Source organism: Sitophilus oryzae, unplaced genomic scaffold (assembly GCF_002938485.1).
Source record: "Sitophilus oryzae breed Bouriz unplaced genomic scaffold, Soryzae_2.0 scaffold_813_pilon_pilon, whole genome shotgun sequence".
Lineage (NCBI taxonomy): Eukaryota > Metazoa > Arthropoda > Insecta > Coleoptera > Curculionidae > Sitophilus > Sitophilus oryzae.
The window spans coordinates 3955679-4099857 of record NW_022147432.1 but is presented as its reverse complement, the minus strand read 5'-3'; the positions used below and the strand labels follow the sequence as shown (position 1 = coordinate 4099857).

The window sequence follows — 144179 nt, the reverse complement described above, 5'->3', positions numbered from 1 at the left end:
AAGATAATAAAACTATGATATTATTCGTACATGACACACAAAAACCGTATTGTAAACTATTGCCAAATACATAAAATTATGATATCAAAAACTCTTTAGCAGTTTTTTTTAATTAATTTGTAATCTTGTGACACCCTCTATAATTTATTTTAAAAAAATATATTTTATTTTGGAAATAATAAATAAGATAGATATTTTAATTTTAACACTCGGTATAATTGTAAATTCATATATAGAGAGTATCTAAGACAATTTTTTAAACTCAGTGCCTTTTGATGGAATTGTTTTGTTTTTATACTATCCGATTGAAATGAATATTTTTGGGCATTCACCTGTTAAGCTTGAACTCCCTGTGACTGTGACTACCTGTGTTGGTAACTATTGGTAACTCAAAAGATCTACATCATTCAATATATCGATATTTGAAAAAAAAGTGAAAGTCTGATATCTGCAGAACAAAGGCACGAAGGATTTTAACAAATAATATACGTACAGTAGAAAAGTACATACCTTTGGCAATCTTCAACATAATTTGGCTTTCTAATAAAATGTATAAGCACTTTTAAATATTTTGTTTTCGTATGACCTCTGCCTTGCTGAGCAGAAAACGACCAAATTTGATTGATAAAAATGTATCGAAATACAAAGAATATTCATGCTTTTTTGTATCAATTGGAATGTCTACTATTTATTCTTATCAGTACACATTTTTTGGCTTATTATTTCTAACCAAACGCTTTTGTCCCGCTAAATTTATCTTCCAACGCACTGTGCGCTCGTCCGTCAAATGCAAAAATAACTGTCACTGTCTAAAATCTTTAGCGCCAACTTCAACTCGGTCAGTAGATGACGTAAAAAAACTGACAGTGCAGGAAGATAGGAATCGAACTATCCTTATCTTTATAGTATCCTTGGGCGTAGCTATCATAGCTCGGTGCAAAATACCGGGCTATAACATTAATTATGTATGTTCAGTCTTTTCTTCAAGAAGCCCCAAAAAATATCCTGCCTCCTTGAGACCTTTAGTTCTCAAAAGCCACTCGCGGTATATACTATATACATATACAAAATAATAGTTAAAATGAGATCCGGGCTCACTAACTCGCTGTTATCTGCATTGTAGTATATATGTATACGGCGTGTATATGTGTACAAAAAATGTAGAATGATGTATTTCTATAATCATCATCATTCTCAGCTCATTCAACCGTTTCCGATTATGGTGTAGCCTCCCTCACATATTTAGATACTGCCTTTGTAGTTGGCCCCATTGTTGCCTATTTTTGGCTGTGCGGGCCCAAGTTATCCCTGCTAATTTCTTAATATCATGGTCCCATCTCAGGTTCGGTCTTCCTCTGTCTCTTGATTCCTCGTGGGTACCATGTTATAATTTTTGTCATCCATCTGTTGTCCGTCCTTCTTGTCAGGTGACCTGCCCATATTGCCACTTAAGGAATTTGATTCTGTGGATGACATCTATTACCTGAGCCGATTTAGACACTCGCTAAGTCGGTAGGCCATTGACAATGATATGACCGAGAACGGCGGTTCGGATTCCACTTAAACAAACTAGGTTCCATCTATATTATAATTAACAGCATAAAGGAGACAGTACGGAACTCCAAATACTTTTATTTTGAAATAATTAAAAAAAAAGCAGCCAGAAGTAATTCCGTATTAAAAATACGAGTTCATTGTCTGTTTAATTAAATTCTTTTATTTCACGCTATATCAACGTTATTTCTTATACATTTCCTCCAAACAATCTACGAAAATTCATAGAGCATTCCCTCGAAACGCGCCGAAACTCGCACAAGAGAGACGAGACCTAATAGAAATTCCCCCGTTCCTAGCCACTACCTCCCCTTACCCCCTTTTCGACCCACAATCCCCCACAGCCCCCTCTCGCCCCTCGCTTTAAAACATGGAACTCATTACGGAGCTCTGCTGTGCGACAGGGTGAAATTTTTCTTCTGGCGCGCCCTCTACGTCGATCGTTATAACCGAAAGAGAAAGAGAGTGAGATGCGAGAGGGGTGTGCGAAAAACAGGAAGAGAGAGTGTGAGAAACGCATGCGCTCTTTTTAATTTTTGAGAGCCGGGTGATTTCGTTGTACGTTTGGTGGGGAGGACTGACTATCTTAGATGCTGGGTCTTGGCGGTTGAAAAAAATAGTTTTTTTTCAAGAATGAAGGAGAAAAAATATAGAAAAAAGTAAAAATTGTTTTCACGTGGAGTTGATTTTAGAGTATACGTTGAAGAAAAATGGTTAAAAAAGAATATCAAATAGGCATTTAAGCTTTATTACACTGGATAAAATACATTTAAAGATATTTGATTTATTTCGATATTTTACATTTAAAATATTGTATTCTGTTTATATTGTTTGAATATGGTAGTCTAAGATGGCAGGATTATTGCAAAATTTGTATCTTGTAAGAACTGGTACAAGTTCAAATATTTTCAAGGCTGGTAGATCTCGATAAAAGACACGTATTTTCTCTTTACCGTTTTTTAAATAAATCCAAAATATCCGAGTTATATATTTTACTTTTCTAAAATATTTGAAAATTTCCAAAAAGAAATAATTTTTTGCTAAAATTTTAAGAACCACTAGATCTTTTCTGAATTTTCTTTCTTGTAAATTCAATCTGCTATCCATGTTGTCATATTATCAAGAAATTGTAGTTTTTAACTAAAAACTAAAAAAATTCCAAAGAAATTAAAAAAAAAATTCGCGAAAAAACTCATAATAGTGTTTCTGGGGTTGAATATACTACCCCTAAAAATATTTCCGCTTATTTAAGACTCACCCTGTATATAATATCAGTCTGGTATTATATCGCTGAAAGAGCCATAATATGTAACAAAATAAAACACTAAGTCACCACAATACTCCAAAACACTTTTACTTTTACACTGGATGCATCAACAGCAGATGATTAAAAAAAAATCAGTCAGTTTTTTTTAATCATCTGCTGATGATGCTAACATGGTTAGCGAAACGCGTGTATAGTTTTGATTTCAAAATATTTCTTGAATTTTTAATCTTTTTTTAAAGAAGCCTGAAAACACTTTTATTTATTTATTAATAATTTTGAAACTATCGAAACATATTTAATAATATCTTAAGATTATGTAAAATGATCAGAAATGAAGCCAGAAATGCAATATTATACAGGGTTTTCTATTTTAGAAAAATTATCCTGATGGCTGACCCACTCACACTTTTTTAGCCGGCCTGTAGAAGTAAAAATATTTTCCTGAAATACAACACATACTTTAAGTTGGCACTACAAAATGTCTACGTTTTTTATTATAGGAGCTACAGATGCCCGACGCACTGTTGAAGTATTGAGACAGTGGCAACCCCTATTTGCGGCAACTTTTTCATAAGCACCCTTATAACATCATGCACAGAATAAAAATAGCTTTAATTTGAAATATAAATGATAAAAAAATGTTATGACTGTAATATCGTCTCTAAAATCATATTTGCATCAACTTTTTGATTGGCATCCTGTTATAAGTGTATTCCCCTATTCATAAAAAATATAAGTAAAAATCAGGTTTTGATTTAAAATATAATGAGTGTAATAAAATAATCCTGCAGCCAGATCCTGTAAACTTAAAGACGTTTTTTTCAAACACGCATCTATACGTTACTTTTTCGTGGTGAATGATAGAGAAAAAAAATCGACTTTCTATGTGTTTTTGAATGCCCAATTGATGCTGTTGATAGGTATAACATATATGTCAATTTTAATGACACAAGTCTACTAATAAAAACAGCAAAAGATAAATCTTCGTTATACATTCAAAAAATAGGGAATTACCCAATAAATACCGATATTACGCTATCGAAAGTTTGCAAAACATAAAGTTGGATAAAATCTGTTTATGATATACTGGGTGTTATATTTATTGCGTCTGGATGGTCTCAATTACATCATAAGTACCCTATGATCGAAAATTTTCGCGTCAAAGACGGCTGTGGAATGACAATCGATGATAATTTTGGCGAGGTCAAGCCCTAGACGTCATTTACTTGACACGTCACTTCTTTATTTTTTTAATGGCGCTTACTGCCAGCTGGCTTAAGCAGGTTAATTTATTTTTATATTGAGTAAAAATGATTTTTAAATGGTGTAGTTTAAAATTCGAGAAAGAATAATTTATTGGAAATCGACTTAGTTTCTGGAAAGAGTCTATCCTTTTTTTAATCTTCCTATAATGAGTGTTATTTTTCACAAGTTTTATGTCAGTTTTTAGTAAATGACGTCTAGAAAGTGACCTCACCAAAATTATCGTGGATTGTCATTTCTCAGCCGTCTAAGATGTCGGTATTATTCGATCCCATACGGTATATACGACGCCTCTCATACGACGCGGAGGCTCCAAGGAGCACGACAGTGTGTATGGAAATGAAATGTTGAGAGTATACCGGGTGCGTCTCAAAAGTGACTCCTATAATTTTTTTATTTTTTGAGATAAAAAACGAGATTTGGAATGTTAGTATATGACATAACTTAGGATTGATTGACGTATTCAATTGTTTTTGGTCACTTCCTCTTTCACCGGAAATGACTACAACTTTTGATTTTTAAATGGCATCCTCGATATTTTTTTACTTTATTCGATAGAAAATGACATTCTGAATAGAATGACATATTTATCATATGTCAACTTTTGAGATTCTCGCTTAATAAAAAATTGTTTTTTAAAATTCAATCTAGAATGTCATGGCTATGTTGAAAACTGCTTGAATTCTTAATCAAGGAGCCGTGGAAAAATAAATTTGATCGTCTAATGTTTTTAGTGGCTTGTCCTAGCCAGTTAGAATATGCTTAAATCGTATTTTTAATCGTATCTCAATTTTTTCAAATGGAACGAGGGTGGCTCATTAGCATACTTGGAAAAAGCATTTTTTTACGAATAATTTGATACCACATCAATCCTAATTTATGTTATATACAGGGTGTCCCAGGCTGAGCGTGCATTAGAATTTTCTAGAGAACCACAATATCTAGACCGGAGATTTTTTGCACATCATTGTTTCACAACTGGTCTTTCGATTAAAAATATTTTCAATATGGCGGCACTTTCGGAAATACCGGAAGTTGATGACAACTTTGTTATTTTAAATCGGTGCCCCCATTTTTTATTACATACTTAAATTCTCTGTAAAATTTTATGAATTTTGATATCAAACACTCTATACCTAACATTAATCGTTTTTGGGAAGAAAAATATTTAAAATTTTTGGACGAAAAAAAACTGCCTGCCAAAAATATGTGTATAGTCTAAACGTCAAATTTAGTGATTACCACAGCCACTGTGACATAAAGAGAAGACATGTGGCTATCTATTTCAAAAATTAAATTGTTTGAATGTCATATAATAATGGCTGCAGCTGTCATGGAATTGAAGTATTAAAAAAGTATCATAAATCATTTTTTTCAAATTAAAACCCACTTTTTTTATTTCACTAGTGAAAAGGCTTCTCAATTTGTTACTTTTTGACTATATATGTTCCTATACCTAAAATAAATCGTTTTTAAGTTATTTAAAATTTAGTTTTAAAGCGTATATTTTTCTTGATTTTAACCAGTAGCAAAGCCAGTAGCCTATGACTTTAAACGTCAAGTGATGTAAAACAATAGATCTGGCCATGTCATATTGTGACACTTTGTTCAAAAAGCAGTATGTATCAGTATGTTTTTCTTTCAGAGTTGATACAGTATATTATTAATATAATTAATAATATCAACTAGTAGATATCACTAAGGAGCGAAAATAGAGATATATGTATTTTTATAAATACACTTTTTAAACTTTTAAGCAACAGTATTTACATATAGGAAATTCAAATAATTTGTTTTCTGACAGATGGAAATAAATTATCTGACTTTTTGACACTTAATGTCAAAGGAAGCTAGATAAAGTCAAGAAAAATATATGTTTTCAAACTAAATCTTAAATAACTTAAAAACGATTTATTTTTGGTATAGGAACATGTATAGTCAAAAAGTAACGCATTGTAAAATCTTTTCACTAGTGAAATAAAAAAAGAGAGTTTCCATTTGAAAAAAAAGATTTATGACAACTTTTTAATCCCTCAATAACATGACAGCTACCGCCATTATCATATGACATTTGAACAATTTAATTTTTGAAATAGATAGCTACATGTGTTCTCTTTATGTCACAGTAGCTGTACTAATCACTAAGTTTGACTTTTAGGCTATACAAATCTTTTTGACAGGTAGTTTTTTTCGTCCAAAAATTTTAAATATTTTTTTTTCTCAAAAACGGTTAATGTTAGATATAGAGTGTTTAACATCAATATTCATAGAATTTTACAGATAATTTAAATATGTAATAAAAAATAGGGGCGGCCATTTGAAATAAGAAAGTTGTAGTCAACTTCCGGTATTTCTGGAGGTTCAACCAAACAAAACCAAACCAAACCATATTGAAAATATTTTTAATCGATAGATCTCGTTGTAGAACAATGATGTGCAACATACCAAATCTCGTTTTTTTATCTGAAAAAATAAAAAAGTTATAGGGGGTGAGCCACTTTTCAGATGCACCCGGTATGTAGACTAATTTAGGACATTTATACGGAGTGAGTCTTAAATAACTAGAACTATTTTAGGGGTGGTGTATTTCGACCCCAAAAACAAGTTTATTTCCCGATTTTTTTTTTGAAAATGTTTTTTTTTCGAAAAAGGATTTGGATTTTTTTTATTTTTTAGTGAAAAAACTGTCTTGATATTATGGCAACTTAGGTAGTAGAACATAGGTAGTTAAATTGACAAAAATAAAATCCAGAAAAAATCCAGTGGTTCTCAAAATATGAGCATAAAATATATATTTTTTTAATTTTCAAAATACTATAACTCGGCTCTTTTGTACTTATTTGAAAAACAGTAAAGAGAAAATATATTTCTTTTATCGATATCTAACAGACCTGAAAATATTTTTGCACTTGTTTAAGACTCGCCCTATATAGAGCTCTACAGTGTGTCCCCACAGAACAAATTAAAATTATTAAATTGCAGCCCTCAAAATTTGCAAAAAATCGAGATACGCCTTTTAATCATAAAGCCGACGATATGCTGACAAAATTTCATTTCAATTCAAACTGTCGTGTCGTACAAATTGGAGTGTGTTCCAAACCAAACCAAACCACCCTGTACTTATATGAAAATATGAATTTACAATAAAAGAATTAACCTAATGAAGGTTTAAATCATACTTTAATAGAGCTTTTTTCAAAGGGAAATGCTACAATATTTTACTGGGATTCTCCCGTGTTTGGTTATATTACCTAAATATAATAAAAATAATTTAATTTTAATAATAGTTTTTGATTACATTTTTGACCACCCTACATAATCAAACACACCCTGTTTATTAGAACACTTTCTCCTCAGACAATTACCCAGAGTTTGCTTCTATTTACTCCCAATTAGGGCGCATTTACCTCTCGCGTGTTTAACATATATATTATAGGTGTTGAGTGACACTGCCCGCGTAAATAATTTATCAGCAATTAAGGCCACAATTAAATAAACCTATGCTAATTTACTATGGCCGATATAAAATAAATAATTTCACTTGTGCAACGACGCCGACGTCGGCGTCGGGTCGTGTCCGGCTGTAGTTGCGGCGGTTTGTTCGCTATTTGTTGTTATTTTATTTATTCAGAAATGTATCAGCGGTGAATATAGAATAATTACATGTAGTTCGGGCTTAATAGTGTCGCATGAAGATATTGGGCTATTTTAAAAAATTATTTATATAAAATAATTTTAGTAAAGAAAATATAAAAAGACCAGCGAGACAATAAAATGTATAAGAGAAAAACTAGCTTTTTCCCGCGACTTGGTCCACGTTACACCTCGAATCGTCCATGCATTTCCTTCATAGTTTCTTTCATGTACAGGGTGTCCCATTTTAGTTGGAATCATGTCTCCGTTATTAGTGAAGATACGAGGATGCGGTTTGCACAAACCTGTCCCACTTTTTTATCAAACTGAAGATGCTGTAAACAAAATTTTCACACCCCTGTTCGTTTCTGAGCTACCGGGTCTTTTTGCAATTTGAGACATCCCCCGTATCTCTGTTATTGTAAAAGGTATCGAGAAGGTGAAAACTGTTTCTTGAAGAACTTTTTTGCATAGAACACAGTAACGTAGTATGATTTTCTACAAAAAAAAATATTTTTGGAGATAATATGTAGTGACTCAAAATCTAATTTGTACATATATTTTTGAATAGGTTAGGTTGTGAATAGGAAAATACACTTTTAACCCGAAATTGAAAATTCTATGTTAAACTGTCTAAAATATAAAATAGTTTTTCTTCGATTTTAGCCGACCGTTTTTAGCTTTGAATAAGAAAACTAAGGAAGGAGCATATCAAAAATCTTAGGTCCACCGCGATGGGCCTCAAATTTGGCCGACTTAAATTCCGGTTTATCAGTGCCTTTCTAATTTTATTTAAAAAATGTAAAACTATGATGTAGGGTAGACGTGGGGTAGACTCAATAATATGTTGTTTTATTTGACGTTGCGAATAAATGTTGGTAGTTATTAAAATTGTTACAAAAATATATAATTCTAATAAAAATAGATAAGTTATAATAATTATTTATTAACACAAACATCCGATACGCTACTGAAGCAGGTAAATCTGGTAAATCAAATTGACGTATCTAAATTCTTTGACATCTAATCTTTGACAAGTAGTATATAAAAGCAAAAATGCAAGAAAAAATATATAATTAGTTAATTTAAGTGAATTTCATAAATGATCGGTTTACTACACGTATGTATATTATATAAATAGTCACTTACTAGCGAAAAGTTGTTCCATTATTTCACTCGATTTTTGCCGAGATCTACCGCACGCTACACAACCAACTATTTTAGAGTGTTTTTCGATAAATCGCGATAGTGTCACTGTTAATTTAAATTCTGCCACAATTTCCATCTAGATTAACTACCTTTATACAACTATTAGTAGTAGAATAAATAATAAATAACATAAAATAAGCTCCGTAAAGACTGACAAATCCATAAAATTTCAAATCAAATTCAAATGTGTCAAATGAATCGTCAAACAGAACTGTCAAGGACCCCACCCTAGAGTGCTTTTTCCGCCCACCATGCATGAATACATGGATAGCATTATGCTCCTTCCTTAGTCTTCTTATTCAAAGGTTTTTAGCCGAAAAATTTTAAAAAATCGTAACTATAAAATTACAGAATCTAGCGAAACGCGGTTTTCAATTTAAGATTAGGAATAATATTTGCAACAAAATTTGTAATAACATCAAAATCAGTCAAAGTCGCAGTTTTTGAGATAAAAAGAAATTGGAAAAATTCCTTTACTTTGAAACTAAAAGAACTGCCTACCAACTTTTTATTAACATATTTTAGTATGAGCGGCTATACGTGCCGCCCGGCGCTTTTTTTTTAAATGGAACCGTTAACAATTTTAAAATACTTTTTTAATTTTTTTTTAAATTTATACTACCATCTACCAAAAAAATAATATACAGTGTTCCATTAAAAAAACGAAGAAAACTAGTTTATATTTTAGAAAGTTTGGCAAAGAATTTTGAACACCCTGTATAGTTTAAGATTACAATATTTATAGCAAAATAAATACAGAACAACTATAGTAAATACCTAGTATAGTTTTGATTTCAGGACATTTCTTCTATTTTTAATATTTTTTTAAAGGCTGAATAATTTTTTTTATTTACTTATTAATATTTCTAAAACTATCAAAACATATTTAATAATATCTTAGGATTATGTAAAGTGATCAGAAAGAATGCTAAAGTGCACGATTGCTCGATTCACACGCACTTTTTTGAGCCACCCTGTAGAAGTTACAATACTCTTCTGAAATACATCCCAATACATACTTAAGGTTTGCACAAAATTACAATAATAAATAATAAAATTATATGGGAAATGTCATCGATCCTCGTTTTCAGTCCACCTGGGCGCCCTTTTTTCTTAATTATACAGTATAATATGGTTGGATAGAGTGGATGGAGCTCTTCCATTTTTTTTTATTTCTTAACTCTTTACTGTTTTATAAATCAAGTCGATATTTAGCAAAATCCGAAACAAGAAAATCTCAAAAAATAGTGAAATGTCCATTTATCCTCTGAATAGAGCCCTATTATAATGGTCTGGATAAATTGTGTTTCTAAAATGAATAGTTTTGACATATTTAAGATAAAAATTTTCAATTATCAATTTTTTTAATACATATAAACCTTTGAAAAAATATTTTTATTATTTTTCAATTTTTCACCTGAAATGAAATAAAAGACGTTAATAATAGGTCTAAGAATTTTTAGAGCACTTCTTTCTGCGTTATTTTTTATCCCTAGAAAGATGATTTGAAGAAATATTTCGTGCATATTTTGACGTCACTAAATAAACTCTTGTACAATATTTAATACTTCTAGATGTTATAGTAATAAGTTTTGGTACAGTAAACTGGTCATATCCCATTCTATACCCTAAGGGTATCATTTTCCTAAGAATAATTAGTTATATTTTAAATAATATAATAGTAGGTAGTTCGATAGTTGTATAGTTTAGAGTTAGAATAGTATATAGTAAAACTCATGTTTTGTTTTTGTTATAAATATTTTCTCATATTAGTTTAGACGCATGCATTTTTAAATTTTTCAGTAGTTAGAAGATGTTTATATATTAAAATAAATATCTTGCATGTATTTTTAATTATAGAATAGCTGTTTAGTTATAGGCTCAATATAATCCAATAAAACCGCTTTTTAAACGCTTTACATTTGTTTTATTTTTGCTTTTAACTCTTTCCCCATATTAGACTACGCTTAAACAGCAATAAACTTTGTGCTTCCCCAAAAAAAGCTTTTTATCTAATTAACAGCTTAAGCGAAGTGACACAGAGCCATCTATAGGTGAAAGTAGATATTTCAGCTTCGAAGCAACGCAAAGGGGTGGCGCTGTATAGAGTTGATTAGTTCGAATTCTGTTTGAAATCCTCCGCGACGCTCTCAACGGCTTTTGCGGAGCAGGAAAGCAGAAGAATGTGCAGGATGATCTGGTAATTATACAGCATTTGCGATTTTTAGCTACTAATATAATATGAATTGGTTTATTAAATGATTTTTTTTCGGTTTTAAACATTGAAGGTAGAGAAAACCCCCCTGGTTTTAAGAATGATAAATATTAAATAATAATTTTAAAAAACTGAGTAAGGAAATATTTTTTTCAGTGAACCAAATAAATAAATGATTATTTTTCTCTATTTAAAGAAAACGTTTTAAAATTGTGTATATTGGATGTTTTTCAATAGTGTACAATAGTGTACACCCGTGTAATTTGTTATATCTTATTCAGATAAGAAAACGACATTTGGTATGGTAGTATACAGGGTGGTCCGAACTGTATTCCGGAAACTTTCGCAGCATATTCTGCACATTAAAATAAGTAAAAAAGTTCATATAAATGTATGTCCTAAATTGCTTACTTTCGGAGATACATATTTCATTTTTATTTCGATTTTTTCCAAATAATTTTTGAAGTAACGTCAATATTTGGGTGAAAATTGGTGACTGGAAGTTTTTTGACATGAAAATTTTGATTTTTATGTCAATATCACTCCTACTTGTAGAGGGCGCCACCTACATATTTTTTAATTGGTTTGAAGAGTCATAAATTTTCGTCCGCACCTGTATAAAACTATTTAGTAAAAAATATACATTTACGATATTTTTTACGTAGAAAAGATTTCTTGGTAAAAATCGTTACGAGTCATGGTTCTCGAGATATTTGAAATCGAAATTATCAATACATTCACATAAATTTGAAATGTTTGTGTTTCAAAAGTTCAACAGAAACAAAAACTCGTAGAAAAACCTATGATTAATTTAAAAAAATAACAATTTTTCAAATTTATTTTTTCAGTCAAATAATTATCCACTCATCGTGTTTATTTTTTGCCAATAATGACATGTATTGAATATTTCTATTCTAAATATCTTGAGAACAGTTGCTCGTAGCGATTTTACCAAGAGACCTTTTTTACGTAAAAAGTCACGGAATTGTATTTTTTTCACTCAGTAGTTTTATACAGGTACGGACGAAAAGTTATTACTCTTCAAAACAGTTAAAACACATCTAAGTGGCGCCCCCTACAAATAGGAGTCATATTGACATCAACATCAAATTTCTCATATCAAAAAACTCCCAGATACCAATTTTCACTCAAATATTGATTTTACTTCAGAAATTATTTGGAAAAAATCGAAATAAAACTGAAACTTCTACACCCTGTATCTCCGAAACTAAGCATTTTAGGACAAACATTTATAGGAACTTTTTTACTTATTTTAATGTGCAGAATACGCTGCCGTTTCTAGAACATAGTTCGGACCACCCTGTATATGACATAAATCAGGATTGATTGACGCATTCATTTATTTAGTTTCGTTCACTTCTTGCTTATTGGGAATTACTATAGCTTTTGATTTTTAAATGGTACCATCAGTGTTTTACTACTTTGTTTAATAGAAAATGACATTCTGAAAAAAATTACATATCGAATGTCAACATTTAAAATTTTCAAATAAGAAAATGCATTTAAATTTCAATCTAGAGTGCCATGGCCATAAATGTAACGAACATTTGACTCGAAATACCAAGGACGTGGTACCAAATTATTCGTAAAAAAACGTTTTCTAGATAATATATATTCTAATAAACCACCGTCGCGTCGTTCCATTTGAGAAAACTGAGTTATGACAAAGAATATCTTAATACCCTAAAACTATAATATTCTTTGGTTATGATAAAAAATACGATTTAGGCTTTTTTGACCAACCAGGAAAAAGTATGGAAAACATAAGACGATCAAATGAATTTTAATAAAGCTTCTTGAATAAAAATTAATGGTTTTAATACAGCTATAGAACGCTAAATTGAATATAATTGAATATAAAGTGGTATTTTTTTTAATTGAAGTTGACATATGATATGATATATGTACCTATATGACATATTGACATATTTTATATCAAATAAAGTAAAAAAATACCGAGGGTACCATTTAAAAATTAAGAGTTGTATAGTCATTTCCGGTGAAACAAGAAAACGATCGAAAGTCATTTACTAATACACCAAATTTCGCTTTAAAATAAAAAAAAATATACGGTATAGTGGGCCACTTTTGAAAAACACCCGGCGATAGAAAATTTTATTCTGATCTGTTTTTATTAATCACATAGAGTACCGAATTGTCATTTTCTGTTAAAAATATTAATTTAATTAGTTTGCCTGTCACCTTTTCAGTTATAAATATAGTAAAAACCAAAATAATATAATATAAAATTACCAATAACCAGTGGCGTGCGGTCCACCAAAGCAGGGGTTGTGACACAAGAAGAAACCAAGGTTTTTGTAATTAATTTATAATTAATAATTCATAGCAATTAAAATGAATTTAGGTAGTGGACTATATATGTGATCCCATCTACCTCCAGCCCTATACAGGGTGAGTCTTAAATAAGTGCAAATATTTTCAGAGCTGGTAGTTCAGATCTCGATAAAATAAACATATTTTCTATTTACTATTTCAAATAAGTCCAAAATAACCGAGTTATTTTACTTTGAAAATTTCCAAAAAAATGATTTTGTTCTAAAATTTGGAGAACTATACTGGATGTTTTCTGGAATTTATTTCTTGTAAATTAAAAACATATATTACTATTAATTAAACGTATATTGCCATATTATCAACAAATTATGTTTTTAAATAAAAGATAAAAAAAAATCCCAAATATTTTTCAAAACAATTCAAATTTTTAATTTTTTTTTCCGCGAAAAGAACGTCATACATAATAAATCGTGTTTCTGGTTAAATGGTCCTTCTAGTAAATACTACATATTTTGCCTCTTGTAAAAAAACACAACCGCATACTTTTAGAATTTTTTTTTAAATTGGATTAAAAAATATTATCATATCAAGGCTATCAAGCTATACAGGGTGAATCTTAAATAAGTGCAAATATTTTTAGGGATATTATATTTCGACCCCAGAAACACAATTATGGACAATGGAATTTTTTGAAAAAAAAATGGAAATTCTTTTAGTTCTTAGTTAAAAAACTCAATTTTGTTTTGAGAAAGTCAAATGTTAAAGCGCCTAACAAAACATAGGCTCCCCAAATCTTATTCAAATCGAAACATTGGTTTTTAAAATATCTTAAGAAATGTATTTATTTTCGGTAAGTTTGATGCCCTCTAACGGCCAAACGAAGCACTTTTGTATATAGGTAAATTTTGTCTAATGAACTTATTTTGACTCTATGACACGTTTGACTTCTATGTCCACGTAATATTGACACGCTGATTTTGAAGCCAAACAATGCATTTACTTCTCATTTTGCTGATCGTTTTTTCACTGTTCTGAAAAAACTTCCAATTCAACTTCTACCAGAAACGCTCTGTATATAGGCAACGGAGACCTCGCTTGGAGCAACAACGAAATGGCCTCGCCAGAGTTCTCTTCGCCGAAAACTTCAAAATGGCGTCGCACAGGCCCTTTTTAGGCCCTTTCCTTTCTCTCCTCTCTCCTGTCTTCGCATGGCATCCATTGTCGGATGGCTAATTAGGAAGAGGGGGGTGGCGCCCCGTTTGAAATATAAGGCGGTTTAAGCGCTGCCGCTGGCGTACGGGGGGCCGGGAGGGGGCCGAGTAACGGCCGTAATGGGGCCCGTTTACTTTGACGCCAATTGCTGATAAAACTGGCCACGGGCCTTTATTGGCCGGGGACGATCTCGCTTTATTGTTACTGTCCTTCGGTTTATTGCAGTAATGTTGAGCCTTTTGGGTCTCTTCTCGTCTTTCAGGGGGTCTGTAAATGGTTGTTTTATTCACATATAAAAAAACTTTTCATTTTCTCTAAATTTACCATCTCTTATCAAAAAGAGGAGCGCTATTGTACAGGGTGAGTCAAATTGGACGTTTTTAAAAGGAAACACCCTTTTCTATAGGAGATAGACGAAAACTAATATCGGTGTCTGGAGCTCAATTTTCATCGAAAACATGATGGTGAAGACCTCACATCGATATATGTTACCGTTTCGGAGTTACGGGGTGTTTTTCAAAAAATGTGCATTTTTAACAAATCTCTGTAACTTTTTTACTATGGAAAATTTTGTATTTCTTGAAAACGTTTTCAAAGCACCTTTTTACGTAGAAAAAAAATTTAAATTAATAATTTAAGATTTATCAACGTTTAAAATTAATAATTTAAGATTTATCAACAGAAAAATTGATTTTTATTTGGGACACCCTGTATATTTTTAATTAACTGAAAAGAACTTAAAATTACCTTTCCAAAAATATAGCACGCTTGATATTTTGTTATAATTCCCTTTGGAATATAAACATTTTAAAAGTTTTTGGACCCCTTATTGATGATATATGCCCCTAATGGAACTCGAAAACATATTTTTCCAGCAAGACGAGGCACCGCGGCACCGCCTCAGTACTCTGAAGTTATCAGCAGATTTTTGCAGTCATTTTCAAGAATAATTGAATAGATAACCAAGATCCCAGCCGTTGGCCGTCGAGGCCGCCGGACTTTCTGCCTCTGGATCTAATCCTATGGATATGTCTGCGGAAGAATGAAGGTTCTTATTTTTAAATTGCCCGTATAATCTAGACAAGAATTAGAAGTATTTAGCAGTTATGAGAGGCTATCTTTCACCCCCACTGAGTTAATGAATTTAGCGAGAAATGTTCAAAAACGGCCCCGTCTCTCCGTAACAGAAGACGGTCGATATGTCCAATACCTGTAGCAAAATTTCATGTCTTGGTTTGCTATTTATTTTTATTGTTATTAGATATAATTTAAAATGTGTCGATGTTGGTTAAATATAGTTTAAATTGTTATAAAATTCTACATCTCTCATTGCAAATATTATTTTCGTTTTATTTGATGCTCACAGCTAGAATTTTTTTACATTACAACCGGCGCCGTTCAAAGCCTTCTTATTTAAAGTGGCCCAATTTTTATAAACTCGAAGAGAAATCTCTAAGAGGAATCGAGCAAAATATCAAGTGTGCTATATTTTTGGATAGGAAATTTTAAATTATTTTCAATAAATTAAAAATATACAGGGTGTCCCATATAAAAAATCAAATTTTCTGTTGATAACTCTTAAATTCTTAATTTTAAAAAAACTGTACTCTACTAAAATTAAATTCTACCTAAAAAGGTGCTTTTGGAAGGAAATGTTTTCATAAAAATAGAAAATTTTCCATAGCAAAAAAGTTAGGCAATTTGTTAAAAATGCAAATTTTTGAGAAACACCCCGTAACTCCCCAACGGTAACAGATATCGATGTGCGGTTTTCACCATCATGTTTTTGATAAAAATTGGGCTCCAGACACCGATATTAGTTTTCGTCTATCTCCTATAAAAAAGGGTGTTTCCCTTTAGAAGCGAGTTTAAAAGCGTCGAATTTGACCCACCCTGTACACTCAACACTGCCGATTTAGCATTCCAAATCCTCGACAAAAATAAGACTCAAAATATCACTGAGTGTCCTAGAATTGGTTCATGTCTTCAGATGTAGACATCTGAAGACATCTCTACATCTGTTTTACATCGATGTAGAACGATGTATCACGAGCATCGTTCAACCCAGATGCATGCCTGCTCATTTTATTAGGGTGTTCTTGTAACAAAAATATATACATAGGTACTAGCGTGTACCAGCGACTTCGTTCGCGTCGAATTATTCATTTGTAATGGTGATGATAAAGCAAAGCAAGAATTTCCATTAACATACAAACTGGATAAAATTTTTTCACATTTATGTCAGCATGAGAAAAAACAATATGGCGATATTATTATATAACTTGGTAATATTTGAGGGGTAGTTTCATCTCGTTGGAATTTGACTTTCGAAAAATCCGTTTGCCAAAAATAAACTTTTTACGTCAAGCAGTTTAAGCAGAATCGTGGTTAAGAAATTACCCAACTTTTTGGAACACCCTGTATGATTTTTTAAAAAAATTCAAAATATATAAAAAAACTAAATAAATTATGCTTGCCCAAGCGTTTTCCCGAAAGACTAACCGTTTTTTAAATAACAAATATTGTAATATTTGAGGGGCGTTTTCACCCTCTTGGAATTTGAGATTCGAGAAACCCTTCCTTATCGAACCTCTACACCCCACAGTCAATCCGTTTGCCAAAAATCAGCTTTAAACGGTTTAAGCAGAATCATGATTACTCGATGGTCATATATTATGAAACACCCTGTATAAATTTATAAAAAATCTTAAAATATGTAAAACAACAAAATAAAATATACGTGTTTAAGAGTTTTTCCGAAAAACTCACCGGTTTTTAAATAAAAAATATTTTAATATTTGAGGGATAGTTTCACCCCCTTAGAATTCTAGATTCGAAAAATCCCTTCTTATCGAACCTCTACACCCTAAAGTCAATCTGTTTTCCAAAGATCAGCTTTTTACGTCAAGCTCTTTAAGCAGGATCGTGATTAATCAATAACCAGATTTTTCGAAACACCCTGTATACATTTTTAAAAAATCTTAAAATATGTAAAAAAACAAAATAAAATATACGTGTTTAAGCGTTTTTTTCGGAAACTTGGCCGTTTTTTAAATAAAAAATATTGTAATATTTGAGGGGTGGTTTCACCCTCTTGGAACTGGAATTTCGAAAAATACCCTCTTATCGAACCTCTACACCCTAGAATCAACCTGTATGCCAAAATTGAGCTTCTTACGTTGAGTGGTTTGAGCAGGATCGTGATTAATCAGTATGTAAGTCGCTTTAGAAGTTTATATATTAGTATAGATATAGATAGTAAAAAACACGTCATCAATGACACCATGCATCGTCTTATGGAGTTTGCTGGTGGTCGTATTATGATGTGCAACCAATGTTATTTTAATTTCCCTATACCTACAGGGTGGCGCACCTCATTCGCCTCGGTTGATTATACGAAAAAGGAAAGATGTAGAAACAAAAATTTTATGGGTAGATATATGTGGTGAAACAATATGCATAATTTAAAATTATTTTGAAATATACAGTGTGTTTCAGAAAAACATGTGCCATCTCTCATAGAGAGATTCCTCACGTATCACGTAAAATTAAGATTTTAGTTTTTATATCAACAAAGGCCCGATTTTGCTTTGTGTCATAGGGTTAAAGTCTTAATTTTTTTTCGATTTATTATAAATTTTATCCATGTGCTTTTAGTCATTCGAATTTCGAATGAATTTTTTAGGTTAAAAGTTATTATAAGTGTTACATACTTTAATGATAAAAAGTGTCGATAGATTCACTAGGTACGTGCATATTATCACTGGAATATTTTTATAAAAAAATATAAGCGCCACTGAGTTTTTTCTCTTGTTGGCAAAAGTGTGTAGGCCGTTTAATGCCGATTAAAAGTTGAATCTTGATATTTTGTCGATTTCGATCTCCTTGATCAGATAAACGCAATTTTATTAATCACAATTAATCAAATTAAAATAAAATAATAGTTATTTTTTATACAAGACGATAAAATGGTATTTTATTAAGAAAAGATTAATTCACGAGCGATAAAATCACGAGTAAATTAATTTCGGGAGACGACAATGCAATTTTATTGTCGTGTATAAAACAATATTTTTTTCCATAGCGAGTTACGTTTTAAAAAATATTCAGAAATTAATATTTCAAGGAATTAATTACGAGTAGAAAAAATATTGTACTGGGTTGGCGTTGGTTTCTATTTTTAATTGCTCATTGAATTGGAGCCAGAAATGGCTCAAAACGAAATAAGTAAATTACCAACAGATATTCAGGACAAATGCCATATCCAAACTACTTCCATTTAAATCCTGAATAACTTATGAAAAGGAATACAAAAATTTTCTAAGATGGAAGCAATTAAAAAACGAGAAGAAATAAAGATTTTAACCTATCCTCGCTGTTAAAGTGTCCTTTAATCTACCCTTGCGGTTAAAGTACTATTTTATCTACTATTTTTGATAGATATAAGGCAATTTTAACAGTTGCAATGGAAAAAAATAATAAATTAAATTATTATTAAATTTCATTAAAATTTACTACAAAAGACCTATTTTTAAAAGTTTTAACATTCTGTAACTATGCATGTCCGCATCCATGTATGTAGGAACCTTTTTAACTTTTTTTGATGAGGAATCAACGGGTACCTTATTTAACACTTTGCCAGTTGAAAACATTATTTTTTTGAAGTTTGCTATTATTAGATTAAGGCAAATTAAGTAATAAAATTACGCTTATCGCATCAAGGAGACCGAAATCGACAAAATATAATGAGTAACTTTTAATCAACATTAAACGATCTACACAATTCTGCTCATAGATAAAAATAAAAGTCAGTAGCGCACATGTTTTTTTTTAATTAGTCCAGATATGTCGCACTTATAGTGAATTTTACCCTTAAAATTTCATTCAAATCGCTAAAAGCACTTAAAGAAAAAATTATAATAACTCGAAAAAAATGAAGACTTTACCCCCTTACGAAATAAAGCAGAATCGGGCCTATGTTAATATAAGAAATAAATAATCTTATTATTAGGTACGTGAGAAATTTCCCCACGGGAGATAACATAAGTTTTTTGAAACACCCTGTATAAATTAGTAATTTAAACATGCCCTGTTTAAAATACGAGGAACTGTGCGAAAAGCCATCAATGTATTCAGATGTTAATGGAATCAACTGATATCAGGACCATCTTTGACATTCAGTAGGCAAACATTTTTACTTCATTTGTATTGATCAGATATTTACAATTCATTTCATATACCGGGTGCGTCTCAAAAGTGGCTTAGGTACCCCTATAACTTGAAATTACTACTTTTGATTTTTAAATGACATCCGCAATAAATGCCATAAATGTCATAAATGTCATAAATGCCATAAATGTCATAAATGCCATAAATGTCATAAATGTCATAAATGTCATAAATGTCATAAATGTCATAAATGCCATAAATGCCATAAATGTCATAAATATCACAAACGCCATAAAGGTCATAAAAATGCCATAAATGTCATAAAAATGCCATAAATGTCATAAATGTAATAAATGCCATAAACGTCATAAATGTCATAAATGTCATAAATATCATAAATGTCATAAATATCATAAATATCATAAATGTCATAAATATCATAAATGTCATAAATGCCATAAATAACATTTAAATGACACATATAGTGATTTTTTGTTAACGAGTTATAAAATTCATAGAAAAAAAGAAAACTGACTTAAAATAATCAAATTTTAGGAGGTTTAGAAAAAAATTGTAAAAGACCTTTTTTGTAGAGCATTCAATGTCCTATAGGACATATGAGACGAAATATCTCGTCTCTTTTTCCAAATAGTAGATACCGAGATGTGAATTTTTCTTCTAATAAAATAGAAAACTGAAAGGCGGAGGACCTTCCTATCAAATCTAAAGCTCATTTTTGGAGAGAATATTTTTGAAATTAAACTTTTTGAAACCTTTTTTTCAGATTATAGAGTGAAAAAAGTGTCGATTTTTTTGACCCACCCTAATAAGCAATTTCAAAGAAATAAATAAAAATTGAACGCTATATGGTAAAAATATTAGAGATCTAGATCAACATAATTTCTTGATAATATGACAATATAGGTAGATAGTAGATTAAATTTACAAGAAAGAAAACACAGAAAATATCCAGTGGTTCTCAAAATTTAAGCAAAAAATTATTTATATTAAATTTTAACGGTAAAATAACTCCGATATTTTGGACTTATTTGAAAAACGGTAAAGAAAAAAACGTTACTTTTATGGAGATCTACCAGCCCCAAAAATATTTGCACTTATTTAAGACTTGCCATGTATCACTCTGATAAGCCAATTTTTTTTGCATTGAGTGTGCATTTAACGAATTTTGAAAATATCTTCACAAAAAAGTGATTTTTGTTGATACACCACAGCTACTACGTTCATTATTTTATTAATGCAAAAACATTTCAGCTTTTGAGATTGGATTCATAATCATTGATCTCTAAATATTACCCAAAACTTACTGATAATGTATGATAACTTATTTCAATAAAATTGTACTTAAAAATTAACTTAAAACAAAGTCGTTCCCTCTACTGTTAAATGTCCCATTATGCATTATCTAATTTAAATAAACAGTAAATATATCCAAACAAATAGACTAAAAAGAAATAATTATTAAACATCAAAGTAGAACTGCCTGTTATTTTTCCTCCTTTATATTTTTTCAGCCCTTATAAACGCTTGACGATCTTCCTCTGCCTGGATTTCATTATTCCATAATTATCCAGAATCCCATGCGGAATATTAATTAAACGATGCGGAGGGTGCAAAGAATATAAACAGGAGACAGTCGGGACGGTTTTGATAATCTGGATTGGATAGTAGGTAAATTCAAATAATGATGTCCTATGCTCCTATACAGGGTATGACCTAAAAAAGTTCGAGTACTTCGAAAGGCGGTAGATGGAGAAAAGAGAAAATATTTTGATTTAGTTGACTTCGAAAAAATAAAATAAAGCTTACAATTTGAAAACTATCGCCATCAACCGGCAATAAGCAATAAACCGCAAACTATCAAAAGTTGAAGAATTTTTTAAAATCTATCAATAATATGATAATATATAAGGTGTACCATTTATAAAATTTGATTTTTTTTAATTTTAAGTAGTTGAAATTTATAAATATATTTTGGACACCATGTAGCATCTAACTAACATATCTTTACAGATATTTTTTTCTTTTATCTATATAAAACTTCCCTACCAAATTGTAGTTGACCAACTTCAGAAACAATGACATCTAACAATTTTTTACCACACTAAAACAAAATGAAATATTATAAAACTATTAATTTTTGGTATATAATATTATACAGGGTGGTCCGTAACTGTATTCCGGAAACTTCAGCAGCATATTCTGCAGATAAAAATAAGTAAAAAAGTTATAAATGTATGTCCTAAAATGGTTAGTTTCGGAGAAACAGGGTGGAAAAATTTCATTTTTATTTCGATTTTATCCAAATAATTTCTGAAGTAACATCAATATTTGGATGAAAATTGGTGTCTGGTAGTTTTTTGACATGAGAAATTTGATTTTGATGTCAATACGACTCCTATTTGTAGGAGCGCTACCTACATGTGTTTTGAGTGTTTTTAAAAGTAATAACTTTTCGTCCGTACCTGTATAAAACTACTGAGTAAAAAAATATACATTTCCGTTTACTTAAAAAATGGCTCTTTAAAAATAACTACGAGCGACCGTTCTCAAGATATTTAGAATGAAAATAGTCAATACGTACATGTCATTATTGACAAAAAATAAACATGTTGGGTAGATAATTATTTGACTGAAATTATAAATTTGGGAATTTTTTATTTTTTTAAATTACTCATATATTTTTCTTCGACAAAATGATGGTAAAACATGGCACAAAAACATTTCAAATGTATTATTTCAGTTCGATTACTATTTAGTCAACATGTTTAATTTATGTCAACGATGACAGGTATTAATAATTTGGATCCCAAATATCTCGAGAACCATTACTCGTACCGATTTTTACCAAGAAACTTTATTTACGTAAAAAACGTCGTAGATGTATATTTTTCAGTCAATAGTTTTATACAGGTACGGACAAAAAGTTATTACTCTTCAAACCAGTTAAAAAATATGTAGATGGCGCCCTCTACAAGTCGTAGTCACATTGACATCAAAATCAAATTTCTCATGTCAAAAAACTCCCAGGTACCAATTTTCATCCAAATATTGACGTTACTTTTTTAATTATTTTTATCTGCAGATTATGCTGCCGAAGTTTCCGGAATACAGTTCGGACTACCCTGTATATCAAAAAGATTTAGAATTTTGCGCAGAATCTAAAAATAGAATAGAAAATAGGGTGTTTAATTGAGGTGTATTTAAATAGACATATGTATTTTATATTCTCCACAATTTTTTGAAGCACCCTGTATAATCTCTAATATTTTTAAAATGCATATCATACCTTTCCCTTTAACTTTTATATTAAATTTTTTTTAATAAACCTCGAAACAAATGAGATAATGGACTTTACTCTATCGTTGACTCACCCTATACAACTCCATAAGTATAAAAATATAAAAATAAAAGCAATATCAACAAATCTATATTGCAATTTACTTTCATAATATAGTAAATGCATTGTCGGATCTCCTGCACAAGCCAAAAAAAGACAATTCTACTGCTATTGTTAGCGAGCGACGCGACGCGGCGTGGGTTTTTCGACTTATATAAATTCGATGCAATATATTGCAACGGTGCACCGAGCCTCCGGACATATTTTTTACATCTCCCCCTCCCCTTTCGATCCCCCCGACCACCGCAGTAGACCACCCCACGTGAATAATGGCCCCCCTTAACCAAGCGCTGTGGGTCTTCTCCTGTAGCTCGGGGATTTCCATGGCCGATGAAATGAGACTGATTAGGGGGTTGCTGGGGAGTTATTCTGGGTTTGGGTGATGGAGACTCTCATTCGAGATAGTGTATGTTCTTTAGACAAATATTATAAAACGGCAAAACTTAGCGTACAAATGAAAGGTACCAGTTGTACCAAAAAATTGTTGATTTATTAAACCAATTTATTAAGGAAGATTGTATATTATTGAGATACCGGGTGCGTCTCAAAAATTGCTCACCCCCTATATCTTTTTTATTTTTTCAGATAAAAAAAACGAGATTTGGTGTGTTAGTATATGACATATTAGGATTGATTGACGTATTCTATCATTTTCGGCCACTTCCTGTTTCACCGAAAATGACTACAACTTTTGATTTTTAAATGGCATCCTCGGTATTTTTTCCCTTTATTTTATAGAAAATGACACTCTGAATAGAATGACATATCATATGTCAACTTTTGACATTTTTGCTTGAAACAAAATTATAACCATTTCAAATTTCAGTCTAGGGTGCCATGGCTGTGTTAAAAACACTAATTTTTAATCAAAGAGCCTTGGAAAAATAGATTTGATCGTTCGATGTTTCAGTGTCTTGTCTGGCCGATTAAAATATATATATAGATAGCCAAATCGTATTTTTACTCATACCTCAATTTTTTCATATGAAATGAGGGTGGCTCATTAGCATATATGGAAAAGGCATTTTTTTACGAACTACTTACACACTTTACTTTTACACACTTGGTATTTCGAGTCAAATTGTCGTGATGAATCACATGTTGCAATTTCAAATAGACCATATTCGAAAATCTCAAAAGTTGACATGATATTCTATTCAGAGTGTCATTTTCGATCCAATAACGTAACAAAATACTGAGAGTGCCATTTAAAAATCATTTTCTATTAGGGTTCCCTGTGGACAACCTGACGTTCCGACTACTGTATATTGTGCTGTTTTGACCAAACATGGTCAGCAATACCACACTAGAGCTCAAGGCAACCCATGCCACGCCATTCCATGCTGTCACACGTGTGATGGACGATTCGTCTGTCCCAGATCTCATATGTACACTCTTTCCCACGTCGCAACACGTAGGCTCACGTGGGATAGCGTGGCGTGTGGCCTAATGGCTTTCAGGCTCATATCTTACCGATGCGTGTTGTTCCCCGTTTGCCTCTCTAGCCCCATAGCTATCTACTTTTGTAGTTGATGCAAATATGTTGTCGTGCAAGGGTACAAGCAAAATATTTTTTTTAATAAATGTTTAGAATGGAAAAATGAGAATTACTTAACGTAAACACACTGCCAGCCATTCCTTTGTTCCAAAAGATTTTCTAAATGTTGTGTTCTTTTTTTTAATTCAACATTCCACAAGATTGTGTAAATAGTCAAATTGTTCTTTGTCCATACGGAAGTAGATATATTATCGATTACAATCTGCCTCAAGTTCTTTAATTAAATTATGAAAGGCACCATATTTATTACGATTTTTGTTGATTTTGTGCATCCAAAATCTTCTTTTTTGCACTTTATAACACCATAGCCGCAGCTGTACACTCTACTAAAAATTCTTCGTCTCTAGACGAACTGTTTTTATCAAACATCGTGTCAATACTGATAACTTTTCTAACTGTAATAAAATTTTTAGAGAATTAAATAGGCGAACAATTTTTTTGCTGCAATCTATTGTGGGCTCATTCAAGAATAAAACAATTTATTTTATTAAATAAAAATGTTGTCTGAATTTGTAAAAGTTGTAGCGCCGATGGTTTATGATGTTTTATAGTCCTCGTCCTTCTGGCTGTGCTATCAGGCATTATGAAACAGACTAATATAATACTTTACTCTAGTTGCAATTTTTTTTTATTGCAGGTCCCGAGGTCACTAGGGGTGAAAGTCACTGGATGAAATTCTGAAAGACACAGAAGAGCAGTCGACATAGTCACATAGCGAAGAATTTGTGAATATATTTGCTTTTTTATACCATATTAGTACAAATATGATTATATTCCTGAAATGATTGATCCCAGACTTCAGTGTGTTAAATTCTTATCAAAACCACCTAATGATATTTTTATTACTATTAGAAGAGCCAAATGAAGTATTTTCCGCGAATATCTGCAAAACCATTAAACATTTAGGAACACATTCATCATCATCATTTTCAGCTTATTCAACCATATTCAATTATGGTGTAGCCTCCCTCACATAGTCTCTTTGTAGTTGGGCCTATTGTTGGCTATGTGAGACCAAGTTATCCCTGCTAATTTCCTAATAGCATGGTCCCATCTCAAGGTCAGTCTTCCTCTAGGTCTCTTAGTTCCTCGTGGGTAGCATTCTGTAATTTTTGTGGTCCATATTCTGTTGTCCGCTCTTCTTGCCAGGTATCCTGCCCATTGCCATTTGAGGGATTTGACTCTGTGGATGATATCTACACTCAGATGCAAAAAAAAGGCAACGAAGAAATTTTTAGTCAAATTTAAAGCGTTATATTTTTTTTATTTTTAGCCCTATTTTCGTGAATTTTTTAGCAAACTGTATATAATTATATCAACTTTAATTCGTAAACTAAGTTTTCTATAAACTTTTTATTTGGCATATTATACAGGGTTAATCGAGGGGTTGTGTTTCTTGCCTTAACTTTATACGTATTGACATGATCCAAAAAACAAAATGCTCAGGAGACCTGACTCTGACCGTAAAATCATATTTTAGGAAAATTTGAACACGAAATTTTAGCACAGGGTGTTTTAAAGTTAAGGTCAAAAAACAACTCCTCAATTAACCCTGTATAATAAGTCAAATACTAAAGTTTATAAAAAACTGAGTTTACGAATTAAAGTTGATATAATTATATACAGCTTGCTAAAAAAATCATGAAAATAGGGCTAAAAATAACAAAAATATAACACTTTAAATTTGACCTCCACAGACTACTAGAGCGCTTCAATCTAGTAGCAAAATCTTATATCATTATAATCTCTGCATCCAAAACAAAGAGCCTGACAACATCAAAAATACCTATCAGATGCAAGATTGTCGTGGATAACACAATATACAGCAAGAAATGAAATTTAAATATCTCGGTATAGAGTTATCCGGTTATGGCGATATCGAAACAAAGGTAAGACAACAAACAACAAAAGCAATGAGAGTAGCTGGATGTCTGAACGACACCATATGGAACAATAAATACATAGGTGTCGAGGTCAAGTCAAGAATATACAAGGCTGTCGTCAGACCCATAATGACCTACACAGCAGAAACCAGACCGGATACAGCAAAAACAAAGATTCTTGGAAACAGGCGAGATGAAAATCTGCTAGATAGAGAACGAAGCGAAAATATAAGGCAAACATGCAAGGTGGATAGCATTAATGAATAGGTATTGAGCAAAAGACGCAAATGGAATGAACATATAAGCCGAATGGACGAGGGAAGAATAGTAAGGTCAGCTCGAGACAAATCATTACTGAGAAGAAGAAGCACGGGAAAGTCAAGAAAAATATGGTGTGATAACCTTACCATCGATTGAAAAACTGTAGGCATGATGTGAAGAATGAACAGGCAATCTGCCTATTATAGAGTAGGAAGAAGAAAATTTGACAAAAAATTTCTCCGTTGCGTTTTTTTTGCTTCTGAGTGTATTAGCTGGGTCTTTTGTCGTAACACATTAAATACAACAAATGTTCGTTTTTTAATATTCGTTAATTAATTAAAAGAAAAATAATATACAGGGTATTGTATTTAAAAAATTGATCATTTATTGTTCCCGCATTTATTGTACCGCAATATTGTTCACGCCATAAAAAATACCCTGTATGAGTTTATGTCAGTTTTCCTTCACGGACTTATTCTCTTATCCTTGTGTTCTTAAAAACTATTTCACATTAAATATGAAATAACAAAAAAAAACTATTAAATTCAACAATACCGCAATAGACCGAAAATTAAAAATGCTCCTATTATGTGTTTATAACAACAATGCGGGTCACACTAGGGACAGGGACGAAACATTTGATGACCAGGACTGGCGGGAGCGGGGGGTGAGATAAACGAGGACGTCGGCCTCATCTTCGACGCCGATAATAACCGACGCTGACGTCGCAAAAATAAAGGCGTCGCCTGTCAGATTAAAAAACTGAATAATGCAGAAACTGGAGAGAAAACATAATGAGAGAAGAGCCGAAGCAAAGGAGGGATATATACGACGATAAAATTGAGGAATATGGGGGTAAGGCGGGTAGGTAGGGGGGAATGGAGTAAGGGATGGACTCTACTTAATGTTCTGGAAGGAATGGGATGAGGAACATCGTGTTTGTTTTTCGTTCAGAATTTAAATTAGGTTTTGATGCTGTTCTATATAATGGAATAATCTGTTTTTCTCTTTCATTAGAAGCCTTATTGTTCATACTTAAATTTTTCAATTTATTTAAGGATCACGTAGTTGATATATTCTTTCATAATTACTTCACAAATTATAGATAGATGATGGGTAACCCATTATTTAAAAGAACCTTATAAAATAGTTTTAATTGTGTAGATAAACATAACCATATTACCAATATATATTACAATATTTAAATAGAATGAATAAAGAGATTATGAAAACAAATAAATGTACGTAAAAAATTCTCGTAATACTTTACTATAAATTCTATGCCAGAATAATCCAGATTCATTTGTAAGTGTCCAGTATTCCAGATGGTTGCGTTTTATCATTGCCTAAAGCTGGGACAGTTTTTCTGAGAGAATCTGCTTCTATACATACCTATATCGGCTCTATATCTCCTTTCTCCTATACTAGCAAAAAGATTACAAAATATATGGAAAAATCTTTAGTGATTAATTTCAACACTCTACAAATATATAGGGTGAGTCTTAAATAAGTGCAAATATTTTCAGGGCTGGTAGATCTCGATAAAAAAACATATTTTCTATTTATCGTTTTTCAAATAAGTCCAAAATGACTTATTTTTCTTCAAAAATCTAAAATAAAATATTTTTTGCTTAAATTTTGAGAACCACTGGATCTTTTCTGGATTTCTTTCTTGTAAATTTAATCTACTACCTATGTTGCCATATTATCAAGAAATTATGTTTTTAACTAAAATCTAAAAAAAAATCCAAATCTTTTTTTGAATAAATTCCAAATGTTCAATTGTTTTTTCCAAAAATAACATAATCGTGTTTCTGGTGTGGAAATATACTACCTCTAAAAATATTTGCACCTATTTAAGACTCACTCTGTATAGGTATGGCTCTCACTCATGTCTTTATATTGATTTATTCCAGCGTTTTATTTTTGTCAGTTAAATAAAACTTTTAAAGATACTCTTAAGATTCACTAAGCTAAAAAGACAACAAAAAAATAAAATATAGAAAAAAGACTAACCTTTACCATGGTGGGTGTGTAATTTCTTAGTGAAAAAACCTGAAAAGAAAAACGATGTTGCAGTTGAAATTTCAGTTAAAAAATATTACTTCTTATTTTATTCTGTATCATCATCAGCATCATCATTCTCAGCTTATTCAACCATTTTCAATTATGGTGTAGCCTCCCTCACATATTTAGACACTCTCTTTGTAGTTGGGCCCATTGTTGTCTATTGTTAGCTATGTGGACCCAAGTTATTCCTGCTAATTTCCTAATATCACAGTGCCATCTCAGATTCGGTCTCCTTCTAGATCTCTTAAATTTTGTAGTCAATCTGTAGTCCGTACATTACTTTAGTTATTACAATTAATTTTGAGACCCACATTATTTCTGCCGGTATTTAATTCATTAATTAGTGCTTGTAGTTCTTCACGATTATTGCCAATTAGGACTATGTCATCAGCGAATCTTAGATGGTTAAGATATCCCGTCTCCCTGTCGTACTCCTTTTCCAGTCCTTTCAGTACGCCACACGGTGGGGTATTAGCATGAAAAAGGTGACAAGAAGAAATAGAGCGTGAATAAGAGGTAAATGGCTAAATTTTATGTTTAAAATTATAAATTGTTGTTGTTCTTGTGCTCTTTTTACGTTTATATTATTGTTTTGATTGAAAATGGCTCAGCAAGCTGCAGGTATGTATTCTACAAAAACGTATTATTTATTTTGATATTCTCTATACTAGCGATTTTTTTGCAACTAAAAGTTAGGCGTTCAGAAAATTTGATTAAATTTGTAACATTTTTATTATACTTAGAGATTTAGTTGCGTATTTCGAAGAATTCAGCATATTGTCTATATACGTTTTACTTAGTAAACATTGGGTTTTCATACAGTAAAATAAAATACTGCGACTTTTTCGACTTTGCTGATAAAATGAGAAAAACATTCTTGGTTTCCTCTAATTTGCCAATCAGTGATATACTAATGCGAGGTGTAAACCGCGATGGCATTGTTGTGTACAAAGCGATCGCATTAGTGCCATTAGCAGTATAGCACAATTTGGCATTAGTAGCGACTTTAGTGGTATTGGCATTGCTCGCGGATCAGTCGTAGCATTAGTAGTATTAGTTGCGATATTACTACTGGCATTAGTGGCATTGACCGTGGAAACACTGGAACAGTGATTTTTCTTTCTTTTTTTAGAATCGACGAATTATCCTTTATTTTGTTCATATTATTTCCTCTTTAATTGAAAATAGCAATAATTTATATAAGGTATACATAAAAAAATTTCGATCAACTATCTGTGTCAAATACCCCACTGTGCGCCATTCTGTATATTAAGTAAAATTAACTGAAAATAAAAACTTCCTACGCCACTGTATAATCAATTGGTGAGGCTAGTCGTCAGTGATTTTTTTTTAAATCCATTAAGCATATCAAAAGATATGATGTCACAAAATGTATATATAGCACAAATTATAGTGACCCGTTTCTCTTCACAAAGCTTACTACTCCTAACTTATAGTCTGAACCTTCCATATAGCTCTTCCATACAATGTATGGATTGTTATCGGTTAGTACAAATAACGGCACCAATTTTTTTATCCTATCTGACTGACATACTTAGATGTTTTGGTTTTGTTCATACTTCTTCTGATTGGCGGAATCTGCACATGGCCTCGTCCTGTCAATTTCATCCGTTTTAAATGCTTATCGAGTCCTTCCCCTTTGAGAAATGAATTACATTTTGATAGTTTTACTATATCTTTGCTTACTAGATATAACGTAAATTTTGGCGAGTGTTATACTAATATGAACTATTGCGCTGTCCTGTGTGTTCCACCGTTCTATTGTGTGGTCTATTTTATTGTAACTTTAGCAACACCGCAGAATACTTCTAGTTCAACGAATGGGATGGATAGGCCGTGTTTAGATGATATCATCTACATTGTTATTGTCCCTGAATTCTAGTACCTCGATGCCCAGGCTAACGTAACTTTGCTTTCTTTTTACGTTCTCTTTTCACGCTCTATAGATTCATATAGTATCTCAACGATGTATGTCACTCTTTCTTTCGTCCACACAATTTTCCCTTATAGCATTTTACTATAATTTTTCCACCAGAATAATCGAAAGCATTTGTCCTTTCCCACCAATAATCCAGGCAGCATCATTTTATCATCCCTTAAACCTCTCCAGTTTTTCCAGATCCACCAAGAAGCTTTTTCCACCAATATTAAAAGTTAGGCGTTCAATCTCTTTCTACGACCTTGGTTTCGGCTAGTTTTTCGTGTCTATGTGTGCGCGCTCGTCCTCCCCTCTCGAAAAAGAGCCCCCCAAACCACCATCCATCCACCCCCTGGTCGCCCGCTTGATTTATGTAGCGGAGAGAGGCACATACACACGCACACGCCGGCGAAATTCCACGTTCCGCGTCCCGTAAAACTGGTCGCAAAGTCTCCTTAATGAGATGCGGCGCTGCGAACTTTTTCCCACCAATGGCAGCGCGTTTTAGGGGCGGGACCTAAAGCTCCGTGGTGCTTTTTTTCCGCGCAGGGGAGGGGGTAGGAAGCTTGCCTGCCTCGGCTTAAAAAGCTTTCCCTGGTGATCCGGCAGAGCGAAGGCTTTAAAAATACATCCAATGGCCGCTAGATTTCGGTGGCGGAATTGTGGGTGGTGTGGCGGAGGGTGGCGGGTTGGAGTCGCCCGGGCGCTTTGCGGTCGAGTCTGTTTAAACTGGCAGCTTTGGATCTGTTTTCTAAAGGATTTTCGGCTCTTTGTCCCGTCTTATTTACAGCTGTGTTGGCACCACTGCCGCTGCGGCCGGACTTGGGTGGTGGCGCGATCGTTGAAATTTTAATCGTGCAAAAAGTAGGTAGTTTTTTTGCACGAGGGGTGAAAAAAAGTTTGAAGACAGTTATCTCTATTTGTAGTACTCCATGTCTTTTGACCATTATCTTTATTTTTTGTTTTCGAAAAATATTTACGGATTGACAGTATAGTTATAAGACTGCTAAACAAACATACCCATTCTAAATTTCTCCGTCAATGATCCCACTGAAGTACAACGTGCCTCCCTCTAAATTTCCAATACATATTTTTACCTCCTTTATCACCCTAACGGATTTTTCTAAGTGGAACGTTACTCAAACTTATTTTTCTTAAATCGTTATGATTTGTGATAAAATCGAGAAGGTATAATTAATCAGTTATTTTTTATAATAAATTATTTTTAATCATCATTATCCTCATTTTCAGCTTATTCAACCATTTCCAATTATGGTGTAACCTCCCTCACATATTCTCTTTGTAGTTGGGCCCCGTGTTGTCTATTGTTGGCTATGCGGGCCCAAGTTATCCCCGCCAATTTCCTAATATCATGGTCCTATCTCAGGTTCGGTCTTCCTCTAGGTCTCTTAATTCCTTGTGGAACGCTGTAATTTTTGTGGTCCATCTGTTGTCCGTCCTTCTTGCCAGGTGTCCTGCTCATTGCCACTTGAGGGATTTGATTCTGTGAATGGCAACTACTTATATTACCTGTGACCTCTTGTAGCATCCATTCTATTTTATTTCCAGAATATTTCGTTCCACTGAGCGTTACGCGATCTGCAATTAATATCCGTTTTAAGTGTCCAGGTTTCACATGCATAGGTCATGACTGGTACTAACATTGGTCGAATATTTTTGTTCTTTAGGTAAATTCTAGGTATTCTGGTAAGTACTCCATGCTAACTTAATTCTTCTGTTGTAACCTCTCTGTGTATCAGAAATACACAGAGAGAAATAAATTATTCGTGCGTATTAAATCAGTTTATTTAATTTTCTTAAAAATAATTTAATTCAAAACAGAAAATGTGAATTCGAATAAGAAAAGCATATTTGCTATAAAATTAATTAATTTTTCTACTTAATTAATGCAACTAAAATATTTAATTGAAAAATGTATTGTAACAGCAATAAAATTGTTTATTCAACTAAAACTTTGCTAAGTTTATAAAAAATCTAAAAAAATAAACATTTTTATCAAAATTTTATTCCGCCAATTAAATTATATTAATTATATTTTTCAATATTTGTGACAAAAAGAGCAAGCATAGAAAAAAAACTGACTACGCCATTGGATTCTGCTTAAAAAAGTGCCTTAAGAATGTTTTTACAGAATTTTATTATTCCGCAAAATAAAAAGTTATGAGCAATTTTCAAAGTGGTAAAAAATTCAAAAATACCCCGTATCTCAGTTGGCAGTGAAAATATCAACGGGCGGTTTACGCCATTAAACGTGTCTCAGAAATCGAGCCCATGACATCTATATCGGTTTTGCTCTATCTAGTCAGGAAATAGGTTTTCTCTGTTAAAACAGGCCAATTTCGACCACCCCGTACATTTAGAAAATAGAACATTGGAGGCTTACATGCTCTAGTCTTACAAGGGAATTGATTTTTTGACCCTTGTTTAAAACGGCGATAAAATCATTGTCCACTTCCAGCATGATACTCTTAGTATACAAATTTAAAAGTATATAAAGTATACCCTGCTGGTCATCCAATTTTATGTGGTCTGGATTTTAATGAGTGTAACAGAGAATAATATAAATGACCAGTTGACAGACAGAGAGACAAAATCAATATCGACATACAGTGTTGCCGGATTTTTACGTTTGTAGGAAAATGTGTGTAGAAAAATATAAGCTATTTTAAAAACTTTCATGTATAGATTACTACTGAAATGATTAAAATATATCTAAACTAAATATAATCTATTACAGCTGTAGTAAAATGAGTAACTATTAGTGAAAAATAAAGTTCCAACCCTAAATGCAACATTTTTCTACTTGCCTACTTGTGCGGTTTGAAATTTTGATGCAAAATCCGGCAATACCGCGTAGAAGAAATGTGTCGACCCAATTTTTATCTCTTTTTAATACATTTGATTTTCCATTATGCTGTCTACATCACTGTCTTACACGTAAACATCCAAACTGCACATTTTCGATAATCAAATCGTATAAATAGCCTATATTTTTTTAATCTGCGTATTTTTATCAGTTAAAAACAGTAATGCTGCTCAACATTGATGACTTAATCAAATTCACCAATTTTCCAATATTTCTAAGAAAATTATCATTTTGTTATTTTGTCTGTTTTGTCTCTGTCATTTTACGCGTTTTCCGAACTTCCAAAAATGTTTAACATTAATTCTTGAATTTCAATTAACTAATATTTTCTTATTCATTTAATTGTTACAAAGGTAGTCCAAAAATACCGTATGATCGAGAAAAAACGGCGTCAAAGGCGGCTGGGGAATGACTATCGATGCTATTTTTGACGAGGTCGAACTCTGCTCAAAGTTAATTAACTTTATTTTGATTTTTTTAGTTAATTAAAATTCTTCTTCTTTTCACTTTAAAGATCTTCAAAAAAAATAAATTTTAATTAAAATTAATACTAAATGTAGAAAATCTAGAAGATAATAGTAAGTTTCCGGATACAGAAATCTATATCCAAAAAATATTTTTTTCTAATAATTTGAACTATACCAGTTCTAATTAATAAAAAATCTATATTAGGTAAATCCAGTAAATCGTAATTAATAGAGAATGCGTCTTTAAATGTAAAGAAGAGAAAAATCAAAAAGGCTCTAACCTAAAACCTAACTATCGCCCGTCCCAGTCCCAGGCATTTCGATAACGTCTAGAGTTAACAAAAATTGGATTATTCTACTGTTAAAATGTATGGATTATCCTTTTGTAATTGTCTAATACAGACTAGACCCTTCAGATTTACTAATACTGTAGCTGTAAACCAATATGTGTGTTCAATTACTAGTAATAACCCGTTAGTTCATGGAAGAAGTATCGTGCTATCAACAAAGTTAATTGTAGGCCTTTAAATTTTGCTTAATATGGTCATATTTTGTAATATTCAACTCATAATTGTTGATACTTCTGGTGGATGATGACACACTAAATTGAAGTACTAGAAACGGTAAGGTGAGATATTTTTAAGAATCTGTATTATTACTTATACATTACTTTTTTACTTATAGAATATCTACCCCTGTGTATAACCTCTAAGAAACAAATTAAATGAACAAAACTATATCAAAGAAATAGTCTATTGTATAGAGGATTTAAAGAAAACCAAATAGGTGATGCTGTAATCAAAGCTTTGTCGATATTGACTTACCAAAATGTATAGGCATACGTTATGTTTGTACAATTTGTTTTTGAATTTCTTCTAGGTTTCTGCATCTTCAGTCAGTGAAAGTAGAAATATCATCAGCAGTTTTTTCAGTCCATAAGATTCAACATTTAAAAATACAGGGATACTTAATCATTAATTAATGTAATTAATTTTTTTAGGATATAGGCACTATAAGCAGCAAAATATTAGCCTTATAATCCCGGAAGATGTGGGCAATAAATTAAATGATAAAGAATTGTAAATTGTTTATACATATATAAATCACTTGTTTTAAAATAAAAAAAATTGCCATTTTAAATTTTATAATGTATTTATTTATTAAATGATAAAATTAAAATACTTATATACTACATGATCTAACACTGTAAGTCTTAGTTTCTTTGGTTTGGTTTACTGTTTGCCGAGTACTATGGGTATAGTTCATTAAATTAATAGATTCTATTCTTACGATTGACATATGCATATTAATTGTTTTCTTAAGTTATGTTACAGCGAAACTCACTTATAAACAGTATAATATAGGTCTGTATTTTCTTTCGAATGGTATTACAAAATATTTTTTACTGTGGACCCTACTAATCAATATACTATGCCTGGTTCAAGAGTCTAAATCTGTACTTATTACATTTAAATAATAACAAACCTAAATTATTTGTCTAAGTTCTGCGTCTTACTAAAAAAAAACAATTATAATTTTCGAAAGTGATTAATACAGCTTTTTCCAAAATTATACATTACTTCTTTGTATGTAATGTATGTATTATATTAATTCATTTATTTACTTAAATTGTTCCAAAGTGTATATTATTTCCTACAATCTACCAGTAGTTACGTTAAAAGTTATGTATGTAAATAAATGACTTATCAGCCTAAAATTATTGAGATTAAATAACCTAATATATAAGTAAATAAAATTGACAATACACCAATAACATATTTTAGCAATAACCATTGATTCCTGCATGGAACTTTGTGATTACAGCATCACCAATTTTGTCTTGATTAAATCCTCTATGCAATAGATTATTTCTTGGACACAGTTTTGTTCATTTAATTAATATGCTTCTTGGAAAACAGAAACTTGGAAATACACAGGAACAGATACTCTATAAGGAAAGAAGTAATAATACAGGAATTTCGTAAAAATTACTATCTCACTTATTGCTTCTAGTACTTCAATTTGGTTTGTTTATAATTTATATATGTATAAATTGAACATCATCCACCAGAAGTATCAACAATTATGAGTTGAATATTGTAAAATATGACCATATTAAGCAAAATTTAAAAGCCTACAATTAATTTTGTCGATTAAACACGATACTTTTTTCATCAACTAACGGATTATTTACTGGTATTAAACACACATTTTTATTTACAGCTACAATTAATGCAATATTAGTAAATCTGAACGGTCTAGTGTGTATGAAACAATAATAAAAGGCTAATCCGTACATTTTAACAGCACAATAATCAAAAATTTTGTCGAAATGTTTCGGTCGGAAGGGTCGGAGGCTTGTCGGACGACGAGATTTAGTTAGGTTAGAGTCTTACTGGCCTTACTCTTCTTTATTTTGAAAAAGGCGTTTACTGCATTAAGGATGATTTAATATCGATTTTTTATTGAGTAGAACTGGTGCAGATCGAAACATTTGAAAAAACAATTTTTTGGAAATAGATATGTGTATCTGGAAACTTTCTATTCTTTTCTGGTTTTTCTATATAAGGAATTAATTTTTGACAAATTTTATGTCAATTCTCAGTAACTGACGTCTAGAGTTCTATCTCATCAAAAATAGCATCGATAGTCATTCCTAAGCCGCCTTTGACGCCGTTTTTTCTCGATCATACGGTATATCAAAACATACCAAAAATATTATTATTAGTTAGGTATTAAAATTCTCGAATATATCTCTGCACATTCCGAATTCTGAATCCTGCAGGGAGAGAACTCTCCAGCTAAATCCTGAATGCTGGCTCTCTTATTCCCAGCATTAAACCTCCTCCTCCTTTTTCCTCCATAAATATCCAGTAAAACTTTTGTTGGGGAGGAGGAGGGGGTGGCAAGTCCCCCAAAAATAAATTTCGTCGCGCCCAGATAAGGTCGCTTTCTGGCGTTGGCTGGCATTAAAAAACTTTAATTTTCGAGTAAAATACGACTTTAATCTGTGGAAATGGCCGCCAGAGGGAGCTCGTAACTGTGAAAATGAGGGAAGTGAGGAGGAGAAGGTTTAGTGGTCTTATGTGTATTCGATATTCTGAAATGAACGGTTTTTAATGAGATTTATTATTTTTTATTCCGAATTCATTGAAAAATTTATTTTAATATGTATAGGCCATACTTAGTACATAGATTTTAGTAACGATATGATCTAATGGATTTAAAAACTAACCTCAAGTTAAAGAATAGAATTGAGGAGTCTAGTTGCAAAACTCGCCTTATCTATTCTATCATTTTTTTAAAATGGCCTAATGATGTACAGGGTTAGTCTTAAATAAGTGCAAATATTTTCAAGGGTGGTATATTTCGACCCCAGGAACACGTCTATGAGGTTTTTTTCGCAAAAAAAGATGTTAAAAATTGTGCATTTTCTTCGAAATTTCCCTGTATATTTTTTGAAAACTTTTTAGAACTGCCTGTTCACCGCAAACTTTCCCACGGTATAATTTTTTAATCTCTGATATTACCACGGTTAAGGCACTAAAAGGAATGCAATATTGCCTACATCATCTATATTTTTAATTATTCATACGAGAAAATGCCACTAAAAAGTAAAAAATTACTGAAAGAGGGTGAAAAATTAAAAAAAGATGTGAACAAAATACCCTGTATGGTAAAGTGCAAAGATACTAGTTACCATTACCAATATACTACGCCATTATTACTAATTTATCTATTTCAGTATAAAAACAGCTTTAATAGTTTTTAAGTTCTATTACCCCTTTAATAGTTTTTAAGTTCAATTAGAAATAACCAGAACTAAAACTTATACAATTACACCTTGCGGTACTAGCATTACTACATCTCATTATTACATTACTACTTACCACCTGTAATAACGAATCACGAAGTAACGACATAGAGCTTTCTGGATTCTTTGCATCCTTATAAAAAATAGATTTGTTTAAGTAATTTAAAGAAACCAAAAATTATTATATTATTAAAATATTTACCATATAATATCATAACCCAGCTTTTGAGAAAACTAAGAGACCAATATTCATAATTTATTGGTATATGATTCATAAGTTCTAATTGCGTATTTTAAACTACATAGTACATATAAAAACTATTTTTACTAAACATAAAAATAAATTACGACTCGCTTGAGACCAACTGGCAGTAAGCCCCAGTAAGAAATAAAGAAGAGTATAGGCCAAGTAATGACGTCTAGGGCTTCACCTTGTCAGAATTACAATCCGTTGTCATTTCCCAGCCGTCTATGACGCCGTTTTTTTCTCTCGATCGTATGGTACAAAAGGTCCAAGAAATCAATCCAACCATAATCAGAAGTTGATTAAAAGTAAATTATGGTTTATTTACATAAGGTTTTTACAACAAATCACGTAGTTTATTAACATTATCTTACTTTTATTACTCGTAATCCTTAAGTAAGGCTGTATTCCGTTGCAAAACCAGACGAACCAGACCGGTAAACTATGGTAAAGAGCAGTTCCTGAAAAACATCGGTTTGATACGGACCGGTTTGGTAAAATACTGGAAACGTCAAATGTTGACGTTTTCTAAATTTCAATACCTCCGTTATAAAATTTATCTTTTATGCATTTTTAATGTACCTGTTTTCTGCCTTTACGTTTGCTTCTTCTTTTCATTGGAGTTTAATATTGAATGAAAAGTACTTTATTAATAAACTGTTAAGCTCGTTAGACAGCTCAAGTGAAGATTAGCAGGTCCAATATTAAAATAGAGCAATAATAAATAAACAAATTTAATCGATATTTATATTGTTACAGCTTAAAAAACATTCACGATTACTTGTTGTCTTGTTCATGTTTTCTTTAAATGCTCCTGACTTTAAGAAGCAATGGCTGCATGTTAAGTTTAAATGATCCTAAAAAGTCATTCTATTTAGTTAATGAAATTTATTTACCTTTACTGCCTACCTCCATTGCTTTTGGATGTAAATACAAAATATTATTACAAATTTTAGAAATTAAATGAGAATTTCACTCGAATATTTGCTTGATATCTATCCATAGATAAAAGACTTATACTATTAAATAGATAGGCAACTTATAATACATTTCAATTATATTATACAAGGGCGCCTCTAGTAGACGGAGGAAGAAATACTAATGGAAGAGAGGGGTGCGGGGAAGGGGGGTTGTTTTAGTTAATTTAAAATATATTTAGACATACATGTAAGAACACTTTGTGTGCTTTTAATTAGGTCGAACATATTATAAACGATAAATCAACTGAATTAAAAGCATACAAAGTGTTCTTATATGTCGGATATTAATTAAAAAATATATTAAAAATACTAGAAATAGTATATATTAAGTTGTTACAGTTATAATTTAATCTTTGGCGGTTTTCAGCAAATAGCAGGCAGTTTTACATAATTTTCCTCCCTTTGAAGTGAATTGGAAACGGCTAGGTATATAATTTTGGTGTAGGCAAGATTCCCAGTTTGTTTCCGTTTGGGACCTGAAATAATCAAAACAAATTAAATCAGATGTAATTATCTGCTGATCATAAAAAAAAACGCGCGTCCTTAATTCCTTACATGCACCGTAAAAAAATTAAATAACTGCTCTGCAAGTAGCATTTATTAGCAGTACTAATTTAAAAAATCTATAACTGTAAGTAGATATGTTTAATTTACTTACCATTGTATCCTTCGGAAACCAGGTGTACAACAATTAAACTCCATGATAAAAAATAATTAAGAGTTATTACAAAACACAAATTGTCCCACCATTTTTAAAAAACATTGTCTAAAACAGAATACTGGCAAAAAATCTGAAGGAATTTAATTTTACATAATTCGACAAATCAAACGAAATCAAACCGTAAAATCACAACAAAAGCGTCTCTGAGTGACAGTTAAAAATCAAATTTTATTATTGTCAGATATTGACATTTGCATTGTTAATATTGACAGTTTTAATATATTGCGCCTCTGCATCTTGGAGGAAAAACTATTTTTAATGAACTGTCATTTCCATTTAAGTTTCCCAGCCATGATATCTATCACATAAATGACATTGATTGACAAACAAAACCAGAAAAACCAGCCTTCCAGCGCTGGTTAGTTTGGTGACAGTTATAACTGGTTATAACCGAATTTTTCCGTAATAAGAGAACTTTCAGGAAACCGATAGAAACGGAACATAAAACCATAACCAAGGTAAGTAACGGAATACACCCTAAGTGAAAAAAATTTTAAACCTTCTGACCAAATTTCAGTGTCAAAAAGTGGCACGTTGTCAACCTCGATGTGTTTGTCATCCGTTTGTAACATCTATCCTCTACACACTGTTGCCCTCAAATCCCAGTCCTGACAAATAAAAACAATATAGACTAAATAATATGGAATTAAATTCGGGACGAATCGATATAAACTTTCCATTTTTACGGGTTCATGTGAAAAAACCAGCCAGAAACATTGACGATAAAAAGAATAGATGGCTTATTTCTACACAGTGCATCTCTATATACTGTCACGTTTTGTCCTATTCTGTCTAGTCGTTCTATTCGTATTGTAGTCGTATATTTTAAAGGCCTCTTAGTGGACTATTTTTTTGCATTTGCAATTATTTATTCAAACGGATTCACATTATTAAATTTAGATAATTTATATTTTTATAGTTAAATTTTAAATACTTTGTGTGTGTGTGTAAAAAATGTGACTTATTATCTTGTAAAGAAGAAAAAACTTAAAAATAAAAAAAAATAGAAGTTATGAATCATATGCCAATAAATTATGAATACTTATATTTCTTTTAGTTTTCCCAAGAATGTATGATCAAAAAAAGTCAAAGATTTTTCTCCAAGACTTAAGTCAGTCTTCAATCAATTTCAGATTGTCACAGGTTTAACAGGACACTGTCTCCTCAATGAACACCTCAGTAAATTAAAGCTAAGATATAATGGCGAATGCAGATTCTGTGGGGAAAATGGTGAAACACTAGAACACCTCATTACTGCATGCGCCGAGGTGACAACCATTCATACTATAAACCTTGGTACGATGGATATTGGAAATCAAGAAATAACCTCTGTCGACGGTTTCAGATACTGGCTTTTGCCAAAGCCCTGAGACTATATGTTGACTTATAACTCAAGAAAGAGGGACATAATTGCTCCCATACAATCATCAATCAATCTAAAGGATTGCTGGAAAACTTTGAAGTAGATAGCATGTGGCCATCAGCAAATTAGTGGTAGAAGTATGATATTGGGATGAAATAATAAGTTATTCTCATCACTATTTATAATATCGAAATTTAACTATAACAGCGCACTTCAGTATTAACTGTTTATTGGAACACTTTGAAGTATATGGTCGTAAATTATATTGGCCGAATGAGTGCGTTATTGATTTGAAATAATAAGGTTTGTTAAAAATAACAAAATATTTTCTTTTAAAAATACGAAAATGATATCAGGCACACTTTAGCACCTTATTTAGCCTAATAGTGGGAATAAAAGGAGAATTTTGTGTAAGCCGCATCAGCTGCTAAGCCATTTAACGGCATTGTATCACTCGCCCCTAGGTTAAAGGGATACTGCTCAAGTAGGTAGCATTTTTAGACACAAAATCGAAACAAAATCTTTGCTGTGAAATATTGCGAAACAGTTTCGTCAAATTTTTGATACATATGTTTCGTAACATAAATCGCTTTTTGTTTTGAAACATTTTACCAAAATATGATTTCTAAGCTATAAGCTATGTACTTTCAAGGATCAATAAAAAACTTTTAAGAAACATATGTGGCTCACATTTACAGATTTCGTACCCGTTTTGTGCCTGAGAAGTTTCAATAATTTATTTGATATTCTATCAAATATGAGAACATAACCTTACTTTATTGTTTTGTTTTTTTTCTAGAGTTTTTGCATTTAAGCATTCTTTAAGTTTTTATAGTACTATATATAATTAAAAAAGCAGAAGGAAGGACATATCAGATATTTTTCTTATGCGATTCATCGATAGTGAGGAATAAATGTAATAACAGCCACTACCCATACCCATAATATAAAAACATACACAACCCAGGTACAACAAAAAAAATGTTATTTTTCACTTTCTTTTTCACAATGGAATACATGTTTTTATGTTATAATAAGTAAATAAAAATGTTTTTATTATTAAATTATTTTGACCAGAGGTTTTGATTGGCGTTGTTGACAGGTGTTTAGGTCGAAATTTCTACAAGATAGCGCTAAATCGAATCATTTTGGAAACAATGTTTCCATTTTTTGTCGATTCATTTTCGAAACACGAGTTTCTTTCTTTAGACACAAATATGATATAATGTAGATGAGTTGTGCCCGACTCCATGTCAGTTTTATAAAATTATGAACGAGATTATGAATTAAAATTCCGCCATGTTGGCTAGTTATAGCGTTTTTAACTAGAAATATATGTTTTTATCGGCTTTTAAACTCATAAGAACGCGTTCTACTTACATTCATTTATATATTTTTATTTTCAGAACCATGATACAAAAATAAAATAAAAATCTATATTTCAGACAAAAATATTTTATAGCAACAAATAATGATATACCTATAGAAGGGACATTAAAAATATGAAAGTACAATATTAAATTAAATGATGAATTTGCTTTTGTCATACATTTTTTGTGCGAGAAAATCTAAAAACAAAGATCTTAAGACAAAAAAAATTATGGCGGAGGTCGACATTGTTGATGGTTGTTTTCATTTTAAAATCCACACACAGACATAGACTATTTTACTTTAGTATTGTGTCTTCGCATTTAGAGACAGTGGCTGCTGCAAACGGGAACATCTTGGACACAAATTGCAGAAAATGTTTCGAAACATTTCCTCTAAAAGTTTTGATTCCGCATCAAAATATTTCAGGAAACGGCTAGTGCCACCGACTGCCACCACATTGGAAACACATGTAATAAAACCATATAAAATATATAGGTTTCGAAAATGTTCCCTATTTGTGGCATACCGTTTCCATTTTGTGTCAAGAAACAGACACGATTATTAGAAACATTACCTAAAATGTGTCCAAAAAAGCTACTTGGAATGTGGTAGCTGTTTAATTGAGCCAGTACACCATCGATATATGAATCATAATCCTCCTCCGATTTAACGTGCAATCACCTATAATGTCACGCCCCAATCGAAGCCTGTCTCTTAACTTTTAACATCGGTGGATAAAATCGAACCGATTGCCTAGTTTATTTTTGTTTTTATTTATGATTAATGGTCATACACCGCCCGCGCGCTCTATATACGCGTTTGTATAAATAAATATATAAATAAATCCGGAAAAAGTGAATTATTTTCATTAATGCCGAATATAATATTGTTTTTGCGTATATGTGGAGGTCGATGCCGCCGCATTTTTGTGTCGGCACACTTTCCCGCATTCCATTTTATATATTTATATTAATATTGTGTCTGTGTGTATGTAGATGTATATATAAAATTGGAAAATTAGGGCAAAACAAAAATGAGTGGAAACGGGCTGATTGTCGAGGGGCGGAGGGGAGGAGTTTTATATTTGTGTCGATGACCTCTATCGATCCCCAATTTTTCAATGTCAATAATATATATTACGTTAAAATTGGGCAAATTTTAATCTAATTGTATACACGCTACTTTTAATTTATTTCGGGGATAGTTAAATGTTTTGGATTTATTGAGTATACGTTTATTAATTTTAACAGCTACTTATATATTGTAAAACTTTATAAGCCTTCAGAAACCATTAAGTAAGATGCAATACAAATAATTAAGATTGTTTAAAGCAGGGTTAAATATATATGGAATAGGCTCGCAATTATTTTAATTTGACGACATGTATGTATAGCCCAGAAACAAAAAGTTTCCTCACACCTCAGGTAATCAATATCCCCCCATACACAAAAAGTTTTGATCTGTGGATTTGGCCTGCGGACAAAAAATTGGGCTGCGGATAAAAACTTTGTATTTTTGTGGCGGATCAAATCTATAGCAGGCTAAGTCTCTGGAGAACCAAGCATTACACACGTAGACCATGCAGCATCACACACATAGAATTCAGAGTCAGCACGTACAATTTCCAAGTAGTAGCCGATGGTACCCAGCAGTAGTCAGATATCTCCATATAAAATATATATATTTAAATTTTTATCTTATAAGCTAGAAGAGGGAGAAGGTCAATTTAGCATCAGTAGAACAGTGAAACAAAAAGTGACGTCATACAAAAATCATTAAATTAATAAGTAAAAAACCGCTAATAAACAAAAAATAGGTATAAGCAAGACACAAACTATAAAAAAACAGAAAAAAAACAGCTAAAAATCAAAAAATACCTCAACAAAATAAAATTAAATCGAGCTCTTCTGTCTGTTTTTAGCAGATATTTATTTTTTCTAAAAAATATTTTTAGATTTTACTTTATCTATTTCCCCTATAGTGGTGATATATACTATATACTACAATTTCCAAGTAATATTCCTAAGTAATTTGCAGACATCTTTCTTGTCTCTGGAAGGATTCTGCACCGCGACAAGATTTTCCACTGAGGCCACAGTGAAATATTTACAATATTTTAGACTTTTGTACCGAACATAATAGTCACATGATAGCGTTTTAGAGCCATTATGTCACAACCCAAATACATATATACAAGCGATATACAGGGTGAGTTTCCTACGATGTTCTCTATGGGTATCTCGGAAACTATTGGAGATAGAGAGTCGGTTAAACGGGGAAAGAATTGCAGTTTTGTAGGGTCATAAATATGCGCCTTTCAGATTTTTGAAAAAGTTCATGGCTTACTAGATATTTGTGCCACATAATGTTTGCATAAAAATACAAAATTTTCCATAGCAAAAAAGTTACAGCGATTTGTTAAAAATGCATATTTTTGAAAAACACCCCGTAACTCCGAAACGGTAACAGATATCGATATGCGGTTTTCACCATCATGTTTTTGACAAAAATTGAGCTCCAGACACCGATATTAGTTTTTGTCTATCTCCTATAGAAAAGGTTGTTTCCATTTAAAAGCGTCGAATTTGACCCACCCTGTACATAATAAGGATAGCTTTAATTTTACATATAAATGATCAACAAATTTTATGAGGGTAGATAATGTCGCCTCCAAAAAGAAATCAGTTATTATCCTTATTAATTAAATATATCTAATTGCGGCAAGTTTTTGTGAAACATTACAGGAAATAGATAAAGAAAAATCTCAAAATATTTTTTAGAAAAAAACAATATCTGCTAAAAACAGAAATAAAATTATTTTTTGCTTTTTAGCTGTTTTTCCTGTTTTTTTTATATGTTGTTTCTTGTAAGAAGCCACAATAGGCCCTCGCGGCCTCAGTGGAGGGTCCCCTATGGGACCCACTCTTAGTCAAATACAATACTAGATATTTAGAAAAAAACAAATTTCGGCTATTTTAAAAATTGTCCCTAATTCCATTATAAGCTATTTTAGACAAAAAGTTTTCAGATAAAAGTTGTAGATAAGCACATCCTTAATGAGATTGTGTCCTCCGTTTTTTCTAAAGCCTGTCATATTTGACATTTGACACAAACATATGTTTTTTTTAAATGGAAACCATAGTTGGCCATGACTTTATAAAAAGTGCCATTTTTTAAGCTTTTCAGCGATATAAGCTATAATATGTTTTCTTCGAAAAATTATCGAGTTATAGCCAATTCTTATCATTTTTAAATAATTTCACTTAGTTAGCCATGGAAACAATCATCTTTGCTCTTATAAATGTGAAGCTGCCACATCCAAACTTTGTAAATTAAAGTAAACAAAAATTGTAAATATGAATTTTTCAAATGAAGAAAAGCGTGTAAAATTATTGGTTCAACTTTTCTTGACCATACATTTTTGAGGATACGTTGACCGGTGAATGTTATGTTTTTTAGAGGACGATTTTCAAGACTTGTTAGAAAAGTTAAATTTAGTTATAGCCAATTCTTATCTTTCTTGACTAATTTCACTTAGATTGCATGGTATTCTTATTCTTTTGTGAACTTATAAAAAGTCAGAATATATTACTAAACGGTTCTTTAGAATTTACATTACACAAACTAAAACTTAAAAAAATAATATCGCTGCAGTCACTGCATACACTTTAAGTTATTTTAGAAAATGTTCAAAAAATCCGCCACTGTTTTGAGTTACATCTTTTTAAAACTGAATTATTACCTATTCTCACAAAAGGACCGGTTGACTTAATTAAACTTCTCTCGTACCGCCACTTCGAGTGCCTCTCTTAATTCATAAATTCTTTTGTAAATCTTATTTTTAACCATACCGCATAAAAAAATCTAAAATGGATAGGTCAGGTGATCGAGGAGGCCCACGCAATTAGTCCACCCTCTTCCTATCCCTGAGTTTATATTATTATGATATCAATAATTTTTAACATTTCTTTCATTATGCGGGGGGGGGCATAATGAAAGTCATTTTGGAAACACTCTATTGATGCGCGAGTATCTACACGCTTTTCTTCATTTGAGAAATTCATATTTACAATTTTTGTTTTATTTTAATTTACAAAGTTTGAATGTGACAGCTTCACATTTCTGAGAGTAACGGCGATTGAACTTGTTTCCATGGCTAACTAAATGAAATTGTTTAAAAATGCTAAGAATTGGCTATAACTCAGTAATTTTTCGAAGAAAATATATTATAGCTTATATCGCTAAAAAGCTTAAAAAATGCCGCTTTTTATGAAGTTATGGCCAACTATGGTTTCCATTTAAAAAAACATATGTTTGTGTGATATGTCAAAAATGACAGGCTTTAGAAAAAAAACAGAGGACACGATCTCATTAAGGATGTGATTATCTACAACTTTTATCTGAAAACTTTTTATCTCAAATAGCTTATAATAGAATTAGGGACAATTTTTAAAATAGCCGAAATTTGTTTTTTTCAAAATATCTAGTAAGCCATGAACTTTTTCATAAATCTGAAAGGCGCATATTTATGAACCTACAAAACGCAATTCTTTCCCCATTTAACCGACTCTCTATCTCCAGTAGTTTCCAAGATACCCATAGAGAACATCGTAGGAAACTCACCCTGTATATTCACGTTCAAAAAATAAACCGTGCATCATCTGTATATTTTTTTTACATTTTTAATAACGACGACGATACTGGACTTGCCCGCACTGGGCCACCACAAGGTAGGTACACCATTATTGTTTTTTTTTCAATCTGGATTATTGAAGAATTCGAGTTATTGAAGATTCAGAAAAACGAGGCTCTAACTGTATATCCAAAACTTTTGAATCTGTATGTAGATTTGGGTCCATGCGAATGTGTACTTAGAGAGTTTTTTTGAGTCTAATTAAACTCTACTATCAGACTTGATTAAATTCTAAAATTTCCATACAAATTCTTTTTTCCTTTCCACCCTTTGCTGGCCCGTGTGTACTGCTGCGGAATTTTAAGCCCCGTCTCGTTGAATAATAATTATCCGTCCGCACGCATAAATATACGGGCAAAAGAACCACCACCACCACCACCACCAACGGCAGCAACCCTCCATCCTCATACCAATCTTCGCTGCGTAGCTACGCACCCTCTCCACCCAACCACCCCGCTGAACTCACTCGATAAGATAGATACCTCCACCCCTGCAAGGACCACCCACATAATATATTAACCCTATTCCGTCAACGTCCTAGCCGCTATCTGCACCCTTCCCGACTCCGACCCTTTTTAATGTATTCCTCTCTTTCATCCCCATCTTTGGAAGGATGAGACGGGGCGGCGGGCGGCCGTTTTCCCCCTTGAAGAGGGCGGCCGGGCGGCCGGTCTAAGTGTGAGGCCCTTGATGGATAACCTAGGGGCTGCGACTCGAAAAATTCATTACAAAGTTTGCGCGAGGCGTTTAAGGTATGGCTCCTTTGAGGGCGCAACGTGCACGGGGTGGTGGGGTGAAAACAGAGTTTTGTTTGGAAAAAGGGTTTCGCTGTGGAAGGATGAGGGTGTGGGCGGTGGGAGACTTGTAAGGGATGGGGTGGCTGGCGTTAGGGAGTGTCGTTTAGAAGAGTCCATTTTGGAAGCGGTCTGGAGATGATCTTTGGACGGACGGATCGATAAGTGCGAATGTTTTCTGCGTCGTGTAGTTTCTACGCATTTTGTCCCGGTTTTATCGACGGAAATGCTGAAACTGAAATAATACATACAATATTAAATCTGTTCTATATTTAAAATTAGTTTGTTATTTCGATGAATGCTGAAACTGAACAACATAAACTGACCTTTACACGTAACTCTTTTCTGTGATAGCGGGATGAGATTAGACAGATTTATCTAGCAGTCAAAATATGTATTTTAACCATGTTTGTATCAGTAAAAACAAAGTCAGACTTAATTCAAATAGATTAATTAAAATTTAAAAAATTGATGGTGTGGCACTTTTTGGGCAAAATGGAGCTGCCTGGTTATTGCAGCCACCCCTTAAATCATAATTTGAAAAAAAATATATTTAAATTTTTATTTTAAAACCTAGTAGAAGGAGAAGGTCAATTTAGCATCAGTAGAACAATGAAGCAGGAAGTGACATCAGACAATTAAATAACAATTAAAAAACCCTAATAGACAAGAAAACAATATGTATAAACAAGAAACAACATATCAAAAAACAGAAAAAACAGCTAAAAAGCAAAAAATAACGCCACAAAATAAAATTAAATCAAGAGTTTTATTTCTGTTTTTAGCAGATATGGTTTTTTTCTAAAAAATATTTTGAGATTTTTCTTTATCTATTTCCTGTAATGTTTCACAAAAACTTGCTTCAATTAGATATATTTAATTAATAATGATAATAACTGATTTCTTTTTGGAGGCGACATTATCTACCCTCATAAAATTTGTTGATCATTTATATGTAAAATTAAAGCTATCCTTATTATGTACATGATGTTATAAATGTCTTAATGTGCCTATCAAAAACTGTGCCGCAAATTGAGGTTGCCACGATTCAAAATTTTCCTACGGTTTCGGCAACAGTGCGTTGGGCATCTGTAGCTCCTATAATAAAAAACTAAAGTATATGTACCTATACTAGGATGTATTTTAGGAAAATATTTTAACTTCTACAGGGTTGCTCAAAAAAGTGTGAGTGGATCGGAATGACTTTTCGGAACATAAAAATACTTGTATATTAGCCCTGTCTATTATTGCATTTTTGGCTTCTTCTGGTCACATTACATAATCTTAAGATATTATTAAATATGTTTCGATAGTTTTAGAGTTATTAATAAATAAATAAAAAAAAGAAGTGTTTCCAGCCTTTTTAGAAAATTATTAAAATTACAAGAAATGTTCTGAAATCAAAACTATACTAAATACTTACTATTGTTGTAACAAAGGAATAAAATACAGGGAAATACTATTTGAAAAAACGAAGAAAAATGATTTTATATTTTAGAAAGTTTGGCATAGAATTTTTAACACCCTGTATAGTTTAGGGTTACGATATTTATACCAAAGTAAGTACAGACTAACAATAGTAAATATTAAGTATACTTATTTTATATCAGAATATTGCTTGTATTTTTAATAATTTTTTTTAGAAAAGCTGAAAACACTGTTTATTTATTTATCTATTAATATCTCTAAAACTATTGAAACATATTTAATAATATCTTAGGATTATGTAGAGTGACCAGAAGGGAAACCAAAAATGCGACAATATACAGGGCTAATATACGTAAGTATTTATATGTTCCATTTAAAAAAAGTCATCCCGATCCACCCACACTTTTTTGAGCCACCCTGAGAAGTTAAAATGTTTTCCTGAAACACATCCCAGTATATAGTACTTTAGTTTGGGACTTCAAAATTCCTAAGTTTTTTATTATAGGAGCTACAGATGCCCGACGCACTCTTGCCGGGCTCTTAGGAAAAACTTTGAACCGTGGAAACCCCTATTTGCGGCAAGTTCTTGATAGGCATCCTGTGAAAAATGTATTCTTCTATTCATAAATATACGTAAAAATTAGGTTTTGATTAAAAATACGATGAGTACTATTATTATTATCATATAAAAGTGAAAAAATGCAAGACCGCAAGAGCTTTGCATGCCTGGTTTTGCTCTTGCGGAAGTCTTGCACTGGTCGGTCTGGATCTCGGTCTTGCAAATGTAACGCTAGTCTTGGTCTTGTTCTTAATCTTGCTTTTTGTGCAAGACCAAGACCAAGAGCGCAAAACCAAAAACAGTCTCACTCATCACTATTCCTCTAACAGTGTCTCTCTGCTTTTTTTATTCAAAACCCTGTCCGACTGTAAAAAATTCACCGATATTTCTAAAAAGCGAACCGAACCGGAGCAAAAAAAATCCAATTTCGGAATCTTTCTCCCAGGCCGTTTATAACTTTTATCCGCGGCGCGGCGCCCTCTCCAGGATTAATTAAAGACTACAATGGGAGCAGCAGCCATCGCTCCCATGGCGGCAGGAGAGCGGCTCCAATTTCGCACGGACGGTCTAATGAATTTTTCGTTCGGAATGATAGTCAATTGGTCACTGTCAATGCCCCAAAGATACATTTACGTTAACGATTGCAGCAGAAGGGCGAAGGGAGAGCGAAAGGAGGACAGGCGCCTCCCGTTTTTGTTAACAGTTTATACTTCCATCGCATTAATACAAAACAAAGTCTATTTAGATGTATGAAGTTAAAGTCTTTTTAAAATGAATATGTAAAATGAGACATGTTATTTGTAAGTACAGGGTCAGAGGGTGGACCAAATTGGACGCTTTTAAAGGGAAACATTCGTTCTACCTACCTGGGGTACACTTTCCTTTTCTGTTTTAGAATTCGCCATGTCTTTGGGGAGTTTAGCCATAAGCTTCCACGTTGGTCAAACGTCTTGGAAAATTGCATTTGATTGCATTGACAGCAAAATTTTTACATTTGGACAGGGACTGAGGATAGGACAATTTTTAAAAAGAAAGGTCTTTAAACAGTTTGTCTTGCCTGTCCTCACGTATGGAGCTGCAAGGGAAAATAGAGAGGTCCATGTTGGGAGTTACCGTAAACCGGGGCTACTTGGGCACCTCTTCGAGACATTTTCTCGATTGAGTCAAAAAGTGGTTCCCAAAATATCTTGATAAAATTAATTATACCGACATGACTACAGGGCATCGTCTGACACAAAAAAAAAACAAAATAAAATATAAAAAGTTTTTAAGAAAAAAAATTATTGGTTGGGTGCCCAAGTTACCCCAGGTTTGGGGCTTCTTGGGTACATTTGTAAAATACCTTATAAATTCCATTTAAATCAGTACTATGCCCATGTTTCCCCGGATTTAGATAAAATAAGTAAAATTAGACCTGGCACAAACAAGAAAAAAAATAATTTTTATTATTTTTAGGGAATAAAACACAAAATTGAGTGAAACATTCATTTGTAATGGTAAAAAACTCTACAAACTAAAAGAACGAAAACAATATAAACTCTATAAACTAAATTAGCATTTCTTTAAAACAGTGAATAAAGCAAACAGCAAACTAAGCCAAAACTGTAAAAAACTAAATATCGTCCGGATCGACATCAGAGTCATCAAACACTTCATAACGATCACTTTCCGAAATCTTCACAGCGCTCGCACGAAAAATAGGAATCTTTGCTGTCGTGATTACAGAAACCGCATATCCATTGTCGACATTTTGTGCACATTATCCAATCTATCGGATTCTTATAATATTTCCAATTAATGCGACAAATTCCACATTTGGAGCTATCATTGTTTCTCTTTTGTCTTGTGCGTTTTTCGACTGGCAATAGGATTTTTTACTTTGGATTCTTGCCTTTCTTATAAAAGCAGATAGACTTAAGCCTGAAGTAGATACAACCTCTGACACAGGTTAAAAAATAAAAAAAAATAAAAAAATAAAATAAAAAAAGTAAAAAAATACAGGGGTGCCCAAATAGCCCCGGGATACCCAAGTAGCTCCGATTTACGGTACACTTAGCGATGAAATATCCAATCATACCATACGAAATCGAAGGGATGCGGTAATATCCGTCATACATCTTAAATGGAATTGGGCAGGACATGTGCTAGGGTAACAGATGGACGGTGGACAAAGAGACTTGTGGAATGGAGACCAAGACACGAGGCCTCTATAGAAGCAGAGAACGACCGAGTCAATGGACAGATGACATTAAGAGAGTGGCTGGAAAATCTGGATCCAAGTGGCACAAAATAGAAAGAAATGGCTAGAGTTGAGAGAGACTTTTGTTCAGCAGTGGACGGAATAATCTAAATGATCATGATGATGAAAGGGAAACACCCTTTTTTATAGGCGAAAACTAATATCGGTGTCTGGAGCTCAATTGTTATCAAAAAACATGATGAAAACAGCACATCGATATATGTTACCGTTTCGGAATTACTTACGGGGTGTTTTTCAAAAATGTGCATTTTTCTTCGTCACTGTTGCTCTCTAGCTCAAACAGGATTGACCGATAGAGCAACAGTAACTAACTCCATTGGCGTAACTACAGGGGAGCCCGGGGGTGCCGAGGCCCCCCCAGGTACCGCTGGGAACCCCCCAGAGAAATCTTGGATTTTATGACTCTTAGCTATATACGTATTAATTTTTATTTGCTTGTGATGTAGTAAAAATGACGTTTTCTAGTTTTGTTTAGTTATTAGCTATTTTGTTGTGTTCAAAAAATGTGTTAATTTTTATTTTTTTAGAAAATTTGTAGGTATTTAAGTAATCTACGGGAACACGGTTTGATAACCAAGTCTATGAAATTTATTGATAGAAAAAAATATAAAAATTCATGTAAACATTCATGAATTTCATGCTTTTCATTTAAAAAAAAAACAAAAGCCCTAGACTTACAACCTAACCTAACGGGAACACGGTTTGATAACCAAGTCTATGAAATTTATTGATAGAGAAAAAATATAAAAAATCATGTAAACATTCATGAATTTCATGCTTTTCATTTAAAAAAAAACAAAAGCCCTAGGCCCCCCCTAGGCTCAACACCAGCCCCCCCTCCCCCAGGTCCACCCCAGGATAAATTGCTAGTTACGCTAATGACTAACTCGCAGTCCGCATCCACGGCGCACAGTGCTTCGTCCCATGGACAAAAATCGAAAAAAAAGTTAAAATTTACTAATATCTGAATATGTAATTTTATACTTATAGCAATGTTCAACCATCCTGTATATTATTTTTCATAAACAGCGTTTTTTTGTTAGCAAATATTTTCACTAAAAATAAATTTTGCGATCATTATCTTATATCAATGAAAAGAATAACATTCATAGTAGTTCTGTATATGGAGTTAAACGTAAACGAGTTAGTACGTACTTAATTGAAAGCCACTATGGATATTGTTATTAAACAAGGTATGTACTTTAAATTTATTTCTAAACAAGTTCGTGATTGTTTAGTTTTTATTTATTTTTTAAGATGATTCTTAAATGGGTATACAAATTTTACGTTTTCAAATTTCAAAAAGGCATTAAAAAACATATCAAAACATATCGTATTTATTGAATATTTTTGTTGTCATATTCATACACTTTTAATTTTTGTATAGTTCACCTGCGTCTGCTTGCGACGAACTTTATTTTATAATACTTTTCAGATGGAATCAAATTGATAAGCAATGCCGATCTGGTTAATACTTGGCTTGATCATAAGGACAAGAATCAAAATTATTTGTATTCCAAAAAATGTGTTCTTTATTAGATATTGATGAACCTTCCAGTCAAATGAGACACCACTTGTGCCTGAAAAAGCCCACTATTTTGGAGCGAAACGTCGCATAAAAAAGTTTCCATCTTTCAATTTATTATAAAACCTCATACCCAAGAAAACGAAAAAATGATATATTGATATGTCTATTAAAGAGGTAACTATTAACATCCGAACCCCTCATACCAACAAAAGAACAGTAACAACGCGAAAAAGTAACATATTAGAAACTGATGTACAGAAATATCATATATGTGAGGATATTTCATCTACCTGTGATTTGGATACTATAAATTTGGAAGATTCTGTCAGCAGTGATTCTTCTGAATCAGAGTAGTTACGATCTATGCATTTTGTTGTCCTAAAGTAAATTTATAGTATGTTCAGTTTTTTTTAAATTAAATATAGCATTAATGTTTCTTTTTCATTAAAGAAAAACATTTTTATCTTATATTGGCTTATATTGTAGGAATCATGTTCTAATGTTATTCCAATTCTTTTTTATCACAGGGATTTATTTAATACTTACACCGTTTTCATACTATAAATTATTATTTCTTTAGATGGATTTTTTTTCATAAACGTGTGACTAAGAACATCATCATTTAGTACAATGAGAGTACTCATCATTTGTGTCAAATAAACCTAGTTTGAATAAATTGCCTACAATAAAAGAGAAGTTTTGCATTTTTGTCCTCTAGAGCCATATGTTCGAAGCACTGTGCGGCGTTGCGCCTCTTTAAGAAAATATACACAAAATGTTTACAAAATACAAAAGACAAAGCAAAAACACTTTTCAATGAAAAGACAAGTCTCAAAGTATCAGTCTTTTTGTTTTTTATATTTATAAATCAGGTCTCTTTGGGAATAATAAACGCTTTTTTTAAATTTACAAAATATACACAAAAAATTTCTTATTTCTGGTTATGATAAAGTGTCATGTACATATGGTATACTGATGCTTCCAAAGCGGCCAACCAAGAAAACCAAAGCAGGAAAAAAAAACGTTAACGTTATAAAACTAAATACCTCCAACCTATGGGCACCTAACCCAGCATTCTTCAGGTATAAATCTACGCTATCGAAAGATACGTACAACTTATATTGCATAGGAACTTTATCGAAAACAAGAAATAGCTAGCTTATCCGATAATCAACGAGCCTTAAGAGCGATCAACTCAGTAACCATCAATTCGAAGTTAGTCAAGAAATGCCTAAAGAAGCTGATCAAATTTGGCAAAGAAAAGTCCTTCTATTCTGCATATCTAGCCCACCTTCTATTCTCTATATCTAGCCCACCAAGGAATAAAAAGTAATGAAAAAGCAGACGATCTAGCTAGAAAAGGAGCTAACACTCCACCAACTGGACCAGAGAGGAAAGGACTGATTCCCAAGTGGAAACCAACTTAAAGTAGAACTCAAAAACCCGAAAGACTCCGTCCGTAACCTGGAAGGGTAATGAAGAAAATTGAAGTAAAACTTCTTTACGCGTGATGGGAGTAAAAATTCAAAGCCGCGAATCGGCCTTGAATGACGGCTGCGAGATGGCATGACATTGACATGATGATGATGTTCGGTACCGGGAGAAAATTGGCAAGAGATATATATATGCCTTATTTTCATTATTTTATAGGGTTATGGTTGAGAATTGTTTTTAGTTCATTTAATTTAATAATTACTTAACCAGCAGTACCAAAAATATATTTAAAAATAAAAGATAGATATCCAAGATATTAATTATCTATTAACATGGATTTGGACGATAAGAACACTAAATTGATTTCTATATTCGATATAAAATTGTTTATTTATAATTAAATAAGAATAATCTTCGAGTGTCACAGGGTTTTTAACAGCACACTCTCCTCAATAAACACCTCAGTAGATTGAAACCACAGATTGAAACTAAGAAACAACGGCGAATGCAGATACTTACTGTGGGGAAAATGGGAAACACCAGAACACCTCATCAATGAGTGCGCCGAGACGATTTTGATACGACTGATAACGGAGATTTATAATTAACCTCTGTAAAACCGTCTCAGATACTCGCTGCCTGAGATTGTATAATGAGTCATAACTCAAGAAAGGGGTACAAAATAGATCTATAAGATCACATGATTAACTGCACATCTTTCATACTATCTACAATACCTATATGGTAAAGTGTATACTTTTTTGTAAGATAAAATATGTCTTTTCTGATTGCTTTTTGCCTTTTGGCTTGATATAATTAGCCATCTTAGCCTTTAATATTTCTTGACGAAAAATATATTAATTAGTTAATAACATTATATCATCGGTCATTTAATTTCAACTTATATAATGCTTATGCCCCTTATGGCATATAACTAAAGATTTTATTTATTTATTTCGCAGTATTTTCTGTTTTTATGAAGATCCTGAAACTATACCATTTAACGTCAAATATTCAAAAACGACCATATTAAGTTTATAATCAAATGAAACTATAAATAAACAAACGTTTATTTACATTTTACTTGTGTATGTTGCGTATCCTTGTATATACAGGGTTGTTCACCACATACGACACGGAGTATTGTAACTATACGATTAGTTTATTACAAATTGTAAGCTTTGGGTTCGTTGAAGGACTATTAGAGCTACAATTTAAAAATATTTTTACAAGATACAGAGTGTCCCAAATAAGTAAAAAATATTATAGTTGTATTTTTTTAAATAGAACACCCTGTATATTATTCTATTTTTAGATTCTACGATTGAAATAAAGGTAAATTTGATTAAGGTTTATCACACTTAAACCTTACCGTTTTTGAAATATTTTCAATTTTATGAAATTGCAGTAAAAAATTTAAGGCTTTATTTCTCCAAGGGTATCAAAGTTTTTAATACTAAATATTTACTGAAGATTATTTATTGATCAGATAATGTGTTGCAATAATAAAAATTTTACTACCTTATACAGAGTGTCCAAAAATTTATATTAAATAATTACTAGCTTTAAACGGCAATAACTTGTTTAATTTAAATAGAACACCCTATATATTTTACGTGAATCAGATGCACAATGTAATTGTCTATCAAATTGTATTGTTCCATTTTTTACCCACCTCTTCAAGTTTTCATAGAAAATGCATACCCATGGAATATTGACATTTTAGCTTATTTTTAAAGATATAACAAATTTTCAAAGGGTACAGATACTAATATTGTCGATATACCTAGTTCGCTTATTTTTATTAAGAAATAACAAATTTTCAAAGGGTACAGATACTAATATTGTCGATATACCTAGTTCGCTTATTTAATTAAAAAAACTGTTTAAATATTTTTTGTTAAAGAGGACCAATTAATATGATCCCAGTATTCAAACTACATTATTTGACTGTTTACGTTGTAGTAATAATTGCTCCAAATACTAAAACTGAATTTTGTGTGTGTATTAGACAGTGTGGTAAAAAGCAACACCTTATAAATTTTACTTCATTTATTGACGAATGCTTATTTATAAAAACACAAACATTCATTTTTATAACTTATTATTATATTGATTTCTGAGCCAAATCCACATTTATTTAGAATAATTTTTTAATTAAAACAATTTATAAGTATGTAATTAACTAATTTTAGGTGTTTTTGGTAGGAAATAATGATGGTATATTTAATTGGTATACTCTTTTATAAATATTTAAATAGTTTATTTTGTATGGCCAATGGGCTTGCAATATTTACCACCTGTACATTTTGTACATATTATAGTGCTATAAAAAAATCTGAAATGTCAATATTCCATGGATATAGTGATAAATGAGGCCTAAATTATAAAAAAATGCATTTTCTACGAAAACTTGAAGAGATGGGTAAAAAATGGTATAATAAAATTTGATAGACGATAACATTGTGCATCTGATTACGTAAAATATATAGGGTGTGCCATTTAAATTAAACAAGTTATTGCCGTTTAAAGCTAGTAATTATTTAATATAAATTTTTGGACACTCTGTATAAGATAGTAAAATTTTTATTATTGCAACACAATATCTGATCAATAAATAATCTTCAGTAAATATTTGGTATTAAAAACTTTGATACCCTGGGAGAAATAAAGCCTTAAAATTTTTACTGCAATTTCATAAAATTGAAAATATTTCAAAAACGGTAAGATTTAAGTGTGATAAACCTTAATCAAATTTACCTTTATTTCAATCGTAGAATCCAAAAATAGAATAATATACAGGGTGTTCCATTTAAAAAAATATAACTATAATATTTTTTACTTATTTGGGACACTCTGTATCTTGTAAAAATAGTTTTAAATTGTAGCTCTAATTGACCTTCAACGAACCCAAAACTTACAATTTGTGAAAATCTAATCGTTTAGCTACAATACTCCGTGTCGTATGTGGTGAACAACCCTGTATGTTATTCGATGTATACATATTTTTTTAAGAGAATGGTCAATATTATCTAGTTATAGCATTTAAACATCAGATATAAATTATATGTTGTAGAAGGAACAGGATCTATGTTAATTACGAGAATTGCATATTTTTCCATTTTTACAGCCAGAGGAACACATAAACGTGTATATATTAAGATAAAACCGCGACCTCAAACAATTAAAAAGGCACCCACCCTTACACCGGCAAACGTACACTTTTTCTTTACGACCACGTTTCCCACCCTTACCCCCACTCCCATCCCCCCAATTACCCTGAATATTCTCTTTTATGCTAATGGGCACGCCAGTGTCCGGCCTTAAAACTTTATACCCAGCCGCATAATGAAAGGACCCAGGCACGGCCATAGCCCGACCCGTCGCAAAATATTTATTCTGCCCGGCATCGAATTTACAACCGCCGAAAATAATGCTGCTGCTCCCCCTCTCGCCCGCGCCACTCTTCTGGACTTTTCGTCCCTCCACGTTTTTCCACCCTCCCTCGAAACGGTTCGAAACACTCCGTCAGAGGGAGTTGCAGGCGCTTTTTCGGAGTTTTCAACCAATGGGGGCGGCTAGAAAGAGACACGCCCCCACCCTAAATCTTCTTTCTCTCTCTCTCGCTCTTTAGCACGGTTCGTTTTGGTGGTTTTTCCTCCCGCCTGTGCGTGTATAAGTGTACGAACGAACATTCCCCTCCTCGCCCCACGCGCTGAACACCCCCGAAAAATATGAGAGTAATTTAATACCCCACACCCCCTGTGCCGCGTTCTGTTTAAACAAAACGGTGGAAACCGCCACTTTTTGGGGAAAAATTATTCCTCATTAGGAGGGAAGATAGTTTTTCGGAGCTTTGGGGTTTTTAGCCAAAGAAAACCGGCTAAATTTATGGTTTGGTGGGAGGGAAGTTGGTGTATGTACAAAAGGATTAATTTTTTAAACGCTGGCAAGTTAAAAAACGAGGTTTTAGGTTGCCACCGCAGGGCTATTTGTTTTAAAAACTTTATTTGCGGCTATGTAAAAACTTCTTCGTCTGTGTAAAATAGAACGGTTTTCATTAATTTCCCGATATTTTTATTCCAACTTGTTTTAAGTCTAGGACACTTCTTTAGTTTAAATATCACATTTTAAGGAATTAATAATTAGTGATTTTAAGGAATCAAAAGATTCTTATTTGAGTTTAGACAAAAATCTCTATGAAACTATTTAAATCATACGATCGAAAAAAAACGTAGTCAAAGAAGGCAGGGTAATGACATATATGATAATTTTGACAAGGTTACGTCATTACTTCCCAAGTAGCAAATTTTATTTTATAAAGGTTGTATAAACAGATATGTGATAATTTTTATAAGATACCTCAATTCATATAACGTGCTATATGACCGTAATATGATTTTACTTTACAACCAAAAAAGGCCCATTTTTATACAACCGTTTAGTAGTATAGAAGTTCTATAAAAAGGGTATATAACTCTTATGCAACTATTTTACACAGCATTATATGACTATTATAAAACTAGTTTTATTGTGTATTACGTGGTCAGATCTAAGAAACAGAACAATAAAAACATTTGATCATTTAGCGAGGTACAAGAGTATTTTATTTTTTACCGAAGAATATTAGGAGCAAATTATATTTTAAGCGTGTCGTACAATGAATCTAGGGATGTGGATTGTTAAAAAGGAGACTTTACTCGACAATGAAAATGGCGGGTAGAGCCAGAAGGTACAACAAATATGTAATATAAAAAATCATTAATAGGGTTTGAAAAGTAGGGACAATTTTTATTGCGCCGAAAATTTTACTGGTAGATTATAGGTATGTATTTGGCAAAAAATTAAAGCGCTTTAATTTCGATTAAGGTTTACATATAAATTTAAACAATAAAATAAAATAAAATTTTTAAAAATTCTTGTTTTTAATTTAATTAAACACTTCATTACTGTATGTGGGAATCTTATCACAAAATAGTTCTCAAAAATAACATTTTACAATGTATTTTGATGTTTTTAATTTTGCTTCATATAATGGCGGCCATAGGCTATACAAAAGTTCTGCCTTAAACATGGCGAATTATAATGCAACCATTTTATTATAAATGAATCCCTTAAATAAGTCTTTGTTGTAAAATAAAACGGTATAGGATAAATATCTATCATTACGCAGAATTTCCAGGCACTATAGAACTATTTTGGACATATTGAGATTTGTGACAAATAGATGTTGCCAAATCTCATTTGATTAGTATTTAAACTAACAAACATGATCAGATTTTCATGGATTCATGCACGCAATGCATTTCATGCGTGCCCGACGAGTGAGCGGCAACCTAAGGACTTGGAAAAACAACAATAAAACAATACAAACATTACTACAGTAAAAAAATACTTTCAAGAAGCCAGAAAACCCGAGAGATTTTGGCTTTTGAGAACCCAGGGAATTCTCGGGATTATTTGCCGTAGTTTCGAGGAGTTTTTTCTTACATGCTCTTTCACAACTTACATGCTCTTTCACAACTACCACTGCGTTTGTTAAATTTTTCCAACTTTGTCCAGAATTCATAATAGCTGTGATTGATTATACTCGTACTTTTGCAACAACAACAATAACAAAATAAATAACTAGGTATACCATTTAATTTAAAATGAGGTTATATTATACATTACCAGTTTTATAATGCAGATATTACAGCGAATTTATTTTGTTAATCACAATTTTATCATATAAGGCTATATAACTGTGTTATATACAGCACAGTAGTTTAACGCAATAAAACGTTCTATCATACAATGTAATACAACTTTAATAAGACAAGTTTAAGTAACTATTATATGATCTTGTGACTACTAGTTATATGAATATTATAGAACTCTTACATGGTGGGTAGAAGAGTCTAATAAAATAATATGTTTGTTATCATATAGCATTGTCTTATTAAGTGTTATATCATACTAAAAGAAATTATCGTTTAATGCGTTATAGGATACGTTGTAAAAACTACTAGAAAATAGTTTAATATGACAACTTTTATTAAAAAACAGAATGGTCGAAACCAAAGGCTTAAGAAAATCAAGCAGTCCTTAAGACAACGCTATTCGACTGTTATAAAATAATTCAATCTTTTAGAATTTCTTTTTGCTACTTGGGTTGGCCCATACTCTCCTTCATATTTTAATGCCGCTTACTGTCAGCTAGTTTTAAGAAGGTTATAATTTATTTTTATATTGAATAAAAATTCTTTTTAAAAGGTGAAGTTTAAAATTCGGCAAAATGATTTTTTTTGAAAATAGATTTGTGCGTCTGGAAACGTTAACATGTGTAAAAACGTATAATTAAGTAGTGTAAATTTAGGATAAGTTTTATGTCAATTTTTAGTAAATGACTAGAGATCTCGCTAAAATTATAATCGATTGTCATTCCCCAAAACGTCTTTGACGCGATCATACAATACCATGTACAATATGATCGAAAAAAAACGGCGTCGGCGATGGCTATGAAATAAAGATATGTAAAATTATTTGGGAAATGTCATAGATCGTCATTTCCAAGCCAACTGAACGATGTTTTTTTTTCGATCATAACGCTTCTTTTTCAGTTATAGTAGATAAAGGTAAATAAAATACATATTACCAACATAAATCAAAAAGATAACCCGGTCTAGGTAAAACAAACTTTTTATCATCTCACGTGTCACATTACAACAAATATCATATCATTGTTTTCTACCTCTACAGGTCTATCAAAAAAATCCAAAATATTCTGTATAAAAGCTACAAAAAACACACCGAAAACATGATACTAACATCAAAAAATTTAATGAAAACACGTGAAATTTTATTTTTCATAACTAAAGAAGCATTTTGTCACTGTTCTAAATAAACAATTTGCTTCATGTTTGTAAATTCTTTAAAAAAATGTATAATACTATATAACTATCCTAAAATAAAATGGCAAACGATTGTTTATCACTTTTAAAAATATACGCGAAATTTCCTAGTTAATACCAAATAAGGTTATCAAGTTGAGGTAAATATTACTTTTGAATTGGATAATCCTCTATACAGGGAGCGTCTTAAAAGTGGCTCACCCCTATAACTTTATTTTTTCAGATAAAAAAAACGAGATTTGGGATGTTAGTATATGACATAAATTAGAATTCATTGGCGTATTAAATTGTTTTCGGTCACTTCCTGTTTCAAATGACTACAACTTTTGATTTTTAAATGGCACCCTCGGTATTTTTTTACTTTACTCGATAGAAAATGACATTCTGAATAGAATGACATATCATATGTCAACTTTTGACATTCTCGGATAAAAAATTGTATTTTAAATTTCAATCTGGAGTGGCTGTGTTAATAACACTTATTTTTAATCAAGGAGCCTTTGAAAAATAAATTTTATCGTGTAATGTTTATCGTGTCTTGTCTTGGCCGATTAAAAGATGCCAAATCATATTTTTAGTCATATCTCATTTTTTCAAATGGAACGAGGCTCAAATGGCTCATTAGCATATTTGGGAAAAGCATTTTTTACGAATAATTTAGAAGCACACACATGGCATTTCGAGTCAAAATGTCGTTATGAACTGCATGTTACAATTTCAAATAAACCATATTCGAAAATGTCAAAAGTTGACATGTGATACGTCATTCTATTCAGAGTGTCATTTTCTATCGAATAAAGCGAATGAGGATGCCATTTAAAGTCACTGAGATGCCATTTAAAAATCAAAAGTTGTAGTCATTTCCGGTGAAACAGGAAGTAACCGAAAACAATTGAATACGCCAATTAATCCTAATTTATGTCATATACTAACATACCAAACCTCGTTTTTTTATCTGGAAAAATAAAAAAGTTATTGGGGATGAGCCACTTTTAAAACGCACCCGGTATACTAACCATTCTGACGTACACCATACTTAAAAGAGTATTTGGTAATTTACGTATGTAAATTACAAACCGTATTTATTTGATGTGCGTATTTTTTTGGCTGTTGAAGATTTATTATACGAAAATCCCCTTTTAAAGCCCTTCCAAACTCATTTTGTACGCCATAGTGGGGAAAAAGTCGACTTCCCACGGCCAAAAACCACCCGTGCCTCCTCACACTCACACCATTTCGCTAGAGAGCGCTTAAATCCAAGTAGATCCAGCCTCGATCGAATAGCCATTTGTATCTGGCCCCCAATCGGGCTAAAAATAAAGCTAAACCGGAAAAAATATCCATTAAAAACGATTAATCTATAGTATTAAATATACAAGGTCATCAAAGGACTTTTTCGAAATTTGACTTACATTAAAACTAAATCTTCGCCGGATGTCAATGAATTTGACATCACTGTGAAATACTACAACATCAATAACATCAATAACTGAAAGAAGTTCTTTTGACAGGAAAGCTGTCAAGACTGTAGTGGCTCTACTAACACGATATTGCAAGCCCAATATGTCTATTCGGCTTGGAATTCAAAGCTAATGAGATTGAGGGAAAGTTGTGCAGATTCTGTTTAGATACAAAAGTAGAGTATCTCTGTTCTTTTTCTCAGGTGATATTTCGACAGACGATGACAGAAAAAAGCAGATGACCGCCATACCAATCTATTTATTTTACTAAAAAAAGTTTATAATATTTTTAAAGTCAACTATGGATGGATTTAAATATAAATATACAGGGTGGTCCGAACTGTATTCCGGAAACTTCGGCAGCATATTCTGCAGAAAAAAATAATTAAAAAAGTTCGTATAAATGTGTGTCCTAAAATGCTTAATTTCGGAGATACAGAGGGTGTAGAAGTTTCATTTTTATTTCGATTTTTACCAAGAGACCTTTTTTACGTAAAAACCGTCGTAAATATATATTTTTTACTCAGTAGTTTTATACAAGTACGGACGAAAAGTTATTACTCTTCAAAACAGTTAAAACACATGTAGGTGGCGCTCCCTACAAGTAGGAGTCATATTGAAAATAAAATCAAATTTCTCATGTCAAAAAACTCCCAGACACCAATTTTCATTCAAATATGGGCGTTACTTCAGAAATTATTTGGAAAAAATCGAAATAAAAATGAAACTTCTACACCCTGTATCATACATTTATACGAACTTTTGTACTTATTTTTATCTGCAGAATATGCTGCTGAATTTTCCGGAATACAGTTCGGACCACCCTGTAGGTATATAAAATAATTTTTCACCAGTTTTATTGGTTTATTTCAAAAATGACAGATCATATTTCAACTCAACGGACCAATACTAGAGTACTTTTCTTTTTTGTGACTATCAACAAATGAAAGAAGCTCTTTTGACAGGAAAACTCAAACTCTCAATAGGCATTCAAAGCTGATCAGATTGACAGATGCAATGTTGTGCAGATTCTGTATAGATATAAAATGAAAGTACATATTCTATATCATTTTGATACCCTGGCAAACCTTATAACTTATAACACGTACATTTTTGCTAATTTATTCTGCGTTTTTATGTAAAGCTTTTACATTTACACCAGTTTTATGCAAGGGGTATTTTAACGTCTGGTTTCTTCATACAACCCTTTGAGCAAATTACAAAAGAGTTTGGCACAAAAGGGCTGCTTTCGCCAATTGTACGAATATTAAATAGATACAGGTTTTGCGATATTCGGTTAGGGTTTAGCTGGACAAACAGGTTAGCCACGTGCGAATAACTGGACCACTGTCTGGTCAAGATGTTTCGCTGGATTTGCAAAGGGTTAGTTGGCAATCTACTCATATTTAACGGACCAAAAAAAACTCGTACTCGTTTTAGTCCAAAGTATTTTGAAATAACGTTAAATAATGCCTAGACAGCTGCTTTAGGTATATGGCGATCATATCGAAATTGGCATATGTATCAAGCTAAATTAAGATGGAATAATTACCGTATATACCGGGTGCGTCTCAAAAGTGGCTCAACCCTATAACTTTTTTATTTTTTTTTAGTTAAAAAAAAATGAGATTTGGTATGTTAGTACCTATATGACATAAATTAAGATTGGTTGACGTATTCAATTGTTGTCGGTAACTTCCGGTTTCACCGGAAATGACTACAACTTTTGATTTTTAAATGGCACCCCCGGTATTTTTTTACTTTATTCGATAGAAAATGTCACTCTGAATAGAATGACATATCATATGTAATTTTCAGAATTATCAGAATTTATCAGAATGTAATTTTCTATCGAATAAGGTAAAAAAATACCGAGGGTGCCATTTAAAAATCAAAAGTTGTAGTCATTTCCGGTGAAACCGGAAGTGACCAAATACAGTTGAATACACCAATCAATCCTAATTTATGTCATATATCTACTAACATACCAAATCTCGTATATTTATTTGAAAAAATAAAAAAGTTATAGGGGTGAGCCACTTTTGACACGCACCCGGTATACAGAGCGATCAACAATGGTTGAAATAGTTGGCAAAACTGTATTAGAGGTTTTTAGAATTAGGGAATGCTACTGATGCTAAAACAAATTACCCAGAAATTTTAGAAAATTATGTCAATTAGTTTCGCTAATTTTCTTAACTTTTGTTTAATCTTCTTAAAAATTTAATTTTGATTTTGGTAATAATTTCATTTGTAAGCGGAGATAACGAATTTATTATTCTAGGTAGTATTTTTGAGTTTCTGTAACCCCAATTATCGCTATAAATCTTTTTTTTCTTTTAAGTACACATTGCCTCAGTATTCATCACCCTTTAAATGCAATTGTCCCAGTTATCGTCATTATCGTGTCCGAGTAATCGTCATATTTAAATGAAATACCGTATTTATAGTAAACATGAAATTAATATTTACTTAATATGAACAATTGTTATTTTCAAGACTTTTTTATACCAGTACATTTTTCGTTTCGTATACCCAGCTCTTACATTTCATGCACTGGATTTAGAATATTCTTCGCTCTTCAGAATAATCTTTTTTTAAGGTTTATTTTCTGATCGTTAAATTTGTTTGTGCTATCGAAATTTTATTTTGCTTTGCAGTTTCGTTTTAAGTGAACTATTTGTTTTTCTTCCCAACCTCCTTTTTCGAAGGTTTCAATAATTATTTAAGTTCCGGAAAGATATAATGAGAGGCATGGAATTTATCTATTATTATACATATATTATCAATTAATATATTTTCCTCTGGTAAGCTTGTGGTCATGTGCATACAATAACCTTATCTCAAGTTGTTCTTAATGGATAAACCATTATTAACAGCTTCCATCGTTTTTAGCGTGTTATCTGCGGAATATTTAAGTTTTCTTACGATATTATCTGATAATACCAGAAATCGTCACCCCCCCCCAATATATCCCGATTTATTCTTCATCTCTAATTATTAACATATATGTATTTTCGTTAAAATCCCAAAAAAAATTGGTATGACGGAGACTGGTACGCATATTCTTACTGCTTAAAATAACACCATTAAATAATAAGGTCTAGACATACTAACAAAACTAATTAATCTATACTCAATTATAATTTTTACTTCTATCCACCAGTAACTGTCATATGTTTCTTGTTCATAATTATTATTTTAATAGTAAGCTAAATAACTTTAAAAATAAAATGTTTTCTTTCAAAAAGTATTTTATTTTAATAAAAGTATTTAGAAAATACGTATTTTATATCTAGTTAGCCGACCATACCAATAGGTATGGTAGGCTATTAAGAGGTTTTTTTCATTTCACACAAAATGAGTTATTTGGGTCATAAATGACCTAAATACAAAATATTTTCATGGTGTCTGTCAGTAAATCCTCAGTAAAAATTTAAAAAAATCGTAACTCCAAAATTACCGTAGCTAACGAAACGCCGCTTTCAATTTAAGATTAGGAATAATATTTGCAACAAAATTTGTAATAGCATCAAAATCGGTCAAAGTCGCAGTTTTTGAGATTAAAAAAAATTGAAAAAATTCCTTTACTTTGAAACTAAAAGAACTGCCTACCAACTTTTTATTAACATATTTTAGTATGGGCGGCTATACGTGCCTTCCGGCGCCAATTTTTTTTTAAATACCTTTTCCAAAAGTATTTTGTAACTGATATCTCACATACTTGCTTAGAAGTATCTTGTGACTTGTATTTCAGATACTTTTTAATGAGGTATCTTGTACATCTCTACCAAAAGATACCCATTATCAAATTTACTAGTACATTTACTCACAATGACAAAAAACTGATACAAAAATACAATTTTCATGAATAATTTTACGCGCAGAGCAAAATCGATTGATTATCTTTTTTTCCTGTTCCCATAAAAAAATGTTTCCCTGTGCATGGTAGATTGTTTCGAGCGAATGTCTAATGTTGATACGATTCGTCGGCGAATGAAAAAAATTAAACGACCATCACCAGAGCGTACCTACCGCTAAAATACACATTTAACCAAAATTTAAACAACACAATCCGTCCTAATAACAGAGAGTGAGCGGGTAAAAAGGGGGGTTTTAAGGGGGTAGGGGAATCCCCCAGCCACACGCACCACCTTTGTTACGAATTTTTAAACGTTATGCAACGAACGTTCATTTTAAGAGGAAAAAATTCACTCTTTTTCCCTCACATTTTAAACTAAATCGGAGTATTTATTCCCTAACCCCATCCAACTCGCTTTTTAACACCCCTAATTTTTGTTATCAAATGGAGATACATAGATCCAAGGTGCCATGACCTACATATTTACGAATTATAATCAAAAATGTCAAAATATAGTCTCTATTTCAATGACAACAAAATCTTATGACAAATTTATTAGATATAGTTATTGTAATTTTAGTTACACGGGTTATAGTCTACATACCATGGGGTACATCGGAACACCGGACATAGGAAATCCCATGTAAATTTTGAAAAGGTCAATAATCCAGTAATATTACGACTTAAACCCGACAAAATTCAGAAAGTTTTGAAAACTGGTAGGTATGTTGGGGATAGCATGAGGATTACTAAACCAAAAAGTTCCCACCCCTAAATAGTGTGCGTCATCCCTCAGGACATCGTTTCTACCCCAATTTTGAGTTATTTAGATAATCTAGGCAACGGTGCAATTCTCGACAAAAATACCTACATATATAGAAAATTCTTCATAAAATTCTCTATCAAAAAGATAATTACACTTTTCTTCTAAAGCTAATAATAAAGTGGCAAATAGGGCGCAAATATAAAGGTTGGTTATGACTAGCACTATCTGCAGTTTAATCTTATTTAAAGTTTAATGTTTAACGCTAACAAAAAGCAGTAACCACTAAATTATACTTAGAATTTTAATATACGTTCTTCTCTCACACTCCTCTACCCCTATTAAAAGGGTGATTTGTACTTATTTCCACGTCACTCTAGAGGTAAAGTATTTGATGATTTGAAAAAAATACTTCTATACCTTCTTTCCTAAATTTGTTTACTATTTCTGTGATTAAACGTTTTTTGTTAAACAAATTACTTAGGAAGTTCTGCTGAGTTTCAGAGACAACAGTAATCTCGTCAAACATAATTTGAGGACAGCTTCTTTGAAGTAGCCGCCTCTGTCGTTCTAGGCTCTTCGTGCTGTTTGCATTTTCCATATAACCATCGAACACCAGTTACCAGTTACTCGATTCCCATAATGTTTTTTAATGTAACTAACGTAAGCGTTGTAAACAATGTTAAATGTCCCATTATTACGCGGCGAAGCAAATATCCTAAATCAATGACATATTCGCTGTTTTCAAAAATATGGTCTCGTTCTGGAACTTTATTGACAATCTGGTATAAAGCTGATTTATTAGTTTTCCTCATTAGGGCTATCGCATCGAAAAGAGAAAGAGATACTGAAGCTAATTCGAAACTAAAGGACTTTTTTATCTCCAGGTTAGAATGAAGGGTGCAAATAATTCTTTGAAATAGTAATTTTGAGTCAACTTGAACATCATTGCCATTAATTTTCATTGTATTGCTCAAACTAGATATCGGCTTTACACGATTTGCAGGAGGCACTTTTAAACTTTTAAATAAAATCCCATCTTTAACATTTGATAATTAGTGGATTAGGCCTACAGGGAATACCACTTAAAAAAAGCATCAAATACTTTACCTCTAGAGTGATGTGGAAATAAGTACAAATCACCATTTTTATAGGGGTAGAGGAGTATGAGAGAAGAACGTATAGTAAAATTCTAAGTATAATTTAGTGGTTTCTGCTTTTTGTTAGCGTTAAACATTAAACTTTAAATTAGATTGAACTGCAGATAGTGTAACTTGATAATCATAACCAATCCTTATATTTGCGCCCTATTTGCCACTTTATTATTAACTTTAGGAAAAAAGTGTAAGTATCTTTTTGATAGAGAATTTTATGAAGAACAATTTTCTATATTTGTATGGTATTTTTGTCGAGAATTGTTGCCGAGATTATCTAAAAAACTCAAAATGGGGGTAGAAACAATGTCCTGGAGGATGACGCACACTATTTAGGGGTGGGAACTTTTCAGTTTATTAATACATATGATGTCTTGATTATTTCCACCAATTTTGAAAACTTTATAAATTTTGTCGCATATATCGCAATTTGAGCCATAATATTACTGAACTACAAAGACACTCACCGGCACGAAAAACGGGCACCTTAAAATTTTTATGTATTTAAAAGTTTAATATATTTTGTTCTAGTGGGCCGATTTTGATGATTTTTTAGCCAATATGTAGCTAAATTATTTCACTTTTTACTATCTCTTTCTAAATTAAAAATGAGAGTTCCATCTCTCAATTATAAGAGGAAAAACAAAATGTTAATATTTTGGTGAAAGTTTGAAACACCTTGTGGAATACATTACGCCATCAAGGAACTTAAAAATCAGTTTGTCATCTAGGTACACCTTTTTTGATAGTTTGTTTTGATAGTTTGTTACTATAAAGTCAAATAATTGATCTACAAATTACTTAAAAAATCATCAAAATCGACTCATTAAAACAATTTCAAACATTCAAACCAAACCAAACCAAACCAAATAAAACTTTATAATGCATCAAAATTTTAAGGTACCCGCTTTTCGTGACGGTGAGTGTACGGAAAGTGACGGTTTTGTGACGGAAGTTGTATAATACTCTTATGAAGAGGCGTACGAAGAATGTACGACTCTAGTACATTCTTCTAGAATTTCGTTTTATTCGGAATAGTTTTGTATTGTGAGGTGTGTATTTTGCAATCGTTTTGGGTATTGTTTGGTTATGAATGGGGAAATATGTGGAAACATTTTATTAATTAGTATAGTTGTTTAAACAAATTCCTTTAGTTACAAATAGGCCCAATAGGCAATATATAATAAATGATTACGTATGTATGTAGTATGTGGCAAGGTCAAGTAATGAGCAGGAAACAAGTCATACCACGCTGATACTATTCTCAGTTCAACTACTTCCTTTATAGATGATTATTCCGATTCAGAAAAAAACCGCCGGCGGCCTGCAACCACTCTATCCAAACCACAAATCCATGTAAACAAAATGTGACATCGAATTTGACTATGACAAAATCACATTTTTGCTGGTATTTTAATTCTAGCTTTGTCAGGGCCGTATTATAAATTTTACTAATTTGAAGGCAGAATTTTGCAAACAGCATTTAAATGCCGATTCCAAATGAAACGAAATTCTAGACGAAAGTACAACTTTAACGGCTCTTTTTTTAAAAGTGTAATAAAACTTTTGCATAAAATTGAGATAATATATGACCAAAATTTACATGTGTTCCGATGCACACCACGGTATATCCAATAGAGCACAAAATCTTCTCTGCTGGTTCTATTTGCTTATTTATAAAAATTTCACTACAAATATTTTTTTCCATAACTTTGAGACAAAATCATGATTTATTTGACGATTTTCTGAATTCTTCTTTTGTTCTTTATACCTCTAGAGCCCTCATTTGGATCTAAATCACATCGAAAGACATCGATCCTCAAGATCATTATATCCAAATCCGTAGGGATTTTCTATGAGGAAAATCCTCGGGGCTTTGCCGTCCGGATCCGACAAAGCCCTACAATGGCCCTCCATTTCTCTAATGGCCTCTATTCTCCTTGGAGCCGATTTAGAGCCCGAGCGCGACCTCTTTCTCCTACTACAAAATGGCGGATTTAGGCACGGCCCCGATTAATCTAAAGCCCTTTTATTCGACCCTTTGTGAGCATTGGTTCGGGATCCCGTCTCAGGAAATGGAATAATACGATTTTCACAGCGCTAATTGAACTTGAGAATGATAAAAGGCGATTTAGAAAACGCGTTCTTTTTTAACTTGAAGCTCTATCGGAATTAAAACGGCATTTATTAGAAAATCACTCAAAAAATTAACCTGAATACGCCACAACCCATTTGCATAGCTGAGTTTTGCCATGGCAGAATAGTTAGGCATTTCTGGTTACTTTAATATTTTATTGTACTTTAACGAGTGATGGGCCGAGGATAGGGTTTCCAATTTTCGGGACAGGGATCCCGTTTTAAAATCCCGGGTTAAGAACCTATAATCCCAGGATCTCGGAATCCCGGGATTGACTATAATATGAGAAATTTAATCTAAAGAACCACTTAATAAAAAAGCAGCTACAAATATCAAAAAGAAAACGAGAAAAGAGCTTTATTAAAATAGACAAAACAAATTAACCACAATTCATATTTAGTAAGTAAAAAAAATACAGTTCTTGTTCCAAACAAATAAAAAATAGCAAACATGGAAATATAACTTAGATATTGACGTTCTGCTTAGTATAAATAAAATATGATCTTTGAAAAACTAAAGTGAATAATGTCAAATCATTTTAGATTGAGCATTTACAAGTACATTTTTCGAAATTTTCGGGATCCCGGGATTTAATATCGGGATTTCGGGGATAAACATACCCCGGGATCCTGGTTTTGAAACCCTAGCCGTGGTAAATACGCAACGGGTTGATAAATAAAATGTGGGTATATGCCTGGTATACAGGGTGGAGGGTGGTGACAATTTATACATAATGTTCAACATTGGCATCTCAGAAACTACGAGAGATAGATACGAATTCGGTTAAATGGGACAAAAGTTGCTTTTAATTAGAAGTTTGCTTAATTAGAACACTCTTGAATAAAACCCCGGTATCTTAATAATTAGTTTCGGATTTATGTCAAAAAAATGAAAATAATACGTTTATTTTAAATGATTATATTTGATGAAGATATTTGAATATCTTCAGAACTATTGTATCTATTGCAACGTAAGTTGGTAGTTTTATATATTTAAACTCGGCCAATTAAATGCCGTTTTCAGAACATTTCTAAGCCTTTTAGATTTTGCACAACAACAGTCAAGTTTTTGTTTTCTTATGGCCGTCATTTTGAATTTGTATACTATTAGATAAAGCGAAAAAAGTCTCTACGGTGGTAAGTAACTGGTGGTTTCCTGACCAATATTTTTATGTTTCTTTAATGTCGAATCTAACAACAAATTGTTGTTAAAATGTGTTAAAGTAAAGTAGTAAGTAGTACCTTAATTAACAAAATAAGTATACCTGAATATAAGCGATACCAACTAAACTTTTAGTTGCATAATCGAAAGCGCGATTTTTAAATTCATTGTTGCCAACCATGGCGGGAAATTTAAATGCCAGTTAGTCAGCCCGGCGCCGAATATGCCGGGCTGACTAACTGGCATTTAAATTTCCCGCTAGGAATTCAGGTGGTAGCCCTGCTGTTAGAAATGTCAAGTTGCCATATTTATTTATTTATTTTCTGACATTGTCACTCGTTTTGGCACTTTAGTTTTGTATTACGAGTTTTTGGTTTAAATGAATTGTGTTTTGGTTTGGTTAGGTTAGTTTAGGTTAGGTTAGGTGATACTTTAAGCTTAAACATTTTTACTAGCAGACCTTGCAGTCGAACATTGTTCTTTTTAAAACCTCTTTCAGTGCGAAGTCCTACAAGATAGATATACTGTGATATAGCCGTTGCAAAAAACTCATCGCAACCTTATTAGAATATTTTGAACGGGAAAGCGGTAGTAATTCTCTCTTTATGTCTCTAAAGTGGTGTTAAGGAGGTGTGAGTTTTGTTGATGTTAATAATAAATGTTTATATATTTATAAAATTATGTAAGTTATTTTTGTTTCCTAAAATATTTTGATTAAAAGAAAATATGTAAAAGTGGGCAACGCTGTGCTGGTCAAGCTTAATCACGTGAGTAAAATTTTATTTGGTCTTATCTATACAGGGTGAGTCCTAAATAAGTCCAAATATTTTTAGGGTTAGTATATTTCGACCCCAGAAACACGATTATGAGTTTTTATTTCTCGAAAAAAAATTCTGCAAATTTGGAATTTTTTAAAAAAAATTGGATTTTTTGTCTTTTTAGTTAAAAAACATAATTTGTTAATAATATGACAACATAGATAGTAGATTAAATTTACAAGAAAGAAAATCCAGAAAAGATCAAGTGGTTCTCAAAATTTTAGCAAAAAATATGTTTTTGGAAGTTTTTTGGAGAGAATATATTCAAGGAGAAAATATGTTTCTTTTATCGAGAACTACCAGCTCTGAAAATATTTGCACTTATTTAAAAGACTCACCCTGTATATACCGGACATAATATTTAGCAAAATTCAATAAACCCTGTATTTATCCACTGGGTATATATCATAGATACAAAACCTTGGACTATTTTTAGGACTTATTTCCCCAATTTTCAATATACCAGGTGTTTGTCCATCACTGCATTTAACTAATATTGTTTTTAAATATTCAGAATTTAAAAAAAAGAAGGCATTTTTAAAGCAGATTTATTAAAATTATTTAAAAACGCCGAATATATTCGAAAAATCCGTCATTCCAAGATGTACATGACCTTGCATAAATACAAACACGCCGGCTGTTCGATACCAATTACCTCTCAGCGATACATACACACATATTTCGATCAGCTGAGCCCAAGGCAATAAAACCACGAGAAAAACTCCCCGATACCCCCCCCCTACAAATTCCACTCATTCCCCCTGTAGAAAAAAAATCGAAGCCGATTTATCCCTCCAAGTCCTCCGGCATGGCGAGTATGTCCTCTCCCACCAAACACACATACACAGGCGCGCGACATCCGCTTTTTCCTAGGAATGAGCTTTTTCACAAATTTCGATAATAGTACACTATTGTTTTCGATAGTTTTGAAGTGAAACTTCTTTACGCGTGCTGGGTGTAAAATTTCAAGGTGACACACGAGCTAGCGTCACGGCACACCTCATGAAAAGTGGTAACGATCGAAAAATGTCAATGAGAAGTTGAGATACCTATCTCAACTTCTCATTGACGACGCTTCAAAAACCTTTTTGACGCGTCCTATGTGAGCCAGGGGGCTGAAACTCATAATGTAGATGTTACTCGAAGAGCCCCATCTGTTTATAATATTTTGGCGATGTGAATTTCGTGCACTATCAACTCGATCATCAACGGCGAAAAAATTGTCCGATTAAAATAAAATCTGGTATATCGATAGTTTGGACCAAGGCCAACTTGACCGTATACTACACGTGCCACTGACACTTAATTTAAGAAACGTCAAACGTAAGAAATGTCAAAAGTTGATGTCGCCCGATCCAGGGGGGTGACAGTGAAATAGGAAAATTGGAAACTGTCATTTCTGTCATTCTCCTCACGACAAGTATGGTCGCCTAGACAAGGACCAAGGATACTATAGAGATAAGGATAGTTCGATTCCTATCTTCCTGTAGGTACTGTCAGTTTTTTTACGTTTTCTATGGACCGAGTTGAAGTTCGCGCTAAAGATTTTAGACAGTAACAGTTATTTTTGCGTTTGACGGACGAGCGCACAGTGCGGCGGAAGATAAATCTAGCGGGACAAAGCCGTTTGGTTAAAAATAAGCCAAAAATGTGTACTGATAAGAATAAATAGTAGACATTCCAATTGATACAAAAATGCATGAATTATTTTTTGGTCGTATATATTCTTTGTATTTCCATAAATTTTTATCAACCAACCATATAATATCGCTCCTTAGATTTTATCCCGCTAGAATAACCATCCGCCGCACTGTGGAGCGTTGGTCCCTGCGTGACGTAGGCATCCACGGTGACTACGATAGCGGCGATTTGACGCGATCGAACAGTCCTTTAGAATATACATATACAATCCTTGGACAAGGACAGCATTCTTTCTCTCTAATTATTGCCTAACTTCACAGTTTAGAAATGATAGATTTGTTCTAGAACAAATCTTTAGAAATATTCGACGCCATTTTAATTCACTCCGTTTAGTTTCGTTTTGGAAGTTCAGTTTAATATTTCGGCTGAAATTTATAAATATAAAGGTAATAAAGTATATAAAATATATATTACATGAAGAATCCTGGAGAAAACGACGTTTCCGCAGTAGTAGGTATGTTCCATGTATATGAAAATAGGTAGAAAATAAACACTGTTCCTAAATTTTTTACATGCAAGAAAATACTGTTACCTATAATCTCTTTGATCGGCGATTTTTTTGAAAATGGAAACAATTTACTGCAAATACAGCCAACATGAATTATATGTCGTATGTGTGGTTTATTATCAATAATGCAATCAATCTATAAGATACACGTTATGTGATAAATTTGTTCTTCATACCTATTTATCTTTATTTTAAAATGTAACCACGATTGTATTTCCACGATTTAACACAGAGTTGACACTTCTTTCTAGTTAATTATTTTATGGTCCGATCGCGACCAAATTTGGTGGGTATATAAGCTATGTGAGCGAAGGTACACGGAACCACCCTGTAAAGTTGGATAAAACGTTTCGTTTACATCTTCATCAGGGTGGGACTAAGGATTTGATATTAAGGACAAATGTAGGTCGATTTCGGCATAATTAGAGACGAGCTACAGGATGACACCCTCGACGTTTCGAACCGATGCCTCTAAATGGACGAAATCATCAGGATTTTTCTTAATTATAGGTCGATTGAAACCAAACTCGGCATGCAGATAGAGGTACCCGAATGGAGTCCTCAGACGCATAAACGGACAGACGGTCATTTTATTACAAATTTTGTGAAATTAAATCAAATTATTTATTAATTTTTAATTTAAATTACTTCAAACATATCAATCCAATTTAATCAAATCCTTCCAATTTAATAGCCGTTAATAAAAAGTTTTACTTCAAATATGCGCACATAGTGCACACACAATTTTTTAATTTTTCTATTCTATCGTTTTCGCCATAGAAATTAGTAGAGAGTAGCGTTTTAGAACAGTTTCTGCATCAGAGGAGAAGGCACTAGCGAAAATATTCAAAAACGGTTAAAATCCACTAATAGACAAAAAAAAACGTACAGCCTCGTCACAAGAGGTGCCATTTTTACTTCTAATAATACAATATACTATTAATTCCGTTTGTTATAAAATTGCTCAAATCTCTGTTATTTTAAATTCAACTCTATGTATAATATTTAATAAATCAGAATTGATATTCAACGATAATCATGTTCTTATACCTAAATCTTTAAAGTTTCTTCAGTAAAATCATTTAAAAATAATAATCCTATTACACTTTTTTTTTGGTTTTAAAAAAATCGTTACCATAACAAATATTCGAATTTTATAAGTATGTATATCAGTTAGAGTTTACTTCCAAAATTTCTAAAATTGTCATGGTTACTAGAATCTCAAAATTAAACTATAATAATATAATTTTATTATTAATTGTTAAATCGCTCGCTGAGGACATGATACGCCTTTGAAAAGTCTTCCGATTTTTTTAATAATTAACTATAGAACGTACACTTCAATTTAAGATAACGGGAATTTTGGGCAACGGCCCAGCTAGGTCGAAACAGCAGTTCCCGATATATCACAAAAGTTAAGTGACGTCATGCTGTTGTTCAATGGCAAGAATATAAAATGTAAAATCTATTGACACACATTGCTCATTCACGGAGGTTTTGGTTAAATCTTCATCAGGGTGGGACTAACGATTTGATATTGAAGAAGAATGTGTGTCGTTTTCGGCATAATAGGGTTCATTATTTGGAGATCGGGCATAATTGGGCTTCAAGATGACGCTCTCAACATTTCAAACCGATGCGATGCCTCTAAATGGACAAAATCATCAGGATTTTATTCGATTATAGGTCGATTGAAAGCAAACTCGGGACGTGGATAGAGATACTTGAATTGATTCCACAAACGGACACTATGGACAATATCAAATATGCGCACATAGTGCACACAATTTTTTTCATTTATAGCCATGTCTATCCTTGTTTTATGTACTGATTGAATTGGTATCAATTAGTTCTTGAATGGGAGGACAGGAAAATTGAAAGAAGACAAAAGCGAATGTTCGAAGCAAAATGTATCGAAGGAGTTTGATAGAAATGAGAAACAAAAGAAGGGATTTTATCCAACACAAGTTGAAGTAAAGCGAGCATTCAGCTTGAGCACCTTGTGCTTGGGACGTGCGTACTCACTAGATAAGAAAACCTACGACAGGATTAATGTCATCATCATCATCATTTAGCTTATTCCGTCCACTGCTGAACAAAAGCCTCCCTTAACTCTGCCATTCTTTCCAAGAACTCTACCATTTCTTTCCATTTTGTGCCATTTGAATTCAGTTTCCAGCCACTCTCTTAAAAAATCATCTGTCCATAGACTAGGAGGTCGTCCTCTGCTTCTATAGGCCTCGTGTCTTGGTTTCCATTCCACAAGTCACTTTGTTCACCACCGTCCATCTGTTATCCTAACCACATGTCCTGTCCAATTACATTTAAGATGTAAGACAGATTTCACCGCATGTCTTACTCCTGTTCGATTTCGTATGGTATGATTGGGTATGTTATCTCTAAGAACATGGACCTTTCCATTTTCTGTTGCGTGACCTGTATTTTATGTATCTTTTTTGTCACAGTAAGTGGTTTCAGCTCCATACGTGAGGACAGGCAAGACACACTGATTAAAGCTTGTGTCTTTAACGGAGTAATGTACATAGATAATACTCAAAAAAAGTTAAGAATAAAGTTCCTGATCTCAAAGTATCGATACCTTTGTACATCCCTACGCATCCCTATTTGTCCGCGCGCGTATGTATAGCGGAATTTTAAAAATGCGCACGGCAAAACAATAATACTCAATCACCGATAGAAATGAGCCAATAACCAAATGGGACCTATAGAGACCGATAGGAGGGGGTAAGGGGGCACATAGCCGACGATGCACGTTGCTGCCGCCACCGGGGGGACTGGGGACGGGCAGGGGGGCCCGTTATTGGTCTCACCGCTACGTGACAGGACTGTTTACAAATGTAACGATTGATTCGGAGGCGGTGGTCGCGATCGGGGCTCCGCAGCTTGCGTCAGGGTCCCCAAACGGTGTCCAAAAGCACCCTTAAGACGTCAGGGTGCGTACGAGTCTCTCCTGCGGTCCGGTCTGCGTGCGTGTGTGTGTGTAAATGCGAGACGCGCTTTTTGCTATCGATTTTAGGCTCGACGCCGAACGAACGAAAAGTGGGGAACGAGGGGGGTGGGGTGGTGGAACGAAGGGGTGGGCGCTGGAGGGGGTAGAGACGGTCTTAAGACCGAACCGCCCGATGTTCCTAATTGCAAACCCTGTCACTGTTTCTCCATGTATGGTTTTGGAGAACTTCTTCCAAACCATTCTATATACAACAGGTAAAAATATTCATGCTGCTTCCATACATCTTCTGCCAAAAAAATATTAGTCATGATCACAAAATATTGAAAATTTCACAGTTTTTAGAAAATATTATATAATTTTTGAACGGTTATGCACTTTGACTTTTAAATGCTATTGTATTCCAAGAAAATGGATTTTTCGAACCCGTACCGTACTTGTAAGGAAAAAAGGCCTTCAATTCTTATAGTCTACGTCATTTAATTGGTTAGTAGTTTATTTTTTAACTAAAAGTATTTCATCACATCAGTGAGTTAAAAAAGATCTTTAATTTTCATAACTATGTATAAAACAATCCAAAAATTGTCTGTTTTGGACTATTTTAACAACAATTTTAGAAAATTAGTGTCATTATAAAATTTTGAAAATATAATAATTTATATAAAATACGGTTTACTTTTAGAATGTAGATACCCGTACAGACTTAGATATTGGTTTTATATAGACAATTTTTCGAGCTTTTTATTTAAACGAAATATTATGATGGATAAATCTGCCTACATCTGGTTCCAGACACGTAAAGCCAAAATGGGCTATATCTCCTTAATAACATTTTTAACAGTTAATGCTATCAAAATCGGTGAGCTGTCCAAAATCATCAATTTTCATGACCCTAATCATGTAAATATGGATAAATTGGCACCTAAATTTGTATACCTATTTTAAAAAGTAAATTGAACTATTCGTTTCCTTATGATTTTATATCAGCCACCTGTATTATAGAGCCATCCTGTACGTAAATAAAAATTATGAATTCGGTAAAGTATAATCTGTAATCAAGATATACAGGGTGTTTCAAAAACATGTACCATCTCTCGGGAGTATAGATTCGTCACGTAAAAATAAGATTTATTTTTCATATCAACATAGGTCCGATTCTGCTTTGTTTTGTAGCTACAGAGTGTTAAGTCTAAACCTTCAAAAAAATTTAATATCATTAACTTGCATAAGTTTTAAATAAGTAATCATTGATTCCTCATCAAAGAATATGAAAAAAGTTCCTGTAAATATGTGTACGGAAATGTATAGTTCTAGAATTACTGGATAAAACTTTAAAATTAGGTTTTTGTAATTTATCTTAAATACCATTAACTTTTTCTTTCAAATTGCTGTAGGATGGAATAATAACTAATAGTAATAATATTTAATAATAAATTAGATAAAATATATAATTTGTTAATTTTATTTTAATTTTAATTTTATTAATTGTGATTAATAAAAATGTGTTTATCTCATCAAGGAGGCCGAATTCGACAAAATATCAAGATAACTTTTAATTTGAGATAACTTTTAATTGCAAATGGAAAAAGTCAGTGGCGCACATGTTTTATTTTTGAAAAATATTCCAGTGATAACCCATATGCACGTCCCTGATGAACGTATCGACACATTTTTAGTAACGTAGCACTTATAGTAACTTTTACCCTCAAAATTTCATTCAAATCACAAGTATTTATTATTATAATAAATCGAAAAATTATTAAGACTTTAACACCCTGTAGCTACGAAACAAAACAGAATTGGACCTATGCTGATATAAAAAATAAATCTTATTTTTACGTGAGGAATCTCCCCACGTGAGGTGGCACATGATTTTTAAATACCCTGTATATCAAGATATTCTTAACATTATTTTTTTCACCATAACTTTGGGTTTTAATCTAAATTTTACCAAATTTCAGTTTTAGGTTCGAACGAGAGTTCGAACTATAAGTGATGATCAAGACTGGTCTTGGTCTTGCACAAAAAGCCAGACCAACGTTTGATCTGCAAAACCAAAAGAAGACCGACTAGTGCAAGACTTCCGCAAGACCAAAACACACCAAAACCAAGACCAAGCATGCAAGTCTCTTGCGATTTTGCAGTTTTGCGGTCTTGCATTTATTTTTCATGTTTATGTGATATAATCGGTTACTTATTTGTTTAAAATTATTGTTCTAATTTATTACAAATAGTGTTTTCCCCTTCCCGACTATTGCATAAAATTTTAAATAAATTAATCCTGATTTAATATAAAATCTTCGACAGACAAAGATTCTAATAATATTTCTTTAAAGCTTTATTTGCATTAAATTACTACAAACACTATTTATTTAAAGATTTTCTATGTAGAAACTGCATCTAGTGAAAATCTATTAAAGAAATGCATGAATTCAAAGTCTTGCAGCAAGACAAAGACCGAGACTGGACCCTGCAAAACCAAGACCAATACCAAGAAAGTTTTGGTCTTATACATTTGCTTATCACTAGATCGAACGATACTTTAACAAGAGTATAGCAAAGGTGACAGAAACAACAAAGATTTAAAAACAAGGATTAACATGAAGTGGAAAAAAAGTATGAGTGAAAATTTAGCTACCATAACTTTTCAATTAAAATTTACCACATTTATTTAAAAAATGTACGCAACAGGTAATATTGTTGGTTCATAATCTCATAATGTTATATCAGTATTGAATTAATAAACTATTTTGTTTTCGATCATCGATCGTTTACAAAATATCAATAAATTTTGATGAATTTAAAAATAAACCACAATAATAGATACACCTGCAGTAATACTCACGTTATATTATTTTATTACTATACAGGATGTAAAAAATAAAATTTATTTTTCATATTAACATAGGTCCGATTCTGCTTTGTTTCGTAGCCACAGGAGGTTAAAATCTTGTTTTAACATTGAAAATGTTTCTGTTATCCTATATAAGGGAGCCCAAATCGAATTAAAATGCTACATTTGCCACACCATGACGTCATATATACAAGGGTATAGGAAATCTCGGCGCAGCGGCGGCAGTCGGCCAGCGCGCGCAAAAACCATTACATCGCTAATTGTTTATTGATATATCTTTATTAGTTTAAAAGCAAAAAATATGGGGTTTGCTTTGATACCTTGTCAAGACATAAGCGAAACTTTTAAATTGTTTCTTTTTTCATTTAGGCCTTCGTTTTTCGTTAAATCAAAGTTATATTAAAAAAAATCTATTTTTAAACCAAATTTTCCCATGATTGTAATTATTATTCATGTTTAAAATTTTTTTTGGTCATAAGCGCTAATGGAAGTGTTTTTTTATAAATAATTATAAAAAATTACTCCCTACGAAGACTTTATTGTGTACTGGATCAAAAAATAAGTATTTGTTTTCTCTATACGGTGGTATTAATATATCGATTTTTGATGATAGTGCCTTTTTACCCGGTCTAATTTTGTACTACTTTCGGAATAAAGGTCCCCATATCATGTACTGCAAATGTACTGTACTTCCATCCCTGAAAAATTCAGCTTGTGACACCGAAGTGAGAGGTAACGTCAAAATAAGCTTTAATCTACCTACATCATAGGTAGGTGTAGGTACTCTAGGTATATTCTACCTAGACAATAGCTGAACTAGCTGACAGTAGTAATTAATTTGTTATCCGATAATAGTTTGGTTTGGTTTGGTTTGATAATAAGACTAATTTCTTCTTATTGGTAATAAGACTAATTTCTTCTTATTCTTTTTAAATATTACAGTGTTTCTTTTTTCCTAAAATGTTATACTTAATTTTCGCTTAAAATTAAAAAATCACAAATGGGGAAAATATACATTATTGAATAAAGTTTATACAAATCACTTTACCATAACAAAAAAGTAAAACATGTCATGGCGGAAGATATTCAGGTGGCATTTCACACATTTATCTATTAAAATCGAGATTAAAATAATAAACTTGCGTAACATGTTATACACGAGATAGAAAGTTTCAGAATCGATTAATACGCAATACGCTACGCAGTCAACTTATTCCTATGCGCGGATGAGCGTCTTCAAGACTCTTCCAGGGTCACGACGCCGCCGAAGAGGAATCGGCCTACGTTTGGCTAAACAGGCTGGACACGGTGGAGTACGATATTGGCGAGTCTGAATATTTATAAAAATTTGCAAAGTAAAATATGTTGGAAAAATAATTAATCCATACATATATAAAAGCTCAAAGGGTTTTTTTGTTGCATCCATCCCGCCGAAAGCGCTTTACCAATCTTGATGATTCTTTTTTTAAATGAAAGGTATATATGTGTAGATTTGTTATGAAGTATTTTTATAGTGCTTAATGGCTATTTCTTTGTGTAAAACGACTAAATACTAAAACATACCTGAAAACACCTACACACAATACCTCCAGAAATAAATTAGTTGTCATTGTCAGTGGTGTGTCAGTTAGATTATATATTACGTTTTTAGATATTTTAGAGTGAGTTGATGCCGCCAGCTTTAGATACATAAATATTAGCACAAAGGTTCGTTTAAACGACATTAGTGAATTAGCTACACAAAGCGATTTTAGGAAATTCATCCTCTTAGAGAGTAAAATTATCTCGGAACAGTTTGTTGTATGAAAATTCCTTACTATTTCGTCTAGAAGAATGAAATCCTACAAAAAGAATTAGAAGAAATTTTTGAAATTCATCAACCAAATGGGTAAAGTTAGTAAAAATTTATATAAAACTTGGTGACGTCTGGATTATACACATAAAAATTGGCACAAAGGTAAAGCGAATTTATGAAATTTATACCCTTAGGGAGTAAAATAGGGAATGAAAGTTTGCTGTACGAAAATGCAATACTATAACATTATAAACCAGACAGTATAAAATTTTATACAAGGGTTTATTTAGTGACATCATAAGGAAATATATCTTCCTCAATTATCCTTCAAAGAATAAAAAATAACCTATAAAGAGAGTATTAGTGCTCTTAATAAATAAAAAAAAGATGAAAAATAAAAAACATCTATATGTTCACTAGCTCTCTATAAAGAAGTAAAAAATCATTTAAATCAATGCATAAACGATTCGAGGTGTAACGCGAACGTAGTTGCGAGAAAAAGCTAGTAATTTATTAAATTATTTTATTTAACTCATTAATTTTCATTGAAAAGGAATTTTTGTAATTCGCCACTATATTAGTTAAAAACTAAGAAACTCATATCAAATTTAAGTTTTGCGATTTTGACTTATACTTTTTACAAAATCTGAACACATTTTAAAAGAAAAAAAGTTTTTGATAATATTTGTGTAGATTGACTACAAGTTGTATAACATAAATTTCTACGACCGGTCTACCTAGTGGTCTGCAGCATCGCCTTGTGGTGCAAACGTTGGCCTGTTAATCTGTGACGTGACGCACAACAGCCAAGAAAAACAGAAGCCTGGCTAAGAATTTAGTAATTTAAAAAAAAGTCTTTTAGATACAGTAGTAGGTATTAAAAAGTTTTGTGTTTAAATGGGGTTTGCCTTTAACAGTTAAAAAATTATATGGTAAAGTGTAACTTTCCGTAAGAATTCTTTTTTTTTGCTTGCTTGTTTTACGGATAGGTGCGATCGCATAATTATTATTGATAATGTTTTATTTAATTTTAACATCGCTATTTTTTAAGTGAATCTTTAAATCTGTTGTTTTTTGTTAAGTTCGTTATTTAAACATATGTATGTAATACACTCATATTAACACTAATCATATTTTTACGTTTTTATTCATCATTTTCAATGCCCCCCCGGTTGCATCTTTGTAAAGGACTGTGAATTTTTTTTTATTTATTGTAATTCTTTTCCATGTGCTTTTATTGATTCGAATGAAATTTTGAGCAAAAAGTTATCTACATATAGTATAAGTGCTACCAAAAAAAATATTATTTTTAATAAGAATTGTATTGTGATATTTTAAGCTTAAAATTATTACTAGCGGACCTTGCAGTTGAACATAGTTCTTTTTAGAACCTCTTATAGTGCGAAATATACAAGATACCTTAATAGCTGTAAAAAGCTTTTCGCCATTTTATTAGAATATTTTGAACGGGTAAGCGGTAGTAATTTGTGTTTCCTAAAATATTTTGGTTAAAAGAAAATATGTAAAACTGGACACCGCTGTTTTAATCACGTGACTAAAAGTTTATTTGATATCAACTATAGTAGTTTTACTACACTAGGCCTTGGTAGTTTTACTACAACTAAAGTAACTTTTATCCTCAAAATTTTATTCGAAATGCTATAACACTTGGAAGAAAATTATAATAAGTCGAAAAAAAATGAAGACTTTAACCCTTGCTTTAACCCTTGCTTTAACCCCCAGTAGCTACGAAACAAAGCAGAATCGGACCTATGTTGATATGAAAAATAAATCTTACTTTTACTTGAGGAATCTCCCCACCAGAAATGGCACACGTTTTGAAACACCCTGTATTAATGTTTAAATCCCCCAAAAAAATAATTATAACATCATTTTAGAACATAATTTTGAGCCTTTTGAGTCTACAGATATCTAGAAGATCCAAAGCTGCTAATTTTACGAGAAATTTTATTTTAGAATCCTTGTTTTCAAACGACTTTTTATGGTGATGGTTAAATCTTTGCCTACATACTAGTGATGGGCATTACGATTCTTTTTAGTGAATCGAATCACACGATTCAATTTCTCATATTGAATCGACTCCTACGATTTGTTTGTTTGAACGAACCACATGCTGGTTCATGCATTGGTAGGACAATTACTTAAGGGACCAGAAAAAGAAATAAACAGTTCTTTCATTTTTTATTCGACACTTTATGACACTGGCGTAATTGGATTGATTATTTTACCAATAATACTAAATTATCAATCCAATTTATATATACTATTTATTAAAAACTTCTTAATACCCATTTAATATTTTTAGAGTCATATTTTAATTCCGATTTAATAATCATAATAAAAAGTATATAATACTGCATGATGGAAAAAAATAGCGTCCAGTTTGCTTGGAAATGAACATCGATGACATTCCCCATATAAGTTTACATATAAAATGACAGCGATCTTCATTTTATAACCATCGCTGACGCCGTTTTTTTATCACATTGAGCAGAGGCCAACAATATTCATTTGGAGTTGCATAAAAACACGATTTCGTCTTTTAGTCCGACATTTAATAGTCGGTAATATTATTTTAACAAAAATATTAACCTGAAAATTAAATATCTTACAGATACTTTATGGATCCGTGCTGCCCACGATTCAATTGAACGAACCGTATTATAAGCAATGAATCAATTCTCACGACTCTTTGAACGCACGAACGTATTGTGATCCGATCCAATTCTCACAATTCTTTTTTACGGCTCATCGTTCAAATGTTATGGATCCGTGCTGGCCAAGATTCAATTGAACGAACCGGATTGCAAGCAATGAATCGAATCTCACGATTCATTTTTAATACAATGTGGATTTTGAAGCTACACATGACTGATAATCGAATTATTATAACCTGTGGTATTTAAAAAATCCCTTAAAATGTAATAAGTATCTACTCTTAGTATAAAATCTGATGTCCGAACCAGTCTGAGTTACAACCAGTATAAAAAACAACAATCAATATACTGTACTCAGAGATGTAAACAGGTTATGTTTATTGAAAATTTATGATTTATTAAAAAAATAACAAAAAACTTTTAGCAAAATAAAACACTAATTCACCACAATACACCAAAACACTTTTACTTTTACACTGGACGCGCATTTCGCTAACCATGTTAGCATCTGATCAGCAGATGATTAAAAACTGAAAGGATAAATTTAAAAAAAAGAAGGTGAAAGGTTAAGTTTTTACTCATCTGCTGATGATGCTAACATGGTTAGCGAAACGCGCGTCCAATGTAAAAGTAAAAGTGTTTTGATGTATTGTGGTGAATTAGTGTTTTATTTTGCTGTGTAACACCAAAGGTTCCAACCCCCAACTGTAATAAACTTTTATTAAAAATGTTTAACCCTAAAAAAAGATTTTCTCAAATATTTTATTTCAACGAGTAGGAGTTATTTAAATGACAATAACGAACAAATTAACTAATTTAACATGAAACATTTCCAGCTGTCAGTCCTCCAACCGATTCATTTTCATAATCAAATACCGTCTTTGTCAGATCCACTCCATTTTCGGCCTTAATACATCCGAGTCAAAGTTAAATTTCACCACAATGCGCCGCAAAAACCAACAAAAGAAAGGGAAAATGGAAAGATAAAAACGTTAAATTCGGTGGCCGAGAGGGTTTTCGTGGAAACGACGGCCACGGCCGTACGTGTACGCATAAAATTCTTTTATCCCCTCGTCAAATCTTCCCCACACCACTGTTTTTTTCTTCGCATCCACCCTTGGGCACCCACCCAGGCCGCCCTTAATCATTAATTAACCCAATGCCCCTCTGTCGACGTTCCCGCGAAGCCCCACCCCAAAATTTTATACACCGAAAAAAATACCGCTTTACTTGGCTGTTGAGTTTTTATACCGGTTGGTTAGTAGACCTAGACTCAGAGACTCAGAGAATAGGTTAGAGGACTTAGTAGACTTTTTATTTCACACCTTTCCTAATATCATATACAGGGTGTTTCAAAAAACATGTGCCATCTCTCGTGGGGAGATTCCTCACGTAAAAATAAGATTTATTTCTCATATCAACAACCGATTCTGCTTTGTTTGATAGCTACAGGGTGTTAAAGTTTTAATAATCTTTAGGTTTATTATAATTTTCTTCCAAGTAGTTTTAGTGATTCGAATAAAATGTTGGGGGAAAAGTTACTATAAGTGCTACATATTTTAATAATATGTAGCACTTAAAAAAGTGTCGCTAAATTCATCAGGGACGTGCATATAGGTTATCACTGGAATATTTTTCTAAAAAAAAACATGTGCGCCACTGACTTTTTTCTTTTGATATCAAAATTGTGTAGGCTGTTTAATACCAATTAAAAGTTATCTCTTGATATCTTGTCGAATTCGGCCTCCTTGATGAAATAAACGCAATTTTATTAATCAAAATTAATAAAACTAAAATAAAAATAAAATTAATAAATTATATATTTTACCTAATTATTATTATTAAGTATCATTACTATTAGTTATTATTACTATTAGTCCAACCTAACAGTTTAAATAAACAGTAATTTCAAATAAAAAATAATGGTATTTAAGATAATTACAAAAAAACTTATTTAAAAAATGTTTAACATCCTGCAACTCTAAAACAAGCATTTCCATACCCATGTTTATAGAAATTCTTTTTTCATATTTTTTGATGAGGAATCAACGAGTACTTATTTAAAACTTTCGCAAGTTAATGCTTTAAATTTTTTAAAGGTTGCTATTAGACTTGGATCAAGGCAAATTAATAAAATTCCGTTTATCTCATGAAGGAAGCAGAAATCGACAAAATATCAAGAGACAACTTTTCAAGTCAGTGGCGTACATGCTTTTTTTATAAAAATATTCCAGTGATAACCCATATGCACGTCCCTGGTGAATATATCGACACTTTTTTAGCATTAAAATATGTCGCATATAGCTACGAAACAAAGCAGAATCGAACCTATGTTGATATGAAAAATAAATCTTATTCTTACGTGAGGAATCTCCCCACGAGAGATGGCACATGTTTTTTGAAATACCCTGTATAGTATTCTATAAAATTCCTAGGTATTTCATGAAATGTCTGGGAAAAGTATATAAAAACATTTAAATTTTATGGTATTTTTTTAATACCACAGATTGATTAAATCATGTCTAGCTTTACAATCCACATTGAAGTATATTGATATTTAATGATTAATTATTATTACCAAATATTATTTTCACAATTTACTTTGCCTGTTTTTAAATGGAATTTAAACTTAAACCATACATACAATTTGATACTGCTTATTCTCCTTTCATTTCTGCCATTGTTGTGCTTTTTCATGCCATTTTGTGCCCGTTTCTTTTCTAATATAGTACACCAAGTGGTGCATCGTCGTTGAAAATAAGAAATACCATGCAACTTTTGAAGTATCCAAATATTGTAATATCAACAGGGGATCCTGTTGATTTTACAGTCAAATCGTAAAAAGGTTTTTTATCTACGTCAGTGAGTTAAGAACCTCTTAACTCACGCATTTTGAGTGAGTTAAGAGCTTCTTAACTCACGCATTTTCATTACCGCACTCCTTGTTTAGATGAAAGAAATTCCGCCAAAAAGAAAAATATTTTGTAAAACATTTATTTTACAGTAAATACCGACTAAATACAAATAAACTGTTCTATTGATAATAATTATAAAAACATGAAAACTTATTTATTATAAATGTTAATGATACAGTTTGAACAATCTTTCAAGTAAATGCCTGATGAAGCATATACAATATTCATTTTAATAGATATCATAGTACGTATCATTGAATAGAAAGCCCAAAGAGACGAATGCTTATAAGTAGGGGATAAATTGGAAATATATGTTATGAGTACCTTTTCATTTCCATAGTTGTGTACTTTTCTTTTTTGTACTTCTGTTTCGATATTGCTGGAAGCAATCCAGAAATGGCTCTGAATGCCTCTACTTTAATGTCAGAGGGAATACTTTTCGAATCGCTCATTTTTTAAACTAGTGAAATCAATATTATTTACTGTCATATTGACATTGCCATGCATGGTGTTATTTGAACAAAAGTATTAAGGTAATTGATTTTTAGGATAGGTATATAGTTAAGTACAATAATTTTTAAAATTCATTGTGAGTTTTTATAGTTAGACGTAGATAAAATATTGTACAAAACACGCGAGTTAACTCCATTAAGATACTTGTGTGGTTACACAACTCGTGCTACGCACTGGTGCAACTTTCACACGCGTATCTAATGATGCTGTTAACTCACTTGTATCGTAAATATCTATTAAAGGTCTGCGTATTCTGAATACACATGCCAAATTTGAACAATTTTGGACAAATCGATTTTAAGCAATTTAAGAAAAACTACAACTATTTTTAAATTAAAATTGAATAGGTAACAATGCAGAACCAGACAAATGCAAACATGCCTTAAGTTGTGATCTTATGTAATATAATCTTATATTATCTCTATCTTCCTAATTCCTCTATCTTCCTATTCCTAACTTTCTTAACCCCTAGTTGCGGCAAGTTTTTGATAGGCACCGTGTGAAAAGTGTATTCTCCTATTCACAAATATACATTAAAATTAGGTTTTGATTAAAAATGCGATGAGCGTAATAATCATGCAGCCGGATCCTGTACTAGATAAGTAAATAAAAATTTCGTTTATTTGTTTTAATTATTATCAATAAAAAAGAAAATGAGCGCAAGAGAAAAAGATTGCAAGAGCCTATAGATGCTTGTTCTTGTGTAAGTCTTGTACTGATGGTCGGTCTTGGACTTTGTCTTGCAGATCTAACGCTAGTCTAGGTCTTGCTTTTTGTGCAATATATGCAAGAATATTGTTACAATTTATTAAAAAAAAACATATATAAAAAAAGTCGAGAAATTGTCTGAAGTTTTGGTATTATTTGACACTTTTTTATTACCTACTTCCAAAATCATAGTAGACACCACCATAAAATTTTAACATTCATTAACAAAATATTAATTTGCATTAGAAAAACTACAATGGTCGGGCTTTGAAACTATATAGGAAGACCTTAAGGGGGCTATAAAGGAAGACCTTTAAACACATCCACCCAAATTTACTGGAAAATAACAGGAATAACAAATGACGGTGGCGAGCACAGCCTGCCTGATTCCGCCACGGCCGCCCTCTGCAAAGAATTCGCGAGTTTGTTCGAAGGGCGGCGGGAAAAAATCAATTTGGCGCAGGCAAAAAGGGCGCCGCACTTGCGCAAGGCCAACTTTGCACCTTTGGAAAGGGATGTAAATTCGGTAGGGGCCTACTGTACACTGAAAAACATTTTCGAAAACAAACTTCTTTTTTACCTACTGGAGGTGGGAAAAGATTGAGCGAGTCGGTCATTTGAACGAGCATTGAACATTGGTCATCTCATCTAGGATCTTACTCTACTTCTTCAATTGTCCCAGGGCTCCTGTTTACGATGCATTTGTTCCAGCAATCGTCCTTCTGTCTGATATTGTGGCCGGCAAACTTCCATTTCAATTTTGCTACTTCACTTCTAACATCCCTTACTTTTGTTTATACTTCTGATCCACTCATTCCTTTTTCTATCTATAATACGTGTAGCATTTGTCTTTCCATGAATCTTTGACCTTTTGTTACTTTATCCATGTTGATTTTGTTAGTGTCCAGGTCTGGGATCCGTAAGTGAGTACATACTGGGAGTACACATTAATTATATACTTTGGTTATGAGGTACTGTGGATATCTTTTGTTTTGTAATACCTATGTAACTTAATTTTCCGAATGATGCCCAGGCCAGTCTTACTCGTCTTTTTATTTCAGCTGTTTCTTTTTCTTTTTTTCAGTTTAATCATTTGTCCAGAATGGGACAAATATTTGTTTGTTGTCTGCAACTTGTTCTATTTTTTCTTGGTTTATTCTGGTTGTTATGTTTTCATCTGTGTTTGTTATGATTTTAGTTTTAGTGTAGGTAGTTCATATTTAGGCTTATTCTTCTAGCTGCTGTATCCATTTCTTCCAGCATTTCTACCAGTTCTTCTTTCTTTTCTGTTATTAAGGCGATATCATCCGCATATTTTGGTGGTTCAAGTATTGTCCACATATTTTATACCCAGGGGCGGACACAGGAATTTATTTTAGGGGGGGGCCAAATAAAAAGTAATGTAGAATATGCTTTTTAGAGCGCAATTTTTAACCCAAATCCACCACTTTATCCGCCACTGTTTATACCTTTTTCTTCCCAGTCTAAATCCAATTTACCACTCAAAATTACAGTTCGTTCATACGGTTTGTTTATAAAATGAATATTAGAACTATATACAGGATGAGTATTAAATAAGAACAAATATTTTTAAGGGTAGTGTATTTCGATCCCAGAACACGTCTATGAGATTTTTTCGCGAAAAGAAAAATTTTAAAATATGGGATTTTTTGAAAAAAAATTTGGAAATTTATTTAGTTTTTTGTTATTTCTTGATAATATGGCAACATAGGTAGTAGATTAAATTTACAAGAAAAAAAGTTCTCAAAATTTAAGCAAAAAAATCATTAGACGATCAAATCTATTTTTCCAAGGCTCCTTAATTAAGAATTAGTGTTTTTAACATAGCCATGGCACTCTAGATTGGATTTTAAAATACGATTCTTTTTAAGCGAGAATGTCAAAAGTTGACATATGATATGTCTATTCGGAATATAATTTTCTATCGAACGAAGTAAAAATATACCGAGGGTGCCATTTAAAAACCAAAAGTTGTAGTCATTTCCGGTGAAACAGGAAGTGACCAAAAACAAATGAATACGTCAATCAATCCTAATTTATGTCATATACTAACATACCAAATCTCGTTTTTTTATCTGAAAAAATAAAAAAGTTATAGGGGGTGAGCCACTTTTGAGACGCACCCGGTATAGATCAGTAATTATTATTTTAGTAGTAAAATGTTATATTCCATTATACCAATTTTATATAATTAGTAATAAAATAAACTATAATTTAAGTCATCTTCATAATTATGAAGAATGCTTGTTTATGTAGAAGTGCATTAATAGACTCGAACAAAAGCCCTAAACAAACATCATGGATTTTTATACTGTCATACGTAAAACGTGTTTGCAGTTTGTTGAAATTTCAATCATGAGAAATTGAATCATGTGATTCGATTCACTAAAAAGAATCGTAATGGCCATCACTATTGTATACTCTAATGCGTTTTTTTAAACCTTAATTCATTACGTAGGTACCTCTATATTGTAGAATGGATGCATAAATAAAATCATATAGAATAAATACCGTATAATCAATAAAAAAACTATGCTGGTTTTTAGTTATTTTTAACGCAGTTTTAGAGCTCTTAGCAGACTACTAAAATATTACAGATATTAAAATGTTACAACACTAACATAAAACATTAATTCACCACAATACACTACTTAGAACACTTTTACTTTTGCACTGGACACGCGTTTCTCGAACCATGTTAGCATCATCAGCAGGTGATTAAAACTCAACTACATTAAAAACTGAGCTCTAATCATCTGCTGACGATGCTAATATGGTTAGCGAAACGTGCGTCTAGTGCAAAAGTAAAAATGTTTTGATGTTTTCATGTAAGGGTGTCCTAGAAATAAGTGCAAGTATTTTAACTGGTAGTATAGTCCAACCTCAGATACACACCTATGAGGTTCTTTTCACGAAAAAAAAATTGAAAATTCGGAATTTTTTGAATTTTTTTTTTAGTTTTTAGTTAAAAAAACATAATCTTGATAATATGGCAACATAGGTAGTAGATTAAATTTACAAAAAAGAAAATCCAGAAAAGATCTAGTGGTTCTCAAGATTTTAGCAAAAAATCATTTTTTTCGAAATTTTCGAAGTAAAATAACTTAGTTATATTTTGGACTTATTTGAAAAACGATAAAGAGAAAATATGTTTCTTTTGTCGAAAAATAACATAACACATAATTACCTTAAAATATTTGCACTTATTTCTGGGACACCCTGTATAATAAAGAAATCAGAAATTTGTCTCTTTTGGCTGTTATTTTAAACGTTTTCACAGAAGCGTGTAGAAGCGTAATAAATGAAAAAATATATATCTAAATAAAACAAAAAATATACCTAATAATAGCAATTACAAGATGAAAATGTTATCTTCATCAAATTTCTGAAAAACCTAATTTTACATCTTACTCCTTTACATAAAAACAACTTTTCACTTCACATATCAACAGAAACTAAATACACCAAAAACACAATTATTATTATTATTTATCACATCATTTTCTATCACACACTTACACCATCCTCATCTGTAGATAAACTAAATTTAGTTAAGAATATAAAGCAAAAAAGTTTGCTGGTCCTTAGGGATGACCAGTTCGCCAACTAACCCTTTGCAAATCGCGCGAAACATCTTGACCAGTTATTCGCACGTGGCTAACCTGTTTGTCCAGCCAAACCCTAACCGAATATCGCAAAACCTGTATCTATTTAATATTCGTAGAATTGGCGAAAGCTGCCCTTTTATGCCAAACCCTTTTATATCAATTTCAAAGGGTTGAAGAAAAAAAACGTTACATGTAAGTCTTGTTTCACTGTCTTTATTTTTTGATGATCTATACCACTATGACATAGTTGTTCTTCACTCTTCTATCAACTAAAGTACAGTTCATACCAAATAAACTTTTACGTCACGTGATTAACCTTGACTGGCACAGCGTTGGCCACTTTTATACAGGGTGTTTCAAAAAACATGTGACATCTCTCATCGGGAGATTCCTCACGTAAAAATAAGACTTATTTTTCATATGAACATAGGTCCGATTCTGCTTTGTTTGTAGCTACAGGGTGTTAAATTCCTAATAATCTTTCGATCTATTATAATTTTCTTCCAAGTACTTTTAGTGAATTGAATGAAATTTTGGAGGTAAAAGGTACTATAAGGGTTACATATTTTAATGCTAAAAAAGTCTCAATAAATTCATCAGAGACTAAAACTTTTTGTCTAAAATAGATTATAATGGAATTAGGGACCATTTTTAAAATAGTCAAAATTTGTTTTTTTCGAAATATCTAGAAAGCCATGAACGTTTTCAAATCTGAAAGGCGCATTTTATGACCCCATTTAATCGACTCTCTATCTCCAGTAGTTTCCGAGATACCCATAGAGAACATCGTAGAAAACTCACCCTGTATATTGGCATGCATAGAAGATAGATACAACCTTTTATTTTATCTGTTGTGATCCAACATATACAAACATAATATCACGAAACGTTTAATTATTTATAATTTGATTTGACCAAGACAAAACGCAATCTTTTTTAAATATCCCCTTTTTGCAATAGGGTTGTTTCAGTTTGTAAATGACGTTATATCATAAAATACCGATATTAAGAAAAAAAAAATAAACAGAACAGTGGATAATACCAATTAATTGTATCTTAAATCAAATACGTATTATACCGGACGAGTCTTAAATAAGTGCAAATATTTTTAGGGGTAGTTTGTTTCGACCTCAGGAACACGTCTATGAGGTTTTTTCGCAGAAAAAAGTTATTGAAAATCGTGAATTCTCTTTTACATTTTCCTGTATAATTTAGAAAACTTTTTAGAACTGCCTGTTCACCGCAAATTTTTCCACGATATAATTTCTTAATCTCTGATATTACCATGGTTACAGCTATGGTTAGGTACGGCATCGGCACTAAAAGGAAAAGGGGATGCAAATATACAAAAAATCCGGTGACTCTCAAATTTTTTTAAAAATAAATGATTTTTTTTAAATATTCAAAATTGAGTAACTGGATATTTGGGATTTATTTGAAAAACGGTAAAGAGAAAATATGTTTCTTTTATCGAGATCTACCAGCCCTGAAAATATTTGCACTTATTTAAGGCTCACCCTGTATAATAATCATTTTCGTTAATAAATTATTTAAAAACTAAAAAAGTGGCAACCTAGTATCGTTTTTATTTGTAAGTCTGGTTTGTATATCTTAGGTACCTAGATCTTTATTCGTGTACTAATGACTATACTAGAGACCAATATTATTACTAACCTTTTTATATTATTTGACTAAAGTGGATGCAGAATCTGTATGTCAGTTAAGAAAAAAAAACGAAAAAATGAAATTTACAAATGAGAATTCAAATGCACCTATAAAATGTTATTTATCCAATTGTAGTAAAAAAATTTGATCGAGAGTTTGCGATGTTCATTTTGCTTTAATTCTAATATTAGAGATACTCTATTAAACAACAAAATTAGCCCACATTGCATTCAAATTCAACTAAATAATTTAATTAATAATTCCCTTTGAGGGGTACTTAAAATTGCCCGTGCTGCCAGAGCTAATATTTCACTATAAAACTATTTCCAAAAGCGGTCATGTTTCAAACGTGGCGATATAAAGAGGCCCAAGCCTCGCTTTTTGTTCTGCAACATCGAAAATACTTCAACTAACACTTTTTGTTACGTTACCCGCTAGAAATTTTCTGTCGCCAATGAGTTTGGTTCGCGGCTTTGTTTAAAACGATGCTTCTATAAAAAAACTTTTAAAGTATCAGTATGAAAATCACTTTTAAATTTTAAACTTAGATTTTTTGAAGTTTTTCAGAATATTTGTAGGGCAGATTAGTTTTAAACTTCCTGTTACAAGCTACTTTAGACGCACAAAAAAAGTACAATGATATAGCATACAAAGATTTAACAAGTATGGCAGTGGAGTGGATGAAATACTAACAAGTCTCATAAAGCATTCCACTGTTGAGCTAAAAGAAGTCCTGTGCTACTTAGTTCTTAATAGTTCGTTTAAAAATGGCATATTTCCGAATAGCTTAAAAATTGCGTTTAAAACTATTATATAAAAAGGGAGATCCTCAACAAATGGACAGTTATAAGCTTATTAGCCCTTTTGGTTGAATTTTTCAATAATTGGCTCAAATATTGGCTCCTCTATTAATTATACAGCTAAATTGTAAATAAGTTTCTAAAGGTCTGCATATACTGAATACACATGCCAAATTTGAACAATTTTGGACAAGCCCATTTTAAGTAATTTAAGAAAAACTGCATCTATTTTTAAATTAAAACTGAACAGGAAACAATGCACAACCAGGGCCGGCGGAAGGGCCGGGCGACCCGGGCGGCTGCCCGGGGCGCCGGAAACGAGAGGCGCCATGACAACAACTAAAATATTTAAAAACAGTAATCTAAACAAATAGTAATGAATATCCAGTTCAATAATTAATCGGTACTGTCAATTTCCACATTAACACATTAGCTACTACCACACCACATATCTCACTAAACCTTATAAACATTATACTATATCCTAGATGTATCCTATTATAGTTTTCTGAAATTATGCTTAAAAAAATCCTTAGCACGAAAGCTTTGGGGTAGTTTTGATTTCTTCTATTCCATATGTTTTTTGAGTGCTCTATCCGAAACTGGGATTTGCGAATTCATTTTCGTGGAAGAATATTAAACAAAATTAAATAAAAAAATATAAATCGGATTTGTTCGTGGCATTTTTATAACTCAAAAGCTAACAACTTTTTGTAAATAATCCTTCTTTCTATAATTCTCGTTTTTATAAATTTCTAAGCAAACTGTTTTGGGTCAAGTTTCCAAAAGCAAAATTAACAGTTTTAGACTGACCGCTCAAAATTGCACTTTTTCTACACCCTTTAATTATTATTAATGGCTGATATGCCTTAAAGTAAAATGCGGCAAATATTCATTCGCAAGAAGCTGAAGAGGATCCCGATATCCTTATTATAAAAAAAACTGACAAGTTTGTCTCATTAATTAAATTAATTTATTAATTAGTAGTGGGAAAGATATCAATCTTTTGATGGTTTTGATTGTTCCGGATTGAATATGTAGTAATACACTGAAAATGGTAGCAAAATCGTAAAATTTTCTCATTAGTGGAATCACACAACGAAATGCATCTCAAACATTGGCTGATCCTCATTTTGCAGCCGACAAAACTGTCTGATTATAATACTGATTCTGCACTAAATATGTAATTGTTTGTGAAAAAGAAAGGAAAATTTTCTTAAATTCTTAAAAATAATAAAAAGTAATGCAACTGCTTGCATTTAAATACTGTTATGTTTTCAAAGATCACTTATAACAGAACGAGACTGCCGAAGTTGGAATTCTATTTCTTATGCTCTATATACCGAGTGCGTCTCAGAAGTTTCTCCCCCTATGATTTGTTTATTTTTAACACAGCCCTGGCACTATAGATTAAAATTTAAAATACGATTTTTTAAACGAAAATGTCAAAAGTTGACATATGATATGCCATTCTACTCAGAATGTCATTTTCTTTTGAATAAAGTAGAAATATACCGAGGGTGCATTTAAAAATCAAAAATTTTAGTCATTTCCAAAAATTTATAGGAGTGAGTCATTTTCATGACCGGTGTAGAAAAAACAACAATCACAGACTAAGATTGAACGAAGAGAAGAATTTTGAAGTATCTTTAGGTGAAAATTTATTGCTAAAGTAGCATAAATATGCTTAGTTTGTAGTTAAAGTATAGGACTGAAGGAAAAACAGAATTATAATAACTGTTAAGGAGGGGGGGGGCCAGATAAGGTACTCGCCCGGTCTCAATATTTTCCTTCCGCCGGCCCTGTGCACAAACAGGCAAATGTCAACATATCTTAAATTGTCTATTTATGATTTTATCATTATCAAAAGTAATTTTGTTCTGCTGTATATACTACTATACAGGGTGACAATTTGAAAACGAACAGTATTTAATATTGCCACTCAGAGGCGGATACAGGAATTTATTTTAGGTGCTAATTCATAGATTTTAGGGGGGGGCTGGGCCAGCCCCCCCCTTTGTATCCGCCCTTTGTATCCGCCACTGATTGCCACTACATCGGTAGAGGTAGAGATAGAATTTTCATACTATCATCGGATAGTATGAAAATTTGGCGAGAAACACGTCAATTTACATATCAAGGGAGACAATTTTTGAGGCATTTGTTGTCGTGTTACTTTCAACCCCTTGACCCCCAGGGCACCTACCCCGAAAATTTTAAATAGCAACCCCTATTTCTTTTACCATTTTTGTGTTTCTTATAGAATTCTACATAAACTGCATTATTTTTCTGAGAATTTTAGGGGTAGGTGCACTGGGGGTCAAGGGGTTGAAAGTAGCACGACAACAAATGCCTCAAAAATTGTCCCCCTTGATATGTAAATTGACGTATTTCGCCAAATTTTCATACTATCATCGGTAGAGGTAATATTAAATACTGTTCTTTTTCAAATTGTCACCCTGTATACTACTTTAGGTTAAAAATGGCGCCCTAAAAAGCATATTCTCTGCATTACTTTTTACTTCCTCAACACCGAACAGCTAACTTCCAAAAATCGTTCAGTTTCATAGCGCCACATTTGTGGAATAATATTTCTAATAACTTTAAATTTCAACCCTTTACAGATTATAAAAAACAAATCAAAAATCATTTACTAAATTCGTAAAAATTATAATTTCTTTGACTGATTTGTGAGGTTCTTGTTCTTCTCATATGCCGGTCAAGCTGTTCCGGATTTTACACTGTTTCGTTGTGCCTCTCTGCTTATCTCCGCTCATCCCTGATAAAATTATATTTTCACTTTTTTTAATCTAATCTCTGTTTATTTTTATAATATTTTGTTTTGTTTTTGAGGTCGCACCACTCTGTGAGAAACATATGTATATACAGGGTGGTCCGAACTGTATTCCGGAAACTTCGGCAGCATATTCTGCAGATAGAAATAGGTAAAAAACTTCGTATAAATGTATGTCCTAAAATGCTTAGTTTCGGAGATACAGGGTGTAGAACTTTCATATTTATTTCGATTTTTTTCCAAATAATTTCTGAAGTAACGTCAATATTTGGATGAAAATTGGTATCTGGGAGTTTTTTAACATGAGAAATTTGATTTTGATGTCAATATTACTCCTATTTGTAGGGGAAGCTACCTACATGTGCTTTAAATGTTTTGAAGAATAATAAAAATATACATATCGATGATTTTTTACCTAAAAAATGTCTCTTAGAAAAAATCCCTACGAGCAACCGTTCTCGAGATATTTAGAATGGTAATAGTCAATATATGTCATTATTGACAAAAAATCGAATACTCTAGTTCAAAATTACAAAATTCCTTGGGCTGTATATGAATAAAAATTTAGACTCGTCGTTCTACGCCACTAAATTGTATTATAAAAACTACGTTCAGTAAATTACGGAATCAGAGTAGTAGGTAACTATATGAATGAGAAAACTTATAATATTCAGGAGCCGCGGGCCGCGATAAAAACATGCCAAATATATACCTGTTGCTCAAGAACGTATTAATAAGAGTAATACAAAAAAAAATGGAATATAATTATTCATTCGATCAATTTTCAGACAAGTAAGTGGAGATTATGAGTTTACGCATTATGAACTTAATATTATTAATATAAGTTGCCTCTAAGGATTAGAAAAATTGAAAGCTTAAAACTACGAGTATTAAAAAAAATTAAGAGAAAGTTAGTTTCTTCTTACTTTGTTAATTTGTATAACTAGTTTGAAATAAAGTTTATTATTATTATAATATAAAATTTGGTTGTTGCATTTTGGGACACACGACACACTCACCTCACAGTAAATTGAGAATGAAAATAAAGAGGACCAAGGTAATTTAGAAATTTGAAAGTATAATAAAGAGAAGGAAAGGTAAACAGGCTGAGAATTAGATGTAAATGAATGTGCAAAAATTTCGAATTAGCAAGCAGAAGAGAGAAAAAAGTGGCAGGACACAAATTCCCTGGCTAACAAAAAATACGTTGTATAAATCATAGATATTAAAATGGAAAGATGGACATAAATAGACCAACTTTACTGTACAAAACGAAGGTACCTAAAATATACAAAATACAAACTAGATGTGAACAAAAAATTGTTAGATTGACTCTTGATTGTTAAAAAAGTTTATCAACCAAGATCTAATATGTTTATTATACAGGGTTCACCACATACGACACGGATTATTGTAGTTAAACGATTAGATTTTTACAAATTGTAAGTCTTGGGTTCGTTGAAGGACTATTAGAGCTACAATTTAAAAATATTTTTATAAGATACAGAGTGTCCCAAATAAGTAAAAAATATAGTTATTATATTATAGTATTATTTAAGTGGAAAACCCTGTATATTATTTTATTTGAAATAAAGGTAAATTTAAAGTTTTTTAATATTTTTTTTCTGGAATTTTTATTTGTTAGCAGGAAGTTACTTTTCAGGGTGAGTCTTAAATAAGTGCAAATATTTTCAGGGCTAGTAAATCTCGATAAAAGAAACATATTTTTTCTTTACCGTTTTTGAAATAAATCCAAAATAACCGAGTTACTTTACTTTAAAAATCCAAACAATGATTTTTTGCTAAAATTTTGAGAACCACTGGATCTTTTCTGGATTTTCTTTGTTGTAAATTTAATCTACTACCTATTAATTAAAATTCGCCATATTATCAACAAATTATGTTTTTAACTAAAAACTAAAAAAGTGGAAAACCCTGTATATTATTCTATTTTTAGATTCTACGATTGAAATAATGGTAAATTTCATTAAGGTTTATCAGACTTAAACCTTTTTAGACTAAACATTTTTGAAATATTTTCAATTTTATGAAATTGCAGTGAACATTTTTAATACTCTCCAAAGGTATCGGAAGTTTTTAATACTAAATATTTACTAAAGTTAATTTATTGATCAGATACTGTGTTGCAATAATAAACAAAATACTACCTTATACAGAGTGTCTAAAAATTTATGTTAAATAATTACTAGCTTTAAACGACAATAACTTGTTTAATTTAAATGGAACAACGGTCTATTTTTATTTTACGAGAATCAGATGCACAATTTAATTGTCTATAAACCTGTATTATACTATTTTTTACCTATCTCTTCAAGTTTTCGTAGAAAATGCATTTTCTTATAATGTAGACCTCATTTATCACTATACCCATGGAATATTGACATTTTAGATTATTTTTAAAGATATAACAAATTTTCGAAGAGTACAGAGATATATTGTCAATATAGTTTGCTTATTTCAATAAAAAATAAACTGTTTAAATATTTTTTGTTAAAGAGGACCAATTAATATGATCCCAGTATTCAAATTACATTAATTGACTGTTTACGTTGATTAATAATAATTGCTTCAAACACTAAAAAACTGAATTTTGTATGTGTATTAAACAATGTGGTTTGGAAGATAAAAAGAAGTAGTTTGAAGATAAGGATAAATTTTACCAAGCTTTACAAAATGCCCTTCAACGAATTCCAAAGCACGAACGAATCATCTTGCTAGGTGACTTTAATGCCCGTGTAGGCAAACAACAGGAAATATGGCCTGACGTATTGGGAAAACATGGAATGGGAAACGCAAATAGCAATGGTGAACGCTTATTAACAACATGCGCAGAGTATAATCTTTGCATCACCAATACGTGGTTCATGTTGAAGGACAAGTTTAAAGGTACCTGGAAACATCCTAGATCAGGCCACTGGCATCAATTGGACCACATAATCGTTCGAAGGACGCATCTAAAAGATGTTAGGCTCACAAAAGCTAGAGTAGATGCCGAATGCGGCACTGACCACCGACTTTTAATTTCAAAATGAAAATCCAGTTAAAACCCAAACATCCACGCTGTAAAAAGCAAAACAACATGACCAGATTGAACGTACGGGGTCTAGAAAACAACAATACCGCCGACGCCCTCCGGGAAGCCATCAAAGAATCACTTCCACCGATAACTTCAATCTCAGTATTGGAAGCTGAACAAGGCTGGACACAATTAAGGGATGCGATTCATAAAACCAGCGAAGCAGTACTGGGAAAGTCGAACAAAAAGAAACAACCAGACTGGTTTGACGAAAATCAACCGCATATACAGGCTTTGTTGGAACAAAAGCATAGAGCATATCAAGCTGTCACTGCAAATCCACATAATCCAAGACTGGTAGACAACTTTAAAGCAGCCAACAACACGCTTCGAAGAGAACTGCGCCAAGTAAAGGATAACTGGTGGTCACAAAAAGCGAATCAGATTCAAGAGTACGCCACGCATCACGATTATCGTAAATTCTTCGAGGCTGTAAAAGAAGTATACGGCCCAACTAAGAAGGTAAGCTGCCCAATCATGACTCAAAATGGCGAACTTCTAAAAGAGGAAGAACAAATTAGAAATCGCTGGAAAGAACATTACAGCCATATCCTTAACCAAGAAAACAACCCCAATATGGAAGCATTAAACACAATACCTCAGTATAACAGCCTCGTTGTATTAGACATCCCAATAACAGAACAAGAAATAAAGACCTCCATAAAACAGCTTAAAAACAACAAATCAGCTGGCTGTGACGATATTCCGGCGGAAATCTATAAGTGTGCAAGTAAAGAACTTATTAGTCATCTTAAGGCTCTCTTTGATGTCGTATGGGAAAGCGGAGAGGTACCTCAGGATTTTCGCAATGCGAATATAGTGAATATATTTAAGAACAAAGGAAGTGCATCAGACTGCGGAAATTACCGGGGAATTTCGCTATTGGCTATCGGCGGAAAAATTCTTGCAAAAATAATGTCAAACCGCCTGCACCCACATATAGAAAAAAATCTTCCAGAATCGCAAACGGGTTTTCGTACCAACCGCGGCACCGTCGATTCCATATTTTCCATCCGTCAACTACAGGAAAAAGTAAAAGAGCAGCAGTCTAAACTTTATGTTGCATTCATCGATCTAACACTTTCGCCTTCGACTCTGTGAACAGAGATGCGCTTTGGGCAATTATGGAAAAGTTCGGAGTACCCAACAAATTTCTTACAGTGTGTAAAAGCCTCCATAACAACAACAAGTCAAGAGTGTCACATCATGGATCACTGAGCGACCCATTCCTAACAAATACAGGAGTTAGGCAGGGATGTGTCTTAGCGCCTCTCCTATTCAACATATTCATGGCAGCGCTCTCCGAACCTGCAGGAGAGAGGATTGGGCATTAGATACAGATATGACGGCGGTCTGTTCAACATAAAAAGACTCAGGGCAAAAACACGTACAAAATTTATCACAGAACTTCAATACGCTGACGACTGCGCTCTAGTTGCAAACACGGTACAACAATTACAAGAAATGTTGAACACATATACCTGGGCATACGAGGCTTTGGGCCTTAAGCTGAACATCGGCAAAACTAAAATCATGTGCACTCCCCCGGAAGATCACAACAATGCTATAAAAATCGGAGAAGAACTATTCGAATATGTGGCGGAATTCAATTACCTTGGCAGTTTGATTTCGGAAAAGGCCAATATTGACTCTGAAATTCAGCACAGGATTAGTAGCGCCTCAAGAGCATTCTGGAAATTAAAAGACAGGGTTTTCTACAATCATGACTTGAGTACAAAAACAAAACTTGCAGTATACCGAGCAATTATAATCCCCACCATGATATATGGGAGCGAAACCTGGGTGCCTTACCGCCGACACATGAACGCATTGAACAAGTTGCAACAGAGACACCTTAGACAACTCTTAAGAGTCCGGTGGTTCCATCATGTCTCAAACGTATCGGTCCTTGAAAAATCTAACTGCGAGAGTATTGAAGTCATGGTCACAAAATCCCGCTTAAGATGGGCTGGTCACGTATGCAGAATGCAAGAAAACCGCATACCAAAATCTCTGCTTTACGGTGAGCTTGTGGACGGTAAGAGGAGGCCGGGTGGACAACTGAAAAGATACAAGGACATTTTCCACGAAAATTTAAAGGGAATTAACATGCAGAATGAGTGGGAAAAAGCAGCTCACAATAGAACTCAATGGAGAAGGGTTGTAAACTCAGTTAACAGCGGCAACCAAAAAGTAGAGAGGCAACAAAGCAATGAGATTTTTGAATGTCCGGAGTGCGGTAGGCAGATAACATCACGTATCGGGCTTTTCAGTCACAGAAAAGCTCATGAAAGAAAACGCCTTGCGTGACCATTTTCTTTGTGTGTGTCGAATACTCGTCAGCGAGTAACGGCTGTATGTATGTATGTATGTATGTAAACAATGTGGTAATTTATAACAATAGAGACGTTTATTTTCATAACTTACTATTGTACTGATTTTGGTGTCAAATCCACATTCATTTAGAATAATTCATTAATTAAAACAATTAAGTATGTAATTAACTAATTTTTGGGCGGAAATAATAGTGGTATATCAATAATTAGTAATAATTGATATACTCTTTTACAAAGATTTAAATGGTTTTATAAACTCACTAGCTTATAGTAACTTACCATTGGTCATACCGCACTGCTCGCTGGGGAAGGTCAGCTCAGATCAAACCATCTCGAATTGAGAGGAGGCCATGCAAGGAATACCTAAAAATAAACCATCAGAAATCAATTATTATTTAGTCTTTCTGAAAGCACTACATGTGTTTAATAAAATTTGAGTTTCTATTTATATATTTATTTCTTTATTTAGCTGTCTACTTATTAATATATTCAGATAGGTAATTATTTATTTTTATTCAATTGTTTATTATTTGTTTGTTTGTTTCTTTTTTTTAGTGTCCATGTACTTTATCTGACATATATTTGTACACTGTCGTGCTATACAGTTTTAGTTATACCGTTGAATATTAAAATGTAAACAAGGGTAATAATATACTTATACACTTACCAATTTCTGTTTTTGTGATAATAGTATACACATTACTTTATATCATTGTAGTACAACAACACAGTTGAAGAGGTAATATTTTGGCCAACTGTATAACAAACAATTTAAATGAATTAAAGGCACCTACGTTGTGATAAAAATATTTTTATTGTGACTTACCTCTGATGCACTCATCAGAAGCTAGATTAGGGAAACTTGAAGAGAATAGGGAAAGTTAATAGAATAGTATGTAAATCAAATGCTAAATTTGTAAATAGCTTTACTTATTTTATTAAATGAAATGAAAAGAGTGCTTGAATTCACAAGTAAAAGAACACGGCAGAGAAAACCTTAATCACAAAGAATCCAACCATAGAATCCAACTAGGCTGTTCTGAACCTTAATAAAAGAGAAATAATAATACTACAAAGAATACTGTCCTCATACCAAGATGTGTGTATAATACATTCAAGATAAGCCACATTTATTACAAATAATACTACAAACATTGTCCTCATACCAAGGTTTGTAGCATAATACATTCAAAATATGCCACATTTATTACATTCAAAACTAAAGAGTTTTTGTTAGTTTAGCAGGTCGCCGCGCCGGCGCCGCCCGGCCCTCAAGGACTAGGCTCTGGTTTCGAGGCTCGAAGCTAAAGTTGAAGGTTTGGTGCAAATATCTTTATATTGATTACTTTTGGTTGCTCTTTTGTCAGCTAAAATATTCGCCCAGGCACGGTAGAAAAATATTAGTACACGCAACAAGGCCCTTAATGTGACACTGAACCAAAAACATCGGCACGAATGAACAGTAGACGATTGTATTTAGATTACTTTTCAACTGAAATTATTAACAGCATACACCGATTCCATTAAATACGTACACATGTTATACAATATAATTCTCAGATGAAATAAATAAGGAAAAGCCTTAGCACAGAATATTGCAACAAAAAATAAGCTATATGCTTCAGTTAACACTAGTTAAATAATGAGGAAATATTTACTTTACCTTTAATAACATTCTTTGTCACAAAACTACAAGCCAAAATAACATTAGTGCGTCTCGAACGGTAGTCTAAAAGCTCTTACCTAACTCCTATCATCTCTGTTTGTTGTCTGATCTGATTTCCCTCTCCCTAGTTTGTGAACAATATTTTAAAAGTCAATAATTATATTTATGTATACCAAGTGTCTAAAAACTGAATATATTTAATTTAAAGAAATAAGTTTATTTTTAAATAGTATTTTTATCATCGATCCCAATATATTCTGCTACACAGGTGATATGACCTTAATTCAAGAATATGATATTTGATGTGGAAGCCTTAAAAATAAAATTAACAACTCAGATTTGAAACATAATATATACGTCAGTTTTCAGCTTTAAAAAATCAGTTCGACCACACCATAATTATTTTTGCTTTGTTTACATTTTCAACTTTCATCCTACATGTTTTTTTTTGTGAAACATCTAGGTTTGGAGGTCTAGGTAGTGAGACTATCCTTTTATCAAAATATATACGACAAAAAGTATGTGTCATTGAACATATATTTGATACCAATTAAACTTTTAGTTATCTAATGGAAGGCGCGATTTTTAAATTCATTGTTGCCAACCATGGATATATTCGGTAACGAGCTGGCTAAGTGGAATTTAAATTTTCCGCTGAGAATTCAGGTGGCAACTCTGATGTAAAAATGTCAAGTTGCCACATTTTTTTACTTATTTCTTGACGTTGTCATTCATTTTGACATTTAGTTTTGTATTTTGATTAAAATGAATTATGTTGTGATAATTTAAGCTTAAATTTTTTTACTAGCAGACCTTGCAGTCGAACATTGTTGTTTTTAGAACCTCTTTTAGTGCGAAGTGGTACAAAATATCTTCATAGCCATAAAAAACTCATCTCAACTTTATTAGAATATTTTGAACGGGAAAGCGGTAGTAATGGCAATGGCCCTTTATACACCCTAAGTGCTGTTAAGCAGATGAGTTTTGATGAAGTAAATAATAACTGTTTATATATTGATAATTTATTTCTGTTTCCTAAAATATTTTCAAAGAAAATATGTAAAAGTCAGCAACGCTATACCGGACAAGCTTAATCACGTGACTAAAAGTTTATTTGATATGAACCATTATAGTTCGTAGGTACATTTACTATACATATACTATACACTGCATAACTCATATCAAAAATATATTCAACAGCTCAATCATATCTGGTAAATTTCCTTGTGCATGGAAATCAGCTAATATTCTCCCTATACCTAAGGTATCGACGCCCGGTTCTTTTGGTGATTTGCGACCTATCAGTATATTACCAGCTATATCGAAATTATTCGAAAAGATAATTTATAAACAAATTTTGTTTATAATTATATATATATATATATATATATATATATATATATATATATATATATATATATATATATATATATATATATATATATATATAAACAAAAGAAGTTATGTTTATTGTTTTCTCTGGGCCAGGGTGATAGCGGTGAGGTGTTGGAACGCCTCCGCGGCGGTTTCGGTAGTAACGCTTCAAATTGTAAGCTACTGCCGGACCAGCTGCAAATGGCGCCTTTGTGCCTCGTTTGCTTCTCCTTTTCTTTCTCTTTTTCAGGGATCGCTAGTTCATCGTTGCTGATTCCTCCCGTATTGATGAAGCCGGAAGGCAGAAAAAACACTGAGTGTCTACGGGTAGTCATGTTTTAGTCATGTATCATGACTAATCTTTCTGTGGACTTGCCCAATAAATTTCTTTCTTCTATATATATATATATATATATATATATATATATATATATATATATATATATATATATATATATATATATATATATATATATATATATATATATATATATATATATATTTGTTTTTGGAGGCTAACAATATTCTTCCAATGGTCCAATCTGGATTTCGTGCTAAACATGGGACATCTACAGCTTTGCTTAAGATTGTAGATGATCTGTCTCGCGCCATGGATAGTTCTAAGTGTTTCGGGGCCCTACCCCATCATCAGGTGAGCTTGGGTATTTCCACAAAACGACGAACACAGCGCAGAGTATATAAATACGAAATACGACTTGTCGTAAAGTAACGGTAAGATATTAAGTCATCGCGAGATAGCGGCCTGCGTGCAATGGTAGTACTTTCGTACCACCGAAGCACAACTATCGATAGTAAATAAAGGCTTTTTTCGGCTAGCCCAAAATTTATAATGGAAATGATATCTAGGGCTTGTCCTTAGCCAAAATTATTATCGATTGTCATTCCCCAGCCGTCTTTGACGCTGATTTTTCGATCGTATGGTATATTCTGTCTGCATTAATATATAAAAAAATTCATAGTCCTTTACAAAGATGCAACCGGGGGGGCATTGAAAATGATGAATAAAAACGTAAAAATATGATTAGTGTTAATATGAGTGTATTACATACATATGTTTAAATAACGAACTTAAAAAAAACAACAGATTTAAAGATTCACTGAAAAAGTAGTAATGTTAATATTAAATAAAACCTTATCAATAATAATTATGCGATCGCACCTATCCGTAAAACAAAGAAAAGCAAAAACCCTGAAAAAAAACAAAATAACATACAAAACATCAGGTTAACATGATGACAGATCATGATCGATGACAGATAAAGAATTCTTACGGAAAGTTACACTTTACGATATAATTTTTAACTGTTAAAGGCAAACCCCATTTAAACACAAAAACTTTTTAATACCTACTACTGTATCTAAAAGACTTTTTTTTTAAATTACTAAATTCTTAGCCACGCTTCTGTTTTTCTTGGCTGTTGTGCGTCACGTCACAGATTAACAGGCCCACGTTTGCACCACAAGACGATGCTGCAGACCACTAGGTAGACCGGTCGTAGAAATTTATGATATACAACTTGTAGTCAATCTACACAAATATTATCAAAAACATTTTTTCTTTTAAAATGTGTTCAGATTTTGTAAAAAGGATAAGTCAAAATCGCAAAACTTAAATTTGATATGAGTTTCTTAGTTTTTAACTAATATAGTGGCGAATTACAAAAATTCCTTTTCAATGAAAATTAATGAGTTAAATAAAATAATTTAATAAATTACTAGCTTTTTCTCGCGACTACGTTCGCGTTACACCTCGAATCGTTCATGCATTGATTTAAATGATTTTTTACTTCTTTATAGAGAGCTAGTGAGCATAGATGTTTTTTATTTTTCATCCTTTTTTTATTTATTAAGAGCACTAATACTCTCTTATTACTTTTTATTCTTTGAAGGATAATTGACGAAGATATATTTCGTTATGATGTCACTAAATAAACCCTGGTATAAAATTTTATACTGTCTGGTTTATAATGTTATAGTATTGCATTTTCATACAGCAAACTTTCATTCCCTATTCTACTCCCTAAGGGTATAAATTTCATAAATTCGCTTTACCTTTGTGCCAATTTTTATGTCTATAATCCAGAGGTCACCAAATTTTATATAAATTTTTACTAACATTACCCATTTTGTTGATGAATTTGAAAAATTTCTTCTAATTCTTTTTGTAGGATTTCATTCTTCTAGACCAAATAGTAAGGAATTTTCATACAACAAACTGTTCCGAGATAATTTTACTCTCTAAGAGGATGAATTTCCTAAAATCGCTTTGTGTAGCTAATTCACTAATGTCGTTTAAACGAAACTTTGTGCTAACATTTCTGTATCTAAAGCTGGCGGCATGAACTCACTCTAAAATATCTAAAAACGTAATATATAATCTAACTGACACACCACTGACAATGACAAATAATTTATTTCTGGAGGTATTGTGTGTAGGTGTTTTTCAGGTATGTTTTAGTATTTAGTCGTTTTACACAAAGAAATAGCCATTCAGCACTATAAAAATACTTCATAACAAATCTACATACTACATTGATAATGTAGATTTAATTTCATTTAAAAAAAGAATCATCAAGATTGGTAAAGCGGTTTCGGCGGGATGGATGCAACAAAAAACCCTTTGAGCTTTTATATATGTATGGATTAATTATTTTTCCAACATATTTTACTTTGCAAATTTTTATAAATATTTAGACTCGCCAATATCGTACTCCACCGTGTCCAACCTGTTTAGCCAAACGTAGGCCAATTCCTCTTCGGCGGCGTCGTGACCCTGGCCGAAGGAAGAGTCTTGAAGACGCTCATCCGCGCATAGGAATAAGTTGACTGCGTAGCGTATTGCGTATTAATCGATTCTGAAACTTTCTATCTCGTGTATACATGTTACGCAAGTTTATTATTTTAATCTCGATTTTAATAGATAAATGTGTGAAATGCCACCTGAATATCTTGCGCCATGACATGACTTAACTTATTGGATTCAAACAACCCGTTTTTAAAAAAGATTTATTTATAAATTTATATTAACAAGTGGAGAAATACGTGTTTACAGCTCGACAACAAAGCTCTAACTGAATACAAATACAATGAGAATTAACGAAGTTAACAATAATGCTTGTCTCAGCGAAAACAGAATTAAAGTCTTTTTTCATATGATCTTCATGGTAAAGGGTTGTGTAACACCTCCCCCCTAAGATTCGAATACACAGCTTGGCTAGGGTAGTCGAACATCTTCTAGTGGAACATCCCTCTGTTGTGGTGTAGGTGTTTTCCATTTCTTCCAGGCAACGTAGATACAGACGATGAAAAGCAGAACGTACATACCGATTGTCCACGCACTTGGAATTGCCGATACTTTTTCGAAAACTAATTGTGGTTTATTGTCTTTTATTTCTGATTTTTAATTTATACAATTCGTCCAGGTTTACATTGTCTATATGGGCACTAAGATTGACCGAATGTATAAAAAATGTATTTTCGTGAAAATCCGAAAACAGAAAAGGTTGTGTTTTAAATTTTATTGTTTTTTGATTATTGGTTATCAGTTCATTGTTTGTTTTCACTTGGCAGTTCGACGGTATTTCTAATAAATACGTTCCAATTATGCGTACACTTTCTTCTTGCTGAAGACATTTCAAATTTATAATTTCTTCGAAGGGCGTCACGTATATCCAGTTATTCGATGAACTTAATTGTTTTGAGAATGAGTGGGAAATTTGTGATTAGCTTCAATTTGATGGCACTGCGATAGGTTTTGAATTTCATCTAACAGCTGTACGGCACAGGAATCCTGGTCTTTGACTTCTCGTACATCGGACTCGTCATGATAAACAGCTGGTCTCGAGTATCATGGCATTTGTTGGTTTGAAAGGTGTAGTGCAATTTGTTTTTTAATAAAAATTTATTTTTAGCTATTACAACCTTAAACAAACTCTTTACAAATACTGGTACTGAATAAAGATGAAAATAATCAAAATTTTCTTTAAAAAGTTAATGGAATTTTTTAATAAATATGTAATTCTATTATTTAATATATAGCACTCAACTTCAATAATTTTTTCATATATGAGAATATTTTCAAATGTAACGTTTAACGGCATTTTATCGATTCCAACAATATTTTGAATATTAATTAGTTCATTGAATAGATCTTCAGTTTTCACAATACTGGAATGAAATATTCGTGACTTAGAGAAAGCAATAGAATTTTCGATATCTTGTAGAACATTATCGACGATTTCATAAATATTTATTAATTGAATGAGTGTGTCTTTAATAAACATCGAATTTTCTCTATAAACTGCCCCTTGAACTATTTGTTCTATTTGATTGATTTTAAATTCCAAAAGTTTTTCGTTGTGTAAAATTTGTTTAACAGTAGAATTAAATTTATTTATCACTCTGAGCGATAAAGAATTTTGTTTCAAAATATTTTCCGCCAAATTCTTTTGATTGGTTTGTAGATTATTTATTAATGTGTTGTATCTTTCGCCATCGGATGCGTCTAAATTTCCACTGATAGTTTTAAATACTGACCCTAAAGCATTTATTAAGCCTCGCTTTATTCTATCAGATCGTGGTATGATCTGATTTATTTCTGAATTTACTCGCTCCTGTAAAACGTTTAAAATATTTAAATAGTTAATTGAATCAAATGTATAATTTTATTTTTGGTATATTAACAAAGTTAAATTATTACTTTTTATATTAAGTGTATTTATTTCTAATATTAAAGGATTTAAGTCATAATAATGAATCAGCGTAAATGAGCTTTGCCCGTAATTTTGCCGTTCCAAGTTTTATCGGAATTATACCGGGGTTGTCATTTAACTGTTTCAAGAGAATTTTTCTTGTCCGAGACAAAGTCCTGATGTTATGATTCTGAAAATAAATATGAGAACTAATTATTAAAACTATATCTATGTTTCAGAGGACGTTTTAAATTACTTAAATGTATTTTTCCACGTGTTTTACTTGTTTCTTTTCGATATCTTCTTCTTTTTCTTGGTAAATCAACTGAGTCTAAGTTTACTGGTTTGTGGAATTTGTCAGAGTTTTTCTGTCTTACAAATTTCTTAGGATAAGCTTTTTGTCCTTCCTTGAATAATAATTCAGGGTCATCGCGATCTTTATTAATTTTATTTGCGACAGATTCTTTGTGATTTATTAATTTTTCGTTTAATTTAGAGTATAAGATTTTCGATTTTTTCTCTGTGACTTTCAATATAATCGGTAATTAAAATTTTATTAATATCGATGTCAAATGGATCATCGGAAGAAACATGACCGTTTATGATGTCAATTGGTTTTAAATTTGTTACCGAATGTATTGTATGATTGTATGCTAAAATTGCGTAAGTGATTTTCTGGCTTACAGGTGTTGTTTGAAAACCTTTGTTATTTAATAACCGAATATGTTCAGAAAGAGTAGAGTGTAGTCTTTCAACCATACCGTTCGATTGTGGGTGGTTTGGAGAGCAGAAATGTGTTTTTTATCTTATGCAATTCAAATAACTCTGTAACGACTGAATTTTTGAACTCTGTACCGTTATCTAATATAATTTGCGATGGAATCCCATGATGTGAAAAATATATTAATAGATTATTAACAATATCACTAGCTGTCAAAGAGTTTAGATAATACGCTTGCGCATATTTCGAAAAAACTGTCTATTATAGTTAAAAATTTGGTTTTCTCATAAGTATAGGTATCTAGGTGTACAATTTGGAAAGGTTTGGTTGGTGTTGGGGTTATGTTTATAGGGATTTTTACAGGGTTTCTCTCATATTTACTAAGTTGACATATTTCACAATCATTAATGTAACTTTGTATAGAGCTTTTTAAATTCGGCCAATAGTATTTTGATTTAATTTTTTGTTCTGTCTCGTCTATGCCTCTGTGATTACTTTTTCCTTCGTGATAATTTTTTTTATGACATCCTGTATATCATTTTTAGTTACAACATCAATAAGCTTAATCGTACATCGTTTAAATTGTATAGAAGGCCATTTAAAATTTTTACGGATTACTTCACAAAAGGGTTCAAAATTATTTGGATTTTCGAAATACAAATAATACATTTTTTCGGGTAAAGACAAATTCTTTAACAAATTTTGAGTATATCGTTTTTCAAAATTATCTTTTTGAGAGCTGAACAAAGAAATCTACGTTTTTTCTCGAAAAGAATTTTAATTTTAGGTTTTGTAGGAGAGTGTAACACTTCACTAATAATTATTTGATTTGCGCCAAAATTTACAGGTGATTCGCAAATTGGAATTCCTACAATAGGATCTTGTTCGTCGTTTGAATGGATTGTGTTGACGTCATCGTTCTCTTCTTGATTGTTTGCTAGTTCGTTCTCGATATCTGGTTGTACTAACATAGATACGTTATCGGTATTGTCTACAATATCTTCGTGTACTGGTACATCTGGCAGAGTATCGGTATACAAGTCTATTGGTGGTTCTATCTGTTGGGACGTCGTTGGTTTGTCAAATAAGCCTCTTTTTCGTTTGGTCATATTCGCTAATAATATCGTCTAATTGTTCCCAAAATTCGGTTTCTTTTGTATGAATTTCTACACGGGAAAGTGCATCTGCATTTGTGTTAAGTTTTCCCTTCTTATAAAATATTTTATAGTCGTATTCTTCCAACTTTATCCTCCAACGCAATAATTTTGAATTTGGATCTTTTAACGAAAATAGCCACTGTAGTGGTTTGTGGTCCGTAATGATGTTAAATTGTCGTCCATAAAGGTAAGGCCTAAAATATTTAGTCGCCCACACAATTGCTAACAACTCCTTTTCGATAACAGAATAATTCTGTTCGGACTCATTAAGCGTTCTTGATGCGTACGCCACTGGTAGATCTTGACCAATTGTACCTTGGGAAAGTACTGCTCCAATTGCTACGTTACTAGCGTCCGTTGTCAGGTTAAAAGGTCTTGAAAAATCTGGATACTGGAGTATTGGTTCATTAATCAGTACATTCTTACAGGCTTCGAAGCATGATAGAAATTCTTCGTTATGTACAATTTTTGCACCTTTCTTTAGACACTTCGTTAGCGGCTTGGAAAGTTTAGCGAAGTCCTTTATGAACCTTCGATAGTACCCTAATAAACCTAGAAAGCCTTTTATCTCTTTTGTTGTTCTTGGAATTGGAAATTTCTTTATGGCTTTGATTTTATCGGGGTTGGGCTTAACACCATCGGGTGTCACGATGTGACCCAAATACGCTACTTCCTTTTTGAGAAATTCCGACTTGTCCAATTGAATCTTAAAGTTGGACTCTCTTAGTCTTTTAAATACACACTTTAAGCTATCTAAATGTTCCTGTAAAGATGTTGAAAATACAATTATATCATCTAGATAAGTTAAACATTTCTCGTTTTGTATGCCCCGTAAAATGTTGTCCATTACACGTTGGAATGTCGCTGGCGCGTTCTTAAGTCCAAACGGCATTCTAAGGTATTCGTAATGACCATGTTCGGTGTTGAAGGCGGTTTTCTGAATGTCCTCATCTTCCATCTCAATTTGATGAAAACCACTCGCCAAGTCCAACGTTGTAAAGTACTGGCACCTTCCTAACTTGTCCAGTAAATCGGTTATGTTTGGCAAAGGGTATTTGTCGTTGATGGTTTTTTCATTAAGCTTCCTATAGTCCACCACCACTCGCCATTTTTGCTTCCCAGAAGCATCAAGCTTTTTTGGGACTACCCAAATTGGTGAAGACCAGGGAGAATTGCTTGGTCTTATTATATTTTGTTCCAACATCTTCTTCATCTGTTCAGTTACCTCTTTTCGGTGTATAAAAGGATATCTGTACGATTTAGTGTAGACGGGAACTTCATCAGATGTTTTTATCCTATGTTTAATCTTACTTGTAAAGGTCAAAGGTTGGTGTTCATTATAGAAAATATCAGAAAATTCCTTACAAATTTTTAAAATACTATGCCTTTCTTCGCTGTTTAAATGGTTAACTCGTAATTTAGAAAGATCGAGATTTTGTTTTTCAGAATCATCAAAATTGTTTAAGATAATTTGTTGTATATCTTTATGATAAAATTTTTCTACGTTAATAGGTTTCGAAAAATCTAATGTTAATTTTTGTGTAGTATTATTTAAAATTGTCGTTATAGCTTCACCATTTTTTGCTACAGTTAGGCATTCTGGAATTTCACAGTTATGTATTTTCTGATGTGGGAGTATAATTTCTCCATTTCTAATCGAAGTTTTTACTTTTATAACCTGTTCAGAACGTGGGAAAATTGTTATTAAATTTAAATTATTATTTGTGTTATAATATTTTAATTTAATTTTGGTATAGGGTGTTATTAAAAATCCGTTTGAAAAATCTAATTGTGCTTGTAATAGTTTTAAGTTATCTAAACCTAAAAGTCCGTGAAATGTATTGTGAAATTTAAAAAGAAAGAATTTTAAAGGAATCTGGTTAGGCATATTAAAAATTTTAGAAGGCGGTATTGTCGCACTGTACTTGTGTGCCGATTTTTGGAAAACTGTAGAAACAATAAATGGATCGTTTTTAATTAAATTTGGAAAATACTTTTCTGCAATGTCAGGATCTATAAATGATTTTGTAGAGCCACTATCGATTAAAATTTTAATGTCAAATTCGGGAAAAATAATATAAGATAGTTCACTAGAACTAGATGCATTTAAAGAAATAATTTCTGGTTCTATTCTGGTTCTGTTGTAGGAGGAGCTTCCGTAAAATTTTCGTCATTCGATTCGGTAGTTTCTAAATGTCCCTCGTAATCATACTCTGGTTGATCGAAGTTTTGGTAATCATATTGATCAGAATATTCATAATTACTTTGATCAGTTAACTCACTCGAATTATTTACTGATGAACACTGTGTATTAAAAAGTTCTTCTGATATAAAATTACGCGGTCCTGATGGTTTAAAGAAATTAGATTTAGTTGGCCCAAAATTTGGTTTATACGTTTGACGAGTAGAGATACTCATCGGTGTCGGTTTTGGTAGAGGTTTCGATGGATCGGGTTTAAATACATTTCTATTTTGCTGGCCAAAAACTTCTGCGTTTGTGAACTGTCTAGGAGGTACATAATTAGGATTGGGTCTGATATTAATTGGCTGTGACGGGAATGGTTTAGGATTAAAATTATGTGGTTGTTGATTAAAATTATCAAAATTATGTCTAGGCTGAGTATTAAAATTAGGTCTAAAATTATTAAAATGTTGTTGTGGTTTAGAGTTTTGCTGATTTTGTTTAAAATTTTGAGGTTTATTTTGTGAGAAACTATTTCCCTGAAAATATTTAATATTATTTTCTTCAAGAACTAATTGAATTGCCTCAGTAAGATCTTTAGGTCGCATACAGCGTATTGTATTACCTAAGGGTTCCCTAAGTCCCGATAAGAAAGTCTTAAGAGCTAATTTTTTATATAAATCGCGCTTAGTAGAAGCGGCTAATGTAGTTTCGTGTGCGTCTACGTAACTACATAATAAATTTAATATTTCTAAACATCTATCATAGAAATCTTGAGCAGATTCGTTCGGATTCTGTCTCAACATTACTAAATCCCGATTTAAGCAAGCTTCGTCGCGTCTGTCGGCGAAGTTTCGATACAAAACATCTTTTAATTGATCCCAATTTGTGACATTTTGCACGTTAACAATCAATTTAGCATTACCACTAAGTTTACCTATCAAACTATTTAGCAAATAAATATTTTGAAAACATTGAGGATTAGCAATATCATAGAAAGTATCAATCAATGACTTGCATATAGCTAAAAACCTATTCAATTCACTTGGATTACCGTTGAAAACAGGTACACAATTAAGGTATTCTGGTTTGAATTGAGACATTCTTTTAATGTGATTGATTTTTTCTAAATTAATATTAGGTGTATTAGTTTGATTACTTATATTTAAATTTGAGTTAGAGTTTGCCGAAGGCGTTAAATTTAATCTTTCTAAAGAATTTAAAATATCTTCCACTGACATATATAGCTTAAGAATTGCACTACTTACATAAGAAATGCCAAGTTGTTCTTCATTCCGTCTATAGAGAACAATGGATGATCAGGCGATGTGGGTCCTTCTCAAAACCTATCGATCTCTGTGAAATAGGACAATTTTGGTTCCTATTCCCGTGATTGATCCCCTCACTGGTCTTGTACACTTCCTCGATGGATAGTAAAATATCTGTACGCACAATAAAGTTATCGATCACTTGTTCGATTGCCGATTAATCAATTGAAATTGAACAACGATGCTCGATGCAAAACGTTTTCGACAATCCTACCGACTGCGCCACTTAACTTATTGGATTCAAACAACCCGTTTTTAAAAAAGATTTATTTATAAATTTATATTAACAAGTGGAGAAATACGTGTTTACAGCTCGACAACAAAGCTCTAACTGAATACAAATACAATGAGAATTAACGAAGTTAACAATAATGCTTGTCTCAGCGAAAACAGAATTAAAGTCTTTTTTCATATGATCTTCATGGTAAAGGGTTGTGTAACACATGTTTTTACTTTTTTGTTATGGTAAAGTGATTTGTATAAACTTTATTCAATAACGTATATTTTCCTCCATTTGTGATTTTTTAATTTTAAGCGAAAATTAAGTATAACATTTTAGGAAAAAGAAACATTGTAATATTTAAAAGAATAAGAAGAAATTAGTCTTATTTTGAAAGGAAAATATAGAAAAAACTCTTTCTATAGAAAAAGTCTTTATACTAACCAGAATCCGGTGACATATACGCGGTCTCACCGGAAACATTACTTATTACTTCGCATAACATGAAGAATATCTACTTTTAATAATGAACACACATTTATTATTTGAGATTAAAACTCGAATTAAATTATAAATATTAGTTACCTATGTTGTTATAGCTTTTATAGGCCTGTTTAACGACTTAATAAGTTACCTAGCGAAAAAATCTGTGCGCGTACCTAATTAATTACTACTGTCAGCTAGTTCAGCTACTGTCTAGGTAGAATATACCTAGAGTACCTACACCTACCTATGATGTAGGTAGATTAAAGCTTATTTTGACATTACCTCTCACTTCGGTGTCACAAGCTGAATTTTTTATGGATGGAAGTACAGTACATGATATGGGGACCCTTATTCCGAAAGTAGTACAAAATTAGACCGGGTAAAAGGGCACTATCATCAAAAATCGATATATTAATACCACCGTATAGAGAAAACAAATACTTATTTTTTGATCCAGTGCACAATAAAGTCTTCGTAGGGAGTAATTTTTTTATAATTATTTACAAAAAAAACATTTCCATTAGCGCTTATGACCAAAAAAAACTTTAAACGTGAATAATCATTTCAGTCATGCGAAAATTTGGTTTAAAAATAGATTTTTTTTAATATAACTTTCATTTAACGAAAAACGAAGGCCTAAATGAAAAAAAGAAACAATTTAAAAGTTTCGCTTATGTCTTGACAAGGTATCAAAGCAAACCCCATATTTTTTGCTTTTAAACTAATAAAGATATATCAATAAACAATTAGCGATGTAATGGTTTTTGCGCGCGCTGGCCGACTGCCGCCGCTGCGCCGAGATTTCCTATACCCTTGCATATATGACGTCATGGTGTGGCAAATGTAGCATTTTAATTCGATTTGGGCTCCCTTATATAGGATAACAGAAACATTTTCAATGTTAAAAAATAAAAAATAAATAATGATTTTTATTGTATAAAGAGTAATATTACAAATATACTATATTACACAATATTTGGTAGGAGTTTGGCGTTAGCCACTCTTCCACTCCACCATAAAATAAAAGTAAATGATTCTAGGCTTAGAATTCGAATTATAAAAAAAATGCAAAAGAATAATTACAATAAAGATTTTTTTTTAAACAGCTGATCATTGAAACGATTTTAAATTAATTTAATTAGTAGACAATAATGTATTATTTTTAATTAGCAAACAAACGATTTTTTATTTTAAATTTAAATCTTGAAAATGGTGAATCTAGTATATCTAGTATTGGGTTTAACAATAAAGGTGTCTTATAGGAAAAACTACATTTAAATTTTAAACTGTGAACAGCCGCGGGACTGTAAAAGTATTTAATCTAATATCTCTACTATAGATTTCTGATCTTTTTATAAGTAAATTGTATAAATATGGAGGAACTTTGTATGTATAGACTTTATATAATAGCATAATATAAAGGTATTGAAAACGTAAAAAGAGTCTAGGCTCATTCAATTTAATTAGGTGAGGAGTTACGTGCTCTCTATATTGTAGATCACAAACAAATCTCACCGATGCATTTTGTACTCTGTATTTTTGCTTGGTTGTAGTTGGTCAAAAAACTGTAATAAATCTGACTACAATAGTCCAAATGTGGATATATCAGCGCCATTATTAGGTGAGGTTTTGTCGCTTCATCCAACAAAAACTTTAGATTATACATGCTTTTCAATTTAAACATAGCTTGTTTGTATACTTTATTACAGTGATGTTCGAAAGTTAGGCCGCTGTCTAGGTAAACACCCAGGTTCTTGGCAACATCGACCCATTGGATCAGAGTACCACCAATAGATAAATAAAAATTGGAAACAATAAAGTTTCTACTCCTCGCATTACCTACACAAAGTGCATGAGTTTTATTAGAATTTATTATTAGTCCATGGTTACTACACCATGTTTCATAAGCAGCCAAATCGCGGTTCAAAATAGTAACGGAGTCCCCAGCATCTTCAATGGCAGTTTCCAGATATATCTGTACATCGTCAGCGTACATATGCATTTGACACTTATGAATCGCTGATGGCAAATCAAATGTGTATAATAAAAATAAGAGTGGGCCCAAGATGCTACCCTGGGGCACTCCATTCAGTGTCACGCTAAAGTTGGATAATTCTAAGCTATTCAGCTTTACTCGTTGTGTCCTATCATTTAGATAATCTTCAAACCAAGACAATGCAGCAGTATCACATCCGATGAATCGAAGCTTAGCTAAAAGCAATTGAAAGCTAACCGAATCGAATGCCTTACTCTGATCCAAGAGAACTAAGTGTGTCGTTTAAAAATCGACAAAAAATTATTTTTTGGTAATAAATTTGTGTGTCTCGAAACTTTCTATCCTTATAAACTTTCTATACCTAATTCTATACCTAGTTTCTATACCTAATTTTTATGACAATTTTTAGTAAATGACGCCTAGAGATTGACTTTGTCAAAATTATCAACAATTGCCATTACTCAACCATCTTTGACGACATTTTTTTTCGATCATACGGTAGGTACCCTTAGAATGAAAATAGACGATCTAAGTAAGATACATTTGATATCGTATATCTAGTATTTTAATATTTTTTTCTGAAATTTTTATTTATTAGAAGGAAGTTTTTTTTCAGGATGAGTCTTAAATAAGTGCAAATATTTTCAGGGCTGGTAGATCTCGATAAAAGAAACATATTTTCTCTTTACCGTTTTTGAAATAAATCCAAAATATAACCGAGTTATTTTAATTTCAAAAAAAAGATTTTTTGCTAAAATTTTGAGAACCACCGGATCTTTTCTGGATTTTCTTTGTTGTAAATTTAACCTACTACCTATGTTGCCATCTCAACAACGAATTATGTTTTTTAACTAAAAACTAAAAAAAAATCAAAGAATTCCAAATTTTAATTTTTTTGCAAATAAAAAATCATAATCCTGTTTCTGGAATCGAAATATACTACACCTAAAAATATTTGCACTGATTTAAGACTCACCCTGTTTAACTAAACGTTCTGCACCTAACGTTAACTAAACTTCACCCTGTTTATTTATTTATTTGATCATACCATGTCAATTGACTGCCTAATTATGTACCTAAAGAAAATAAGCCTGTGATATCTCCCGTTCTGAATACACACTTATATAGACGTCTGGCAAGGGTAATCTACATCTTTTAATCTCTCTGATACCATACAATTACTCATTTTTTTTCACCGAGTTTTAACACAAAGAGAAAAAAGGAATTACATACGGACACCCTGTTCAGGCTAAACAAGTTTTCGCAATCAAACTTATATTGTTACCTCTATACATTTCCTTTTTTAGAAAATTAAAAGAGAACATGATGGCGATTTCGTATTTTAGGGTGAAAGGGTTTGAAGGGGTTGCTAGTTAGAAAAAAATCGCTTTGCCAAAACACGAACGAGAGCTTATTGTTATTAGATCGGCATAACGTAATTTTAAATATATGCATATACAGGGTCCCGCAATAGTGCGTCGGGCATCTGTAGCTCCTAGAATAAAAAGCTTGGGAATTTTGTTTAAGTGCAAACCTAAAGTATGTACTAGGATATATTTTAGAAAAATATTTTAACTTCTATGGGGTGGCTCAAAAAGTGTGAGTGGATCGGGAGGTTTTTTTTTAAATAGATATTATTGCATTTTTGACTTTCTTTCAGAAATATTAATAAAGATATTTTTTCAGATCAGTTTCACAGATATTAATAAACAAATAAAAAAATATATTTTTCAGCCTTACTCCCTTAAAAAAATATTAAAAATACAAGAACTGTCTTGTAATTAAAACCTATATTAGGTATTTACTTTAAATTGTATGTTCTTAACTTTGCTATAAGTATGGTAATCGTAACTCATACAGGATGTTCAAAATTCTACGCCAAACTTTCTAAAATATAGGTAAAATATTTTTTCTTCGTTTTTTTAATTGAACACCCTGTATATAATTTTTCAATAGATGGAGAATTACAAAATGAAATCTTTTTGTATTTAGAGTATTTCAAAATTCTTAACGGTTTCGCAAATATTTGCGGTTTTATATTTCCTATGGCATTTTCCACAATAAATTTTTATAAAAGGCAATGCATTTTCTCTGGTATTTTACCGTTGAAAGAGCCATATGAAATAATACTGCGTGTATCTGAGAAACCGAAGTTTTGAAATACTTTAAATACAAAAAGTCTTTAATTTTTAACTCTCCATCTAATAAAAAAATAATATACAGGGTGTTCCATTTAAAAGAAAAGAATTTAGAATTTAAGAAAATATTTTTTAATTCAGAAAGTTGGTTAGGTTAGGTAGGTAAAATACATACTAACTATAGTGAATGCCCTAGCATAGTTTTGATGTCAGGACAGTTCTTGTATTTGTAATAATTTTTTTAAGAATGGTTGAAAAATGTGTAATTTTTATTTATTAATTTTTTTTATCTCTAAAATTATCGAAATACTCATATATTAGGATTATGTAAAGTGATCTGAAAGGAAACCAAAAATACAATAATATACAGGGTGTTCCATTTAAAAAAAAATCCCGATCCACTCACACTTTTTTGTGCCACCCTATTGAAGTTTTATAGAGATAATATAGAAAGTATTTTCCTGAAATATATACTCGTATATACCTTAGGTTTGCACTTAAATAACATTCTCAAATTTTTGAGAATTTTATTTATTGCTTTTCAGATTTATCATCTTACGTTTCGTTTTTTGACCACCATCCCCAACTTTAATCCCAATGGTAATGATCAAATTTGAATTACCCTGTATACAGAGTGGCGCACCTCATTCGCCTCGGATGATTATACGAAAACGGAAAGATATAGAAACAAAATATTTTATGGGTATATGTGGGAAGGCAATGTGCATAATTTAAAATTATTTTGAAATGTACAGGGTGTGTCCACTACTTAGTTATATTTTTTCTTATGGAACACCCGGTATTTTATTTCATTTTTGGATTTTTGGACGTAAAATAAGACATTAATTATAAGGGTTTAATATACTTAAAAGCTTTGGTTTTTGAGATGTTTAAAAATATTTAAATATACATGCTATAACAAAAAAGTTTGTCAACACTTGTACATTACTTTTCAGAATTAATTCTTATTCTGACTTTCAAGCCACAGAAATAAACTTTACTAAAAATTTTGATTGCTTCCTTAAATGCATACAGAGGTATCAAAAATTGCTGGTCTATTTTAAATATTAATTTTACATAAAAACTTCGTTATTTCAAATACAACAGTATGTATTTTTTTAAATAAGTCGAAGCTGATTTAAATGCTCTTTCAAACTATATTAGGGTTTCCTGTACCTATCTGGCTCAGATTTGAATAAAAAGCGATTTTTCAATAAAAGTGAAATCAAGAAGGCTGGTTGGTGTCTTTACATATCTCAAAAACCAAAGCTTTTAAACACATTAAACCCTTATAATAAATGTCTCATTTTACGTCCAATAATCCAAAAATGAAATAAAATACCGGGTGTTCCATATTCTAAGAATCTTAGTTCTGACACACCCTGTACATTTCAAAATAATTTTAAATTATGCACATTGCCTTCCCTCATATACACATAAAACATTTTGTTTCTACATCTTTCCGTTTTCGTATAATCAACCGAGGCGAATGAGGTGCGCCACCCTGTATAGAGCCTTTGCAAAGAAGTTTCGAAAACTTCGCCATTAAACTGAAAGATAAATAAACTACATAAATGTTTCTTTCATTATGTTAGATGCTTAGACGTGTATATTTATTTTCTGGAGTTTAATTAAAGGCAAAACAAATGCCAGAAAAAAGTGTTTCCTATTTAAAACCCTCCAGAAATTTAGTTTTTTAGAAAAGAATGTAATTTAAACGTCCAATTGATCACCCCGAAGCCGCAAAATAGGGCCCAGATCAAAAACAGTTAGAAACAAATGAGGAAGCGTTTTTTAGGAAACATTTTTCCATGACATGGCCTCCGACGTTCTTTAAACCGCAAAGAAAAAAAATAAATTAACGAGCCCATAACTTAGACGAGAATAGCTATATACATGTACAGTTTCAGACAAAATAAAACGTAATAGCTGAAACAAATAGTCTAAAATCCGACTGCAGGATTATTACGCTCATCGTATTTTTAATCAAAACCTACTTTTTACGTACATTTACGAATAGGAGAATCAAAAAGTTGCCGTAACTATGTTTAATTAATAATAATAATAACTAATTTTGGATTTGTAATTTAAAGTATTTCAAAATTTTAACGGTTTCGCAAATATTGAGGGTAAAAGGGTAGCTTAAGGATGATTTTTACCCTCTAAATGAAATTTTGAGGGTAATAAGCTTTTTTTTGTTTTTTTTTTAATGTAATATTTTTTAGTTTATTTTACAGGTACTAATTTTTGTTTCTTTATGTTTTGTTTTGTTTTCTGTTTGTTTTTGATTAAACAATTTTTTACTTTATAGTTTATCCACTTTATTTTAGTGATTAGTCTGGCAAAAAAATATATTTAAATTTGAAAGCTTTAAGTTAAACCCGGTGCGCTTTAATAAACGATGAAAATAATCACCGATACGACATTATTATTATCAGGTTTATTTTGAACTTATTAATTAACATTATTTCTTCTTTAACCCGTTTACCAAACACCGGTATCGTAGTCAAAACCGGTATCGAGATAAACACCGGTGTTCAGACCACCACCGGTGTCGAAATAAACACCGGTATCGGTGCCAACACCGGTGTCGGTGATGTCGACACCGGAACACCGGATCCGGATAGCCTATATTTGGCCACCGGTGTCAGCCCAAACCGGTGTTATAACGGTGTTACGGTGTTTGGAACAGGCCTAGGTAGCACTACAACATATATTAAATAATAAATAATTTAAATGTGATATATAAAATTGCGTTTATCTGATGAAGCAGATCGAAATTGACAAAATATAAAGATACAAATTTTAATCGGCATTAAGCGGCCTACACCATTTTACTAACAAGGGAACAAAGTCAATGGTGCACATGATTCTTTTAGAAAAATATTCTGACAAAACTGTTTTAGTAGGTACTAAAATATATAACATTTATAGTAACTTTTACCGTCAAAACTTCATTCGAATATAAAAGGACTTAGAAGAAAATTATAATAAATCGAAAAAAAAAATGAAGGCTTTAACCTCCCGTAGCTACGAAGCAAAGCAGAATCGGACCTATGTTGATATAAGAAATTAATCTTAATTTTACGTGAGAAATCTTCCCACGAGAGATATGGCACATGTTTTTTAAAACACCATGTATAAATAGTATACTGCCATCCTTTTCAAATGATTCACTCCACCTATTAAATCAGATCAAATGAGTATATGTTAAGATGAGATCATATGGGTATGGTGATCATTTAACTTTCTAATTTATCGTAAACTGGATAACTTTGTCCGGTACTGTACACAGGCCAGAATAAATTCCCCAAGTCAGCTTCAGCCCCGCATACAATTTACCAAATTAAAAACTCGATAAATCTTCGTCTTGCGGCTCTTCTCTTCTCTCCTTCTCGCCCTTTCAACCCTTAGGACCAGAACGGCCTTCTGCGTCCACCCCCACCCCCAAAATAAGACCCAAAATGGCGCCTGGACCGGAGTTTATGAAAGTTGGCCGCTCCTCCCACTTTTTGGAGTTTCGGAGCCAACGCCGCTGCCATTTTACCTTTTTCTGGAAAAGTTTCCGTGCAGGAAGTCCACCCATCGCCGCCCCCTTTTAAATTTATATGAATTAACACGTAAATAAATTAAATTAACAATTGTAATAGAAGAGAAGCAACTTTCGTTGTTTCCGAAAAGTTGGACGAGGAAAATTGTTGTGAAAAAGGATGTGGTGGGGTATAGAGGGAAGAGGTGAGTTTTAACCGCCCCCTGCATTATTCACAATTTATTTAAACCGTACCGGAGCTGGCCGTACCTAAATGAATTTTTAAGTTGACCAGGTGAAAAACAGAGAAAGCCAGTTATGCTTTAATTTTTCGTCTCGCTCTTTTAGGGTCAGGGGTGGATCTGCGAGGGGTCATAGCCTTAGTCATTAATAAAATAAATGAATAAAATAGAAGGCTTTGATATGTGGTACCATCGAAGAATCAACAAGATTTGTTGGAACACTCACACAATCAACGAAGTAATAAGTTCTTGAACAACTTAGTCATTTAGACCAGGCACTCCAGTACACCATCAGACTGTAACTTATTTAACGTATTTAACGCATTTCGTCAGATACAAAATATACACATCTTTATTTTTTCAGATAAAAAAAATCGATTTGGAATGTTATAAATATGACATAAATCAGAATTGATTGACGTAGGCAAAGTTTACAGAATAAAATATACGTAGGTATTCCATTAGTTTTAGTCATTTCTTGTTTCATGGGAAATGTCTGCAACTTTTGATTTTTAAATGGTACCTTAGGTTCTTTTTAACTTTATTTGATGGAAAATTACATTCTGAATATCTTTTTTATCGTCAAATATACAGGGTGTCTCAGAAATAAGTGCAAGTATTTTAACTGGTAGTATAGTTCAACCCCAAAAACAGGCCTACGAGGTTTTTTCGCGAAAAAAAAACAACGGGAAAAGGATAATGCCATTACCATATATTATAGCACTCGGCATTGCAGACGGAGTTACAACAGGTCAACATATCATGGAGGTTAGATAGGCACGGAGAAATAAATGTTGGAACAAAGAAATAAAATAAAATCGAATTTGGAGTTTCCCAAAAAAAAAATATTCTAGATTCGCCCCTGGCAGGCTATGGTAGTGAGCGAGAGTTAGGAGTGGGGGTACATGGTTTAATTTCGCAAGGGGCGAGGCGTTTTAGTTTGTTCAAATTAATATTCTTGTTTTCGCTGCTTTATACTCTGTACACTCTAATTGCCTCTCACAAGTTGATTTATAAAAATGAAATTGTCTGTATTGTGGTAGTCGACGATGCTCAGACAAAGTTATTTCACTTTTTCTACAGACATTTTTATATTCCTACACCCTTAATTATTTTATAGAAGGATATTAAATTAATAACTATAACTATAAACATAACATCTACCTACATAACATCTATCTACTTTACTCCATTTTAAAAACATAACTTTATTTCCCTGCGGTTAAACTCTACAACTTATCAAATTAAAAACCCTCCACAACCAGTATATTAAACCCCAGTAGATGCTCCCTAGGGATCTCATTTAGTCGCCTAAAATATTCTCTTTAATTTTTCCCCTCGTATGTTACCTCAAACCTTTACACCAACCTTAAGTCCTCCCACCTCTGTCTATACAGGGTGTCTCAGAGAAATATACATCGATATAGCAAAAAGTACATGGAGGCCATTATACAGAGTCCTACAACAGTGTGTCGGGCATCTGTAGGTTCTATAGAAAAGAACGTAGAAATTGTGTATGTAATTTTCCTGTATGTAATTTTGAACCCCCTGTATGATTTCTATATTATGAAAATATAGAAAAATATACAGGGTGTTTCAAATAACATGTGCCATCTCTCGTGGGGAGATTCCTCACGTAAAAATAAGATTTATTTTGCATATCAACATAGGTCCGATTCTGCTTTGTTTTGTAGCTACAGGGTGTTAAAGACTTAATCTTTCGATTTATTATAATTTTCTTCCAAGCACTTTTAGTGATTCGAACAAAATTTTGAGAGTAAAAGTTACTATAAGTGTTACATATTTTAATGCTAAAAAAGAGTCGATAAATTCATCAGGGACGTGCATATGGGTTATCACTGAAATATTTTTCAAAAAAAAGCATGTGCGCCACTGACTTTTTTCTTTTGATATCAAAATTGTGTAGGCCGTTTTATGCCAATTAAAAGTTTTCTCTTGATATTTTGTCGAATTTGACCGCCTTGATAAAATAAAATTAATTTTATTAATCACAATTAATAAAATTAAAATAAAAATAAAATTAGTAAATTATATAGTTTACCTAATTTATTATTAAATATTATTACTATTAGTTATTGTTACTATTAGTTCAACATACAGCAATGTCAAATAAAAAAAATAGTTTTAAGACAATTACAAAAAACCTAATTTTAAAAACTTTTAACATCCTGTAACTCTAAAACTATGCATTTCCATAGCCATGTTTATAGGAACTTTTTTCATATTCTGTGATGAGGAATCAATGAGTACTTATTTAAAACTTTCGCAAGTTAATAATATTATTTTTTTTAAAGGTTGCTATTAGATTTGGATCAAGGAAAATTAATAAAATTGCATGCGTTTAACTCATCAAGGAGGCCGAAATCGACAAAATATCAAGAAACAACTTTTCATCGGCATTAAACTGCTTACACTATTTCGCTAACAAGTGAAAAAAAGTCCGTGGCGTACATGCTTTTTTTTAAATATTCCAGTGATAACCCATATGCACGTCCCTGGTGAATATATGTCGACACTTTTTTAGCTTTAAAATATGTCGCATTTATAGTAACTTTTACCCTCAAAATTTCATTAGAAACGCTAAAAGTACTTGGAAGAAAATTATAATAAATCGAAAAAATATTAATACTATAACGCCCTGTATCTACGAAACAAAGCAGAATCGGACCCATGTTGATATAAAAAATAAATCTTATTTTTACGAGAGGAATCTCCCCACGAAAGATGGCACATGTTTTTTGAAACACCCTGTAGATATGTTTCCTATACAGGGTGGTCCGAAACACTTAAAATTTTTCAAATACTTTGATACTACAAATGCGCTTTTTTAATTGTGCACCTACCAAAAAAAAATAATATACAGGGTATTCCATTTAAAAGAAAAAAGGAAAAATACTATTTAATTCAGAAAGTTTGGCATGTAATTTTGAACACCCTGCATAAATACCTAGTACAGTTTTGATTTCAAGACATTTTTTGTAATAATAATAAATTGTTTAATAAAGGCTGAAAATATATTTTTCTTATACAGAAACTTCGGCAGCATATTCTGCACATAAAAATAAGTAAAAAAAATCGTATAAACGTTATGTCCTAAAATGCTTCGTCTCAGAGATACAAGGTATAGAAGTTTAATATTTATTTCGATTTTTTCTTAATAATTTCTGAACTAAATTCGATCTTTGGATGAAAATTAGTTTTTTGTGGGTCTTTAACATGAAAAATTTGATTACGATATCAATATGACTCCTACTTGTAGGGGACGCCACCTACATCTTTTTTAACTGTTTTGAAGGGTAATAACTTTTTGTCCGTCCCTGTATTACACTACTGAGATACATTTCCGTTATTTTCTAAGTAAAAAATGTCTCTTGGTAAAAATCGCTACGAGCAATCGTTTTCAAGATATTAGGAATAGAAATAATCAATACATGTCATTATCGACAAAAAATAACCATTGTTGTCTAAATAGTTATATTTGACTGAAATAATAAATTGAGGAACTTTTTAATTTTTTAAGCTAATTAAAATTTTATGATTTTTTCTAGAAAAAAATACGATAAAGCAGCTTCTGTTGAATCTTTGGCACAAAAACATTTCAAATTTATTATTTCAGACTGGTAACTATCCAGTCATCGTGCAAAAGTTTGGTCAATAATGGCATGTATTGACTATTTTCATTCAAAATATCTTGAAACGGTTGCTCGTAACGATTTTTACCAAGAGACTCTTTTACGCAAAAAATTAGGGAAATGTATATTTATATACTAAGTAGTTTTATACAGGTAGGGAGGAAAAGTTATTATTCTCCAAACCAGTTAAGGAACCTGTAGGTGGCGCCCTCTAAAAGTAAGAGTCATATTGACATCGAAATCAAATTTATCATGTCAAAAACATTCAGATACCAATTTTCATCCAAATATCGGCGTTAGTTCAGAAATTATTTGGAAAAAATCGAAATAAAAATTAAACTTCTACACCCTGTATCTCCGAAACGAAGCATTTTAAGACATAAGTTTATACAAACTTTTTTACTTACTTTTATGTACAGAATATGCTGCCGAAGTTTCCGGAATACTGTTCGCAATACCTTGTATATTTATTATTATGTCTATATTATGCATCTATATCTATCTTTTTTAACTAATTTATTTTAATTTTCGTATTTTCAGAATATAATTTATTTCTCACCTTTATGAAATCCTGTCAGATATATAATATAGTTTTCTTGTGACTATTAACGGCTTCTTGCAAATATTAATGGTAAATTGAGTGAAATTTGAAGAGATGGTCGAAAGTGGAAGCCGAAACGTCTACTCATATTAAAACTGCATCCATATTTATGAGATGTTTAGAGTCTATATGCCGATACCCTAATTTAATATAAACAAAAGATATAATCCACGTCCGCGAGCTACATTTGCATATAAGCTTAGAAGTGAAGTAGTTAAAAATTTTAATATTAACTGTGATGAAATGGTTGTTTTATGTACCTATTTTTTGGAGCTGATAAAAAATATTTATATTATATACTCAGATGCAAAAAAAACAGCGGAAAATGTTTTCGTCAAGTTTAAAGTGATATATTTTTCTTACTTTTAGCCCTATTTTCATTAATTTTTAGCATTCTGTATATAAATCTATCAACTTTAATGTCTTTAATTCATAAACTCAGTTTTCCATAAATTGGCTTATTATACAGAGTTAATTGAAGCAGTGGCGGACTAGGGGGGGGGGGGCGGAAGGGGCGGTCCGCCCCGGGCCCCGTGTTTCAGGGGGCCTCCGAATCTTAATAAGTAATTTTTTATTCAACTGGCAAACAAGGCCAATAGTGTAGTATATAAGGCCAATATGTTCAGTAGTTATAAAGCAGTTTGTAGGTGGAGTATGCAAACCATACGTATACGCCAACTATAAACAGTAAGAATGGCAGCAGATATTTACTTAATCATCAATTATCAGGCCCCAGTAATTGTCAATGGCATTTTCTATTTAGGAATTAAACCAAGGGGTAATTTTCGTTGTTTAAAATATCGAATAATTATTATTTTTTTTATATTTTGAGACTGAATTTATTTATTTTAGCTTTTAAGTTATTTTTCAATGATTTCATTATTTATTTTTACTGAATAAACATTTTAAATTACAACCAATAATAGCATAACTTGTATTCTAGCTTCATTACTGATGATGAGCAGTGAAGTCTTTAGTATAACGGAAGAAACGGGCCTGAGACAACGAAGGGGCCCCTCGGATCTTGGACGACTTACAAAATCGCGATATTTTGTCGCGGTATTTCCCTGGAAGCATTTTTAAGAAAAAAATATTTAAAATTTTTGGACGAAAAAGCTAACCGTCAAAAAAATTTGTACAGCCTAAAAGTCAAATTTAGTGATTATCACAGCCCCTGTGCCATAAAGAAAAGACATGTGGCTATCTATTACAAAAATTAAATTATTCAAATGTCATATAATAATGGCGGTAGCTGTCATAGAATTGAGCAATTAAAAAATTATCAGAAATAATTTTTCTTTCAAATGGAAACCCATCTTTTTGGTTCACTAGTGAAAAGGTTTTCCAATTCGTTACGTTTTAACTAGACATATTCCTATACCTAAAATAAATCGTTTTTAAGTTATTTAAGATTTAGTTTGAAAACGTATATTTTTTTGATTTTATCTAGTTTCCTTTGACATTAAGTGTCAAACAGTCAGAAAATTTATTTCCATCTGTCAGAAAATGAATTATTTCAATTTCCTATATTATAACTACTGCTGCCTTAAAAGTTTAAGAAGTGTATTTATATAAATATATCGCCGTATTTTCGTTCTTTAGTGATATCTAATACCGTATGATCGAATAAAAACGGCGTCAGCGATGGCTATGAAATGAAGATCGCTGTCATTTTATATGTAAATTTATAAAGGAAATGCCATCGATTGTCATTTCCAAGCCAACTGGACGCCGTTTTTATTCGATCATACGGTAGTTGATATTTTAATAATATACCGTACGATCAAAAAAAGAAAACAGCGCAAAGTTAGCTTGGAAATGATAATCGATAATATACTGTCATAGGCTACTGGTTAAAATCAAGAAAAATATACGCTTTAAAGCTAAATCTTAAATAACTTAAAAACGATTTATTTTAGGTACAAGAACATGTATAATCAAAAAGTAACAAATTTTTAAAACGAAAGTAACGAAAGCCTTTTCACGAGTGAAATAAAAAAAGGGGATTTCCATTTGATAAAAATGATTTATGATAATTTTTTAATCGCTCAATTCCATGGCAGCTGCGGCCATTATTATACAGGGTGTCCCAGAAATAAGTGCAAGTATTTTAAGGGGTGGTAGATCTCGACAAAAGAAACATATTTTCTCTTTATCGTTTTTCAAATAAGTCCAAAATAACGGAGTTATTTTACTTTGAAAATTTCCAAAAAAAAATGATTTTTTGCTAAAATTTTGAGAACCACTGGATCTTTTCTGGATTTTTTTTCTTGTAAATTTAATCTAATATCTATGTTGCCATATTATCAAGAAATTAGGTTTTTTAACTAAAAACTAAAAAAAATTCCAAAAAATTTCGAATTTTAAAAAAAAAATTTCGCGAAAAAAACCTCGTGGGCGTGTTTCTGGGGTTGAACTATACTACCAGTTAAAATACTTGCACTGATTTCTGGGACACTCTCTATGACATTCGGACAATTTAATTTTTGACATACATAGATAGCCACACGTCTTCTCTTTATGGTACAGTGGCTGTAGCAATCACTAAATTTGACGTTTAGGCTATAAACATATTTCTGACAGGCAGTTTTTTTCCTCCAAAAATTATAAATTTTTTTTTTTCTCAAAAACGGTTAACGTTAGGTATAGAGTGTTTAATGTCAAAATTCATAAAATTTTACAGAGAATTTAAGTATGTAATAAAAAATGGGGTCACCCATTTAAAATAAGAAAGTTGCTGTCAACTTCCGGTACTTCCGAAATCGCCGCCATATTGAAAATATTTTTAATCGATAGATCTCATTGTGAAACAATGATATGCACAAAATATCATATCTAGATATTGTAGTTCTCTAGAAACTTCTAACGCAGGCTCAGCCTGGGATACCCTGTATAAATACTTGAATTTTGTCAGCCATTATACATACGGCATTTAATTTTTACAAAATATGCATTAGAAGTATATCATTATCTGAACAGACCGGGGGCCACATTTAGCTTCGCCGCCCCCCCCTCCCCCCTTTTTAATATCACGAAGTGGCTTTGGAAAACACAAACAAACGTAACAAACGTGTACAAACAAACCAAAAACTTGTAAAAAATACACTAATACTTTGTATTAACTCCCCCGACTGCTATAACTGCTTGTATACATCGGTTGATACTATTAAAAAGGCTGCAAATATACTGTGTTATGTTTTCCCACTCTCCTTCAAGGACCAAGTCAATATTCATAATTTGGGCCATCTTCCTCAATATCAATGTCTTTTGCACAATCTACGACACTAAGAACCATATTCTTACATAACAATAATCACCAAAGCCACCTCGTTATTATGAAGAATAATATCAAAAAATATCAATAATAATCGAACTCTCCAAAAAAATCCTTTATGGGTATTTCGCCACTGCACTGCAAGAAAATCTACAAAATAAAATAGTTATTTTTTGTAAACACTTCTGGGGGCGTTAAACCTAAACGGACGCTGCTTGTCAGAAGTTATGTTTACAGTAATACAAATTTGCCTAACAAAGAAAAAAATGCTAAATAAACGTTTCGGAAAGTTATCTCTTTCCGTCGTCGGAAAAAAAAAGAAATTGCAAAATGTTTCGCGTAAGTTGATTTTGCTCTTAAAAATTAAGCAGGTCAACACATATGACATGAGCCAAAAAACAAAATATTCAAGAGACATGGTCTGACAGAAAAATAATATTTTAAGAAAATTTGCTCATGAAATTATTGCACAGAGTGTTTAAAAAAAAGTAAAAATAACCCTTCGATTAACCTTGTATAATAAGTCAAATACTATAATTTTTAATAAACTGAGTTTACAAGGTAAAATTGATATATTTATATACAGTTTGATAAAAAAATCAAGAAATAGGGCTAAAGAATATAGCATTTTAAACTTAACCAAAAATTTTGCATCTGAGTGTGGAAATGTGCACATGCCATTTTAACCCTATTATAAAATATAGATTTTAAGTAAAATACATAAATAAAATAAATATTTTTAGTACCTTACTTTAAAGGAGACTCCAAAGATAATTCTTTTACTCCCTATTTTAATCTTATATCTTGTTTTTTTTTAATTTTTGCTTCTCTTATTTATATCTTATCTTCCTATCCTAATTTTCTGATCTTAATTAACAATATATTGTACATGTTAAATGTTAATATATATTATATACTGAAACATAACATTCACAAATAGAAAATTCATATTTGATACCTATTCTATATTATTCCTATTTTATTTTTTTTATATTTATACAGGGCTATTCACCATATACGACACGGAGTATTGTAGCTAAACGATTAGATTTTTGCCAATTGCAAGTCTTGGGTTCGTTAAAGAACTATTAGAGCTTGATACAATGTAAAAATATTTTTACAAAATACAGAGTGTCCCAAATAAATAAAAGATATGAAAGTTGTATTTTTTTAAATGGATCACCCTGTATATTACTACATTTTCCGTTTCTACGATTAAAATAAACGTAAATTTGATTACGGTTTACCGCCTTTTTAATCTTACCGTTTTCGAAATATTTATTTAGGTTTTTGTCAAAATACAGTAGTAATTTTAATGCTTCATTTCTCTATGCGTATTTAAGTCTTTAAAATCAAATATTGTACTGAAGTTTTTCTATTTACTAAATTTTGTGTTGCAATAATAAAAATTATCCTACCTTATACAGAGTTTCTAAAAAATTATTTTAAATAATTACTGGCTTTAAACGGCAATAACTTGTTTAATTTAAATGAAACACTCTGTATATTCTATGAGAATTAGATGCACAATTTAATTGGCTATCTAACTGTATTATACAATTTTTCACCTATATCTTCAAATTTTCGTAGAAAATGCATTTTCTTATAATTTAGATCTCATTTATCAATATACCTATAGAATATTGACAGTTTAGATTATTTTTAAAGATGTATCAAATTTTTAAAGAGTACAGATACTAATATTGCCTTTATAGTTCGTTTATTTCATTAAAAAATAAAAAAAAACTGTTTAAATATTTGTTAAAGAGGATCAGTTAATAAGATTCCAGTATTCAAACTACATTAATTGACTGTTTGCGTTGATTAATAATAATTGCTCCAAAGACTAAAAAACTGAATTTTGTATTATACAGTGTGGTAAAAAGTATTACCTTAAAAATTTTATTTCATTTTTTGCCGAATGCTTATTTATAACAGAGACGTTTATTTTTATTACTTATTATTATATTAATTTCTGATTCAAATCCTTATTTATTTAAAATAATCTATTAACTAACACAACTAAGTATGTAATTAATTAATATTTGGGCGAAAATAATGGTGGTATATGTAATTAATGGTATACTCTTTTATAAGGATTTAAATAATTTTCTTTTTATATAAAAATGGGCTAGTAATATTATTGTTTTTAGCACCTGTACATTTTGTACATTTGTTGCTTCAAAAATAATCTAAAATGTCAATATTCCATGGATATTTTGATAAATGAGGTCTAAATTATAAGAGAATGCATTTTCTACGAAAACTTGAAGGGACAGATAAAAAATGGCATAATACAATTTTATAGACAATTAAATTGTGCATGTGATTCTCCTAAAATATATAGGATGTTCCATTTAAATTAAAGAAGTTATTGCCGTTTAAAGGTAGGAATTATTTAAAATAAATTTTTAGACACTCTGTATCAGGTAGTATTATTTTTATTATTGCAACACAATAACTGATTAATAAATAAACTTCAGTAAATATTTAGTATTAAAAACTTTCATATCCTTGTAGAAATGAAGCCTTAAAATTTTTACTGCAATTTCACAAAATTGAAAATATTTCAAAAACCGCAAGCTTTAAGTGTGACAAACCTTAATCAAATTTATCTTTATTTTAATCGTAGAAACTAAAAATGTAATAATATACAGGGTTTTCCATTTAAAAAATACAACTTTGATATTTTTTATTTATTTGGGACACTCCGTATCTTGTAAAAATATTTTTAAATTGTAGTTAATAGTCCTTTAACGAACCCAAAACTTACAATTTGTAAAAATCTAATCGTTTAGCTACAATACTCCGTGTCGTATGTGGTGAACAACCCTGTATACCGTAATTATTGAAAATAAGCATTGTTTAATGTGATATTCCAAATAATTTTTTTTCTTATTTTCAGGTAAATATGGACAATTAGACGTGCTTCCACAGATAACATAATCTGCTTCTTAAGCAATGAGATGCAAAATAGAAGAAAAAATCCAATAAAATATCAGTTTCCAATATTCTTTTGTTAATAATAAAGTAGGTATAAAATACAAAACACAAGTATTTTTATTAATTAACGTCCCTTAATTATTACACAATTATGAAAAAAAGCACATCTGAAAACTGAAGATAAAGTGCTTTAAGCCTCAAGAATATTTTTGAAGTCAAAATATAAATGCTATAGAAATCTACCCTAAGAATTTTATATAAGGGTTGGTGGACAGAAACCTGTAACCCTCTTTCAGCGAAGCTTTAAAAACCATGAATCTATTTAGCTTTTACTATTAGAAGGCAGATGGCACGTAAGTGCGCCAAATCAATAAAATGTGTTTCTTTATAGTGTTGTTATATTTATATGTGTATTTATATAAAGAAATTATGTATCGATGTATGGTAATGTTAAAGTTTCTATAAATTATTGTTATTATTTTTACATTACTTACTTTCATTGTTTTTTTTGTAATGTTTTATTTAAAAAATAAACCGAAATATTTTTTAATAAACTTATAAGTCATTGATAAATCAAATAAAAAAGTGATTTTAAATTTGATAATATTTTTCAAGATCTTTCAACATATTAGTAGCAAACAAGTTGCTGGCTTTACTAGACAGAAACATTTTAGGAATGAAATTTTGAGGGTAAAAGTTACTATATATAAGTGCTACATATTATAATGCTAAAAAGTATCGACAAATTCACCAGAGACGTGCATATAAGTTTTAACTAAAATATTTTTTCTAAAAAAACTGGTGCGCCATTAACTTTTTTTCTTTTGTTAGCGCAATTGTGTAGGTCGTTAGAGTTATCTCTTGATATTTTGTCGGTTTCAGTTTTCTTGATGAGATAAACAAAAGTTTATTAATTTGCCTTAATATATAAATCTCCTAGCAAGCTTTAATTTTTTTTAAAGTTTTTAACTTGCATAATGTTAAATCAGTACTCACTTATACCTCATGAAAAAAATATAAATAAAGTTCCTGTAAATATGGGTGCGGAAATGCATAGTTTTAAAGTTACAGGATAGGATAGAATAGAATAAAATAATTTACTGATGCCAATACCATACAAGGATATGTGGCGTACATAAGTCAGAACATGAAGTAAAACACATTATAAAATACAATTAACTTAAAAATTAACTTAAATTAACTTAAAAAGGATGTTAAATTTTTTTTTGAATTTGCAATAGGTGGCACTCAACATCAGTATTATAAATCTTAATAAACACAGGATGATTAAAAAAACATGTGTCATCTCTCGTGGGGTGATTTCTCACATAAAAATAAGAATTACTTTTCATGTCAACATACGTCCGATTCTGCTTTGTTTCGTAGCTACAGGGTGTTAAAGTCTTAATAATCTTTCCATTTATTATAATTTTTTTCCAAGTACTTTTAGTGATTCCAATGAAATTTTGAGGGTAAAAGTTACTATAAGTGCTACATATTTTAATGCTAAAAAAGTGTCGATAAATTTATCAGGGACGTGCCTATAGGTTATCATCGAAATATTTTTCAAAAAAAAATCATGTGCGCCACTGACTTTTTTCTATTGATATCAAAATTGTGTTAGCTGTTTAATGCCAATTAAAAGTTATCTCTTGATATTTTGTCGAATTCGGCCTCCTTGATTAGATAAACTTAATTTTATTAATCACAATTAATCAAATTAAAATAAAAATAAAAGTAATAAATTATAATATATTTTGCCTAATTTATTATTAAATATTATTACTATTAGTCCAACTTACGGCAATTTTTTTCATATCTTTTGATGAAAAATCAATGAGTACTTATTTAAAACTTTCACAAGTTAGCGATATTTTATTATACATACATACAGCCGTTACTCGCTGACGAGTATTCGACACACATAAAGAAAATGGTCACGCAAGGCGTTTTCTTTCATGAGCTTTTCTGTGACTGAAAAGCCCGATACGTGATGTTATCTGCCTACCGCACTCCGGACATTCAAAAATCTCATTGCTTTGTTGCCTCTCTACTTTTTGGTTGCGCTGTTAACTGAGTTTACAACCCTTCTCCATTGAGTTCTATTGTGAGCTGCTTTTTCCCACTCATTCTGCATGTTAATTCCCTTTAAATTTTCGTGGAAAATGTCCTTGTATCTTTTCAGTTGTCCACCCGGCCTCCTCTTACCGTCCACAAGCTCACCGTAAAGCAGAGATTTTGGTATGCGGTTTTCTTGCATTCTGCATACGTGACCAGCCCATCTTAAGCGGGATTTTGTGACCATGACTTCAATACTCTCGCAGTTAGATTTTTCAAGGACCGATACGTTTGAGACATGATGGAACCACCGGACTCTTAAGAGTTGTCTAAGGTGTCTCTGTTGCAACTTGTTCAATGCGTTCATGTGTCGGCGGTAAGGCACCCAGGTTTCGCTCCCATATATCATGGTGGGGATTATAATTGCTCGGTATACTGCAAGTTTTGTTTTTGTACTCAAGTCATGATTGTAGAAAACCCTGTCTTTTAATTTCCAGAATGCTCTTGAGGCGCTACTAATCCTGTGCTGAATTTCAGAGTCAATATTGGCCTTTTCCGAAATCAAACTGCCAAGGTAATTGAATTCCGCCACATATTCGAATAGTTCTTCTCCGATTTTTATAGCATTGTTGTGATCTTCCGGGGGAGTGCACATGATTTTAGTTTTGCCGATGTTCAGCTTAAGGCCCAAAGCCTCGTATGCCCAGGTATATGTGTTCAACATTTCTTGTAATTGTTGTACCGTGTTTGCAACTAGAGCGCAGTCGTCAGCGTATTGAAGTTCTGTGATAAATTTTGTACGTGTTTTTGCCCTGAGTCTTTTTATGTTGAACAGACCGCCGTCATATCTGTATCTAATGCCCAATCCTCTCTCCTGCAGTTTGCTGTCCACTATAATGGAGAGCGCTGCCATGAATATGTTGAATAGGAGAGGCGCTAAGACACATCCCTGCCTAACTCCTGTATTTGTTAGGAATGGGTCGCTCAGTGATCCATGATGTGACACTCTTGACTTGTTGTTGTTATGGAGGCTTTTACACACTGTAAGAAATTTGTTGGGTGCACCGAACTTTTCCATAATTGCCCAAAGCGCTCTCTGTTCACAGAGTCGAAGGCTTTTGTTAGATCGATGAATGCAACATAAAGTTTAGACTGCTGCTTTTTTACTTTTTCCTGTAGTTGACGGATGGAAAATATGGAATCGACGGTGCCGCGGTTGGTACGAAAACCCGTTTGCGATCCTGGGAGGATTTTTTTTCTATATATGGGTGCAGGCGGTTTGACATTATTTTTGCAAGAATTTTTCCGCCGATAGCTAATAGCAAAATTCCCCGGTAATTACCGCAGTCTGATGCACTTCCTTTGTTCTTAAATATATTCACTATATTCGCGTTGCGAAAATCGTGAGGTACCTCTCCGCTTTCCCATACGACATCAAAGAGAGCCTTAAGATGATCCATAATTTCTTTACTTGCACACTTATAGATTTCCGCCGGAATCGCGTCACAGCCAGCTGATTTGTTGCTGTTTTATGGAGGTCTTTATTTCTTGTTCTGTTATTGGGATGTCTAATACATCGAGGCTGTTATACTGAGGTATTGTGTTTAGTGCTTCCATATTGGGGTTGTTTTCTTGGTTAAGGATATGGCTGTAATGTTCTTTCCAGTGATTTCTGATTTGTTCTTCCTCTTTTAGAAGTTCGCCATTTTGAGCCATGATTGGGCAGCTTACCTTCTTAGTTGGACCGTATACTTCTTTTACAGCCTCGAAGAATTTACGATAATCGTGATGAGTGGCGTACTCTTGAATCTGATTCGCTTTTTGTGACCACCAGTTATCCTTTACTTGGCGCAGTTCTCTTCGAAGGGTGTTGTTGGCTGCTTTAAAGTTATCTACCAGTCTTGGATTAAGTGGATTTGCAGTGACGGCTTGATGTGCTCTATGCTTTTGTTCCAAAAAAGCCTGTATATGCTGTTGATTTTCGTCAAACCAGTCTGGTTGTTTCTTTTTGTTCGACTTTCCCAGTACTGCTTCGCTGGTTTTATGAATCGCATCCCTTAATTGTGTCCAGTCTTGTTCAGCTTCCAATATTGAGATTGAAGTTATCGGTGGAAGTGATTCTTTGATGGCTTCCCGGAGGGCGTCGGCGGTATTCTTGTTCTCTAGATCCCGTACGTTCAATCTGGTCATGTTGTTTTGCTTTTTACAGCGTGGATGTTTGGGTTTTAACTGGATTTTCATTTTTGAAATTAAAAGTCGGTGGTCAGTGCCGCATTCGGCATCTATTCTAGCTTTTGTGAGCCTAACATCTTTTAGATGCATCCTTCGAACGATTATGTGGTCCAATTGATGCCAGTGGCCTGATCTAGGATGTTTCCAGGTATCTTTAAACTTGTTCATCAACATGAACCACGTATTGGTGATGCAAAGATTATACTCTGCGCATGTTGTTAATAAGCGTTCACCATTGCTATTTGCGTTTCCCATTCCATGTTTTCCCAATACGTCAGGCCATATTTCCTGTTGTTTGCCTACACGGGCATTAAAGTCACCTAGCAAGATGATTCGTTCGTGCTTTGGAATTCGTTGAAGGGCATTTTGTAAAGCTTGAAGCATTTTTGTAAAGCTTGAAAGGCATTTTGTAAAGCTCGTTTGATATTTTATTATAGGTTATTGCTATTAGACTTGGATCAAGGCAAATTAATAAAATTGCGTTTATCTCATCAAGAAGGCCGAATTCGACAAAATATTAATATAACAGTATAAATATTAATTATTTATTATATGTATATTAATATAAATATTAATTAGCGTAAGCATTAAACTGCTAAGGCTAATTCGCTAACAAGAGAAACAAAAGTCAGTGGCGTACATGCTTTTTTTAGAAAAATATTCTAGTAATAACCCATATGCACGTCCCTAGTGAATATGTCGACACTTTTTAAGCTTTTTAAATATGTCGCATTTATAATAACTTTTACCCTCAAAATTTCACTCAAAACGCTAAAAGTACTTGGAAGAAAATTATAATAAATCGAAAAAATAATAATGTAATACCCTGTAGCTACGAAACAAAGCAGAATCGGACCTATGTTGATATGAAAAACAAATCTTATTTTTACGTGAGAGATGGCACATGTTTTTTGAAACACACATTGTATAATTAGTAGACTGTCTAGATAAAGAAAACATGGATGGTCCAGAGCACCACAGGGTAGAGACCCAAGTCCTTTTACACGGATCATGAACCTTTAGCAGGTTTAAATCTTATTTTTCGGGATCCGGGACTCTAGGACGGGCAACAGTCGTTTATGGGATATTACTCTAGACCTGGGACATTACGGGAAGGAAATAGACAGAATTAAGCCCTGCGGAAGGGTCTGTGTTGATTGGCAAAGGTAATGAGCAGGAAAAATTGCTATTCCTCAAGGGAAATAGAATTTTCTTTGTGTTTAAGAGGAGGACATTTGGAAGACGTGAATTTGTAGGATGTAATTTGTTATAAATAATATCACGGCTTTTAAATTATAATAATGACTGCACGTAATTTTAATAATGTCTCACTTATGCAAGTTAATAACTTGCATGAGAGAATTCATTTATTTTCACTAATAACAGAGAAGATCATGCAGAATTTCTGGATAATCAATCTATTTTGAATACAGAAAATGTTCTTTTTCAAAATATTATATAGATATACAGGATGATTCAAATATATTTTCACACTATAATAGTAGTTTCTATAAATATAAAGCTGTATATACAGAATGAGTCCACGATAAAGTCGTATTTCGTTTGGTTTGAAAATTAAAAAAAAAAAAAAATTCCACGTATTTCGTTTGGTTTGAAAATTATACAGGGTGTCCCAGAAATAAGTGCAAGTATTTTAACTGGTAATATAGTTCAATCCCAAAAACACGCTTATGAGGTTTTTTCGCGAAAAAAAAATTTTGAAAATTCGAAATATTTTGGAATTTCTTTAGTTTTTAGTTAAAAAACATAATTTCTTGATAATATGGCAACATAGGTATAAAATTAAATTTACAAGAAAGAAAATCCAGACAAGATCTCGTGGTTCTCAAAATTTTAGCAAAAAATATTTTTTTTTTGAAATTTTCAAAGTAAAATAACTCAGTTATTTTGGACTTATTTAAAAAACAATTAAGAGAAAATATTGTTTCTTTTATCGAGATCTACCACCCCTTAAAATATTTGCACTTATTTCTGGGACACCCTGTATATGTTAAATAGTTAAATAAAAAGATTTTAGGGCATATTAAGAGACACACATGTTAAAATTATTTTTGAGTATACAGGGTTTGCTTTAAAAAAGATTCTGCGTAAAATTCTATACCTTTTTTATTATAATGTAATATACCTAAATATAGTTAGAAGTAGTCCTTGTAACATTTCAATTTGTTTAAAAAATGTTAAGATTTCAGTATGGCAAAATATTGCCAATGGCGCTGTGTCTGAAGTTGAAGTATTCAAATTTGGTGGGAGAATTTTATAAAGATGTACAAAAATAAAAGTGTTGCAAAAATTATTGTATTTAAAGAAAGAAAAAAAAATTAAAACTACCCAAATTTCATTATTCATTAAATGAAAAATAATGATTATTAAAAGTCAAGCGCTAGCCGCTACCGGTAACTGACTATCAAGTCGGCACGAAGTTGCGCTAATGAATTTTGATTGCTTTGGTTTAATTTTAATTTCTTTTTTTTTATTATAATAAACATTTTACTCTTTAATAGTTACCGAAACTATGTGTATTACCAATTTACCGCAGGAAAATGTTGGTTTCCTTTCTGATCACTTTGCATCAGGACTAAGATATTATTAAATCCGTTTTGATAATTTCAGATTTATTAATAAATAAATAAAAAATATATTTTAGAAACTTTTAAAAAAAAATCTTAAAAATACAAGAAATATCCTGAGATCAAAACGAGAATCAAAACTACACTAGGTATTTACTATAGTTGGTCTGTATTTACTTTGCTATAAATACCGTAATCTTAAACAACACAGGGTGTTCAAAATTCTTTGCCAAAACTTTCTAAAACATAAAATAATTTTCCTGGTTTTTTTTTAATAGAAAAGACATTGTGTATTGTATCATTGTTAGATAGAGAATTGTAAAAGAAACCACTTTTATTTAAAATATTTTAAAATTTCGC

General features: G+C 32.0%; 1 long non-coding RNA gene across 1 annotated transcript; it reads left to right on the top strand.

The window, feature by feature from the left end:
* Positions 1-79083: 79083 nt before the first annotated feature.
* On the top strand, positions 79084-136984 carry LOC115889273. Its single transcript, XR_004051409.1, has 3 exons — positions 79084-79192; positions 123245-123299; positions 136904-136984. It is a non-coding gene; the product is annotated as an uncharacterized LOC115889273 (long non-coding RNA).
* Positions 136985-144179: the final 7195 nt, after the last annotated feature.